The sequence below is a fragment of the Candoia aspera genome, chromosome 2 (genome assembly GCF_035149785.1).
Source record: "Candoia aspera isolate rCanAsp1 chromosome 2, rCanAsp1.hap2, whole genome shotgun sequence".
Classification (NCBI taxonomy): Eukaryota; Metazoa; Chordata; class Lepidosauria; order Squamata; family Boidae; genus Candoia; species Candoia aspera.
Genome location: NC_086154.1, coordinates 53,944,571 through 54,063,270, shown reverse-complemented (window position 1 = coordinate 54,063,270; position 118,700 = coordinate 53,944,571). Strand labels below are relative to the sequence as shown.

General features: G+C 39.5%; 1 protein-coding gene across 4 annotated transcripts; it reads right to left on the bottom strand.

The window, feature by feature from the left end:
* Positions 1-9,913: 9,913 nt before the first annotated feature.
* On the bottom strand, positions 9,914-106,379 carry VGLL4 (vestigial like family member 4). Of its 4 annotated transcripts, XM_063291845.1 has the most exons (6): positions 106,132-106,379; positions 101,285-101,361; positions 43,484-43,673; positions 18,423-18,645; positions 14,478-14,601; positions 9,914-12,836 (listed from the first exon to the last, which is right to left on the bottom strand). In XM_063291845.1, the coding sequence occupies exons 2-6, from the start codon at positions 101,346-101,348 to the stop codon at positions 12,562-12,564; spliced, it is 876 nt and encodes a 291-aa protein (XP_063147915.1). In that variant the 5' UTR covers positions 101,349-101,361; positions 106,132-106,379; the 3' UTR covers positions 9,914-12,561. The 4 variants fall into 4 exon arrangements, with proteins under 4 accessions (XP_063147915.1, XP_063147914.1, XP_063147916.1 ...); XM_063291844.1 differs by lacking the exons at positions 101,285-101,361; positions 106,132-106,379 and adding an exon at positions 72,314-72,785; XM_063291846.1 differs by lacking the exons at positions 43,484-43,673; positions 101,285-101,361; positions 106,132-106,379 and adding an exon at positions 29,863-30,116.
* Positions 106,380-118,700: the final 12,321 nt, after the last annotated feature.

Genomic DNA, 118,700 nt, shown 5'->3' with positions numbered 1-118,700 from the left:
CCCCAAATCCTTTTAATTTACTCATCAAAATTCCAATTTCCTTTAAAGAGTCTGCCAAAACCAGAACCAAGTCATCCACAAAAGTTCTTAACGTGTATGACTCTTTTTTAATCTTTACACCCACAATCCTCTCATCTTGTCTTATGTCTCTCTCTAATATTTCAAGAACTAAAATAAACAAAAGAGGAGCTAGTGGGCAATCTTATATTGTTCTTTTTTGGATCTCACATGGTTTGGTTAAATCTCCATTAACAATTATTTGTGCTGTCTGCAAAGTATAAATCGATTTCACCCATTTTATAAGATTCTTTCCAAAATTCATATCTTCCAAAACCTTAAACTAAAAAGTCCAGTTCAAATTGTCAAAAGCCTTCTCTGCATCTAAAAAGATCAATGTAGCTTGTTTTTAGTTATGTTGTTCCAAATATTCCAAAATATCCAATACAGTTCTAACATTATCTTTCAACTATCTTTTAGGTAAAAACCCACATTGATCCTCATGAATAAATTCTCACAAAATTATTTTCAGTCTTTCAGCCAAAAACTCAAACAACTTGTAGTCATTATTCAGCAGTGATATTGGTCTATAATTTCTTGCTAAAGTCAAATCTTGTCCTTCTTTAGGTGTTTCATGCCTTAGGCATGAAAGCCAGCTGGGTGACCTTGGGCCAGTCACTCTCTCTCAGCCCAACTCACTTCACAGGGCTGTTGTTGTAGGGAAAATAGGAGGAGGAAGGAGTAGTAGGTATGTTCACCTCCTTGGGTTATTCTATCCCTTAATAAAGGCAGGATAGAAAATTAAAAAAATAAATGACAATAAATTAATGTTATATTAGCCTCTCTCCAAGTCTCTGGCATTTTTCCTCCCTGTAAAATAGAATTCATCATATTTTGTAAAGGTTGTAAAAGTTCATCATTATAGCACTTAAAATACAAACTCGATAATCCATCTGTTCCAGGTACTTTTCCTGGTTTACCTTTTAATTGTTTCTGAAACTTCCCTTATCATTATAGGTCCATCCATAATTTGTCTTTGTTTATTTATTTATTTATTTTATTTATTTATTTATCTAATTTATCCCCGCCCATCTCCTCCCGTCGGAGGCCTCTGGGCGGTTTACAACAAATGATTAAAACCATCAGAATAATAAAATACAATAAAATACTATAAATAGAAATAAAGAATAAAGATAAAGAATAAAAATCCAAGCGATGAAACATCTAAAACAGTCCAAGTGTGGGAGGAGTGGTCTATAACAACCATCCCCATGTAACTCTATTCCCTTCTCCACCCCAAGCGAGGCGGCAGAACCAGGTCTTCAGTCTCCGCCGAAAGGCCAGGAGCAATGGGGCCAATCTCACCTCCAGGGGCAGCATGTTCCACAGGGCGGAAGCTACTGCAGAGAAGGCCCGCTTCCTGGACCCCACCAGATGAAATTCTTTTACAGACGGGGTCCATAGTATGCCCTCTCTGCACGATCGGGTGGGACAGGTTGATGTTATGGGGAAGAGGCGGTCCCTCAGGTAACCTGGCCCCATGCCATGTAGGGCTTTAAAGGTGATAACCAACACCTTGAATTAGACCCAGAAGCAAACTGGTACCCAGTGCAGCTCGCGCAGCAGTGGTGTTACATGTGCCCTTCTGGGGGCACCAAAAACAGCTCGCGCAGCTGCATTCTGGACCAGCTGAAGCTTCCGGATACTTTTCAAGGGTAGCCCCATGTAGAGCGCATTGCAATAGTCTATCTGAGAGATAACAAGGGCATGAGTGACTGTTCGAAGGGCCTCCTGGTCCAGGAAGGGGCGTAACTGGTGCACAGCATGTAGCTGCACAAAGGCTCTCCTGGCCACGGCTGCCACCTGCTCTTCAAGCAGGATCCGTGAGTCCAGGAGGACCCCCAAGTTACGCACCGGGTCTGTCTGGGGCAGTGCAACCCCATCCAGAACCAGAGATGTTAATGTCCTGGATACAGAAGAACCATTAACCCACAGCCACTCAGTCTTACTCATGACACTTACCAGGGTTCAGTTGAAGCCTGTTGTTCCCCATCCAGGCCCGCCCAGACACTCAGAGAGGGTGGTCACAGCGTCACTTATTTCACCCGGGATGGAGATATACAATTGAATATCATCAGCATACTGATGATACCTCATCCCATGGTGACGGATGATCTCACCCAGCGGTTTCATGTAGATGTTAAAAAGGAGAGGGGAGAGTACTGATCCCTGTGGCACCCCACAAAGGAGGGGCCGCAGGGCCGACCTCTCCTCCCCTATCAACACCAACTGGGATCGGCCCTGGAGGAGGGAGGTGAACCAGCATAAGACTACGCCGCCCACCCCCAACTCCCTGAGCCGCCCCAAAAGAATACCATGGTCGATGGTATCGAAAGCCACTGAGAGATAAGGAGAGCGAGGATGGATGCACTGCCTCCATCCCGCTCCCGCCAGAGATCATCCATAAGTGCGACCAATGCCGTTTCCATCCCATAACCATAATTGTTCTTCTGTAATCCTTGGTAAATTTTGTTTTCTCAGATATTCATCTATTTTCTCCAACAGAATATCATGTCCTTTATACAAATTAGAATAATATTGATAAAATGTTTTTGTATGGCTACATTGTCTGTTAATACAGTATCTCCCTCTTATAATTTCAATTTCAATCTCATTTTCTTTTTCTTTTTGAAATTTATAAGTCAGCTGTTTCCCTGGTTTATTCGCAGATTCAAAATTGCTTTGCTACCCATGAAGATAGATTTTATTCTATTTTCATGGGTAGCACCACAAAGAACACCTTGTAATAATAAAAAGAAGCTATTAAGGTATGGATCATTATTGTGAACCTATCTCTAGGCACATAGGAGCCAAAGTAGTGGAAGGTGTTTAATGCCACAGAGATCTCAGGATTCAGAAGCATCCTAATGAGTGCAACGCCATCCAGAACAGATTGGTCTGGACTTCTCTAGGCAAATGAACATCCGCTAACATGAACTCGTGTCTTTTCTGGACTGAACTTCAGTTTTCTGGCCCTCATCCAATCCATTATCATGACCACGTTCATTTAGGAACTCAAGGTGGCATATGTAGCACTTCTTCCTCCTATTTTTATCCAAACCAACAACTCTGTGATGTTGTTGGACTGAGAGTGGCCCAAAGTCATCCGATGAGCTTCTGTGTCTGAGGGTGTACTTGAACCTGGGCCTCTCTATTCCTAGTCCAATATTATACCACAGTGGATCTCTCGAGTTAAGTATTTCAAGTAAGCTTATTAAAAACATTAGTCTCGATGTATATTTTGTATACTGCCTAGAGTCCTTTAGGATTAAGGTGTCAATAAATAAATCCAAGCTGAATGGCAGCCTTTTGCAAATAGAAGGAGATAATATTGGAGGCATAATTAGAGTGGCAATCTATTTAATTTATTCTCCCTTCCTGGCAATCCTAACACTTGATTTTATTTAAATTGTGTAGCCTCTCCATCAACTTAGCTCAATTTTTAGTTCCTTTTGGGGGGGGGGCTATCAGAATGCAGTTTAATGGGAATGAGTATGTATGGTTTTTATGCATAATTAGCATATAGAGAAGGACTTCTGTGTTTAAAAGCTTTTACTGAAAGCTTCCATGTCCCACTTGGGATTAAATCACCTTTGCACATTTGAGTTCTCAGGCATTCTACACATCAACATCCAATATCCAATCTTGCTTTCCAGCTTTCCACAACCATCTCCCTTTCTGGATTTTGTTGACATATCTCCTTTTTCCATCCCAGTAAGCAGCAAGCCCCAACAGTTCCATCTCAGTTATCGTGCCATGTCATTGGTCTTTTCTGCATCACCGCTGCTCTGTGACTTTCTCTCAGCCACACAACTGATTCAGCCACAAAACCCCTTCTCTTCCTTGTTTTCCATGGACAGGAGATTTTAAGTGCCTTGAATAAGGCTATGCAATTTCCAGATTCTGCACTGTAGTTCGTATGCCCTTGGGCCAAAGAAATATAAACTAAACTGATTCTAAGAACCATTCTGAAAGGAAGCTAAGGAACTAAGCAGTCCTCCAAATATAGAACAGTAGTGTAACAGTTTTCCACATGGTCCGTGCCTCAAACAACTAAGGAAGAGGCAATGTGTGGCTTGACCTTTCAGTGGACTGCAACTTCCATGATCCTTCTTTGTGTCAGCCCAGCTGGCTAGGGCTAATGGAAATTAATTTGTAGATGCCACAATCTGGTCACACCAGTTTTAGCTTGATGCAGGGGTTCACCCACGCAGGCTTACATGAGTGTAAACCCGCACTCTGTTTGCATTCATTTGGCTCTTTCTGTAGACTAGATCACAGTTAACTGCCAAACTGTTGTACATTCAGAGGGCCCTACCCTGATTAGGTCACATTTCCAGTCACAGATGGCATTGGAAACACATGACCGCCCCCTTGCTTTACAAAGAATTGTCCATGAAGAAATGGGGACCAAGGTTTGTGTGCCCACCTCTGCTCCACACTTTAATTCTAATGGGAACAGGCTAATGAGCTTGAACTTGGAAGCATGGACCATGTGGAAAACTGTTACACTACTGTTCTACATTTGGAGAACTGCATGGTTCTTTTTTGTCATTCTCATACTAGCACAGAAGTGATTCTTGGTAATAGTTACTCAGTGTTGCATGTACATTAGATATGGTACCTTGCTGACACAAGGCAAACTTAATTACCACCATCATTTGTTCCTGTCCCTTGAATGGCAACATTCAGTGTGGAATGCTGCAATGGCTCCACTCTTTTGGGTCACAAGAGGGAAAGGTTCAGTAGTAGTAATAGGACAGGAAAGACTCTTGCATTTTTCTAAAAGAAGGTCTAAGGAACCAGAATAGGGAATGCAAATGAAAGCACACATAAACATAATGGGGGGGGGGTGCATTTCATTCCAAAAACATGAGGAAAAAAATAACCAGTGTCCTCCTTTATGAAAGATAAGTTTTATAACATTTCAGCGTGACCTCTGAAATGACAGGCCAACAATGAACAGTGCGGCCAGTCATCCATCATGAGAGGGGCTGAAATGGCCTTGTGTCGAATGAAATGTGCTGGAATTGGGTCATGGCTTTGTCATAAATTTCAAAAGTCTATTGTAGAAGTAGTGGTGGCAATGATGTTTTTGTTTTTTACCTCTGGACTGTCACAAATACCCAGAATGTCAATTTAGAATTCCTCCCACATATCTTGTTACAAACAGAGAAATTTGTCAGCTGTTATGAATATCAACCAAAGTATTGCCAGAATGGATGAATTATATTATTGTGCTCTATGAAGTGTAGGCTCCTAAATGTGTTGTTGAAAGACTTAATGGATCAGTTCCAATAGAAATAGCTGCTCATCATCTTTCAGCCATGTTGCCAAGTCCAGGGAATTGAACTCCTGAATCAAATTATTTTCTATCATTTCTATATCTTATGGGTCATTTGTCACTCCCATACATGAAGAATGGAACACAAGGCAAAATGTTCCCTAAATGTAGAGAACTAGAAAGTGAGAAGACCTGATATTTTTTTCTGCCATGCCAGTTTTCTGTTGTATGACGGCTGTTCTTCCCTGTCTGGTTCCACTTGCAGCGTAAGTGGTGGTGCTTGAGTTCACCCTCTCATCTGCTGTATCTGGAAGCTCAGTCTGAAAAATTGCACTAGGGAGAAGTGACCAAATTGGCTGGCACTCCTTGATCTGTGAGCTGACAACCTTTGGCCTTCTTCCTTTATGGGTGTATAAATAGGTAGTGAAGTTGAACTGCACAATCACACTTTCCTCCTCTCATATACAAGCTTTACAAGTATGTGTAAGCCCTCATGTATAAAGATTAGAATGTGGAAAGAAAAATATAATTAGAAGAGGGTGGAGGAAAATATATCCATCTTCTCTGGGAGCAATCAAAAGTGTGGCTGCTGAGCTTCAAGACAAAGGGACTCTGATTGCAAGACAGTATGTGGTTTGGGGAAAGTGTTCAGTGCCATCTAATAGCCTAAATTACTTCTCTGCACGCTAGATACTTACCATGCACCAGCATCTTTGGGTCATTTGTGTACATTCAGAGGGAATGTGCCCCATCTTGGTAATTGCTGTAATGTTGCAAACATGTTCGCAGTTTCACAATTACTAGCATGTGCACTCTTTTTACACGTTTATGGAACTTTGTCCTCCGAGCCAATCAGGACAGAGCTAGTTCCCTATCGGTTTCTTTGTAGATCAATCTAGATTCAAACCAGTCTGCTTTAAAAAAAAAAATTAAGTCTGCCAGCAGCCACGATCCACTGTTTTGGATGGCCAAGGAGTGAATGTCTGAACATCCTTAGGTTGCTTCATTATTGTTTTTTTTTCATTTTTCATATTTAATTATGAAAATACTTCTGCTGAATCTGTACCTTGATCTTTGTGTATGTATATATTACCTCTTGGGAGCTTAAGTTGTACATTCTACAGCTAACATACATTAACCTTGAAGGAAGCAGCACAACTTTTTAAAAATTACTATAAACACTAGATAATGTCTGTGTTACATAGAGAAATGTCCCCAAACCTCAGCTCCTTCAAGTTTGTTTCTGTATTTGTTTATTACATCTAAGTTAAGAATCACAGGTTTCTTGTGTGAAAGTGGAAGGTATGCAGGAGCAAAGTTTTTAAGGGCAGTGTACTGCTGAATGATCTCCTCCTCCCTACCATCTGCTTTGATTCTTGATAACTGACAGGACTGTAGTTTAGATCTTTTTTTCTATGTCATGTATTATTACTGGAGCAGAGCAATTCCTTTTGAGATGGTATTGAGTCATACACTGTGTGCACAATTATTAGGCAAATGAGTATTTTGACCATATCATCATTTTTATGCATATTTTTCACCTCCAAGCTGTATAAACCTGAATGCTTATTGGATATAAGCATATCGGGTGATGCGTATTTGTGTAATGAGGGAGGGTGTGGCCTAAGGAGATCAACACCCTATATCAAGGTGTGCATAATTATCAGGCAGCTTCTTTTCCTCAGGCAAAATGGGCCAAAAAAGAGATTTAACTGACTCTGAAAAGTCAAAAATTGTAAAAAGTCTTTCAGAGGGATGCAGCACTCTTGAAATTGCTAAGATATTGGGGCGTGACCACAGAACCATCAAACTTTTTGTTGCAAATAGTCAACAGGGTTGCAAGAAGCGTGTTGAGAAAAAAAGACGCAAATTAACTGCCAAAGATTTGAGAAGAATCAAACGTGAAGCTACCAGGAACCCATTATCCTCCAGTGCTGTCATATTCCAGAACTGCAACCTACCTGGAGTGTCCAGAAGTACAAGGTGTTCAGTGCTCAGAGACATGGCCAAGATAAGGAAGGCTGAAACTCGACCACCACTGAACAAGACACAACAGTTGAAACAGCAAGACTGGGCCAAGAAATATCTGAAGACAGATTTTTCAAAGGTTTTATGGACTGATGAGATGAGAGTGCTCTTGACGGACCAGATGGATGGGCCCGTGGCTGGATCAGTAACGGGCACAGAGCTCCACTTCAACTCAGGCGCCAGCAAGGTGGAGGTGGGGTACTGGTGTGGGCTGGTATTATTAAAGATGAGCTAGTTGGACCTTTTCGGGTTGAAGATGGACTCAAAATCAACTCCCAAACCTACTGCCAGGTTTCAGAAGACACTTTCTTCAAGCAGTGGTACAGGAAAAAGTCTGCATCTTTCAAAAAGACAATGATGTTTATGCAGGACAATGCTCCATCGCATGCATCGAAGTACTCCACTACGTGGCTAGCCAGTAAAGGCCTCAAAGATGAAAGAATAATGACATGGCCCCCTTCCTCACCTGACCTAAACCCTATTGAGGACTTGTGGGCCCTTCTCAAATGGGAGATTTACGGTGAAGGAAAACAGTACACCTCTCTGAACAGTGTCTGGGAGGCTGTGGTTGCTGCTGCACAAAAAGTTGATCGTCAACAGATCAAGAAACTGACGGACTCCATGAATGGAAGGCTTATGACTGTTATTGCAAAGAAGGGTGGCTATATTGGTCACTGATTTTTTGTTTGAAATGTCAGAAATATTTATTTGTAAATTTTGAGTTATTATTCTCACTTTAACAGATGAAAATAAACAAGTGAGATGGGGGAATTTTCATTTTTCATTTAGTTGCATAATAATTCTGCACACTAATAGTTGCCCAATAATTGTGCACACACAGATATGCTCCTAAGAAAGCCAAAACCTTGCTTTTACTTTCTTAAATATTCAGGTTTGAGGTTTATTAACATTTTGGATTGACCGAGAGCACTGTTGTTGTTCAATAATGAAATTCATCCTCAGAAATACAACTTGCCTAATAATTGTGCACGCAGTGTAGAAAATAAGAGGAAGGAGTAATAGGTATGTTCCCCACCTTGAGTTATTTATAAAAATAATAAAGGCGGGATAGAAAATAAATAAATACATAAATAAAATAAAATAAAAAAGTTTCCTGGTGATGTGCTTGATTCAGCTTTCCCAAATAATGCAGATTTAATGCAGAGCAGAGCAATGTAATCCAAAAGTACCAACTCTCCTTTGCAGTCTTGATGCCACTCCATTATTATTCTTACTGAAGTAGATCCTGCTGCATTTCTGTTCAGGTTTTCAGCTGAACAGGCCTTTTTCCTAGGATGATAATACAGGTTCCATAACCTAGGATTTTACATACATAGTGTTGTATGGTGGGGGGTTTTTTGTTGTTGTTCTTTGCATTCCTTTGCATTCATAATGCTAAGTTGCATGTAGCTACTATAGGACAAAATATGGCCCTGTTCACACAGCATGCTCTGCCATTGTGTGATTTGTTTGGTTTTGATGTAATATTTGTGAAGGCAGCCAAAGGCTCATCATGTTATGAATTCCAGATTCTGTAAACCCAGAATGACAACTGCTTTGGGATTGGGTTATACTATAATGACAATAAATTGTGGCAGATGCTCACTGACTGAATTTTTTGCTCAGTATGTCAGGTGAACATAGCCTGTTCAGATGAAATGGACCAGGCATCTAAAATCAATTGTCTCATTCTTTGGTTCTTGACCTTCACCCAAAAACTTCTAGGAAGGCAAGTGTATAGCAGCATAGCAGTAAAATACGTGAATTGAATCCCTACGACTGTATGAGGGACATGCCAAAGAACATAATCTTTGGGGGAGAAGGAAAAACTTATTAGTTCTTATTAACTAACTAGTTAACCTGTGTATTAACTAGTAAGTATTAACTAATAACTTGCAAGATTTCCAGAGAGCAATACACTGTGTTGAATATGAAAGCAGCCTGAAACAATAGAGTGGGCTGATTTGTAATCCAAGAAATAACAGTTGTCATTACTGATCAACATATCTGAGAATGAAATGTGTTTATCTATTGTGAGCATTATGTGCTTCTTTTACAAGAAATGCAGCTGTTACGTTGCAAACTGTGTTTTGATCACACTGAAAATGTGTAACGCAGCTTGTTTTCTGCTGACATGTAAATGGCAACTAAAATGCAAGTCCATCCATTGAAATGGCTTCATGCAAGTCAAATTGGACTTGCCTTCTCCAACCCAGTTTCCTTCCAATGCTTCCATATCACTCCCATGTTGGCTTGGATTTTTGTGTTAAGATTCCACACTGGGAAAAATAGGTTTTCACTATTAAGCCTGCAGTCAGAAGGAACACTGGATCCTTGTGCCTATTATCTTCTGAAATTAAGTCAAGTATAGAGCCTCAATTTAATAATGTGTTTTATTCTAACCATCACTACAGTAACAGATGTTTGCTGTGCACATTATTTGAAAGGGACCACTTAAAATATCTTACCAAGTGACTTGGCATTGTTAGCTCAGGCATGCCTGATTACAGTTTAAGAAAACCGAACACCACATGCTCACATCTGTAAGATTTAAGAGCACTTTATTGTTCATTAAGGCTACTTTTAAGTACAAAAAAAAAAGATGGCCTGCCAAACCTTTTTTAAAAATTGCCAGGTGAAACAAGGCCACAAAAGAATGATATGTTACAGATTTACAAACATGGAGAACATTGTTCAAGCTGGACTGTAGATCCTGTGGCTCTGTGAAAAAAACTTCATGTAAGAATGAGGTTAATATCCTCCCCCCTCCTCCTCCCCCCTCCCAACCCTTTTGGCTTTCAAAAAATAATTCTATTTCCCTTGGACTATTTTTCCCCAAATGGTTTTATATATATACACTACACATCACACTGAGACGATAATCCTCAGCGCACTTACTTCAAAGTATGTCCCACCACAATCAACACAAGTGTACATCCAAGTATTGTGTGTTAGGACTGCAGTGCTGATATTTTATGCCCCATTTACTCATCACAGATAAGTAAATTTCACTTTGTAGTATTGTGCTTCAAAGAAATGTCAAAAGAGTTCTGTATCTCACAAAGTCCATCTGCAGTCATTAGTACTTTCTTGTTAGACCGCTCAGTAGCCTGTAGCAACAACACACTAGTGGCTATTAATTGCTAATGCAGTGTTCTTATAGAATAACTGTGTTCCTGCACTTTTACTGTATTACAGACATCTACAACAACAAAAAAAGATCAACTTTTTTCTCCAGACAAAAACAAAAGAGAATGATTACAATAAAGGAAAGGGAAAAATTAAATAGCTACATATCATTAACAAATTAATTGTTCCTCAAAAAATACCTACACATTTCTCTGTACATTCTTTACGCACAGCGTAATGATGGTCTTAAAGTTACCTATATAAAAAAGTATTTTTTTCTGCACTTTTCTTAAGGGGGCAGGGTACTGAATGCCAAAGGAGACCGAGCATTTAACTACCCATTAACATGACAGTAAAAAGTGTTGAAGGAGTTTCTCTTGTCTTTTCCTGCTTTTAAAAGTAGGCAGCTACACTCTGTATGGAACAGGGACAAAACAGGTCCTTTGCTGATCTTTTCTCCCCTGCATGCTTTTCATTTTTACAAAAATATAAATTGTGGCCCCAATGCTATAACATAGTCCAAAATACATCACGTGCACTTCAGACTTTTGCCTTGTCCTACATGCTTTCTACAGCATCTATCTTTTCAGGTAACCCACCATTAAAAGGACTAGTTGTAACTGCTGGAATGTGTGGGGGTTGTGGGTAAGGCGTGGGTGAGTAGTTGTGACATTTAACAAACAGCTGAGCCTGTTACTACTAAAAGAAGTCTGTTCTTTATGCCTGCCTCTATTACCTAGTTAGTGACTATTAATACAGCAAATGAAATAAATGCAAGTAACACCTTTATAAAAAAAATAAGAGGAATGTATGGTGCCTTGGCCTAGGTTTATAAGCAGCCTCAAAAATTAGATTCTGAAATGCAATCTGTTTTTCAGGCAAAATATTTAACAAGATAGTTTTTGTAACTAGAACGTACACAGATAAATATATTTAATTTTAGTACGTAAGTTTGCACTGAACAGTTGATTCTCCACATGAAAATTGTTTCTTTTGTCATGAATGCTGCAGTAGCATCCTGTATCTCAGAACACTCCATGATATATAAACTGCTTCAGTTGAGGCCTGACCAGAGGCGACTGTCCAAGGTTGCTGGCTGCTACGAAAATGAGTATTTATCAAATACAAGTATCAGAGTACAACTGTACCAGCAGTAAGTTTATCTAGGACTGTTACTGGAAAAAAAAAACTAGTTCTCAACAAAGGCTAATAAGTATATTTCTTACTGTCTACACATTAATAGATACCAGCTATTTTTCCAATAAAACATGCATCTTTAAGCACTATTGAACCCTCTGACCTCAGCTCTATTCTAACAAACTGCAGTGTGGAAAAAAAATTAAATGCCCATGGTCTGTTGCTTATGCAGTCCAGTTGCAAGCATGAAGCACCTAAACCTACACCGAGAAGACCTATAACCTGTATGAGACTTCCCCTTCCCAAGCAGATGCTGCTTCTTGTTTTCAAGAGGCAGAGACACCAGACGCTTTTGCCAAGCAGTTTGCCCTCAGAATAGAAGCATCGTGCACGAAGTTGCTATGCAACCCTAGACCTCCTCCAATAGTGCAAATCATACATGACAGTTCTTTTCAAGTATATACATACAAAATTACTTCACAAAGGGAGAAGAAAGTAATGGAGACGAAGTCCAGACACAATTCTACCCTCAAGAAGCTAATCAAAGCATACAAGCATTTGGGTCAATGAACTGTACAGAATGGCTTTTTTTTTCTTTTCTTTTTTCCCCATTTACTCACATCTATATTTCATTTTTAGAAAGGGGGGGCAGCAGAGTTGCATCAGAGGTTTCTTTGGTAACTGAGGCAGGAAAAAAAGAGTGCTACATTATTAAAAAAATTTTAAAAATCAAATAGTTCCTGCTATCAATTTTAAGGGCATGTGTATTTTTTAACAAAAAGCCCAAGCAAACACAAACAAACATGTACTGAATCCTTATCTCCTTTTATATCATCCCTTCCAAACACTTTCTCTTTTGAGCACTGTTCAAGCTCAGCCAAAACAATACCAACTCATGTTTGGACGAAGAAACTGTGGTCCTGTGTTCATGAGACAACTGAAGGTGAATGATTATGATTGACCAGATGGGAGGAAGGTGGAGAAGAGGACTGGCCTCTCCTGGAAGCAGACTCAGGACTATTGGACACACCATCCTTTGCAGCTTTAATCTGAAGCCAGGTATCTCCAAGAGCTTTGGCAAAGTGGTCATCGACTGATCCTGTGATGGATACAGAGTTTGTCACTGGCTCTGGCTCCTTATAATTCTTGCCAAGGCTTCTGCGGAAGTGCTCTTCTACCACTGGATCACAGGCAGCAGTAGCTAAAGGGGGAAACGCAGAGGGTTATTAAGAAATGGACAAACTAGTGACTTTCCATATGACCAAAACACCTTCTAACTTCCCTTGCAGCTGTTCTGCTTTTTAGGCACCACTACAGTAAGCATTATTTACTTCTTAAGGTATGCATGTATTAATGTTATGTATGTATTGTTATATAATGCCGTGAATTGCTGTTTTTAATGGAAATGCTTTATTAGAAATGTCCAGAATATTTTTCTACTATTTGTATTTTCAGGCCTTGTAAATTAGCTAGAGAAAAGAAAAAGCCTGTATATTATTGTCATTTTAAATTGCTACCTGAAAAGTCAAAAACTAGATCTGTCCCCAGCCTGGGCAACCTCCACTTGTATAGATTTCAACTCCCAGAATTCCCTGGTCAGCAGGGCCATTGCTGAGAATCTTGGAGGCATGCAAATTGGAGAAGGCTGTCAGAACATGTGACTGAACTGCCTCCCTGTTGACTGCTGTATGCTCACAACACTGTTCCCATAGAAAACAGGAAAACTGGAAATCATGTAGGTTTTCAGAAGGTTCCAAAAAGGAACTAAGAGATGTTGAAGCTTTTAAAACCAATTCATTGTGCATAATTCTTTCCTTTGCATTTCTTGTTCATGTTATTCTAGACGAAATAATAAAGGCATTTCAATGTTCTCTCTTCAATATATTTTTCTGTAACCAATTCCACATTATGCTGTCATATATACACAAAGTCATAGGAGTTCCATTCAGATCTAAATTAGCTGGATCTAGGTCCTAATAAAACCAGTGTGAAAAGATTGATTGATTGATTGATTGATCTGATTTGATCTGATTTGATTTCTGTAGCCGCCCATCTCAGCAAGTGACTCTGGGCGGCTTACAACAATAAAACCATAAAACGATTAAGTTTACCATTACTAAGTAGGGCTAATTGTTCTACCTCCTGAATCACAAGCAGCTGCTGGGAAGCAGCAGTAAGGGAGGGCTATTAGTCTACTATCCATTCTGCTGAACTCCTGATATGCATTTGGCTGGCCAATGGCTATTACTAAATGCTAAACTAGATGGGTCCTTGGCATAATCCCAAAGCGGCTTTTCTTACATCCTTCCAATTTCATTTCCACTCCCCACAAACCCATTATTTTGATTATCTCTATTAACCTTTCAATTCAGCTCTTTATTATCCTACAAAACTAATTGTATATGTCTAGTATTATTGAATATAATAAAGGCAGAAGTCTTAGAAAAAACACACAATATCAAATCAATAGAAGTCCAGATCTAGTTTTCATGCACAAAAATTATAAATAATCTTCCACTGGGCAACCTAGATTTTCTTTTCTCAATAAATCGCAAAAATTCTGACACGCTTCAACATTCTTCCTAACACAAATAAGATCTTAATAGGAGTTCTCCTTTAGTACATAATACATTAACAGAAACATTTTTTAAAAAAATTAAGCAGGGTGAAAGTACACTGCAGTCAAATTAAATAACTGCAGTGTACTTTCACCCTGCTTAAAATTTTGTTTAAAAAATGTTTCTGTTAATTCATTACATTTATTAACAGTTATTTGATGACCACCTACAATGGTCCTTTTGGGTCCCTGGAAGGAAAATTGTGGAAATGAAGTGTTACTTACTGCTAGATGGTCTTCGGTAACTGGTTGGCACAGCAGCACCACATCCACTGTGCGCAATTGGGCAATGAGAAAGGTTACAGTTACGATTGCTTGCAGAGGCACATGTGATTACAGATGGACGGTTCTGAGGGTAAAAGAATAGTAGAAATCCCGAAAGAGTTATTTAACATAGTGCTTACGATTACAGAGCAGTTCCTAGGGAGTTCTAGGAACAAAATGTGTGAAACCAACTGATGAACACATTTCCATTCTCCAAAATTCATACTAGCAATAGTTTTAATGATTTAAAATAACAATCTGACAAGATTCCCAGATCAGGCAAGGCGTTACAAAAATTGGGAGCAGACAACGATTTTAGGAATCATTAAGTCAGAGTCCAAACTGCGATGCAGAATGGAACTGCCAATATGCAAAGTAGGCTGTCCTAGGTATTTCAGCAGTTTTCAGATTACTGCCAGGATGAAGAAACAGTCAGGAACTGTTAATTCCCTCCACCCACAACTTAGGAAAAAAAAAAACTTGTTTCCATTCTTAATTCTTTAGTACACAAAAAAACTCCTAAACAGACCTGCTCTGCATATGAGCATCTCACAACACAGATCCAGGGAAGAGGTAAAAGCTGTGTCTGGGCCAAAGGGTGTCCTGCATAACGCCAACCTGCCTGTGACGAAAAGAGGCAGTGGCTACCGCACTGTCTTGCCTCCCCATCTAATGGAGTTAGGAAAAGCAGCTTTTTACCTGAACACAGACTGCAGCTGAGGCTTAGTATACCAACATTCTGTGTCTTGTGGGTTGGGAATTCTAGCACCAGCAAGCTTTTGACTGGCTACTATGGCCAGAAACTTTTTGTTGGCCTCTGCTAATGTGAAATCTGAACTTGAGATCCAAATCCAGAACTATCAAATGTTATGGCCTTGCTCTTATTCATACAGATTTATTTACTTAACCTCTACTAGGTCTGTGCAGTGCCAAGGAAGTAATTAAGAAAAGGCACTTCAAAGAGTGCTATCCTGGGAGAAGAACTGGCTGCTTTAAAAGTTGCAGCTAAGAGCTCTGCTCATAACCCCATGCACTCGGTAGCATCCCTGGGGCACTGGACCCAAAGCACTGTACCGCCCTAATTCTGCTGCACCCCAGCAGAAGCACTCTTAAGAATAAGTTACTCACAGTCAGAGCCAAGGCCTTTGTGAACTGTAGCTAAAGGAACAATACAGAGAGAGCAGACACACAACACACAAGCATGCTGCATTTAACCCAAATTCAGACTGACAGAAAATCAGACACAACTAGTAAGGAAGAACTTGCAAGCAATACTGGGCTGCCTGAGATATTTCTTCACAAGACTAGTTGAAGTAACTGTAGGCCCCAATTCATATCTCGATATGTAACTGTGAAAGGCGTGTCAAATAAGCTAGTTACAGGAACTAAGGGACACTGTATGGTTTGGGAAGAAGCTCTTCCAGGTCATCCAAAATGCTAGCAGTGGAAGTACTTGTATCCATCTAGCAACCTGTTTGGTTCCCAATATTCAGAGATGACTGCTTTATTGGATCATATTAATAATTTACTTTAGCCATGTATTATTGCTTTTTTTAATGATAATCATTTCTTAACATACTCTCCAGGCATCGTATAAGCCATTAAACATTATTAAAACATTGAAAAACATAGTAATACACCACATTACATACCACAAAATAGGACATCAGTCAATACTGAGATAGTTAATAACCAAAAGCTCTTCAGAGTAATATCCAAGCTGACACAGAGTGAAACTATTTTTAGTAGTACTAAATGGTTTTTAAAAGCATCATAAACATGATAGTCATCATCCAGTAAAAACAGTTCTTGTGGTACTCTTAGATGGCAGATCTGATTGCCATGCCAAGAAACGATAGTAGGAATTATCAGACAGCCCTAATGTCATGAGTGGAAGCCTCTCCCTTCCTTGTCTGACATCAATAAAACTATGCTTAGGAGGTAGAGTATGCAGAACAGAGGCCATTGGATTTGCACAATGGATTATGCTACATAACACACCAAACGATAATGTAAAAGACAAAAAGTGTTCAGGTCACATCCCAGTGAACGAAGCCTGAAGGGAAAGTACAAAACACCAATCTGTGCCAAATAACAATTAGAAGGCAAATGAACACTGGTTCAGCTGAGTGAGAAGCTTGTCGAATTCAAGGAAAATGTATAATTTCTAATTTAATGCTAATTTCTAAAACAAATGTTTAAAAGTACGGAAAGATAGCTGTACGGTGTTTTGTTGTAAGTCGCAAAGGAGCACGTTGAGGCATGAGTTAGAAAGTCCTCACTGTCATCAGTTGCAACTTCTTAACTTAGCAGCAGCTTAAAAAATCTACCTGGAAAAATAGTGAAAAAATAATAGGGTGGATCTAATTTAGGTGATAAGATAAACCTGCAGAAATGTTCTTAAAGGAGGCAAAAATGACAGTAATTGTCCTGATTACCAGGAAACACACTGAGACAATGACTTGGTCTCTAATATTTATTACTAGTACTTAACAAGAATCCTAACAAACTGAGGAAGCGTGGGAAAACCCAGCCATATAAACCCCAAAGGTTAAGGCGGTCCCGATCTGTGTCTCTTTGAATGGCTGAACAGTTCCTTAGTGCTACGCATGCGCTTGACAGTCTGGGTGGGAGCCCCCTGCTCGCCATCCTTACTCATGACAGTAATGCAGGAAAAAAGTGGCAATGTCTACAAGCATATATGCTGATTTATTTCACATACAGCAAGTAACTCTGGAGCAGGAACTCATACTACTCTCCAAATAGATGCTAGGAAAGAGCTTATCAGTCAGCTACAAAAAGGGTAAGATGGACAGTAGCTCGCACAGCATTGGCTCAATAGCTTTTTGTGTTTAGGTGAAAAACGAGATCTGTGATAAATATTTTTCATGTGCCAACTTCTTTGTCAAAACAAGTACCTTTTATCATATTCTCTCATATTCTGTCTGGCAGTAAAAAATGGAGATGATTCCAGGGCTTGTGTTATGAGTCAACTTTAAAATATTGCAAAGTTACATTTAACAGCCTTACCAGGAACTGGTAAACTGCTGGTCAGCTCAAATTTTCATTCAAATATGGGGGTGGAAGTTCTGAACTTGACTGCAACTTGAGGAAGGGAGGGAGGGGACCATGTTCTTGAAGAGGATGACATTCCTACCTTTCCATGAATCAAGAAATCAACTGGTCTGCCATCAACTTGTATGAACTCAAGGTAGTTAATTTTTTTTTTAAAAAGCATCCTTTCTCATCTGTCTGCCCCAGCATCTATAACTATGGTCTGCTCTTCACCAACAACTGATGAACCAGGAAACCAATTTCTGAACTGTATCACTTCAGCCCTCATCAAATCAGGGGCACTATGAAACATTTCAATCACATACATAAAAAAGCAAGCATGTAAAAAAAAAACCCAAACCAATTTGGCTACAATCCTTCCTTCTCAACATCATATTTTCTACAAGTGTTTTATATAGAACCTCTTCCAGTCATGCAATTACCATGCTTGAAATTTTTGAGAGAGAGACAACTGTTAAGTTTTTTTTTTGTCTTGAAGCTGGTAGAGGAGAGCTTCCTTGCGAGTTTAAACAGCTGAGAAAAGGCCCTTCCCCAATGCCTAAAAAATATCTAGTATTCCTTCACTGTTGCTTGTTTTAATAGATCTCTCAAAGATTTATCTATATTTAAAATGTTTATTTATATATCTCTTTCAAACAACCAGATTTGCAAAATTCCCTTGTCTTCAGTATTTGCAAAATTATCAGGAGAAATTAGGAAAATTATGTACACACTGATGACTCATAGAAAAAGCTAACCAACCAACCACATATACATAAATACATTGTAGAAAAGCTAAACATAAAATCGCCATCCAGAAACATGCATCCTAGCCACCAAAAAGCCAAGTACCTGCTGCCGTTCCACTGATGTCATTGTAGGAGTCATGCTTACGGACCGAATAGCATCCATGCTGTTTTTGGTCAGTGCTAGAGGTTGCTCCATGGTTAAGCTTGGGATTGAGGCATATATGTGATTAGCGTGAAGGCCCATTGTTGGCGCAACAGCCCGTTCTATTGGACTACGACTCCTTTCTCTATGTTCTTTTCGGTAATCCCCATTTGCAGTCTTCATTCTAAGAGAAAAAACAGACAAAACATTACTCTAGTGTTGTGCATTTAATTCAAGAACACACTCCGAAGTATCTGAAACAAAACACATTCACTATCTGACCTAACAAATATCTGCAACCTTAAAATATTAACATTCTTGTTAGTAACAATTATATGTGGAGAAAATAGGGGGGGAAATGGTATACTGGACTTACTGTGAGGAACCATTTTCTACAGTGTACCTGACAGGGGACCTGAAGTGCCTATCTCCCTCCCACTTGCTCTGCAGGCAGGTCTTCAAATTCTTATGTTGACTTTCCGTGGGAGGAACTAGCCTCTTCCCCAGTTTCAGAATGACAAGCTGAAGAAAACCTGAGAAAGGTAGGAATCAGGGAGTACTATGAAGTAACTATACTCAGCTACAGATACTGCTAAAGACCCCAGAGACATTTTTCTGCCCTATTCTGAAACTACCTGAATGGGCTGGATGCCCCCTGTGTGCTGTAGAAAGTGGACCTTCATGGTAAATCTATCTGGAGACCATGGTAGGGGAGGCTTCACAGCTCTGCTTAGGTTATTAGAAGGATATTAAGACACTGTCTGAGGCTCTGAACTATTCTGCAGACTATCTATCCACCTGTCCTCTGGGTATCCTCCCCTTCTTTATTCACTGTGGTTCCTGAAACCATTGCTGCCATGGAAGCATTCACTAAGGGTATCCTGACAATCTGTCTAAGACTGATTGTGGGAATGTGTAAAGCTTTGGGGTCCGGAGAATATCACTCATCATAACTCCTAGAGCCTTCCATTCTGACTCAAGGACCTTGTTAAATGCCTTGGGAAACAGGAAGTATGAGCTGGGATTGTTAGCCATCAGAATACCACTGGGTCCATGAGACTGAACAGATATAAATTCCTTTAGTCTTAGAATCTGCAGACTTTCCTGAATGGTTCTGAGAAACTTGCTTTCTGGAAAAGCCTAGTGGACTCAGGGATGGGCTATTGGTCTGTTTCCTCATTTAGGGACAACTCCCCATACTCCCTATCTGACTAGCCTTGAGGAGAGGTATCTGAGTTTTATTGTCCCATAAGTGGGGGAGACTGGATGGCTCTCTCTTAATTGGTGCCATGGCTTTTTCCCCATGCTGGGGATTTGGAGAACTGGCATCTGAGAATGGAGGAAGAGGTGGGGATCAGTACCCAATCAGTACCACACCCCCAATCTCCTTCCTCTTCTTCCACAGGCATTACCCCTACTGAGGCCCAAGATGGTGTTTCCTATCATTTTCATCCTTCAGGGGATGAGTGATTGTTGGAGCAGGCTCAGTGCAACAAGACTGTGAACTCATTAATGATGCTGAGGGTCTTCTGGGGGTCTCTAGCATCCAAAAGAGTATGGAACCTTCAGGGTAGGGAGATATCTCTTGTTGGAGCCAGTTGGTTAATTCCAATGCTGCTATTCCGTCAGTGCAGATTCAATGGGGAATCATGTCCCTGGTGCTTCTGACTTCTATCCTGTCTGATGCCTGAGTCATCTGACTTCCCAGAAGAGTTGCAAGGAGCCTTCCAGAGGCAGTGAGCAGCTTGTGGTTGGAAATTCAGCAGTTGTGTCATTGACCATATTCACACATACATCCCAGGAAAGGGAACCATGGCAGCAAGACAAAGGAACATGTTGCTGCTCCTTTGGAGGCTGGCCGCAGCTGTCAGATATGTCCTCCAACATGTCCATGGACAGCAAGTTGCTGTCCATGAGTTGATCAGCAAAGCATCTACTGCTGAACTATGCAAAAGAACAAAAAATGAAAAACTGTGGTCTAGAAAGCCTGGCCACATGGAGTAGTGGAACTGCATGCTTGCGAGAGAAAGGGAGGTCAGAACTGGGGGAGGGGCTATTCTATCCCATAGGAAGCAGGCTCAGAGAATTCTGAAGTCCCGCCTCCAGAGCAAGTGGCATGGAGATAGCTACTTTTAGATGTCCTGGGACCACTGTTAGAAGACAATTTTTCCTATCTTCTTAATCCAACATCTCATCATAGCATATACTTTTATGCCTACCTACTATGAATAGATATCATTTCTTTATACCCATTGACTGATAATGATCAACATGCATTAAATATTAAATTTCATCTGACTTTGAGTTATATTTTGTTAAAAAATTAGGAACAGACACTTTCTCTGAAGATAATCCAAATCATCCTCTATCAAACTTGTGGCACTTTCTCAGATCATAGGAAGTTGCAGGCTGATCTAAGCAGGTATATGGTGACAGATGGGCGTGAGGAAGAACAACTATTTTACTGCAAGATAATGGTGTAGAAAAACATGAAGACAACTGCTGCATAAATAGAACTGCAATAATCTTTCTCACATTCTCAGGCATTATGCTTCTGGGAGTTTCTTTTGTCTTCTTCCCCATGTTCCTATGTCTATAACTGAACAGAAGACTTCAGTGTAAGCACATGGGGTGAAGGGATGAGGCATGCAGAAAGAATGCTTGAGCACAGGTTTATTCCACATGGCAACAAATCCATATTGATTGCAGAAAATACTAACTCATCAATATGTACATCAGTGTGAAAGCCAGTATGGTGTAGTGGTTAAAGAAGAACAACCAAGGAGTGTGTGTGCAGACCAGGGGAATGCTGTAAATGTAGTGTATCCAGATCTCAACAAAGCCTTTGACAGAGTGCCTCATGATATTCTCTGTCACAAAACAGGAACATATGGGCTAAATAATACTACTGTAAAATGGACTTGGGGTTGGCTGAGTGACTGTACCCAGAAAGTATTCACTAATGGTACTACTTCAGCTTGGATAGAAGTATCAAATGCAGTGCCCCAGGGCTCTGTCTTGGGCCCTGGGCTGTTTCAACGTTTTATCGATGGATGAGGGAGTTGAGATGTTTTCAAGTTTGCAGATGATACAAAACTGGGAAATGGGAAAAGATTCAAAAACACCTAGGCAGGCTTGAGAAGTGGGCTGAAATGAACAGCTGAATATGATGGAGGGAATTGCCTTGAGGGATAGGAGGAAGAGCTGCTTCCAAGGCAATGGTCAGATAAAAGAGGCCTGAGCCTGGGCCAAGAATGTGAGTACACACCTCAGCCAAGCACCTCCTTAGTTCACACAAAGATAAAGGGGGCGGGGGGGTGGTAGCACATTCAGATATGCAAGATTCTGTTACTAAAGCTTTACAATGAAAGTAGTATTGACTTACAATGGCATTGTTTTCCTAATCTGGTCTACACTGAAGGATTGACAAAAGCTGTAGTATATCCTGCGCTGAGGAGCTGTATCAGATGATCTCTAAGGTCCCTTCCAACTCTGAGATTCTAAGTGGTAGACTAGGAGTGAGGAACTCCATTTTCAAGTCTACCCTCAGCCACTGAAACTCACTGAATGATCTTGGACCAGTCACTCTCTCTCAGCCCACCAGCTCATGGCAGTATTGTGAGGATAAAATGAAGAACTTTGTGTAAGCCAATGTGAGTTCCAGGAGAAAGGTGAGATATAAATCAAATAAATTAAATTTTCAAACTGCTGTTGTTAGAACATGTTAAAAGGCTCTCAGACATACTCTTACAACAGGGAGTACCACATCTCATTATCCAGTAATAAAGCTGTTAGGGAATAGAGATGCTGCCAACTGAATAAAATCCAAGTACTTCAACAAGGGGATGTGCTATATTTATTTCATCAGTTATAGTCATTTAGCAGTTCTGCTTAGCCTCAGTGAAATAATACCTTTTTCACAGAGGTATTAATTACATGTTGCACTGAAATAAAAATAAAGCTTTGTTTATAAAATGTTAATGCATTTAACAATGTGATCTTGTAAACACTGGCAATGCCTTGAAAAAAACTTGAGTATTATAATGAGTATTATAAAAACAAACTTTCTAATTTGCTGACTTCAACAAACCAATACAGGACGTTTTAATGTACTGTGTGTATATGTCTGGGATTCCATCAATTATCATTCTGCCTCCTGCTTTGTGAAATGTATAAAGAAAGTAAAAAAACTGTGATCTTCCATGTACTGAGAAGTCCTCCCTCCCCATTCCAAAACTGAAGTTTTCAGAGATCCCTAAAGGCAAGAAAAACTTAAAGGATTTATGATGAGATCCAAGGCATAGCTGGTGGACTGCACTGGGCTTATAGAAATTATGTACTATATACGCCTGTAACATTTATACATTTGCTGTCTCTTCAGTTATATTTATCAGGCTGATGTGTAAGACTCAGAGATGTGTGTTACTGCAAGACTTGATCCATTTTATAAAACAAGCCAGTTTTATTTGGGCTGATTCACAGACCATCCAATTTGACTCTGGCAACGAATCCAAATCTCACTTTCAGATAGCCAAAGTACTTTTCACTATCGCTGAAAACCAAAGATGGCTGTAACATTTTCTTCTGAATGTTTTTTATATATACAGTTTGTGTGTGTGTGTGTGTGTGTGTGTGTATTTATATTTTAGGAGCATGAGGAGATGGAAGTTACAGTGGTTTTTGTGCCAGACATATCTGAACATAGATTTACAACACAGAAGTGGCCTTATGCAGATAAAAATAAATAATCCAGAAAAAACAGTGATGTATTTGTGAAAAGAGAATCCTCAGATTGGTGAATTTGCTTCCCTTCTTCAACTATGTGAGTTTTCTGTGGGGAGGAGAGGGGGTACTTCATATGAAGCTTATGTACCTCATAAAGCTGTCCCATGAAAACTGCAAAATATCAGAGCAAACACTGCAGAGGTAGGGTGAATGAACAAAAATTTAAAATTTTCTTGTTATCACAAACACCCACACCCACAAAAAGGACAAAGAGGCAGAAGCAAATATCCATTGCCATAACCCCTCAGGTGCAACCAAACTATTTTAATGATTCTGCTCTTGGGGAGAAACTAACAAAGGGAGCATGGGAACTATGCAACCATTTTATTACAGCCTTCTTCCCAAACACTGGGATTTGAAAGTCCTGCTGAACCTCTTACTTTGGCTGAAGCTACTGCTGTCAGTCACAAAACTAAACTCTTTTCTCCGCTTCCTCCCTCCCCCACAAATCTTTTCTTTATATGGAAAGCTTACGGGGAAATATATAAATTTTTGCAGTCTCATTGTATCTCTCCAAAACATTAGCAAAGATTTGGCAGCATTCACATTTGCTGTAAGTAAACTCCAGTCCAGAGATATTTTGATATTTTGCTTTGGATTCAAAGGCAAAGTACACTTTGCGGCATGTCGGTGTGTGAAACTGTGTGCTCCTCTCTATAACTTCCTTAAATGAAACATGTATTTACCTGGGATCATGAAATAGTTACATGATCCCAGGAAAAGATGCAACACTTGTAGACAAGTGTTATATTCACACCTCCATATGATCTGAAGCACCTCTTTGCCTTTGAATCTAAGGTGCACATAACCTTAAAATACACTGCTTTCTTACAGGATGCTTTTGCTTTTACTATGGAGGAAAGTATGTGTTTCTCAGTCAGCAACCATGGCTGAATGGAATCTGAAATTTCTCCAAATCTGATGAACACCACTAGGAAGAACAGTCTGCCTATATGGGTATGGCAAGGGGTATTAATCTAACAAGGAGACAGCTAGAAATAAGTTGTTTAGGGGGGGAAATCCTCTCTCTTCTCTTTTATATTCAGTTGAATATATCCTATTGGGAAATGTAAGCATATATACTTACAAGTGAAATGTGTGGGACTGCTCATACAAAAACATTTCACTGCCACACACTGCTAATTGGCAGGCAACAGCAGAATGCTGGAGTGGCAAATTAGAGATAGGTACAGATACTCCTCTAATTTTAAGAGATCTTTTTCCTTTCTTTTGAATTCTGTCTTAAGAGACTTGAGAGTTTGACTCGAAGACACTCTTAATTAACAATTATATTATTCCAAAGTGTCCTCATCCATTAGCTCTTTTGTTTGCATGCCTCTGGAAGGGCTGGCATAAACACAATATATTGTTGAATTAAAGTACAGATAAACTGCCTCTTTTATAATCTTAAAATAGTAAAGCTAAAAAAAGTTTTAAAAACTAAATGCACATGTATGCATATCAACATAATGTCTATCTAATGACTATTTTTATGTCTCTATCTTTGGATACATATGTTTGCCTTTTTATCTGACCTCAGAATAAAATACATCACTTCACTTGCTCTGTGAATTTAATATACATTTCCTGATTTTAGTCTTTCTAAACCAGCTATATGTCACTAACCTGATCTCTTGAATGACAGATAATGAAGCAGTAGGTAGCAAATCTTTGTGTATGAAATAACACAGCTTTCCTTCACTCTGACACAGCTTAAATCTTTTATTTACTCTATGTTTAAGACAGAAAATTGTTTTCCAATATTCTCCCCAGTGAATCATATCCAGGCTCCACAGCTTTCCCAAGCATCATGTGTTTAAATGGACATACCAAAACCACACACATCCTGACTGTTAGATCTATACTGCAGGAGATTTTCATATTTTTAATTGAAAGCAATATTTTGAGCCCATGCACTGAAAAGTTCAAGTGATAGTTACAACACATTATCCTCAAACGATTCTTGGTTTGCAGAGCTGTTAATTGCTGTCTCTCTTTTATTGGAAGAGAGCAATGGTAATTCACACCCATCCTGGAGAAATAACTTAAGTGTGCCAACAGTTGAAGGAAAAATGGAAAAAGAGAGCAAGAAAGAGGCCCTCCAAAGGGGACAGTTTCCTTATGCTCTTTTCTAGTGCACAAGTTCTTTAGAAGCAGCCAAAAGTGCTGCTAAAAAAACAAAAACAAAAACCTAACATCCTGCAATGTCTTTTTATAGAACCTATGTTCAAGTTGGTTTGATTTTAAAATACTCACCTCATGAAAAGTAACTGAGGCAATGGCAATAAGTGTACTTAAAAACCCAGGTGGTGGTTGTTGTTGTTTTGATGCATGGAGGCTATTTTCTTACCCTCCAGTTCCTACATCCCCATTCCCTAACCCATTCGGAATTTTTTCCTGCTCACCAGTTAATTGCTCAACAGCTAACTAATATTTTAAAAACTCTAAAAGGAAATAGTTTTTTATTCTGTTCTCCACACCCACAAAAAAATCACAGATAAAAAAATGAGAAATGTTCTTTCTTGCTTAACTGGTTGTATTTCATTTCATTAAAAATTCACCCGAATTTCAGATTCGACCAAACCAGGCTGAGTTTACTGCTCAATAAGCACCCAAGTTTTGCTTATGTTAGCCAAAAGCTCATGCAGTGGTCAATTACATGTTATTTCCAGGAGTCAAGTGTTGAAGTTTCCAGCTTTCTGGACAAAATTAGTTTTCCTATCTCAAAATTCAGTCCAGCATGTCACATAAGAGTCAAAATTGAAACCTAACAGAATCAATGCATGGAATACAGAAAAGAAAGATACAGAAGAATCCAATAATTTTGATTATTGACCTGATCCAAAATTCAGAGCTGTTTGTAAAGCTAGCCATTTAATACACTGTCCAGTAAGTATTTAAAACACTGGAGGAAGTAAATTATCATACCACAATTTAGCGGTTAGTGGTTAGTAGGGTAACTAACCAGTAGTAAATCTAGAAAATAACATTTCACAATTCTTTCAAATCTATTAAATAGATTCATTCCCTGCAACTGTTATCTTGAGAGATCTCTGTTGTTTAAAAACTGTTTGTCCCATGCTGCACCTTAAAGAGGCCATTTCAACACTATTAAAATGCTACCAAATTCTTCCGAAACCCCTCCTCCCCCGTTTTTCCCATGATGCTTTTTTCAGCACAAATTGAGAATTGTTCCCATGCCATACTGTCACTAAGTTTTTATTGAAGCGGGTTCATTATATTGTATCATACTGTATTAAGTACATGTATCAGAATTAAGAATTTACTACTGCTTTCCTTCTACTTTCCTCCCTGAATCAAAGACTAATCTGTCCTCCTTCAATCAGAACCAAACACATTGGAATTACATCTTCATCCAAATTATAATACCTATTTAGGCAATATTCTCAAAGATGCATGTCACTAATTCATGGCCTCCTAGAGGTCTAGATCCTTCAGAGCTCTTCTGTGTGATCTGCCATGAGCACCCAACACATCAATTTTCTTCTTTCTGGGGAAACCTGACTGGGAAAAAGAAGGTGGCCTATATTTATGATATTCTACAGACCACCTCTTTTACAAATCGGGCTACTTGCACCTATTTGTGAGGCTGGGGGAGCATATTTCAAGGGGGAAAATGTGCAATTAGAGTCACCTAACATATTTGAATCATGCATCTTTGTCACTGCATCAGGAAAGCATCTGCTGCAAAACTAGGAAATAAAGGTCCCCTCATCAATTTGCCCAGGCAGCCACCAGCACTAGCACATAGCACATCCAAGGGGAGCACTTAACAGGATGTAGCTGCTACAGAAGGCAAATCCTTTTCTACTGCATCATAAAGAAAAGATAGTTCTGGCACCTCTGCCACTATATGTATCATCATGCCCTGCTGACCATAACAAACAGAAGTACTGACAAAGTAAGATAAAAAAAGGAGCATACTGTGATGTCATGAAAGGTATATACAGGGATAGAAGGGCAAGGATCATAGATGCGAAAAAGAAAATTTTTAAACATAAGCCAAAGGGGTCTTGAGGGAACAAAATGCAGCCTCTGGCATACAATATAAACAGCATGTGTGTTTGGGAGGGATGATCTGGATTTGATGGTGCTTAGTCACACAGACACCGGCTGAGGCCCCTCTCCTCCAAGCTGCAAGCAGCTGCCCAGCATCTGAGTTGATGTTGCTGCGCCATCCGCATGCGCAGCAATGGCTTCTGCCAACTGGAACAAGCCAGAGAGGGAAACCCATCATTTATTTTAAGGTTAATTATAACTTTCCTTTCTGTGTTGTGCTTGGATATGAGAATCTCAAAGCAAAACGAATAGCTAGTTTGTGACCCTACTTGCAGAGTAGAGGCCCCAGGGATATTCATTCAAACGCAGGCTGCGGGCCCTCTATTACATCTTGCATTTGCGGACCTCTGGGAATGAAGCAGAGCCTAGTGTATGTCAGGAGGAGGAAGCAGGGCTCCCTAGTCCTAACTAAACAGAAAGAAATAGTGGGCAAGGAAAAGGGAACTATCCTCTATCATTATGTAACACTTAGGGAACTTTAGCAAATCTGCATGTATTTTTCAACTTTACTTATTTATTTGTCAAATTTAGAAGGCCACCCAACTCCATAGAGACTCTGGGTGGCATACAACATTAAAAACAGAAAGAAGCAATAAAAGAAAGAGAAGATTCACATCCTGAATAGAAAACATTCAAACAAACAAACAAACAAAAACCTTATAAGAGCCTCATTAACCACCTTAACCCAAGGGCCAGGGGAAATGCCAGGTTTTCAGAGGCTTTTTAAACAGGGTCATGTGGGGCCCATGCAGCTCTGGGGGATCCTATTCCTAAGGGCAAGCACTGTGACAGAGAAGGTTTGCTTCCGTCCAATCAGGTGACAGTATTTGATTGGTGGGACCCAGAGTATGCTCACTTTTGGTCTTTTACATATGCAATTCTCAAGGGTTTGTGAAAGACCTCACAAGCTACTTAAAAATCTGAGAAGCGATGTCATATGTTGCCTCCTCCTGGGGTTGTAGTCAGTCACATATAGCTCTCTGCACCTATAGGAGAAAAGTCAGCTGCTGGCTGAACTAATGAAAAAGATGGTATATGGAATTCAGTTCTGTATTTGGAATATAGCAATGGAGGCAAAGCAAGTATACAGCTGCAATATATGACCCTGTATACCATTAACAGTCATGTAATCTTTGCAAATATAAAATAATTACTTTTTTTCCTAAATGAATTAGTACATTAGTGTTTTATTTGAGGTCTGCCAACAAGGAAGAAACTCTGAAAAGAAATTTTTTCCTATGTGTTGTTGCTAATTTATTCCACTCTGAGGCAGCAATAAAAGAGTTCTTCAAAATTCCCACAAAAGGAAGTGGTCAAATACACAAAATAATAAATTTCACTCATAAGAAATATTAAAAAAAACCTCTGACATCACTTAGTTCCATGTTTCTTAACCATGGCAACTTTAAGACGTGTGGACTTCAACTCCCAGAATTCCCCAGTCAGCTGGCTAGGGAACTCTGGGAGTTGAAGTCCACACATCTTAAAGTTGCCAAGGTTGAGAAGCACTGACTTAGTTCATTGGCAGAAGAAAAGGACTATTCTCTGTGCCTCAAATTTGGAATGACCTCTTGATGACACTGCATCTGCTTCTCAATCATTAAGATGGGTCTCTACGAGTTCTTCTCAAGTCTGCTTTTGATTATTCTCAACTTAGCCCATATACTAAAGTGTCAAAATAAACTTCTTTTCCTGGTACTGCTCTCATGTTGCAGGCTTGTATTTTCTTATACTTTTAACACAGAACAGTTTGGAGGGGCCTTAATCAAGGGCTTTAAAGTCCCTTACCAAGAATTAATAAAGCTATTTTGCCCATAGCTGCCTACCCACACCATCCATGCTACTTCTTACACCCAGATAAGATCCCCACCTACACGGAACATCAGATGTACAGTCATGTTTGAAGTGTGGCTTGGGGAGGCGTGTGATGGCCCAGGAGAGCTGTGCGCATTGCGTGGCCAAGCCATGTATTCCAAACTGGGGAAAACATTTGCAGCCACGCTGAAACCATCAAAGGGATGAACTTCTGGGCAGGACAAGTAGTATGCGAATCTATTCAAAGGAAGACCACACAGCAACTCACCCTAGCCTGAAAAATGCAGAATTACATCCTCAAGCTGGTCACATGACAATAACAGCAGCGCCTTGCCAGCTGAGCCTATCTGTTCCCAATCAGAAAAACAATCACCTTTGTGTATTTCAAATCGGGCAGAAGGGAGCTCAACCGCGTTGCATGAAAGTTGCTGTCACTGTCCTGGTTCTTCCTTTCAGGGGCAGAGGAAGGTAACCAAAGGTGCTGGAAATACGAAGCTGGTATATATTTGAGAAGAAAAGCACAGCTGCCTCTCCCCACAATCCTCCCTCCCACCCCATTAGTAAGCTACTGATCCACTCTTACACTTCTTTGTACAGCACAAGAGTTTAAATGAATTGCAGCTGAAAATATGGCGCTGCCATATGGCTTTAAACAGCAAGATCTAGTCTGAAAAACAAAGATCATGGGGAAAAGGAGCCCCCCCCCTTTTTTTATACTAACCTCACTTTAATCATTGCCAAAGAGCATGAAGACAGCCCTGCGTCCTCCCACAAGAAAGCCTTGGGCCTCACAAACTTGGCAAGGTCTCTCCCGCACAAACAGCTCCACAGGCAGAAGGCCCTGTCAGAATAAGAGCCCTGCCTCTCCGGAAAGCTGCACACAAGCAAGCCAGCAAGCGAGGGAGGGAGGACGGACACCGTCCTTTTGTGGTGGCCGCTCTCCCTTCCCGGAGCAAGTTTTCACGTTGGGCTGAAGGGAGTCTCCCTCCAAGGCAGTCAGATGGGCGCGCTCTTTCCCAGAGAAGAAGAAAACTTGCACCCCCTCTCACCATGGAGACCGATTAGCTAGCGGCTAAGAGATGAATAGGGAAAGGCGAGAGACCAAGCCAGAGGGAGTCATGCTTCCAGTCCCAGAGAGAAGGCTGAGATAGGGCGATTTTACTGTAATTCACATGGCAGGGAGAGAAAAGCTGCAATTTGGCTCTCTGCCTAGAATGGCCACGTGACTTTTTCTCTCCTCTCCCTTCAATTGCCCTGCGCGGGTCGCTCGTTTTTTTAACGCTCACATTCACTGCAAGTCAGTTCGGTTTAACCGACAACAAAACGTACCACCCTTGGACAATGCAGCATTCCCTGCACAAGCCGGTCTGTCTCTCCCTTTGTGATACAGGAACTCTGCACTGCATTTTCAGAGGTATCGGAATACATTCAGCAAAAAGGCCTGCGACATCTTAACAAAGGTTTTGTGTTCCTTTCACTGAAAAGGCTAACATCAACCACCTAACACGTATGGAAATGTTTTGAATTCACATACAATTTCAAATTCAAATGCCAAGTTAAACACCATATCCATTTTCCAACTGAAAAGTGCAGTGACATCTCTTTTAAAAACGGGAAGGAAGGAGGGAGGAGCTAAACTACAGTATACTTTCCAAGTGAGAAAAGGAAAAAACTCCATGTTCTTAGGGTATATTTGCAACTCAAGACAATGCTTCTTCCTCTTGAAAAGGCTAACACAATCCAATCAACATAATATTGTTAAAATAAATTGAGAACATTGGGATGAGTATTCATCTTCGTCATTACATCCCCCCAGACACAACCCTCACTAGGCTATTAGATTGAGGTGCAAACCATTGGGTGATCCTTAGATGTCAGGAAAGAGGTACAGAAATCTCTGCTCATAATCTGGACTTTTGCAGTCCAACTATGGCAGCCCTAATCTTGCTGAGAACATAATGTCTTCAAGCACAGTTTAATGCAATACAGCACTGGTTAACAGAATGAGCTGGAGACACTGTTCAGCTACAACTCTAAGAAGAGTTACTTTACACAACTGCAATCTATATTAAGTAGGACCAATTTGCACACAAGTTACCACGATGGTTGCTACCAAACAGTCCTCCCCCTAATAAGTCTTCACTGCAAAATAAATTCACTGTATATAAGGGAACAGTCATCTGCACCTTTTTTTTAACCAGAACAGCATATAGTTTTGTGTATTTCTGTAAAAAGAAGAAAATGGTATAAACTTTGTGTTAGTAAATAAATAAAAACAACTAATCTAGAGCAGATGTTGCTAGGCTATAAACTTCATAGGTAATACTGTATTGTGAAAAGATGCACCTCTTGTGTCCATTATCCTGGATTGTTTCTATACAGCAGTTTTTTAATCCCATTGTAGTCAGGCTGCCCACAGAGAATGATCAGTGTGAATAGCACTTGTAAAAACAACTATTCTCATCTGATGCACATTTTTCAAAGCATTTATATGTTTTAAGTCAAATCTGATGTATTCTTGCAAAATCTTAGGGAAACCCTCTTACCCTGATAATCGTAACAGGATTAAAGGCTCCCATCAAGTCTTTTGTAGCAACAAAGATAGGTAGGAAGGTAGGTATGCATCACACATTGTACATTTCCCTGAAAAAGGTAGGGACTCCAGCAGGGTAGAAATAATAATAATAGTAATAATAATTTTATATATTGCCTGACTCCCAGTAACTCTGCTGCCATTAGATAAAACAGAAGCGAGAGATTAAATATCAAGGTCCCACAATAAAGGACAATTTGGGTGCATGATCTTTCAATTTAAAAAGAATTAAATATAACATAAAAGAGAAAAGCATCATGAGAGCAAAGTCACAGATAAAACAGGTAACCAAATCACAAAAGGAAAAGCAAATATGCAAATAAAATTATCTGCAAAAAATAAAGCACACTGAATCCCTTTCAAAATCTGCTCTTACTGTGAGATCAACTTGAATATAAAGATTTAAAATACACACCTCTGAGTTCAGCTGATCTCCCCTCTACCTCAATGTCTTAACAATCAGTCTTTTACTGTCTTTTCACCTTTTCCTATATTTTAGCATATATGCAGGTTTATAAAGAAAAGACTTCTTCAAGTCAAGCTCAGCAGCCAGTCATTTCAGAAACATATCCATGTAGTTTTCTTGGCCACAGTATGGAAGCAGTTTGCTTTTTTCCAGAATAGCTTTTTTCAGTTTCCAAATCTAGCTTATGGCTCTGGGATTTCCTCTTGACTTCCCATCCAAGTATTAACCATGTCCAAAACTGCTTAGCATTCAAGATCAACAAAGGTACAGATTTATTGCCTCTAAATATCTAATTTCAGATGGACTAATGAAGGATAACCATGATAAAAAAATCAGTATTATCAGTACTGAACCCAACTAACTTAATAAAGAGTCAAAACTACTTCAGCAAATTTATAGCACTATTAAAGCCCACTCCTGTCTTGAATATATCAATACCTGGCAGTTTTAAATAGAATCAATGGTAGCATTTTTGTGTGAGAAACATGTAGCAAATTATAATATTATAAGAGAAAATAAAATGATATTCTCAAATCTATCATTTGTAGCCTGGGAAGAAACCTTACTCAGCTAAAAGCAAATGTAAGAATTTATTCCAGATACTGATTTTATAGTCATTGTCTATAGCAACTGTGTCCATAACATTCTAACTCTCAAGAGTGCAACTCTCTGGTAAATGGTACATCTGTCAAACTGCAGGAAACATCTGGGAAATAGATGAACAAAAAGTAACAAATTTAAAACTTTTCTTCCACAGACACAAAATCTGGACTATGATTTTAAAGGAATTACTTGGCTAGAGCCTTGGACATATAGGATCATGGGCACAGGATCCACTGAAATAAAAGGAGCACAGGACAATCTATGAACTCAACTGATTTCAGTCTTGTTTCCTTAGTTCTATGCAATGCGAGACTGCTTAGATATAGCTTATAGGAGAAGAGCATTCATACAGAAACAAAAACTCTTGAGTATACATAATTTTAAATTTTAAGCTGACTTAAAACCAATTTTACTCTGCTACTGATTACATTAAGCATTGTTTTGTTTAGAAAAGGATACCATACTGAAAAAAAACAACTAAGTATCTTAAACTACCATGTTCAGCCTCCTGCTCCATCAACATAAATTATTTTAAAATTAAGAAGAATGGATATTACAGTCTGCCATAACAATGGAGCCCCACACCCTACAGATCCAGGTTCTTCTAAAAGGTCCTTGGGGTCCTACACCATCTGGGTATCTCTCTTTCTCTGGTGATCTTACAGCCCTCTGGCTCTGGAGTTTTGGAGTCTGTCCAAGCTGAGCTGCACCACTTGCCAAAAGAGGTACCCTTCTCCTTGTGGAGTTTCTCTTTCTGTGAGGGAACAGACTCCTTAGGAAGACAAGAGTAGAAAATACTCTTTCTCCTGATCAGATATCCTCATTAAAAGATCTATGCTAAAATATGGACAGGGAACCTGTGGTCCTGTTAGGATAGAGAGTGAAGAACCATGCTGAGACCAGAAGATTAAGCTCTAGTGTGTATTGTTCTACTCTACAAGACAAAATCCTGCCAAACTGAAAAGGCACTAGCAAACCCTACCAGAAAAGCCCAGAAAGCTAAGGCCGTTCTCTTCTGGTCTTCTTGACTGGAAATCGAAGAGATTCAGTACTCCACGTGTGCTTTCTCCCTGGAGAGGGCCCCCTTCCTCTTTACCAGCAATCTCCGTAACAGGTCCTCCAGATACTGCTGAATTACAAATCTCAACATCTGGAAGTCAACAGGATAGGCAATTTTCACTCATGTCACACATGTCAAAATAGTCCCAAGGCTGATGGCATTGGTCTTAGTAATCCTGCATATACTTTTATAATTACACCCAAAAGTTCAGAAAGGTCTTTGCTATGACTTCTGTCAGCAGCTGCCAATGGCAAGGCAAGTTAGACAGAAGCACTTAGGTGTAATCTCTTTCCTCCTCTTTTCCATAAACTCTGCAATTCCAGCAGTGACTGGGCTAAGTTCACCAAATTGAGTTTTATGGCTAAGCCAAGTTTTTTCTTCCAAATCCACCAATGTGTTCACTGCTGCTCTTAAAGACATTTTTTTTAAAATTTTGTATGCATCTTGAGGGAATGATATTAAAGGCAAAACTGAAATACTTTGGCCACATAATGAGAAGACAGGACACCCTGGAGAAGATGCTGATGCTGGGGAGAGTGGAAGGCAAAAGGAAGAGGGGCCGACCAAGGGCAAGGTGGATGGATGATATTCTAGAAGTGATGGACTGGGGGAGCTGGGGGTGTTGACGACCGACAGGAAGCTCTGGCGTGGGCTGGTCCATGAAGTCATGAAGAGTCGGAAGCGACTAAATGAATAAACAACATGCATCTATCATCTATCTCCATCTGTTTTCAAACATCTGCTTCTTCTTTAAACAGTATGGAGTTCACAGAAGAGCCACAATGAATAAGCAGCAAGTTCGGCCGTCATTTAAATTAAGTTCTCATATCACAATTCTAGTAGGCCATCTGTAATTGGTGGAATATTATTACTCCACTGAGCAGCTCAGTATTTGTGAAATATTTTTCCGTCTTACATGATTGCTCAAGGAGATTCAGATTTCCCTGGCAGAACATAATCCCTAGCCAAGACAGTTATGACATCCATGGTGTTCCACTTCCCTTCTGTTTCCTAAGGAGTAGACTTTGAGAGTTATTTGTGACTTGATTTCCGTTGACTCATTAAAAGTATATGTGAAAGGAAATTCAGGAAATCTGTCCTTCTAGCACAACAACATATATTTTCATTAACAATTAAGCTTATATAGAAATGATGAGAGAAGTCAGGACTACAAGATTAGTATTAAAGTTATTTCTACTGTCTAATCTCCCCATCCCTGAAAAAAAATCCCCTTTTTGTGCTCTTTCTCAGAAGGCCAAACTGCACAGGGAAGGAATTAACAGCTAATTGAAAGCTAACTGAAAAACTTGGTAGGCCTTTGAAACTTCACAGGCTGAAGTACTGACTGTCAGGCAGCCAAAGTGATGCAAAACAGATGCTGGTGCCCCAGGTAAAGTTGCACCAGTTGAATTTCTGCCTGTCATTTGAGGAGACCCCTTGACCCTCTGCCCCCAGAAGGAAATCAATAGTTCCTTAGCTGATGAAACAGAGGATTGGATGATGGTAAAAGGCATAGCAGCAGCACCCAGGGCCGCAACTAGGGTCTGTGTCACCCGGGCAAACATGGATTCCATGCCCATTTTGGACATGCCCCACGTGCCCCCCCCCAGTTGCGGCCCTGGCAGCACCAGATATAGCAGTTTTACAGTCAAAAGAGAAGAAACAAAATGAAGGAAGCCATACAGATAGAAAGCAGAGGCTTGGGTGGGAACTGGCCTGGTCTATCTTCAAGGGAACCATTTTCAATTACAAGGTTATAGAAAACTTTGCGCTCCCTGCTCACCCATCAGACCACAAGGAAAGATAGGCACGTATGCTGTCACAGCGGAGCCAACATAACTTTTCCACGTTTGAGGAAGAATGAACAAACTGATTTTTAGATGCATAAAAGCAGATTCAAAGAAAATCACCATCATAGCAATAGGTAAAATAAATGTTTTTCAGAAAGAATTGGCAAAAGTTAAAAAAAAAAAAATAGGTTAGAAGAAATCTATGTTTACAGTGAATACAAAACCATGCACCCTTGTAAGCTTTTCTGGCTTATCGTTATAATTCATCTGTATTCTCATATGGCTTTTCTTTATGCCATGCATTCTTACATTTGGTAAATATTTAACACCCTTTTACAGGTAGTCTTCGCCTAATGACCATCATTGGGATTGGAATTTTGGTTGCTAAGCAAAGCAGTCATTAAGCAAATCCAATCCGATTTTACAACCTTTTTTGCAGTGGTTAAGTAAATCACCACAGGCATTAAGCAGACCACATGGTTCGCCGTTGATTTTGCTTGCCAGAAGCTGGCCAGGAAGGTCAGACATGGTGATCACGTGACCAGAGGATTCTGCGACAGTCATAAATGCAAACTGGTTGCCAAGTACCCGAATTGTGATTATGTGTCCGCGGAGACACTGCAACAGTTTTAAGTGTGAGGACCATTTGTAAGTTGGTTTTTCCAGCACCATCATAAGTCCAAACTGTTGCTAAACAAATGGTTGTTAAGTGAGAACTACCTGTAATATGGTAAATTGTCTACAAATTTTCCACCTAGAAAGATCAATTTACTGATAATCTCTAGCTGGATTATGAAATCCCTAAAAACACCTCCAATATAAATCACTATTATACACTATTTCAGCTACCCTCCAGTGTTTTCCTTGACACAATTTTCTCTGTTCTTTTATCCTAATAGAGTTCAGCCCATGACTTTGCCTTCTCATCTTCCAATGTCTAAACATTTTGCTGTCCCTTAAACACTTTTTTCTTCCTTGCGAACTCTTTCTGCTTGAATACATATGTGATGCCCTGGACAGAGAAAATAATGATAAAGACTTTTTTAAAAGACTGGAACCCTTATATAGACTTTTTTGCTGAAAGAAGAAAAGAATGAATTGATGATTACAGGATTTGGGAATTAAAAATGAGACAAAGATATTGTGGAAAAGTTTAAGATGACAATTACTTGATAGAAAGAAGGGTAGAAAGCACAATTGTATGTTTTTTTTTCTTTTTATCCATTTCTTCCTTATTTCTCTATTTCTTACTTTATCTTTGTTCTTGTTTGTTTTGTATATTTTATTACACTGAAAGTTTCTAATAAAAATAAATAATAAAAAAAGAATATATATGTGATGCCCTAAGCTCTCACCAACCTATTTATAGATTATTACAGAGAACATGAACATAATTATGCATTCACTGATTTAAATACTTTGCATAGTATTTTAATTTTTTCTTGTATACATGTGTCTATTGTGCAACAGAGGAATAAATGGTGTAAGCATAAGAACCTTAGACACTGTTAGTTTAAATATTAGAACTGCACAATTTGCTTTTAATTTCACTGCCGTATTAAAATGAAAATCGGCAGATGTGTTCTACTGCATTCACAGTAAAAGCTGAGAAGAGAGTAAATTATTTAGGTACCATAGTCCAAGTGCCATCTTCCCAAAGGCCCTTTATTTTACCACTGCATGACATGGTTGGCAATCTGATGCCTTCCAGATGTTTTGGACTTCTACCCCCATGAATGCCAGTCAGATTGGCCAACAGAAAGGAATTGAGGGAGCTGTAGTCCAAAATGTCTATAGGAATCAAGTTTCTTCACTTGCAGTTAGCTATGAATAGGACTGGAGGATAAACAAGGTAGAAAGTATATGCTATTCAATCCACTTACTGGCAGCAAAGGAATTTGTATACATAATTCATTCATGAGATATAAACACTCTTCCCTCCATAATCTCTATAAGAACAATGGAAAAGGCAGTGCATGCCAATTTTTCAACATTTCTGAAGCCAAGAGGGTTGTTAAGATTTCTTTAAAAAACAGCAACAACAGACTTGAAAATTCTCATGGACATACATTCAGGATAAAACATAAAATGCCTAATTGAGTCATTAGTTAAGAACAATTTATTTAAAAGCAACAATTTGGAAATAAATTCAACATCAATCAATCACCTCTTCAGGTTCTTCTCACCAAGAAAATGCATTTCATCAAACCTCCAGCTTTCAAACTGAGATCAGAAGAAATATATTTGTTAAGCCATGTGCTCCTATTGATCTTGTTAAGATCATCATAAGCTAATGAACCTTTTATTCTCAAATGAAGGAAGTATTTTAAAATATGCTTAATATTTCCATGGATTTTGCTGATTTCCTAAAACAGTAATTTTTTTAAAAAAATTGTGTAATTTCCAGATTGATCCTCTACATTGTGTCTGATGCATCATACTCAAACCAAGCCTTGTGAAAATATAGCCTATGATCCCTTCTGCCTTCATAAATGCAAATTCTGAAGGTTTGAATTTCATTTTCTTAATAGCCTTGATAAAAAAAAAAGAGCATTCAGCCTTGCCATACAAGAGAGTACCAGTCTGGGCTGCAAAAATCTGTACTTCTTTACTTCCAGTTAGTGGTAATTTGGATTTTTGCAGTCCAGTGTGATAACCCTAATAACACAAGCAATTTCAAAACACCAGGCTTGTAATTCAATTCTACTGGAGTAAACAGAACTGTAACAAACACAAAACTCAACAAAACAGGACCTGATTTTGTCACCGTACGAAACTCTGACACATCCCAAAAGCCTTGTTCAGAGTACGGCCATTCCAAAGTTCAAAGTATCCTTTGCAGTATAGTATAATATTTGAAAAACTATGTCATGATCCATGTGTGTCAGAAAATCTGGGAGTTATCCAGTCAGATCATTGCTAAATCTGCACAAGAATCACCAAGGATTTAATTTTAAAATTTAAAATACACTAAAATCTTGGTACCAATAAAAAAGGATTCAGGTATGTCTTGCGGTAAAATTACAAAAGTATCTACATTCTGCTTTGACACGATCATTCTGATTAATATATTTCATTACTCATAATTAATAACTAACAGTTTTCTACTGCAAACCACCTGGAGTCTTGGAAGCTGGGAGGTATATAAATGCATATGAATACATAAAATACATTCACACAATATAATGGAGCAAAGCAAAGCAAACCAAAGCAAAGCAAAATATGGCGAAACATTTCACTGCAATGGCATTTAAAAGCTCTTACTTAAAAGTGCTACAAAAATGAGGTAATGTTGATACTATTAGATTCATGTTTTTGTTGTTGTTGTTATTTTGGTCTATTTCTTGACAGAAAATGACCTAAAGAAAAATTACAAAGCTCAGCATAGAAGACTCTTAAGGCAGAAATTATGCCTCCTGTGAAAAGGCTGAGGTCAGCTATTAAGAGCTCTCTCTAAGGATAAAGGGACCCTTGTTTTCAGCTGAACTGTGAAAATGAGAAAATACCTCCGATCTAACAAACAAAAAATGCATACAATATAAGTCAGGCCCGAGACCTCTGTTTAAACTTTAAGGGACAACGCATAATTAGCATTCCATTTGGACAGCAACATCCAGATACTTTCAACCTAAAATAAACTGGACCAGATGCATAAAACTGCAAAGACATCCTGCAATTAAAGAGGATAGTTGGTATGGGTTCTTCTCCACGCTTCACTAAAAGATAAACATTTGCACAGGGCATAACTACCAGCCAAAAGGAAGAATATCTCAAAACTTGAGAAAGTTTAATAGCAAAATTTTATTATGAATATTAGAGGGCAAGTTAAATTAAGCATAAAATCAGTACATATTATTACGTTTTGTGGCTATTTTAATATATGGTGTTAGCATAATAAATAATTCCTCTTCAGTCTGAAAGCTCTGATACTTTATAAAGGTCATTAAAATTTTCCAGCTTGTCTTTTGTGGGGGGATAGCAGGCTGCAGGAACGAATGAAAATGAACTGAAAAGTCTACAGTAATGTTCCCTGCCCTGGTGCCCTTCAGAGGTGTCCATGGTGGCTAAGGATTTTGGGCATTAACATCCAATACATCTATGGAGCATCACATTGGGGAAGACTTAAAGTTCAGAGGAATGGTGCTGTCACTATTTTGTAAATCCCTGCTTATTCTCTTTTTGATGGAGAAAGAAACAAGGAACCAAAATGAGGCCAGCATCTTAGGTAATGTATGTTTTCCTTCAGTGGTCATGAAGAAACTGTCAGTTACTCCTCTCACTTCAGGGTGATAACCCTTCGCTGACAGCTAATGTCATGAATTAAATAGTCAATATTATACTACACATTTGGGGGTTGCCAGAAAACCATATGATAGCCTCGTCCTGAATGTGCCCAATACTGTCTTTTTTAAAGCGTGTGAAGCATTTTTCATAGGTTATGTCAAACAGAGGTATGTCTTTATTCAATTGGCCTTATTCAATCATCACAAAGCTACTTTATGTTATCTGATGTTTTAATAATGAAAGGAGAAGTCCTATACTAAACTATATGGCTCTCAACAATGAAGATATTTTTTAGACAGACCAGATGATCTGATAGCTGAATAAACATTAAAAGTTGCATCTAATAATTTAAGAAGCATAACAAGATTTATCATAGTTCAGTATTCTGCTCTACGCTGGATGATGCCTCAAGAAAGCCAACAAGCTTAAGATGGGCACACTAACTATCTTCTGCTCATATTCCCAGGAACTGGAACTGGAAGCAGCACTGCCTCTAATAACAAAGGCAATATATACCCATCCTACGCCACTGGCAATCTTAGACTATATTAAAAAATTCAATTCCTTTTTAAGGTCATGCATCTTGTGGCCATCCCTACGTCTTAAGATAGCTGAAATATTGGATGAAGGCATGGACCATTTTATACATCCTTAATCTCTGACCCTTCCACTTCCTTGGATGGCCCCAGGTTCTAGTATTATTAGGAAGGGAAGAAAACTTAATTCAGGTAAAAACGTACCGCTGTAGTTATAGGTATGATTTAACACAACACAAACTTATTTTAATGCAGAATGAATCAAGGATATAAGTGAAAAGTTACATAGAAGCAATAAAAAATGCGTCTTCAAAAGACATCTGCTTTATGAACAAATTGTGGGTTTAAGGGAACATTTTCTAGCTCCATTTTTACTCTAAGCAGTTATTTTTTTCCCCTTCAAGAAAAAATCAGCAGACAATGAGAATTCCCACTTCCTGTATTAAATAAGGTAACATATGCAAAGAAGCAAACAACTTCCTACTCCAATGACTTTTGCAAACTAAACTGTGAGGCATTTTTTATAAATTAAATATAAAATATACGGTTAAAGAGATTAGGTAAATTACTTATCTTAAGTAAGTTACTTATCTTAAGTAAGATTTCTCATAATAGGGCCAAACATTTATTTATTCATTCATTCATTTATTTATTTATTTTTATCCCATCTTTATTATTTTTTATAAATAACTCAAGGCAGCGAACATCCCTAATACTCCTTCCTCCTCCTATTTTCCCCACAACAACAACCCTGTGAGGTGAGTTGGGCTGAGAGAGAGGGACTGGCCCAAGGTCACCCGGCTGGCTTTCATGCCTAAGGCGGGACTAGAACTCTCAGTCTCCTGATTTCTAGCCCAGCACCTAACCAGTAGACTAAAATATAATACTCTCCAATTCATTTGTAATTTGTAATTCTCTTATATCATGCCAGCAATAGCTTTTCCCCATTTCTTACAAATGCAATACAAAGAGCACAAAGAGATTAATCACAGCCAAAGTGTATTTGGGTGTTGCCAAGCATAATACTGTTGCATATAATTTTTTATACAAATGTTTCTCACATTTGACCTGATCCCTTAACTTTTTTACCTCTCTTCCTATGTTTAAAAGAACTCCACAAAAAGTCATAGAAAGAAAAAAAAAATCAAAATAATACTACAGTCACTTCTGCAACTGCTATAAATCTGAATTTTTGTAAATACGTATAGAACCACATGTCATTTTGAGCAGAATTCTATTTTATGGCTTCAAGACAAGTAAATCTCAAAACATCATGTGATTTTAGCCTTTAAAATTCCATGTATCTGCATGAAATGACACATTCTCCATAACTATTTTTATTTTATTTTTATAATTTTATTAATTTCAAAGTTCTCAAATTCTATAATAATGCAGATGTATCTAGTGGTTAAGGCAACAGGCTAGAAACCAGGAGACTGAGAGTTCTAGTCCTGCCTTAGGCATGAAAGCCGGCTGGGAGACCTTGGGCCAGTCCCTCTCTCTCAGCCCAACTCCCCTCACAGGATTCTTGTTGTGTGGAAAATAGGAGGAGGAAGGAGTATTAGGGATGTTCGCCGCCTTGAGTTATTTATAAAAAATAATAAAGATGGGATAAAAAAAAATCTAAATAAATAAATATTTCCTATATAAAATTACATGGCAGTTGAAAGAAACATTATTTTTATTTTTCTCCCAAGGATCACAATTCTAACTTTAAGTAACAATTTTAAGCAATTTACCGAAAGTATATAAAACAGAAAAAAGGAGCACTTTTCACTGTTCGTGAGTTTGTATTCTTTCAAATGCTGAAGCTTTTATTAGTCACACATTCCAAGCCTGCAGTCTGCAAGCCTCTGACTAACACTCCTGTGATTTATTTGAGGAGAAATACTCTGTCTACATCTTATGACTGAACACAACAATCCCAAGCTGAGTGGAATGTAAGGAATGTGGAGTGCTGGTTGGGCTGAGGCAGCCAGGAAAGCACAAAGTTATCAAGTTGGCTTGGCTGAAATACTCCAATCGCTTCCTCTAGTAAGGAATGAAAGGCATTCTCTCAGCTTCAGGCCAAATGCAGTTCTATGCCTAGGAAGGGAAAAAAAAATAGGTGGAAATAACGTTCTCCTCCAGCAAACAGTACAAAACTCTGCTGTCATGTGAAGAATGGAAGCGTATAGCAAACTATCTTTATGAGACCAGTTGTTGATGTATAGCTTGCTGAGCAGCTGTTACTAAGTTTCCTGGCCTGTGTCTGCATGCATGTGCATATGCACACAGACACATATTTCCTCTCAGAGTAGTAAGACAACACATATAGGATCACTGGAGCAAACAGAAGTGGTATTTTAAAACATACCTAAGCATTTTCTAGCAGCAGGAATAAGTAGAGCTAATACTGTGGATAAAAAGGAGATTAAGGATATATAAACAGTCCATGTCTTCATCCAATATTTCAGTTATCTTAAGATGTAGGGATGGAGTTTGTGCTTTGTTGAACGATGAAATTAGGAGGTCTCCTGCAAGATATTTTCAAGTTTTTGGTTTTCAGCCTAGCATATAAGTCTCAACTAAAAGTGATTATATGGCGGCATCATAAATACACAGCCTCTGTTCACTATAATACTTAAAGTGAAATGCAGTGAAAGAACTATAAACGAATGTCACAGAGCTGCTACGGTTAACTAAATCCTCATGTCAACCTTTTTGTGTCCTCATTGGTGGCAACACCTTATCATCCAATGTAGTAAAACTGAATGTATGTTACCTATCTGAGCACAGCATAATGTGCAACCCGATACAGAGTGTGAGAGAAATAACAAGACACAAAAATACAATTCTGGGAGGCAACTATATCCCATGTCTTTACAACTAATGCAGTGATGCATGCTGGATTATTGCTTTTCAAAAACTAATATTTGAGCAAAACTTGAACACATTGCTTTCTAAATAATAACAGCACTGACTGGTTTAGTTGAGGGCAAAGTAATGAAAAAGATAAATAAAAACTTACAGATGAGGATTGAATAATCGACTCATTTTAGATAAGTGTTCCTTTTCACAGTCTAGATCATCATCTCCTTGGTCCATGCTGAACCTCCTCTTGCAAGGACTGATTGGGGGTGGCCCTGTCCTGTGGTTGGTTACAGCAGCAGATACGGGGAGAGACTGCATCCTGGGTTCTCCTCTTAGTGCAGCTTCACCTACAGAAAAAGCAAAGGTAGAGTAGATGGAACAAAAATAGGAACATGAAAAAGGCACCCTATAAAGTCATCACCTCCCTTAAAGTTTTAAAGAAATGCTTCATATTTGTCAGCCTTTTAAAACAATGGCTAAATGCTAATTATTCATTTTTTAAAATAAAACTAGATGATTACAAATCTATAATTCGTTAAAATTCAGTTCTAAAATATAACTATTGTGGAAAAACAGCAGAGATTATAGTTATAAATACAGTTTATTCACTTAAAATAGAAACAAGCAATTACAAGTAGTCCTTGTTTAACAACCACAATTGGAACTGGCAACTCCATTGCTAAGTGACATGATCATTAATCGAGACATCACATTACCATGATTGTAATGATTGCCTATCCCAATAGACTCAGACTCACAAGCAGGTACTTAATGATATCTGATTTATTAGAAGAATAGTATACAAATACAGAGAAAGCTGAGAATGAATAAAAGTGCGCCAAATACAAACTAAAAACCCTCGGCTCAAAACGTAATCCTTCCCCTCGCCCGGCCGTAGCAAACTCCCCCCCCCCCCAGGTGCTGTTAACCGTTTTCTACTGATCCTGGGAAAGTAACCTTGAACACATGAGATAACCCAAACACATTCCAACCCAGCAGCCAAGAGATAACAACTCCACGAGATGGAATCCTCCTCCCTTCCCAGATGAAACACGTATCAGTGAAATGACATGCAAAACGTTACGATGTACCAGCAACATTGGAACGGCGAACATGACAACGATGGACTTACAACTTCACTTCTGCCACTGTAGTTAAGTGAATCACCACAGGTCATTAAACGAGACAACACATGACCATGACTTGGGATTTCACTGCCGGCTTCTCCATTGACTTTGCTTGTTGGAAGCTGGCTGTGAAGTGCACAAATGGCAATCACATGACTGCAGAACACTGCAATGGCGGTAAATGCCCAACGGTTACAAAGCACCCGAATATCAGTCACGTGACCGTGGGGATGCTGTGATGGTTGTAAGTGTAAGGACTGGTCATAAAGTTACTTTTTCAGTATGTCATAACTTTGGTTATGATTTGCTAAACAGTTGTTAAGCGAGGATTACCTGTAATACATCTTCCAAATATTTCTGGCAGACATTTGATTATCATAAAGAGCATAAACACAGTGTTTCATTGTCCTGATACCATAAATTAATGATCAACTATATTCAATTTACTTTCTAATTGCTTTGTTGGTATTCATGGAATCATAGAATGTAAGGATTGTTAAGGACCTTGAAGATCACTTAGTCCAATCTCCTGCCCAATGCAGGCCTGATTTATTATTTTATTATACCTTATTATACTTATTTATAATAATAAAGTATATTAATTGTAGTTTTCTGTTTTGTCATAAACTGCCTTGTGTACTACGCATGATGTATAATTGGACCCTTCACTACTCAACACTGTACCATTCTTACTCTGCATTTATACACTATGTTTTCAAGAAGCGTAACACAGGAAAGCAAATTGTACTTTGGTGCTGATGGTTCCAGTCGGTGGAGCAATGACTATTGGATTAAATAAGAGGCAAGGTTTATATTTTCTATTCATATTCCTTTGGGTGGGATATTTTTCTTTGGTTTCCCCTATTATTAAGCGGCTTAAGCCCATTCTAAGGCTTAAGTAACCACCTTATTCTATTTATAGCTTAAAACAGCAGAAAATCACTTTACTGATTTTCAGCAGCACATTTTGGCAATGTGGTAAGAGGGGTTCTAGAAGCCTTTGGGAGAACTTACAAGGTTTAGATTACTCACCCCTGATTCAGTGACTAAAGGATAGCTTTACAATATCCCCGCTTGGCAAGCTATGCCAAGAGACCATGGACTTGCTTAAGGACATTTTTTACACTTAGCCAAATGGAATTTTGAACCATGAATGTTCTCAACATACAGTTTCTCTTTACAAACTTTGAACACGTAGTGCTACCTTCTGCAATAGATGGGATGCTGTTACCACAATTATACAACTACCCATCTCTTGTTCAGTCTCTGAATACACTTTGTTAAAAATAGAGATAACACTGTGATAACTATATTTAGCTTCTGTCCCTTGAAAACAAATTGGATTTCCCACTGGAGACAAGAGAGATTCTTCAACGGAAGAGAAGGCCACTTTCCCCCCAATCTAGCCATAAAAAATGGCTCCTTTTCCTTTTCAGATTAAAAACATGCAACATGAAAGCATCCTAAATTCTGACAGTGTTAATTCACTGGGATGTATAGGGTAGAAAAATAATTAGATTTAAAACCTCATTATGTTTTTCAGATAACCACAATTATTGTTATCGATACTTTTTATTAATAAGATGCATGCATCTTGTGCTGGTTTCCTCACACAACACAGTTATTCCCAAGTTAGCAATGTTTTGTACTATACTTATATAAAGCATTTTAAGACGCATCAGTCTCACTCGTGGTTTACTGAATATGTCACAACCGGTTCAATTCATATAACCTACTAAGCTAAAACCAAACCAACCATATTCTGCCTTGACACAAAGGGCAGTGCCATACACTGCAGTCTCGCTTCAAACATGAAATATTGATGTCTTCGTCTTCTCGTTATGTCCAAAATATAATTATCACAAGCTGGAACAGCAGCACATCATACCTGAGCAAGAGACTGTCCTTGCAATTCCACAATTTTATATCCTATTCAATGCACAGCTGACATATAAATAGAGCCCTGTTTAATATGTTCAACAAACACAACTTTGTTGTGAAAGAAACCACTCAGGACTAATCTTCACTACGTTTACCAGTAAAAATAAACAGTTGCCAATTTAGCAAGCAAGATATAAACTAGCAAATATACTGTGGCCGACAAACATACGACAAGTAATGACTTCTATTCAAGATTCTGGCACCAAAAACTAAACAGTAACTTTCCACTTTCTACCTACATGTTAAAAGAAAAACGGTGTGCTCCATGGCAAACAAGGTTCCCATCTGAACATCCTGCTGTATTTATACACAGGTTATTATTAACTTCGATACTTCTCTCCCACTTTTCTGCTTTATGCCATCCCAATGCCAAATGTTAATAAATGCTTGTCAGGTAACTATCTATTATTACAAGGAGGGCAAAATAATTTAGTGAACAGTATAATATGCTTTCTCAGGTTCTACCATTTACATCAAGAGTTGACTACACTGCACTCACAGATGAGACGTTGTCTGCAACACTGTCAAGTGGCATCTACAAGTCCTAACAAAACTTATAAAAAACTAAAAATCTTGCAAAATCTCTTGAGATTTTGGCCATTTAAAAGTCTGTTTATTTTCTTTTGGCATCCATGCCATCATGCTAAGTCAAACAATGATGCCCAGCACTAGAAAATACTCCAAATTTCTATTTAAATAATATAGGAATATCTTGGAGAAATTTGGTTTATTTCTATTCAGCTAAGTACACAATCATCTGAGTACACAATCGATTCTTGCCTGGTAGAATATCTGGTAACTTTGCAGAGACTGCAGATGAGAGGGCGGGAATTTTAATTTTAATCTATATCTGCACATTATGCAAACTTCCCAGTGAATCTTTAGAACGGTATTCCTGCTGAATGCAGAAATAACATATATATGACTGCTGGAGTTGCAACTGGCTGCTGAATGTGGTAAGAGCAGTATATGATAGTAGTTAAGCATGCATATGAATAAATGGAAGCTTAGCAAATGGTTCAACACTTATCAGAAATGGATGGATACTTAGGGATAAACGTATAAGCGATGCCTGAGGTGACATTAGAGGTAGGTTGGTTTGGGATATGAATGTATGTGTACTTTTGTAAACAGATTTTAACATCATGTTGTTGGCTGAAAACCCAAATGATCTGCAGTAGACTGTTTGATGCTATGAAGAAGATGGATCTTAAAATTAAGGGGAATTCTAGGAGTCGAAGTCCACACATCTTAAAAGTTGCCAAGCTTGAGAAGCTCTGGCCTAAATAATATATACTTTTAAATATTCACAGAGCCGTACCCCAGTTTTCCAAATTTATCACTATGTCTGGTCTACAGCACGTAGAGTATTCATCTTCAGAATGCTCCTCTTAGTTTCAGCAAGCGGCTGGGCAGGGACACAGACTCTCAAATACCTGTGCTTATAGCTCTATTCAACAACTCCCCCTCCCCCCAAGACTCGGAATGTTAGGCAGTATGATGAAATACAAACAAGACACCAGAGATAACAATGTGACATAGTGTTTACCTGTCATAATACTACATCACTGCGGCCGTATAGCTACAAATGCACAGAACAAAAAGCTTTGTAGTCTAAGTTTAATCATTTCCAAGAAGCAAAGTTAAATTTCCTCCAACCACCTACCTGGCAATACTGATCTACTTATTTGCTCAAGATGGATGAATATACTTAACTGATAATATGTAAATGCTTGAGGGGGTCTTTTTCCCCTTCACACATGAAAGTGCATCTACATTTGTATTTTTTTCCTTAACCCAATCAATACTTCCCTTTCTCCTGCACATAATTTACAGTAACATACTCTAAAAAGACAGCTGAAAAGCCTTTGAATATTGTCATAATTGATCTCTGTGTTTAAAAAGTCCTTTCAGATGAGGTTTTTATTCTGCAAATTGCTATGCCTCACTCATGAAATTTTACTGGTAATCCAGAAGGCTGCCATCTTCCATTCGTAATCCTCTCAGGTTTTTTTTTCCCATCTCTTCTTACCAGAAAATCAAACTCCATTAAGGACAAAAAGTTAAATACTGTACTTGCATAAGGTTTTTCAGTTGTTAAGTGCTAGGAGCCATCAATCTGGAAGCAATAAAAGAGTAGCATTTTTAGGGCTGTACAAAACTTCTGAAAAAGGTGTTCCACAAAACATATTTGCAGGAATTTAGTGTATCTCTGTGAAGCATTAAAGCAGCTGCATCTTCCAGACTTCAGACTTTACAAGCTGTGTCAAAGGCTTTCCCAGTTCATCCAACAGTACATCCACATGCGAAGAACACTTCCAGGAACCACTGAGGCTGCTGTATTGAGTCTTCCAGAAAACGTAGCTATTTAATACTTCCAGGAATGTACTTTCACTCACACCAAAGCATTTTAAAAAGCATCTCTTTTTTATTTCTGTGCACAGTCCTAGTTTTTTTATTAGCCAAAGAGAGACAGGACTTTTGCAACTTATTATCGCTTATCTTATCCCAGATAAAAGGACAAAATTAAAAGTATTGTGGACATTGTTATTTATGAATTTATATATTGTCCTTTCATGCTTCAGACGAGAAAATGCCCATGCAGGTAAGGAGAACACAACCTTCAAAGATAACTTCCATGTATTTATTTGAAGCACTTCTTCCTTCCCTATTAGCTCTCATATCAGAAATTATCTAATTGGGTTTAAAAAGTCCTTCAGGGGATAGAGCTGAAAGTTATAAGGGAGGGATTTCTCAGTTTGCTACATGAGTAGTAAATGTATTATACTTCTCCAATCCCATGGAGAAGGGAAAAGTAAATATAACTCTCTCCAAAACTCTAATATTCCCTGCTTAAACAACATAATGAAGCTCCTTTTGAGACTATGTGACAGTGAGAATATCACAAAACTAACTCCGCTTAGTTCGATGGCTGTAAGACTAGTCAGTCAATAAACTATCTAATTCTGCTTAATCTCAAATGCCTATGGGAAGGTCATCCACCAAGCATACAGTACATGCAGTTGTATCCACCTGTGCTTGTACTGACAGGCATATTATCTCTGACACCGTATGTAATACAGGTAGACCTCTCTTACCAACTGCCTCATGCAGTGACCATTTGAAGTTATGACAGTGCTGAAAAAATAACTTTGCAACCAAGGTGCGCATTTACGACCTTCACAGTGCCTCTCTCCAGTCATGTGTTCGCCATTACAGTCAGTACACGTTGTCCTATGCCTGACCCCCCCCCATTGCAGATTGGAGAGGAAGGGGTTACAAGAGAATAAGCAGGCACACAATGGGGAATACACATTGAAAAGAAAGTGCTGGGAGCTGCGAGCATGCTAGGCAAACAGCTGGCACCACTGCATTCCTTTCGATGAATATTGTCATGAGTAAGGATGGCGAGCAGGGGGCTCCCTTCCAGACTGTTAAGCGCATGCGTAGCACTGAGGAATTGGTGAGCCATTCCAAGAGGCACAGATTGGGACCGCCTTAACCTGCTGGGTTTATATGGCTGGGTTTTCCCAAGTTTGTTCAGTTTGTTAGGATTACTGTTATGTATTATCAATAAAACATTAGAGACCAGATCCTTGTCTCAGAGTGTTTCCTGGGAGTTAGGACAAATATTCCCCATTGTGTGCCTGCTTACTCTCTTGTAATCTCTTCCTCTCTAATGAATGTAAATACAAACATTAATCCCCTTCTTGCTAATTATCCCAGTACTGGGATACCAGTTTTTATCTGCCCTTAATCTTCCATCGTTCAGCTTTATTGAAAGAACCTGGGCTGTAATATTTCAAAAGAGAATTAAGTAATTGACTATAGGTCATCCATTGATATACCTTCCTGCCTACTCTTCAAACTATGTACACTGTTATATACTTTTATCATGACATCCCCTTGACTATTCAGTACAGGGAAAAAGTTTCTGTTCCTTGGGGTGCAGTGGACAAAACTGTTCATAATACTCCAATAATCCCGTTTTTATGACCTGGCTGCTTACTGTGGGAGCAGAATAAACCCAAAAGGGAGACAAACACACTATGTTGCCAAATTTTGCTGCCAGTCCTATCTGTAAGTTACTATTTTACAGGAATACGCTCCCATGTTTAAGTGAAGTAGTGATTATTAAAGGGTTAGGAACAAGCTAGTCTAGTTTTAGATCAGTATAATTTAATAATAATGATAGTTTAATATGACAAAATCAGCAGCTGAAGCTAAACATTATCACCCGCTGATTGATGCAGCTCAAACTCCTGTGAAAACATCAGCTACCAACTTCAAAACTTGGTAATCCAAAGTACAGATTTCCAGTACTTATTGTAGGCATCCATTTTTGCCGCATGACATAAAATATTAGGACTGTGCAAAGCACTGGAAAGGGTGCTTCTCAGAGCAAGTTAGAGTGAGCAAAGCACCACTCATCCCAGCATTAGAGCAGGTATGTTCTTTGGTAGGTTCATAAGGCTGCCCCAGCTGTCTGGCTGTGTGTAATGATTGCCTTATCCCAACAAAGTCAGTCTCACCAGAGTTTAGTGAATAAAACTGATTTATTGAAAGGATAGTATGCAAATATGAAGAAAGCTGAGAATAAGCAAAAGCGCGCCAAATACAAACTAAAAACCCTCACCTCCAAGCCGATCCCGCCCCCCACCCCAACATCGCAACCACCCCCTCCCAGCATTGGCAAGCGTCACACATCTGCCTGGGAAAGTAACCTTGAATACATGTCATAACCCAAACACACATTCCTTCAGGGTAACACAAAGATAACAGCCTGGCAGGGCTGGAATTCCCCACCCCGCAGGTGATAGACACGGGTCAGAAACATGACATGCAAAACGTTACGATGTAGGCAAAGCATTGGAACGATGAACATGACATATCGCCCCCCTTAAAGAAAGGAAATGACCTCACGGAGCAGGCTTAGTGGGATAAGCCGCGTGGAAATGGGTAACTAGAATAGGGGAGTGAACATCATGGGCGGCCACCCACTCAGGATGAGGGAAATGTTTCCAGCGAACCAAGTATTGTAAGACAGAACGACATCGTCGGGAATCCAGGATTTCTCGGACTTCAAAGTGTTGTTGACCATCAATCATGATAGGTGCAGGGGGTGGAGGCTGTGGATGCCAGCGGGCTGATTCGTGGAAAGACTTAAGCAGGCTGCAATGAAAGACAGGGTGTAAGCGTTTAAGATTTGCAGGCAAATCTAATTTAAAAGTAACAGGATTAATTTGAGCAATAATAGGAAAAGGACCAATAAACTTAGGTGCCAACTTTTTTGAAGGTTGTGTAGACTTGATGAACTTGGTGGAAAGATACACCTTATCACCCACTCGGAAAGGTGGTGAGGTGGAACGTTTGGAATCTGCATGTCGTTTGTAAGTGGCTTGAGCATCAGCAAGCGCTTGTTGTATTGTTGGCCAGGCAGCTGCCAGACGTGTAGCCCAATCAGCAGGTGAAGACGGGGGGGAGGCTGGCTGAGGCAGTTCTGGGATCGGGACAAAGTCACGGCCAAAAACGGTATGGAATGGCACCTGGCCAGTGCTTTGATGAACGGCATTGTTGTAGGCAACTTCAGCAAATGGTAGGTCGACCCAATCATCTTGCTGATAATTGACAAAAGCACGCAGATATTGTTCAAGGGTAGAATTGACCGCCTCCGTATTTCCGTCAGTCTGCGGATGCGACGCAGTTGACAATGCTTGGTTAGTACCCAGTAATTTCATAAATTCCCGCCAAAATTTGGATGTGAATTGTGTGCCTCTGTCCGTCGCCAAGCGGGCGGGGCATCCGTGAATTTTGTACATGTGTACAATGAAGAGGCGGGCCAGCTGTTGTGCAGATGGGATGGTGGTACATGGGATGAAATGGGCTTGTTTAGAGAAAAAATCTTTCACCACCCAAATGAGAGTTTTCCTCTGGCTATGAGGTAAATCAACAATGAAGTCCATAGAGATCTCCTCCCAAGGGCGGGAAGGATTTGCCACTGGTTGTAACAAGCCCTGGGGCTTTCCCACTTTTCGTTTAGAAGCAGCGCATACTGGGCAGGAATTGACGTATTCTTTGATGTCGCGCCGGAGCGTTGGCCACCAGAACTGGCGTCTAACCAGATGAAGGGTCTTACCAAACCCAAAATGCCCAGCCATTCTGTCATCATGGGATCGTGACAGAATGGTTTTGCGCAACGTCTCAGGTACATAGAGACGATCATGCTTCCATGCAAAATCTTGTTTAAAAGTAACCTCGTTGAGGTTTGCTTGTAACCAAGTGTCAGTTTTCAGCTCGGAAAGAAACCTTTGTTGCAAGTCTGAGGGTACAGGCAAGCGAGGTGAAACTGAAGCATCTGTACGCTGTGCTCGGGTTTGGCTGCAAGTTACAGCTGCCAGACTCATTTGGGGCTCTGTCCAGAGAGTTCCCATTACATCTGGTACCGTACTGGTATCCTGAGGCTGGCGCGAAAGTGCGTCAGCCAGGAAGTTGGTTTTCCCAGGGATAAATTTCAGTTTAAAGTCAAAACGACTAAAGAATTGAGCCCTCCTAATTTGTTTTGGGCTCAGTTTGCGAGACGCAGTCAGTGCTTCCAGGTTTTTATGATCAGTCCAAACCTCGAAAGGGTGGGTAGCCCCCTCCAATAAGTGACGCCAGCTTTCCAAAGCAGCTTTAACCGCAAAAGCCTCTTTCTCCCAAACGTGCCATCTCCTTTCTGTCTCTGAAAATTTACGGGAGAGGTAGGCACATGGCTTTAACTGTCCCAGGTTGTCCTTTTGCATTAACAGAGCTCCAATTGAGAAATCAGAAGCGTCCACCTGTACCACAAATGGTTTGTCAGGATCAGGATGCTGCAGAATGGGTTCGGACGTAAACAGCTGTTTAAGGGTCTGAAAAGTCCTCTGGCATGCGGGTGTCCATTTTAGCAGTGCTCCTGGATTTTTCACCCTCCGTGTGTCCCCCAAACCTTTAGTTTTGAGCAACTCAGTGAGGGGTAGTGCAATTTCCGCGAACCCCTGGATGAAGGGCCGATAAAAATTCGCGAATCCAAGGAGACTTTGGAGCTGCTTACACGTGCGTGGCGGCTCCCATGCCAAAATGGCTTCAATTTTAGCGTGATCCATTTCAATTCCCTTATCAGAAATCCTATAGCCCAGATAATCAATTTGCGACTTATGAAATGCACATTTTGACAGTTTAGCATACAATTCTGCCTTTCTCAGTTTGCTCAGAACTTGTCTGACTAGATATACATGTTCTTCCATTGTTTCAGTATATATTAAAACATCATCTAAATACACCAATACCCCTTTAAATAGGTGGTCATGCAAGACCTCATTGATAAGTTGCATAAAAACCCCTGGCGCCCCCGCCAATCCAAATGGTAGCACTTTATATTGAAAAGCACCCAAAGGACAATTAAACACAGTTTTCCATTCATCCCCCTCCCGTATGTGAATACAGAAATATGCCTCCCTCAAGTCCAGCTTAGAGAATATTTTCCCCTTTGCCAGATGTGTTAGCATGTCCTTTATCAGGGGCAAAGGATATTTATTTAATATCGATACTGCATTGAGCCCACAGAAATCTGTACACAGTCTCAAAGTGCCATCCTTCTTTGGTCGAAACAGTACAGGTGCGCCTACTGGAGAGCTGGCCGGTTCAATGAAACCCCTAGCTAGATTTTTGTCAATGAACTCTTGTAGTGTTGCCAGCTCCTTCTGGGTCATAGAATAAATTTTTGGACTAGGCAGTTTCACATTAGGAACACATTCTATGGCACAGTCAGTTTTGCGATGAGGCGGCAGCCGATCCGCCTCCTTTTCACCAAACACATCTGTAAAGTCCTGGTATTGCTCCGGCAGCCCTTCCAGCGGCTCGAGGACTTGCAGAGAAGTGGTTGCTGCCCGTCCCACCTCGTTGTCGTCTAGTTGGTCTTTCGCAGGGGCTTTATAAAATCCATCTGCGAATATCACCATTCGATGCACCCAGTTTATGAAGGGATTTTGCCGTACAAACCAGGGCATCCCCAAGATGACCAAAGGTCCCCCTACCGGTGCCACAATAAACGGTAATTTTTCCCAATGGCTGCCCATTTGTAAGGCAACCATCCCGGTAGAGTGGGTAACTGGTTTCCCCCCTGCCATGGTCCCGTCCAACTGGGTAAAGATCATTGGCCTCTTTAAAGGGAACGTGGGTAAACCCAACTCAGTAACCACGTCGGGGTGCATCAAGGACCGTGAACACCCCGAATCAACCATGGCCCACAGTTCTATGGTTCGGGTGCTAGACCCCAACTTCACTCTAACGGTCAGGGTAGGGAAATCCCCACTCACCGAGACATGGTCGCGCCCATCTTCTTCTTCCACCTGCCCCACGGCGCCCTTCAAAGCAGGTGGCTGGCGTTTCCCGCCGGCTCCTCGGTCTCCTGTCCCCTCTCTTCTCCAAAGAAGGGGATGCCGTCAAGTTCCGCCTCGGCCAGGGCGGCTTTCATCTTCCTTGGTAGGGATGGCGATTTCCCAGCCGGTTTAGCTGGGCGATCTTCGGCTCGTCTTTTTGGGCATGCCGCCGCCCGGTGCCCTTCCTTCCCGCAGCGCAGACATTGCCCCTTAGCAAAGTGATGCTCCCTCTCCTCTTCCCACACCCGCTGGCTGGGTCGTCCTGAAGAGATCGGAGCGTGGGCGCTTTTGATGGTTTTGCCTTGCTTCACCGCCTTACGATGGGCGAAGGTTTCCAGGGCGTTTTCAGCGCTGCCAGCTAGTTGAATCCACCCATACAAAGTCTTTGGGTCATCACGCCCCAGACCCCACCGAAGGACCTCAGTTTCCAGCCCATCTTTAAACAGCTCTACTAGGGTGGACTGGGACCAATCCTCAACTTTTCCGGCCAGTGCTTTGAATTCTAACGCGTAGTCTGCCACTGAAAGCAACCCTTGGGCCAGATTCTTCAAAGCCCGTTTCGCCCTCTCTTGTGCCAGAGGGTCCTCAAAGTGTTGTTTTAGCGCCCACAGGAACTCCTCGAAGTCTTCTAGCTCTGGGGCCTCTGCCTGACACAGCTGGACGTACCAATCCGCCGCCCTCCCCTTCAGCCTATTTGCAATGGCATTGATTTTCCCCCTCTCGGAGCGGAAGCTCTGCTCCCAATCCTCCATGTAGCTATTAGCATTAGTAATGAAGAAAGACAGCTTTGTAGGATCGCCGTCAAACTTCACAGGAAAGGGGGGGGTCCCGCCGCCACCAGCCGTTCGGCTTTCCCAGTCACGTCTAGAGTCCTCCTCCCTGTCGTTGACTGTCGGAACCGAGTCCAACCTCTTCTCCGCGGGGATGGGGGTGGTGACTCAGGGTTAGCGCTCTGCTCCCTAGTGCCCTTTCGTCTTCCCTCAGCCGACCCTGACTTCCCACGGCTTTCCTTTAGCATCACCGCCAAAGACTCCAACTTCTCCTCTAAAGCCTTCATTCGCACGGGGGTGACCGATTCTTCGGCCGCACTGGTTACCACTACCACTGTAGGTGACAAAGGAGGTCCTAGTTTCCGGACCTCTTGGGCGTCCCCTACAGCGGAGTCCTCGTCCTCGTCCCCCGTTCTATATTCGGCCCCTGACGTGCCCGTCGTCTCCGACGTTACCAACTGCTCGCCGGGTTGTAGCCCCAGCTGTTCCCGGTGAGCCGCCCTCTCCGCGCGGGCGCTCCGGGCCACCCGCACCATCGTGGTGTCCAGCTCCTCCTCAATCCACTCGGCTTCTCGTAGTACAGACATCGCTAGCGCTCCCCGTCACAGGTAACCTGGCTAGGGGCTAGCGGGGTAAAGTTCTTTGATGATTCTCAGCTTTATGTAATGATTGCCTTATCCCAACAAAGTCAGTCTCACCAGAGTTTAGTGAATAAAACTGATTTATTGAAAGGATAGTATGCAAATACGAAGAAAGCTGAGAATAAGCAAAAGCGCGCCAAATACAAACTAAAAACCCTCGCCTCCAAGCCGATCCCGCCCCCCACCCCAACATCGCAACCACCCCCTCCCAGCATTGGCAAGCGTCACACATCTGCCTGGGAAAGTAACCTTGAATACATGTCATAACCCAAACACACATTCCTTCAGGGTAACACAAAGATAACAGCCTGGCAGGGCTGGAATTCCCCACCCCGCAGGTGATAGACGCGGATCAGAAACATGACATGCGAAACGTTACGATGTAGGCAAAGCATTGGAACGATGAACATGACACTGCGCATACGTAGAAAACTGTTCCACTGGGACTGCCAACTGAATGTCTGCGCCTAGATAACAAGTGCTTAGATAGTCTTTCAAATGCTATGCACAGCCCTAGATAAATATTTAAATCCAAGTCTCTGCACAATCTTGGCAAACTTGGTTATTCTTACTTAACTCAGTGTTCATTGAGATGGCCCTGGCCTTCTCCTTCACACATACAGTACTAAAGAGACAAAGCTGATTGTTTCAGCTGCGACCCTTTCTACATTCTGTTTCAAGTAATTTCAGATGCAAAGGTGATACTGTCGATGAATGTACAATAAACTACATTTATTTTGCTTTATGGCACCTCCTTTTAAACCACAGGAAAACTAATGTCTTTCATTTACTTTAAATTATTGTCTTTAGATCCCAAAAAATTAAATAGGTTGAGAGGAAGACTGTGAAAGTTGTGGTTGAATGCAATTAGTAAGATCCTTAAAAAGAGGTGAGAGATTTAAAGAACAAAAGGCAGCATTTTGCCAACTATTCCTGTTTTTGCCATATGTATGGACATGTCCAAAGCAAGAATAGTTTGCAACAATGGAAAAGTATGGAGAGGTACAGTGAGTCGTCTCGATGTAAACTAGATTTAGCTATATTTCCTTTTCTTTTCCTATCACATACCTTAAATTTCTTTGGCTATTTCTTGCTGCTTTTCTGCACTTTGTATAATGTTGCTTAACCTGAAAGGGACTAACATTCTGGGTGTGTACATATGAGAAATACAAAATTGTTTCCCGAATTACTGCTACTCCTTCCTTTTTCAGGCCTATGCTTCAAAAAGTTTCAGATTTTCATGTTTCCTGTCATGAGCTTCTGTAAGAATTAGAAAAACAATATAAATATCGTAACAGTAACAACTACTGTGCTATGAGTGCTTAGAGAGTAATGGCTTTTTGGTCCATGAAGGCAATTTTGAAATGTGTTTCTTATTACAGTGGAAATTTAGTGACTTCAGCCTCATTTGTTTATAAAGATAAAACAATGACCCATATTCTTTATAATGGTTGGAAACTTGAAAGTTTGCAACTATTCTGTAAAATTTGGCCTAATAAAGGTATTGCCTTTTGGATTTTGAAATGCTTTTCAAAGTAAATTTATGCTGAAAGTACAAGTGCATTTGGCCTAATAAAAATATGTTATCTATGGATTTGGATTTTTTTTTCAGAATAAATTTATGTCAAAATATATTTCTATTTACTGCAATATGCTTTGTAACAAAACCTCTGCATGTTGTGACTCAGTGGAAACTCCTGATGCACTTATAAATGTCAGGTTCTATATAGAAATATTGTATTTTTTTTACAGGGTGGAGACAATGAATACAAATCTCCACCAGTGAATAACTAGTAAAATGCATGTAACTACTGGCCTAGATTAAGATGGACATCAAAATCATTCTTCAGCTGTTCCATGGGGCATCCTTTGAGGTAGGTCCATGATGACTGCCTACATCTTTAAATTTTACATGCTGGCCATCATAAATTAAAGAGTATTGAAAACCTAAATCGTGGCTATTCCATGGAAATTTATTTTGTCTAGCTTGTTTGAATAAATAGTTAAATTATTTTAGTTTACATCTTAGATTGGTGCAGTTACAAATACAGATTATGAGATTTCTGTGTTTAGTCTTTGAATCTGATCTCAATATAAACACTCTAAGCCTATGGTTTTAGAAAGCAAAATATCACAGGTGACCACGTGTGTGTTCATTGAAGTATGCATTAGATTAGCAACGGAGTCCAAATTACCTCAGCTTTTCCAGAATCGTACCAGTCCGGAATCCTCAGGTTTTTCTCTGTTGTGCAAGAAAGTGTTTGAAACAGAAGACACAGAAAAGCTAAACTGATCAAAGATTTGTCTGTTGTTAAGTGAAAGTAATCAAAGCTTAATAATTGCCCTTTCTACTTCAAAGAAAATTTGTGCAACGGTAGGATTCAAAATTAACAGCAAGTTAGAACCTGTATTTTAGCAGCATCAAGGGCACTGCGTGGTGACTTAGTATACTGTATTTCTGCAAGGCCAACCACCTTGGATTCCAGTTTTTAACAACAAACAAGGAATGCAGTATTGGTGAAATTAACTTTGGCTTTACAGTTGTATAACTATAGATAAAGATGCTACAATATTCTTTCTAACTCAACATCAAATATTTCTACTAATATCCCTTCCAGGGCAAGGTGTTTAAGTGTGTTTAAGATCTATGGGCAGCACATCTATGAATTTATGGATGAAATTTTCGAACCTACTTCAGCTGGTACTTAGGACCTGGTTTTGAAACTAAAATAGCCATGGTTATCCCATGGAATGACCTTTGCTGGGAAAAAGACAGGAAGAATGTAATCTTGTTTTTATTCCTGGAACTCTCAGTGGCTTTTGATATTATCAAACACAATATTTTTTCTGAAGAGGCTGTCTGAGATGGCTCTGGGCACTACAGCTTTGCAGGGATTCCATTCATACTTGGGACGGTTATTCTGAAAATGTGCATAACTGGGGATCTATGTATCAACCCACGTCATGTATGCTTCCGGTCCACAGGGATTCGTTTTATCTCCCATATTTAGCATCTACGCAAAATCACAGAAAGAGATCATTCAGGGATTTAGGGTGCAGAAACATCACTATGTTAACGGCACTCTCTCTTTCTCTTTTTTAATCACATCTAGGTGAAGCAGTAGAAGTGCTTCATCAGAGTCTGGCCATGGTAATGGACAAAATGAGGGCCAATAAAGTGAAGATAATTACAAACAAGATGGAGGCACTTTTACTGAACAGTTTATTAATCTGGGTGCATGGAGTTTAACCTGTTCTGGGACAAATTACACTCCTATAAAGGGATTAAGTATGTAGCCTGGGAACACCAGTATCCTTTAAACAGTTTACAGCAACAACTCTATTTGGATAAAATAGCTAAGCTTCAGTGAACCATGCCCCAGTGATCCCCTGTTTGGATTATTACAGCATGGTGTATATTTGGCTAACACTGAAGGTAACTTATAAACTTTGGGTTAATACAAATATGGCAGATAGGATCACAGAATGGCAGCAAAGGATTCTCTTTCAGGCCCCAACTTGTTTTATGTCCTAATGGAAAGTATAGGTTCCAACCTAGGGAGCATTTCAGGATTTGGGCTCAAATATTCTAACCAGTTATCTCTTCACACATGTTCTGATTTGAGCCCAAAGATAGTCACCAAAGGCCTTGAATACTGAACTATGGCAGGTGACTATTTGAATAACTGACTTTTTAGTAGCAGCTCCCCCAGTTTTGGAAGCCCTACAAAGAAAGTCTGGCCTGGCAATACATCTGTTGTCTTTCTAGTGCTAGACAGAGAGCATTTTAGTCTCTCAGAGCTTCCCTCCCCACCACCATATTCATTTTGTGTTGTTGTGTTTTAAGTAGTTTTTAATTTCCAAAAACCCTTCATATTATCATACAACATCTTTTTAACCAAAGTATTTTATATGATAGAGATTTTAAGTTTTCTGTTTATTGTCACTACTTTTTAATGTGATTTATTGGATTTTAGTTGCTTTTTAGTTTACCTTGCCTTATGAATCATTCTTAAGAAAAATTCTGTAAGAATCTTTAGTTTGGAATCAAATTCAAATATATTCAGAAAAGACTTAATCATGCTAGCTGCCACATCTAGCATAGTATTTAAATGTTTTGTATCCTTGAAAACTAAATGTTTGTCTGTACTTTTAATAGATTATTAATAATGTAAGTTGCTATTTTTGAAAGAAACACAATATTGTGCAACAGGCTACTTTTTTCTATCTCCATCACTTTTATCAATATTTTGCAGAAGAGACAAACACTAGAAAATAAGACCATCCATCATTTTCTAGAAAGCTTCTTCTAAATCACAGCCATTTAAACACATCTCTTTGAAGGTCAACTTCAAAGCATTTCACATTATTTTACTGCAGCAGCAAAGAAAGAAAACAAAGGCAGTAGATGTGAGAATCGGTTCAATTACAAACTACTAAGAACAAATACGGATTTGCATCTCTCTCAGATCAGCTTTAATACACTGCTGTTGTAAAATGCTGTTAATGTGCTGTATGAAAAATCAATAAAATATCCAAACTAACACTGGGTAAAAGTACAGAACAGCTAAAAGCCAAAACCAACCAAGAACTCTTGCATTATGAATAGGGCCATTTCTTCTGGGCCATTCTGACAAAGTTTCCACAAGAAAGAAATTGGGAACCCAGGGATAACAAAGTTGTAAGAAATTAAGATGAAATTAAAATGATAGAATCTAGTATCAGTCACTGACTTCCATGTCAAGGCTTTTCCTTTATATTGGCTGTTTGGAAATAGGCCAGTTGAAAGGGAAGGAAGCAAAGAGTGAATTCTCACTTTTCTCCTGAGAAAAAGAGGCAATTCTCTCAACTATTCTTTAAAAGCAAAGCAAACTAACATATGAAAGGATATAAATTCTTTATTAAAAAAGCATGCTTTTGGATACTATTTTGCATGCATTAAATATGACCTGTCTGGTAGATTCAGTTGATAGCAATATGCAAATCTAAAGGGTAAAAATTAACTTGGATCTGCAAAGGCTGTAAGGATTTTTTCTGAAAAGTGAGAAAGCTATTATTGGCTACTCAAGCAACCAAAATTCCTATACTGAAACTCAGTTCTTATCAAGTGGTATTTTTTGTTTTCTGGACTGTTTACATTTTCTATGCTGTTTCTAAATCTGATAGGATGATGAAGAAAATAATGATAGCAAATAAATGATTTCATTTTCAGTTTGGAAGCTATTACACTGGCAAATCCAGACAAAACAGTCCATAGAAGAAAATCAGAGAGGTTGTAAAAAACAAGCAAAAGTCGATTTTCAGATCTAGGATATGTAAAAATTTGTAAAGGTTTCTTCCTAAAACACAAAGCTATCAACTGGGCTATGCATTAAAAAGTAAAATTTTATGAATAATATCAAAGGTAAAAGTAAGTACTACTAGACACACACACATGCAAACATACTGAGGCATAAGCAGAGTACTAGAGACAGTTTCACTGTGATTCATTTCATGTCCTGCTTTTACCAGAAGCTTTATGACAAATAAACACTTAAAAAGCTAGGAAATTACTCTTGGCTTTAGGGACTTTTCATGGATGTCAGTTGATGATATACTGTATAGCCAATTACTTAAGCTTTCTTGGCGGTACTACATAAGCAGTACCTGGGAAATATTACTTAAAGCACATTCTATTGTCATGTGTTAATTCTAATGCTTTGGTCACCAAAATATGCTATTAAACATTTGTTTGTCCGACCTCTGCCACCTAGGAGTAGGGAAGCAGGAAAGAGAAATCACATGTAATCAGAATTGGGTTAAACATGGGCTACAATGTATATTTATTACTGCTGCTCATATATGAATAATATTAGATCCCCAAACAGTAGAATTAAATGGGACTTGTGATCTCACTGTGTGGTCCCTAAGCAAGGTTGGGATATTGACACCTGTCCTCAAAATCTTTTATGTAAAAGATCATGTAAAAACCTTTTGGGGGGCCAAGAAGCGCCAACCTCCATTTACTCTTTGAAATGGTCCCAGCTCCTAAACATATAACAGAAATCCAGAGTTGTTACTTTAAACCTTTTTCTTAATCAATCTTATGAATAGGAGTTTAGACAGACTACTTCCCTGGATTGATCATTTTCAGTCCCAACAATTGCCAGAGAAAGCTGAGTTCATTGATGATAGTGGGAAGGGAACAGAAGAAGTTTGCTATAGCTCCAGGTCATCAGTTTTATAATCCAACTTCATGGAAGGCAGTCATGGCAATGCAAGGTGATGGAAGATGCCATAACTTTGGCCACCGAGTCAGCTGAAAGATGAGCCATATTTCATTTCTGTTAGACAAAACATACTGTCTGAAAAAATGATATTTGCCTCATCCTCTGGCACAAGAGATAAGAATTACAATATCCTCTCCAATAAATATGATACATGTAGAGGAAGAGAGTAACTTGTGTCTGAGACTGTCCCATTTTCTGCCTTCCTTATTTGTGGCTGAAAATGTTGTTGATTGTGGGGCACTCGCTCTTGTGCCTATGTTAGAACAGTGTCAAGAGATTGGTGTCGGAATAAGAAAGGACAAGCCTGATTTTTGACACGGCAAGAAACTGATAGCATAGAAACTGGTTTGCCCACAGTCTCATGCTGCTCCAGCCTGGAACTACTGGAATTAGAAGTGGAGAAACAGTAGCATTTTACTGGCACAGTGGATCCTCTCCAATTTTAGAAGACTGTTGAACTTCAAGGCCAAAAGAATATGCCATTCTACCAATCTGTTTCCAAAATAAATTATTTCAATGAGCCTGCTTAGCAACTGCCTCACAGGGCTTGTGTCTGTGATGTGAAGGGTCTTCACCATGGCAAAAAAAAGACTCAGTTTGTGTCAATTTCACAGGGGAAGTTTGTTCCCACAACACTGTGAAATGGGGCTCTTAGGACCAGAAAGGCTGGATGTCTGAGAAGGAAGGACAAAAGGTCTTGATGAACAATTCAGAAGGTTTAGAGAATAGTTGAGAAACAATTTTAAGGACTAAATAAAGAACTGATAAAGCCAAAGGACTATCAGCCTGAGGATAAATATTTGACGGTCAAAAACAAACTGGAGGGGTACAGTGGGTACTCCACCAACTAGCCCCATTTATGCATTTTTGTAAGTTCCAGAACATTTCTTATCAAACAGTGGTGGTATAAATATAATAATTTATAAATGGTTTTCCTGAGTATGGCCAATCAAAGAACACCTTTTAACCAGAAGATCAATAGGTAAGAAAGCTCTCTGCAATTTTCTCTAGCATCCAGGCCACTTCCTCTTACTTGGCAGGTAGGAACATTTCCAGTACTGAAACAGATGCTTGCAGACATTTTCAGGCAATATGGGAACCCCAACAGGACATGATCTGCTGACTGCCTATTGTTACTGGCCAAGGGAGGAGAAGCAGTTAGGAAGTGGAGATATATCAGATGCTGGCAATGAATGCTGTTTTCTTCAAAAATAAACTGAGCTCCTTATTAATTCAGAGTGCCATTCAGTAAAAAGTCAGTTATATATCATTAAGCTTTTAACTGTTTTATACTTTGGAAAAGTTCATTAAACCATATAATGAAGTCTGTTAATAAATCCAACTAATTGTTCTCCTTGTTCCAACCCATGGCCTATTTCCTGATCTTTTTATATATAAAATATGTTCAGTGATAAAAGAAAATTAGTAAGCCACAGGAAGGTAGCCAGAGTTAATGACAAAGCATTTATTTCTTTGAAATAATAAAGGTCATCACACATGTTTAAAACAGTTACTGGCAGAAAGTAAATCCTGATAGGAAACTGAAGGAAATTTGTAGCTTGCCAAGAAGCATCAAAATGTTGATACAGGATTTTACCTCACCTAACTGAGGAAATATTATCAGACAGATCACAATATGCAGGCAGAAATGCATTTAGCTGAATCTGAAGACAGGAGAGACAATGAGACCTCAGGTCACCACTAGCTTGGAATAGTAATGGACTGCAAGGTTTTAGTTCACTTTTACAGTTGTGCTAAAATATGGAGGTAATCCAGAACGCAACATGGTTATGCCCCTCCCACCTTCCAAGGAATAGTCACAAGCTCAAATTCTTTGAGATTAGCAAGAATAACTAGAACTGGTAGATCTCTGCACTCTGAAATAGTTGTCCAAGATGCTAAAGTTCCAAAAAGGCTCCCATATTACCTTATTCTAGGGATTTACATCTTCTCTTTGATTTTCCCATATTTTGCTTCGTATCATCAAGTAATACTGATTAGGGATTAATACAACTCAGCTCACTATCAAGTAAGTTCTATTGTGAATGTAAAATAATTAATCCAGAAATATCGAACATCATTTTAAGGACAAATGGTGCAAAACCATACAGGTAGTCCTCACTTAATGACCATTCATTTAGTGATGGATCAGACTTATGATGGTGCTGAAAAAACTGACTTACAACCAGTGCTTGCGCTTATGACTGTTGCAGCGTCCCCGCAGTCACGTAATCATGTTTTGGGCACTTGGCAACTGGTTTGCATTTATGATTGTCACAGCGTCCCGTGGTCACATAATTGCCATTTTCAACCTTCCCAGCCAGCTTCTGGCAAGCAAAATCAATGGGGAACCATGTGATTCGCTTAATGACATGTGGTTCACTTAACGGCTTCAGTGATTCGCTTAATAACCACCACAAAAAAGGTCATAAAATCGGGTCAGATTCACTTAATGAACACTTTGCTTAGCAACCAAAATTCCAGTCCCAATTGTGGTCATTAAGTGAGGACTACTTGTATTCTGCAGCAGAAAATCAGAAAACTCTTTATATGCACTTCTTAATACACTTAGAAATGTTTTAGGAATTATTTCTACAAGCATAGAACATTTCTATCATATTTCAGATATATAGCTAATGACAGCTGTTAATTCATTTGGAACATTTTTACACAGTTTTTCCTATCACCAGATTTTATAACATTAATTACACATACTAAGGCTCATGATGAAAATATAAAGCAGAAGTAATAAGTAATATTCTATACAATAAACAATGCCCAAACCTTCAACAAAGTAGTTCATTGATATCAAACAAGAAACAGGACGTGAGTATCAGTGACCAAAAGGCATGTAAAGATTAAAAAAACTACACACTCACCCAAGATGAGTGTTTGCTGTTTTAAAATTAGCCTAACTGCACTCTAATAATTTTAAAGAAGATTAATAAGGAATAATAATAATAATAATAATAATATCAAAGATATATGCTGAATATAGATATTTAAGCAGATACTGGATAGTCTGCCAGGGATCCTGCAGCTGCATTCTACATGGATGATCTTGCATTGAGAAGATGGTTGGTTACAGTGATCTCTACAGTTCCTTCCAGTTCTGTGATTATGCTTGGGGTAAAATGACTAAATTTCTACAACTTTCAGGGGTCTTATAAATGTTATATTTTTGTTAATTATATTTCATATTTTTCAAATTTTGATATCTATCTTTTTGCAACATATACATTTTTGTAGCCTGGAGTCTAGACAAAAACAGTTAGAATTTTTTTTTAACTCCGACCTGTGGTTTCACTGTGTTCAGTATGAAAATTGCCTATGTCAGCATTCTTTTAGCTGGCTCCATGTGATTTAATTTAAGCCAACCACAGAATGCCTGTGATAGCTTTCTAAGATGCCACAGCAGGCAAGCTGGGGATGAGATGGGGGAACTAAACAGAAGCAATGCACACCAGATGTTAGCATAGAACATCTAAAATTATTTAGCCAGATTAAGCATCCAAGAAAGAATTTCCTTCCATGCTATAATTATCTGCATCTAATCCAAGAAGCCAGGATGCTTACATTCACTTAGAAGCAGTCACACAACATCTTTTTCATCCCTACAATGTGGATGCACTACAGGAATTCCAACTTTTCAACAGGCATTTTTATGCACAACTGGAAATACATACATACATGACACACCTAACTTAAGAAATTTCAAAGATCCAAAAAATTTCAACTGCAACTTTTAATTTCTATGTAGATACATATTGTCCTTGGAATGGTATAATAAAATACAGTATATAAATTGAAAATCAAGTCTAGAGAACAATGTTAGTTGTTAATTCTTATGACAGGCACACAAGGGTGAGATTTCATAATGGGCTGACCTATTTTTAAACATCCAAAATTGCTTTGTATTTTGTATATGAAAAATAATAAGAGTTTAAATCATCCATCTATCTTAGGCACTAAAAATTTAGAATAAACTAATATTAGCATACCACTTTAGAAGTAAAATGTACTTCATCTTATGTTAATTCTAGAAATTATTTCCAATATGACAATTCCAAGACTTACTTGTGCTTCCATCCAGCTAAGAATTATACTAGCCCAGCATTGGGAGTTACAGGATGACCATGGCTGAAGTAGGTAGTGGGTGGAGATAAGGCCAAAAGTAGGTGGGGACACCCATTCTCTATCTGATACTCTAAATTTAAGAATGACTTGAGTATGTAGCAGAAAGGAACCGAAAAGAACAAACTTCATTACTTAACAGAGAATGACGGAAACAAAGATACATCAAGCAACCTGCCTTTCAGACCCATGAACATTGTGTAAGTGCAGCACAGATCAATTGATAGAATGTTTTAATTTGGTTACCATGGAAACTACCAGCTGACTTGTAATCACAACACAGAAGACTGATTCAGGGTTTATTTTCATGTGTTTCATCCAACAGAAGAGTAATAGTGAGTAGCCTCTTCTCTCTCCTAGTTGCAAAGTGCAATAGTCTGCAGTGGGGAGCAGAGCTCTGACCCTGACCTGGAACCTAATACTCTGAGTTCTTAATCAGTTGGAAAATCCCACTGCTGGAGACAGAAATGTTTATGTCCCTAAAGCAATTGAAGGAGGAGAGGCATTGTTCTTCCTGTGTAGTAAAGTTCATCAAGCATCCCCTAAAATTATTCAATTTGCATACAAAGAAGCTAAGTTCTATTAACAAATTTGACTTGCAAGAAAGCAATTCACAAGCCTTTAAAGAAACTGCTCATTAATGCAAAACTAAAGTTTGCACATGAGATCTCACGCTTTTCTTCTGATATCACATATCTATACACTGGGCTGCTCTGGAAGAAAGAGACAAAAACTGTTTAATTTGTACAGCACTGCCAAATGTTGTTTGCAGCCAACTAATGCTTCATTGTTTCAGGAGGTAAGTGAAGTAATTATGTAATATGCAACTAAGTAATGTGAGCTGTCATGCAAAAATGGAGGAAAGGAATAGCAGTCCTGATCTTCACATATGGATCTAATTTCTTTTGTTATAAAATCCAGTTTTCTACTCTGTCTATATAAAACGCAGTAGAAATAACACTATTTGGGGCCTCAAAACATGCCTAAAGGGGATTGTCTCAACTTATCACATTTCTTATTTCTTGCTCAAGTTATAGTTCCAAGAATATTACACTACCAAAATAAGTGGAGTAAGGAAGGACAGACCCCATCATGTCCACACAAGCACAGGAATAGTTCAGTCTAATGGCACACACATATGAAAAAGTTTGCTTCACTTATAGGCCTGTGGCTACATATAGAAAAAGATCTCTCTTAACCTTTGCACCTATGCTGCTTTACAATGGATTTTAAAACCCTATAGATGTGGAACCAGGACCATTCTATTCTAAGTTACTGCAATCACACAAGTGATGTAAGTTGTTCCAATGTGAGTTTTCAAGGTGAAGACAAAAGTAAAGCCAGACTAAAAGCCTTGAATCCTGACATAAGGATTCCATGGTGCTCTGGAGCAAGGAGGGCCACCAAGCCACAAGGCAGGGATTGGCAGGGATTCCTGTTAATGAATAACAATGGTTCAAAATGGAAGTGTTGCAATTTAAGCTGTGCCACAGCCAAACCAGAAGAAAATGAACGTGGTTCCCCAAGAAGAATTACAGGATGTGAATCCTGGTGTGAGGCAGCAATCCAGGAGCAGTGCCAAAGCCCCATGTGGAAGGGCCCAAGCACAGAGAGAGAAGCAGAACATGCCATGAGTTGAACGCACTTTGGGATCTAGTTCCCTCTTGGGTTCTCTCTCCCTCTCTGGGATAACAGATCCAAAGTTTGATAGAAGCATGGACCATCCCTCCAGTTTCACTCTGTTTGCAAAAAAGATCAAATCTTACTCTAAAGTGAGTGTAGCATGGATCCTTGAAGCTTCTCAAAATCTGGCACATTATTTTCTACTTTAAAGTGCTATTTAAGGTCCAGTGAACATAAAAATAGCATGTATGCTACACTGCCTTGCCCAGCTCCCACTTCTTTCAACAGGGGTTTTTCAATTGGACTGCATGCATAATTTGCACAGCGTTCTATGGTCTTTGTGTATAATCCAGATAAAAATCAGCAAGGATGAATTACATTAATCAAAATTACCACTGAAATTTTGAGATCCTCCCAAGAACCTCACCAGATCTGTATTCTCACAACAAAGTCCATGAATACAAATCTCATTTTACAGATGAAACTTATGATAATTGCACAGCACTTTGCCCACAGCTATACAACAAGTATTTCACTGGATTCTGACTTCAATCCACATCTCAAAAGAAATGAAGCCTGTAGTTTGCATTTCTGTAATTACAAAGTAGCATTGCATAACTTAATACACTTAAAACAACAAACTGGAACTGTGCAGTCTCAGCCTCAGCAGCTGGCATGACACTGCAAACATCAGCTGCATTACTGCCTATCTTGGCCTACTTTTAAATTTTTAAATTAAAAATAACACCTCTAGCATTCCAGAGCAAAGAACAGGGTAAAGTAGCAATATAAGCTGCCATCTTGATATCCCCAGAAAACTCTAGATCCTGAGAAATTCTGGGGAAATTAAGATGGGAGCAACAGCCTCACCCAGCACTTTTCTTGGAGTTACATCCTCTACCTAGCCAACTGCCACAGAAAGTTCATAGGCAGGGCATCAAAGAAGACTTGGTGAGGTTCAAATCTGGTGCTATTTCTATACATATTGTTAATGTGACATTGAGTGCTCAAAAGTTCACTGTGTCCCCACTATATTTTATTACACTTGTCCCTATATCATCATAGCCAGTCTATGAATGAGTCCTGAAACAACAACATGGGACAAAGGACAGCTTAGTTATCTTTAAAAAAATGGCTGGATACCAAGGAGTGGGCCTGCACTGCAACACTGGAAAAAACAAAGAAGAAAACTGCCATATAGCTTATTGAGTAAACTTGCCCTTGATACGTAAAGCAGGAAAGCCCTCAACCAGTATATTTAAAAGTGAATAATTAAGAACTGGCACAGGGAGAAGTAAGAGGTATGGCAGTGGTCCCCATTCACCTCCCATACTGCTGTACTATTTTTCCCTCCCATATGGCAATGATATTAACCATTATAATGTTCACTGAAGACTGGGAAGTGGGGGGGGGGATAAGGGATGAGAATACCATTCCAACAAGGAACAACCTATTACCTGTTTGAGTGCTGCATTATCCCTACAATAAAAGTGCTCTTTCAGACATCTGGATCCCTAATTCAGGTGAACAACTGCATATGCATCAGGTAAGAAAGAAGATGGATTGCTTGGAAGTCTCTGAAGAGTTTACTCGCAATTTAAAGGCTAGGTTCATAAAATAATATTATCCAGAAGAGTGTGTTTCACTTTTATGGTGCTCATGTGTTCTTTATGTGCATTAGTGTATTTTCTACATGGAAAATTCGGTATAGTAAAGTTATCTGAAGAGTTCCAGAATTCTCCACTGCTCTGCTTTCTAGCACAATGATGATTCTCTTATGGAAAGTCTCAGAATGTTCTAGGAAGCATTTGTGTTAAGAATAATGTAGCAGGCTGTGTTCCTTTTCAAAGACAATTTCTTGAAAACTGAGAACACATATTAAACAGCATCAGAGGCAGTTATATTCAAGTATCTGTTTAGTTTTCATCAAGGAAATATCTCTCCTTCAGGTATTTTTCTAATTCTAATTGCTGTGACAATTTTTTATCATAAAACTCTTGTAATAAATGTGTAAATTCAGAAATGATTCATAACTAAGTTAAAAACAAACAAGAAGAGTATTTATTTCTGAAGGATATTCTTTAAGTGTTTAAGACGGAACTTCCCCAGCCCATATCCTTCAAATGCACTGGCCTACCACTACCATCATCCATGGCATGGCAAATGGAGCTGGAGCCCACCACGTTGGGAGAGCATCTATTTAAGGAAGAAAAAATTATTCCTTCTCCTCCAGTGAGAGAGTCAATTATCTCTTACTAAGATCAATGAAATTTAAAAGATTATATTGTGTTTATGATCCTACTCATGTTGAACCTATAGCCCAAGACAGTAGCATGGAAGATCCCTCAATATTCTAGGTACACATGGTAGTATACACATCTTTAACGTAGAAGAAAATGTACACTTCCACAGACATTCTATAACCTTATTTTGTTCTTATTTACACTTTCTAAATTTTTAAATTTAGTTGCATTTTTCTTGATTTTTAGCAAAAGAGGAAAAGTATTAAATAGCAATAGCACTCCATCCAAACAAACAAAAGGCTCTTTAAAGGAGAAATACTATTAGCAAGACCTGCCAAGCCCTCAACTTTTATAAAGAAAGAAAGTTGGCAAACTTGTAAAGGAGGAACTAACTTTCTGCGACCTGGTATCCCAACTGATGTTGTGGGGCTACAGCTATCAGAATTCCCAGCACTTCTGGAAGTTACCAGGTTAAGAAAGGCTTTAACAAGTACTTTCTGAAAGCATCCAGGATAAAATAATCTCTTCTCCCACAATCACTTCTAATATTTGCTATATTAAAGCAGGAGATTGCAGAGTAAGGAGTACCCAATTTATTGAAAAGGCAGGCCTTGTGATTTTAGCTGACAAGGTTCCAATCCCAGCATTTTGGTGAGGCGTCATTTGTATTTTTTCCCCTACCCTTAGCAGATTTATACTTTGCTATCCTCAATCAATTCTTCACTGATCTCTCTAAAAAAAAAGGCAGTCTCTGAACAATAGTGGAAAAATTTCAAACTGAAAAACTGGAAGAGAGAAAGATTGAGAGATCTGTGCAATGTATGTGTGTCTGCCTGTCTGTTGGTACCTGCACATACACGAATAGAAAAATAGCCCTACTGCCAACCAGAACTAGTGGTGTCTGTCCTTTCTCCCTCCCTCCCTTCCTTCGCCAAGCCATTACAGCCTCTTCAAACTGCACAAACTAAAACTCAGTTTGTTAAAAAGCAGCAAAGTCCTGCCTCCCTTATAACCAGGATCGGGGTAGAGATGAGGGTGGGGAATGCCACTGCAACATTTGAGTATTGGTAAGGAAAAAATCCATGTCAGCAAAGCACACACATGGAGGCACAACGGGAGAGAGGTGAAACCACCCAGAAGATGGTCAGAAAGTTAGGTTTCTAGCAGCTGTGTAGATTTTTCAGCAAGGGACAGGCTGCTGGGGCAGATCTGGAGGGAGGAGATGTGGGACTGGGGAAGGGGAAGGGAGGGGAGTCAGTTCTCCGTGTCAGAGCTTTCTCAGAGCTGTACAGGAAATGAGAAGTCAAACAAAGGGCCACTCTGTATTCTGTAATACAGACACCCTTCAATCCCTGGAGCCGAGTAATTAAACAAACAAAAAAAACCGTTATTATGCCCTAAAACCAGCAACTGATTTGAGACAAAAACAACTTGCCACCGTAGCATTCAGCCATTGTCATTCATCAGTACTTAATGTAGAAGGGAAACATGCAGAAGTCAAGAGAAAACCATCCCGGCACAGGAAAGCTTTCAGTGGCTACAGAAACAGGAAATCAAAGTCTCCTGGCACAACTGAATAAAATGTATAAGCATTTCATCTATAATATTATTTGTTGTCTTAGCATGATACACCTTGTGCCCACTTTGAGAAGGAGTACAAAGAAAAAAGACCCAATATTTCCAACTGAAAAGAATCAATATTGTGATTTTTTTTTTCTAGACCCAACAGTGTGGGGTGGAATCACCCCACAGCCAAAGCCACCAAGTCAGAGGAAACTTAATCGAGACTTTCCAAAGGGAAGGGGGGAAAAAGCTACAGGCAACAGGCATCATAAGTTACCTTCATATTGGCGGAGAATGCCGATATTGTTGTTCATCTTGTCCAAGTACTGGTAGTTCAACAGGTCCATCTTCATAAATAGCATTTAGTGGGCTAGCAAAGAAGACCAGCTTGCTTGCTTCACCCCGCAACAGCAGCAAGAACACAGGCAAATGCTCCAGGCTCTTCCCCAAGTTCCACCAGCTCAAGGCCCAGCCTCCGACTAATCAAAACAAAAGTATATTAAAATGGAGGGGGGGGGGAAGGTGGGCGGGAGGAAAAAAATCCCCTTTCAGGAGCTTCAGATCTGGAGGCAGAAAATGGAGAGTAGGTTATGCCCACCAAGACCACTTGAATTGCGCTGGCTGGGGGAGGGTAAGGCCTGGAAGAGCCAAGGCTTCCTAGGACAAAGACATGCTAATTCTCCTCACAGCCCGCTGCAAGTTAACTGCGCTGACATGCAGGCTATGCTTGGTATGACTCCTATGTAAACTAGCTTCCTCTTTCTAGCAGTCGGCCAGGACTGAGCATGCTCACTGAATCCCTGGAGCTCTTCAAATGTCAGGGATATTTTCTGTACAAGATCAGGCTCTAAATGCACAGAAAGCAAGACAGAGGAGGAGGAGGAGGAGGGGTTGTTGAAGACGGCGCAGAAGGGGCCATGTCAGCCTCTGCCCTTACAGGAAGCACAGCTGCCACTACAGAACTCGAGAAGAAAAAGAAACACTGAGCTGCTTTTGACAGAATCTAAGCCAAACAGTTAATCAACTTACTGGGGGAATTCACATCTGAAAACAGAAGTTAACATCTTTGTTCATTTCCCCCCATGTTCACATTCCTAAAGTATTTCTAATTCCAAACAAATCCAGTCCAAAACATCACTACACACAGTTAAACAAAAATGATGGGGTTTTACTTGCAAATAAAACTTAGCTGGCTTTGATACAACAGCCATTATTTAATTCCATCTGCACTACAGTTAACAATGCATATGGGAAAAAAATTATTCTATGATGTTTTAATTAATCAATTCTGTTAACATATTTTGTTAAAAATATTAAGTTACCAAAGAGGTATTTAGGGCAACCTTCCCCACCCTAGCTACTCAAAATATGTTAGACAACTTCCATAACCTATGAAGTATGATGGCCTGGATCACTTAAGCTGGGTAGGCACCAGAACCAATCTTGTGATTTTATGATTAAGCCTTTTCTGTCTTGAATGAAACAAGAGAGATTTCTCTCTACCCCACCCCCCCACCACTTATTTCAGCATGTTGGGTTTTTTTTTTTCCTGGATTTCAAACTCTGATCCTAAATTTTCCTATTGGTTTATGCAAATGTATGTGAATCTTCTACTTATTTCCTTTCTATTTTGCTTTTTGTTAATGTGAGCTGGTCCCTGACCTTAAAGTAATAAATATCCTTAAAAGAAAGACAGAGGTCAAAATAGGTAAGATCAAAGTTACGTTACAATCACTAACAGCTTGTTCTTTCATATCGTTTCAAAGGTAATGGATAGTATTAGACTATGTGTTTCACTTTCCAAAATGCAGAAAAGCAATTGCAGCCACAAACAGATGTATTATTTATTCTGAAAAATTGTTTTGGAGTGCTTCTCCCTGGCCCACTCTGGGTCCAAGGATTGATTATTTTAGGCAACATTCTCCAATCTGAGTGTCCATCAGATGTATGGACTTCAGCTCCCAGAATTCCCCAGGCCATCAGGCTATTACCGAGAATTCTGACTGTTGAAGTCCATACGTCTGGCAGGGTACAAAAGGCCGTCCTAAAATTATAGTTTACCTTTTAATTAAAGCAATCTTTATCTCGATTTTGAAATGTGATGTCTGACTTGGCCTACTTGTTGTGGTTGACAGTAATCCACTACAAGAATTTGGCATCCTTGTGTCAGATACATTCAGGCATTGTTTAATTCTTGGTTTGCTACCCAGCAAACTTTTTCTTAGGATGGGTTGGAATAAGCAATGGCACTCTTTGAGAACTGGAGGTTTGGACAGTGACAGCAGGATTTAAAAGGTGCCAAACTGCAGAGGGAGAACAGCTCATCACAAGGGGCCCTTGAGAGGGAAAAAACCCAACAGTCACGTTCAAGTTGAAGCAAGGTAAATTTATTTTGGATATTGGAGAATAATTTTTTTCATTTTGAGAAACAATCTAGCAATAAACATTTCTAGTTTACTCAATTTTTTTTCTTGCAGCTCTTTAAAGAAACATTGCATGGGAATCTGCTGGAGACAATATTGTGTTAAGGGGTTGAAACAAAACTCCTTTGTAATGCTTTTATCCTTGATTTTTGTTTTTAAGCGTTAGACCAGATTCTATCATATTTATAATTTAGGGAGTTCAATCATACTTATATCCAGCAGTTACCCCAATAATTTTCTCGGGATGAGTGCTTATAAAGGGGTAATTGAGGTTTAAGATATCAAATCACAACCAATATATAGCAGTTTAAAACTATCCCTTTAAATGAAACAATCATTACTTTTAAACACATATAGATGTATGCCACAGTGGGTGTTATCATCAGGCCAGCCTTGGCTGATCTCCAAAAAGTTAAATGGTGATGGGGCCTGGTTAGAACTGGGATGGGATATCACCAGGATTTCCTAGAGCTATAGCCTAGACTGGGAAGTCAAAAAGCATCCCACAAGAAAGCAAGCCACTTCTATACCACTGCTGAGAAAATCCAGAATGTCCATATCCAATGCAGTCACTTGGAGCTCAGCTCAACTTGAGGACATAATTACCTTTATCCAATCTTATGACCCTTTATGAACGTCTGTTCTCTGTACTATCACTTTATTTATCATGTCACGTGGAATGGTATCTAAAAGCCTTTTAAAATCCTTTTACCATCCAATTCTTTTTAGAATCAAATCACACTTCTGTTAATGAGTTAAATTTTGATTTTTCTGTCTGATTCATGATTTGGCAACAATTTGATTGAAACTAAGTGATTGTTATGATGTTCAGGAAGAATTAAATGGTCTTACTTTCTGCTTATTATGTATTTCAACAAATAAAATATAATTCATGAATTAAATTTGCATGTTCAGTTTAAAGTTTCTTTCATTCTGAAATGTTAATGTTGAAACTGTACAGCTGTTCCAATTTCTATCTTACTATATTTTAACTCACCTTAATTTCATTTATCTTCAGTGATATAGATAAAATAGTCCAATATCCCATTATGCTGGTGGCTGCAATACTAGGATTATACCAGTCTGGTGCCAGCATATAAACTGCTTATTCTCTGCACCCCAGTAGCACCACGGAATGAACAGCTCTGCAACTTTATCACCGATCCATCAATCAAACTTGGAACCATGAATGTATGCAGCAAAGTGCAGCAACGACAAACACATTGCAATAATACTGTGGAACGAATCCTACACTCACTCACACATAAAAGTCACATTCACTGACAGAGAAGGCCTACCTGTTCTTCATTCCCAGTGAACTGGATGACACCAACTGACACCTACAGCTACATACTGAATTGTCTGGATAAACTAAACCAAGACAGGAACAGATTACAAACAAATACGTCATTCCCTTTGGATGAAACCGGAAATGATAAAAGTGCTAATCTGCCACAGTGAGCCATTTGCTACATAGCCTAGTATATTGGAGCCTCTGCCAAAAAAAACCCCAAACCCTTCATAGGCAAAAAACCTAGGTGCAATAGCCAGGATGCCATATGGGTGTATTATCAGGTCTCTTAGTGCCTGTATGTGAGAACATGCATTTTGCAAGGAAGAGGGAAGAGAATAAACTGAGAAGGAAATTTTATCATCAATAACAGCACAGCCCAACAGAGCCTCTTGGGAGGTTTCAGTGCAAGCAATGCACACAATTTAGCAAGTCTAGAAGCATCTCTCCCCTCCACAAAAACACAGCCAATGTGACAAAAACCCGGGTTTCTCATTTCATCGAGAATAGCTATGCTATCTAAATTAATGGTAGCAATGCTATCCAAACTAAAGCAGTATAATTCTAGGATATGGTGGTTTTTTGCCCAACCTAGACTCTTTTCTATAAAAAAGAAAACAGAGATGGAAACAGTCCAGTAGATCTAACTCTCTACATTTGTTCTCTTTTTAATATTTTATATTATTCTACTTCAGAAAATATTATTCAAGTGTCTATTTTCACTGCCATAGAGAGCTACTACATAACATTAAATATTTAAGTAACCTGATTTTGATTAGTACATTGCATTTCAGATAATGAAGGAAATACATCGATGAAAGGCATCCGTATGTGCCAAATTTCATACACATATATTAATAAATGTTCTTGCAAAAAACCCTGTGAATCACCTCCAAGAAGTAACTTTTACAGTACTAAAACATGTTAAATCCCCTTTTTTGAAAGAAGTAATTCCCTGTAGTCTTCTAAAAGAGTTTGATGAGATTACAACCAGTACACAAAACACTCAAATTGAAATGCAGTCAATGTTCAGCATTGTTCAACAATGCATTACATGTTCAAAAATCCATTACAAACTTTGCTCATTGCATGGCCATGTTTCATAACTTACATTTAGTAATAATCTTCATTAATTTTAGGTACAAACCATGGAATATTTCATTTCGGTAGTATTGGTTTTCTGCTTTGCACTCCATAACATAGAGCACAGTGTAACAGTATTTAAGACAAAACAACACACGCTAACAACATACTACTCTGTGTTGGTTTCTTTAGTTTTGAGTGATTTCTTCAGATCTTAAAATACAACTTAAAGTTGACTTAAAGTCAACAGCTAATCAGAGAGGATACATACGAGTAATGCATGCAGACAATTCAAGAACCTCATTTGCTATGACTGAAATTGTGTTCATGAAGATATCAGCAGGCACTAAGCCACATTAGGAGAAGTCCCATCTTCCCAGTGCTGCATCTCTAATGTTAGCCTTCAACAATACAGGGTTCCTGTTTGGTGAAACCCAATATGTACTCAACTATGTATGGGAAGGCTTTCTCACTATAGAGATCTAATATTCACTCTTGAAAAGTACTATTTAGAGCAATCTCTGTCCACCAACACGTTTCACTACATGCCAACTAGACTTGACAATATGGATTTCTTTCAAACTACCAATCTTACATAAACACAGAATAGCTAAAAAGCAATTGCATAAGGATCATTCTCTCCTTCCACATGTTACAGACTTGATAATGACTTTTAGTATCTCTTAGATTTCCTAGGTTTTTAGAATTTGTCTTGGCTGCATCCATGTGACTTAAGTTCAACTGCCAATTCAGAGTATCACTGCATCATATAATTAAATATACTCTAGCTTGAGAGAAAATTGTATCTTGATGCAGCACAGGAATTATTACAAGTTTTCTGAAACTGTACTTTTCCAAATATGTTTTTAGTACAATACTGTCCCCTACAGGTAATGCTGAAAACATGTGCATGCTATTACAATTTTCTATAAATGTTAATCACATATATTGTTAAAAGTTGGCTGCTTTACATTAATCTAGAAAATGTTAGTTATGTATCCAGCTGCATATCTTTATCTTTGAATTACTAATTTTATTTTCTTCACCATTCCATATTTCAGTTTCTGGCTTGGCTCGCAGTATAACGTCTCTCTGTTGGACAACTAAAATGGCAGAAATCTAACCACTGAAAAGCAGCACTGCCCCATTAATATACAGCAGCTCATTCAGCTATAGTATGAAAAAAGAAGGGGCCAGATGTGGCTCTGGATAATATGGCAGTTTAAAAAGAACAGGCAGTTATTATAAGGCTCCTTTTGAGGTTGCTCCTGAATGAAAATTAAACAGTGAAGCTCACTCTTCAAGAACCTGAAAAAAAAGAACAAACTATAATCTGTGCAATCCCCCTGGGCTCATGACTCCTAAGGAACTTTACACAAATCTATCTTACGTACCAGTTGTACCCATTCTTAGATTGGGAGGCACTGCTCACAGTCAGTCAAGCCTTACTCTCTTTCAGGTTGGATTATTTCAATGCTTTTCACATGGAGTTGTTCTTAAAAAGCATTTGGAAGCTTCAGCTGGTTCAGAATGTGGCAGCATGGATGGATGGATGGATGGATGGATGGATGGATGGGTGGATGGGTGGATATTAATTACGTTTCCTCACTGCCCATCTCGACAAACGACTCTGGGCAGTTCTGGGTACACCCATGTAACACCACTGCTGTGTGAGCTGCACTGACTCCCAATAAGTTTCTGGGTGCAATTCAGGCTCTGGCTGTCACCTTTAAAGCCCTACATGGCATGGGGTCAGACCCCCTGCTTTCAGTGGTTTTGGCCTGTCCCACCAAATCAGGCAGGGTGGACACGCTCCAGGTCCCTTCAATGAAGCAATGTCGCTTGGCAGGACCCAGGAAATGGGCCTTCTCTGACAGTGCCCTTGCCCCATGAGACAGCCTCCTCCATGAGATTTGGATGGCACCAATCTGATTGGATCTTCCCCAAGGCATACCAGGATTTAATGGAGTCCTATGTGTGTGTTTTGCCTTTGTCCACACAGAATGATTGTGCAATTCCACCAGTTGTGACCCTCCCTGGCACAGGAGGACCTAGCTATTGTAACTCGTGGTCTTATTACCACCTAGCTGGAATACAGCAACATGCTTTACAGGTGTCTATTTGGAAAATGCAGCTGGTCCAGAATGCAGTGGCCCATGTACATACTGGCTGCCAGTACTGGAGACATGTAACACTGATCCTGCGGGCCCTGCACTGGTTGTCAATTGGTTTCCAGATAGAATTGAAGCTGCTGGTATGGAATCATACAGCCCATTATGGCTCAGTACCTACTGCAGATATGTGCAGGACTGCTTGCTCCAAGCAAAATCAATCCAACCCATTAGATCTTCCAGGGAGAAACTAATTATAATCCCAAACTTCAGAGAGGTGAGCAGGGGATGAAGCCACAAGGTGCTGCTTTCCTAGGGTGGCACCAATGCCGTGGAATAGTCTCCCAGAGATCAAGCTCCCTCCCCAGTGGTCTTCAGGAAATGTTAAAAGCAGTGCTATTTTGGGGGTGAGTCTCTCAGGCTTAGTGCTGAGCCATCATTTACTTCTTTATTTTTGCCTTTCGTTTGCTGTTTGTGTTGTTCTTTAGTTGGGGGGTATAGTGTTATTTGCTATCTTTTAAAACATACTGTGCCCTGAATATTTTAATTTTTGCCATATTTTAAGCCACCAAGAGTTGTTATACTGCAGTGGGGGTAGAAATTTAATAAATAAATAAGAAAATAAAATAAGAACTTCTGGGAATATACATGAGCTTGAAGAACTAAATGTGAAAATGTTACCCTACCGAAAGCTATTAAGAATTTTTAAAATAAACTCCAAATTGTAAATGTTCAGAAGGTTTCATAACAGAACAACATTTATGATACCTATTAAGACAGTACACAGACAGCTAGAAGAAAAACCAACCAGAAAATGTTCTAGACTAGCAAGGTTCTTTCAAGCATTTGAATGACACTGAAAAGAATCATATTGGCCATTCTGGATTCCTTATTTTATCATTCTACCACTACCACCCCTCCAAACTCTGTTCTGCTATCCACCACATTACAAAGTAGCAGCTTACTAAACAAAGCAGTAGGTCTTTCCAAAAGATAAAGAGCTTGGTGTATTTCATCTCCAATGGAAAGATTAAGTAAGACATTTGGCCTTGTCTTTAGCCGCCGTGCAGTGGAAAACCAGAACACAGAAGATGCTCCATCCCTGTTAAGGAATTACCACTATTACACAAGGTCAGAGTTCGACTTAGAAAGAAAGGATTACAATTAATCTAGCGTGCTGATACCATCTGCACTACTATCTCTTCTGCAGAGGCAAAATTAGGAAATATTATGAAAAAGTACACTAATGAGAATTGCCCTAGGAAGCTATCTGCTTGCTCACCAGTTTCTGCTCGTACCACACCCTCGCTCTCCATTTAAAATACTTTAGCAATCCACGAGTCCTTTCATGTAGAACATGTCTGTCCTGTAGAGCTATAGTGTTCTGAAAAGCCAGAAGACACCAGACTAAGAACTGGCTTACAACGATACTCCTACATGCCTGTCTGAGCAATTCTAGATGGTACTTCAGGGTGGCAAATCCTCTTTTCCCACCAAGTCTTTCTCCTTCTCCCCTTCTTCTGCAAACATTATTTGGCTAATATCTGAACACATCCAAAACACATCCCTGCTTACATTACCCTTCCTTAGTTCTTCTCATGTCAATTTTTTCCCTCTAATGCCACCACTATTCATAGCAACTGGATATTAACAGCTGAGAAGCAAAAAAGCTCTATCAAAAATGAGAGAACATGTGGGATCCAATCTATAATTTTAAAAAAGGAGAAGTAATTATGATGCATATTTAAAATGTTGCTTGCTGAAGACAAGAGGAAAAAATGATGCTAATGAAATCTTCAAGCTGAATTCTTGATTTTGAAGCCTAAAGCACTTCAGGGAAGGCGGGGAGGGATTCTACTGTAGCAACGGCACCAGTAAGGAAGCTGAGTCAGAATTCCTCCTGGGGCTAACAAGAATGCAAAGCTGGAGAGAAAACTGCTCTGACAAGTTTGAAACACACATTGCATAAAAGTATTCTCTTCAGAAGTCAGCAAATACATTTTCTATGTTTTCACAGAATATCCTCCCCATTTTACCAGACTCTTATATGTAAAGGCTTTCCTGCAAATCAACTTTATCCGTGCATCCAGCTGGTGGAGCAGAGAGTCTGGGAGGCACAAAGAAAGGCAGGGCAATCAGAACTGGGCTGAAAAAATCTGAATAGCCACTAGACAGCAGCAAAGGGTTAGCGCTTAGGTCTGTTTCTGGTGAAAATCACTATAAACCCTGGCACTATAGAGGAGAAACATAAATGACATTATATCTTATAAGTTATCAACATCATGCATGTATACAAGCACTAACCCTTTGCTGCTGGCTCCAGAATGTGTCTATAATTCACAAACCCATGAAATCAGGGTGAGTACTTTTTGTGTTCCATTCATTCCCCCTCACAGAACCTTCACTAGCTTGCATGCAAGCCAATATTTTTTCTTCTGTAAAAGTAAGATTTATTTGGTAATAGAAACCCTAATTAAGCGAAGGCACAAATGAGAATCCCTGCTTGATTGAGGCTGATATCCTATACCAATTGACCAGGGAGTCGATGTAGGAGGAAATTCAATGGGATTAATCTCTGAATTGTATAGAACTGAATTCTATACAAACAACAGCATTTTCCAACCTGATGTCCTCTGGTTGGGATTACTCCTATAATCCTCCAGCCTACTGGCCAGGAATTATGGAAACTGAATCTGAACCTATGTGGTAGGAAACCGATGTATAGGACTGCCCTGTTAAAGAAAAACAGAGCCATCCATTAATGGCTTAAAAGTCAGAAACACATTCTTGTGTTTCTAAATATCACAAAAAATTACAGCCAGCCATAGAGCAACATGACTGATCACACTAGCCACAGTCCTTCTCCTGGAGTAGCAAGCTGATTATGGTACCTTTACTAAAGCTACAAATGCAACACCTTTCAGCGAATTGCTACCATAAGGAAACCTCACTGAGTTAAGAAATAAAAGTCAGATTGTTAACCCTGATTTTCTAACTGCCTTTCAGTTGTCAATATTGCAAACAAAGTAATTTTTAAAAAAGGGAAGCATAATTACCAATATCTTAAAACTTTCTTAAATTCTATCATGGTCCAGTATAAAATAATAGAAGTAACCATTACTGCTCTAATTTTTAAAATTTCTTTCATATAAATAAGCCCATGCTAGACACAGTATTATGTGGCTGGACTCATGAGTAAACTTTCATATTACAGGAGTTAGGAAAGTCATCTGTCACCTTTAAAAGTTTATATTAGAAAACTGAGTCATTCAGCATAAGTGCTAGTACAGACTCTATCCATGGTGAGATTGTGTTTTCACATTCCACTTGATATTTTTTATTAAAATGCGGCATATTTTTAAAAGAAGAGGCAGACAGCTTTATCCAGAAAGTGAAAAACCTGTACAAATTACCTGTTAAAAACACATAAGTTCAAATGTGCCAGTTCACAATATGTATATACCTACAGAATTCCAGAGTCCGGTTTATCTCTGCAATCAAAATGGTTGGGTGTTGCTGCTTTTGCTTTGCGAGACAGATGGAATTAGATACTGTGTTAAAGATATTAATATGCAAAATTACTCATATTTTCTGGTAAGAATTTACAACCTCATCAGAGACCTACGAAACATGAAAAAAAAGCCATCTAATTCCCTTTTGTTTTAATTCCCTTTTTATTACTACATGGGAGATTCTGAAGATAGGTATTTACAAGTGCAAACATGAAGCTTAAAGCATGTTTCAACTAGGGAATCACTGCTTATGAGGGACACAGTAATAAGTAGCTCAGCAACCTAAAAATGAGAGTCTCTAGGTTCCAGCAAGCATATCTTCCAGGACATATCCCTGCACCCTTTTTGTTTAAAAAAGTTGCTTGGGGAGACTGCAATTTGAAGCAGTGAACTACAAGGAAGGAGAAATCTAGCCCTTTCTCTGCCTATCCTACAGTATTTAAAAGTCCAAATCCCTCCCAACACAGTCTGAACAAATAGCTGCAATTTTATACCCCCTCAAAGAAGTTGAACTCTCCACTTGATATATCATTCAAAAGGCAATCATGTTCTAAGATATTTGTTTTTTTTTAGCTCTGTTTCTGGTGAAAATCACTATAAACACTGGCACTATAGAGGCAAAACATAAATGATGTTACATCTTTTAAGTTATGAACATCATGCATGGATACAAACTCTCAAAATAACAGAATTATCACAATTCAAATCTAAGGAAAACAAATCAGTGTTACAGTGATCCAAGTCTCTGCTTTGACCACAGATGTAGAGGAAGCTGAAGTTGAACAGTCCTTTGGTGACTTGCAACAGCTTGTTGACACAACACCAAAAAAAGGAGAGATGTCATACCAATTATAGGAGACTAAAGGGCTGAAGCTGGAAGTAAAACAGCATCTGAAATAATGGGAAAAGTGGGCCTTAGTATATGACATAAAGCAGGAGGCAGACTAATAAAATTCTGAAAGAAAAGCCAACAGTTTCTTCCAACAAGGTAAAAGACAACTCTAGATATTGACGTCAGTGGATGGACAACACCAACATCAGTTTGATTATAAACTCTGCAAGCAAAGATGTAGAAGCTCCATTCAGTCAGCCAAAACAGATCACAAGAGCTGCAAAATTACAACTTAAACTATAGAAAACAAATAAAATTATCAAACAATATTGTAGCAATATTCCATATGATTAGGAAGATTATAAATTTAAAGGATTAAACTTGATAAATAAATTGTCTGAATAATGCTGAGCTAAAATTTGTGACATCATTAAAGATGAAGAAAAAAAAATATCTCAAAGTGCAGAAAGCAAAAAAGACAAAACGGTTTTGTACTAACCCATTGCAAATGGACACCTGGCCCAACTAAACATTGAATTCTTTTCTTTTGGGACTAATGGACAGGCAACTAGAAAAAAGTCATGGAACTTCGTTTTTATATATGACAACTCCCAGTTCCTATTTTAAATTCTACATGTAAAGGTGATGGATCTACCTGAATATACTTTGTTCTGTACTTTGGTATATTTATATCTATTTTATCCTTTTGTTATTTGACACTGGGTTGTATCTTGATACAATGAATTGACTAATCAATAAATTAATTTAAACTGCATGAATTTTTTATTCAAAGAGCAAAATCAACATCATCTTCTGTTGTTGTTTATTCGTTTAGTCGCTTCCGACTCTTCGTGACTTCATGGACCAGCCCACGCCAGAGCTTCCTGTCGGTCGTCAACACCCCCAGCTCCCCCAGGGACGAGTCCATCACCTCTAGAATATCATCCATCCACCTTGCCCTTAGTCGGCCCCTCTTCCTTTTGCCCTCCACTCTCCCCAGCATCAGCATCTTCTCCAGGGTGTCCTGTCTTCTCATTATGTGGCCAAAGTATTTCAGTTTTGCCTTTAATATCATTCCCTCAAGTGAGCAGTCTGGCTTTATTTCCTGGAGGATGGACTGGTTTGATCTTCTTGCAGTCCAAGGCACTCTCAGAATTTTCCTCCAACACCACAGTTCAAAAGCATCGATCTTCCTTCTCTCAGCCTTCCTTATGGTCCAGCTCTCACAGCCATATGTTACTACGGGGAACACCATTGCTTTAACTATGCGGACGTTTGTTGTCAGTGTGATGTCTCTGCTCTTATCTATTTTATCGAGATTTGTCATTGCTCTTCTCCCAAGGATTAAGCGTCTTCTGATTTCCTGACTGCAGTCAGCATCTGCAGTAATCTTCGCACCTAGAAATACAAAGTCTTTCACTGCTTCTACATTTTCTCCCTCTATTTGCCAGTTATCAATCAAGCTGGTTGCCATCATCTTGGTTTTTTTGAGGTTTAGCTGCAAGCCAGCTTTTGCACTTTCTTCTTTCACCTTCATCATAAGGCTCCTCAGTTCCTCTTCGCTTTCAGCCATCAAAGTGGTATCATCTGCATATCTGAGATTGTTAATGTTTCTTCCAGCAATTTTAACTCCAGGCTTGGATTCCTCAAGCCCAGCATGTCGCATGATGTGTTCTGCGTACAAGTTGAATAGGTAGGGTGAGAGTATACAGCCCTGCCGTACTCCTTTCCCAATCTTAAACCAGTCCGTTGTTCCGTGGTCTGTTCTTACTGTTGCTACTTGGTCGTTATACAGATTCTTCAGGAGGCAGACAAGATGACTTGGTATCCCCATACCGCTAAGAACTTGCCACAATTTGTTATGGTCCACACAGTCAAAGGCTTTAGAATAGTCAATAAAACAGAAATAGATGTTTTTCTGAAACTCCCTGGCTTTTTCCATTATCCAGCGGATATTGGCAATTTGGTCCCTAGTTCCTCTGCCTTTTCTAAACCCAGCTTGTACATCTGGCAATTCTCGCTCCATGAATTGCTGAAGTCTACCTTGCAGGATCTTGAGCATTACCTTACTGGCATGTGAAATGAGTGCCACTGTTCAATAGTTCGAACATTCTTTAGTGTTTCCCTTTTTTGGTATGGGGATATAAGTTGATTTTTTCCAATCTGATGGCCATTCTTGTGTTTTCCAAATTTGCTGGCATATAGCATGCATTACCTTGACAGCATCATCTTGCAAGATTTTGAACAGTTCAGCTGGGATGCCGTCGTCTCCTGCTGCCTTGTTATTAGCAATGCTTCTTAAGGCCCATTCAACCTCACTCTTCAGGATGTCTGGCTCTAGCTCACTGACCACACCGTCAAAGCTATCCCCGATATTGTTATCCTTCCTATACAGGTCTTCTGTATATTCTTGCCACCTTTTCTTGATCTCTTCTTCTTCTGTTAGGTCCTTGCCATCTTTGTTTTTGATCATACTCATTTTTGCCTGGAATTTACCTCCAATGTTTCTAATTTTCTGGAAGAGGTCTCTTGTCCTTCCTATTCTATTGTCTTCTTCCACTTCCGCGCATTGCTTGTTTAAAAATAATTCCTTATCTCTTCTGGCTAACCTCTGGAATTTTGCATTTAATTGGGCATATCTCCCCCTATCACTGTTGCCTTTTGCTTTCCTTCTTTCTTGGGCTACTTCTAGTGTCTCAGCAGACAGCCACTTTGCCTTCTTGGTTTTCTCTTTCTTTGGGATGTATTTTGTTGCCGCCTCCTGAACAATGTTGCGAACTTCTGTCCATAGTTCTTCCGGGACCCTATCTACTAAGTCCAGTCCCTTAAATCTATTCTTCACCTCCACTGCATGTTCCTGAGGGATATTAGTGAGCTCATATCTAGCTGATCTGTGGGTCTTCCCTAAGTTCTTTAGTCTGATCCTAAATTGTGCAAGAAGAAGTTTGTGATCTGAACTACAGTCAGCTCCAGGTCTTTTTTTACTGACTGTATAGATGTCCGCCACCTTTGGCTGCAAAGGATGTAGTCAATCTGATTTCGGTGTTGTCCATCTGGTGAAGTCCACGTATAAAGCTGTCTCTTAGGTTGTTGGAAGAGAGTGTTTGTTATGCAGAGTGAGTTGTCTTGGCAAAATTCTATCAGCTTATCATCTTCTAGTGAGGACATAAAGTCATAAATTAGTTCTTCCATTTACTGCAAGGATGGTCTTCCTATGGCCTTCCACAGACGCTACTGAACCATACCTTCCAGCAACCCCAGCTACCACAATCAGTAAGTGAGGGATGCACAGAGTTCTAGCTCATCAGTATCTGAACAGCCATATATTCTCCATTTCTCAGTGATTGTGTTATATATCCTATGTGGTATCTTTAGAAGAGTTTGCAGAAAATATCCATTTAATAAAGATACAGGTACTCTTTGCTTAAAAACCACAATTGGGACCAGAATTTTGGTCGCAAAGCACTATGGTATTAAGCGAATCTGACCCAACTTTATGACAATTTTTCAGCGGTCGTTAAGCAAAATCATGGTTCCCCATTGATTTTGCTTGCCAGAAGCCAGCTTGGAAAATTGAAAATGGCAATTACATCACTGCAGGACACTGCAACGGTCATAAATGCGAAGACCAGTTGTAAGTCAGGTTTTAATACTGTCATAAGTCCAAACCATCGCTAAATGAATGGTCATTAAGCAAGAGCTACCTGTAATTGCTTTTAAAGTGTGGCTAACATTTTCCTGTTACTGCTGCTGCCCTATGGAACAGCACCGTCCCTGAGATCTGCATGGCCCCGACCTTACTGTCCTTCAGGAAGGTCATAAAACCTGGTTTTCAGCAAGCCCAAGGCCATGGGGTTTTGTGAACCCACAAGGGTAGCACTTCGGTTCTTTGCAAGGCAGGGAAAAGGGGGTCTTGGTAGCAGAGCCAGGGGACCTCTATCTATTCTTTATCACTTACAAGTTGTCTGGTTTTCCCATTACCCATATTTTCACCCCACACAGCAATTGGGAAATAAATTCCCACTGAAAATCTTTATTGTGGGGAAACAAGGTGACACTCTTTAAAAAGGTGCAACTGGATTTCATAGTTCTCACTACTGTAAGCTTAGCCTTTGCTTTGTGCAAGTTCCAAATCATTGTTCGAGAGAAGCGTATACCTAGATACACAAGTGTCTGAAGGATGTGGTCAAACAAGAGAAGACAGCAGCCACACTAGTGCAATCAAAGCTCTGCCTGTTTTTTTATGTGTCGCACATGCTTTTGACCATACTCTGCAGACAGCCCTGCCCAGATATTTAAAGCAGTTCACTGATTCTATTGTGCCATAATTCAACAAGCATGGGTTCAATTTTTTCAGATCTCTGACAAAGACTACAGTCTTTACCTTGGAGCAATAAAGGTAAACTCTTAAGTTTTCCCCCAGAGTTTTTCTTGCCTAGGTGTACTATTGTCCATTGAAGGGCAACTATCCATCAAAACCAGTCAGATTAAACAACCAAAACTGAGTAAAATGTAATTTGTTCTTGTCCCTGAAAACAGTCATGATCGTCTTACCGCTAGGAAGAGAAAAATGGTTGGGCAAGACAGATGGGGATGGGGGGAGGTTCCCCTTAGTACAGATCACAGTGCCCAGCTAAACTTAAAAATTGCTCAGAAGGGACAGACATAGCAAGGACAGAGGGGAGGCCACCATGAAATCCCAGAACTAGAGGCCAAATCAGGAAGTTGAAGAAACATCCCAGAAGGCAGTTGTGGCAACCAACTTCCAGACTGTGGCCAAGAAGATTATTTGGACCCATCCAGGTAGGTAGTCACAGGAGTCAGGCTCGACTCCTGGAACTCACAGGGGGTTTTGCTATCATATCAGACTTGGTCTCTCACTGATAGGACAGAACAGTGGGAACCACTCGCTACAAGAAACTGAAGCAGCTTTACTTTGAAGGCAGGAACGAAATGAAGGCTTATCAACAGTCTGTGGTTGGGGAGCAGGGTGCAATCTCCTCCAAAACAAATGGAAAGATCATACTAAAACTGTGGAGGAGTTTTGAAAAGGCTTCCACACTTCCAAGGAAGGGAAAAGGAACTGTCATTGTCTTTTTCTCTATTTCAGAAGGGAATGACAGCTGATGCTAAAGGAAGAAAGACCCATCTTAGTCTGTGCAATAAAAACTACAACAATGGCAAATTCACAAAAATTTGGGAGATAATAGTCTTTACAACGGCATGAGGATTTTGATGGATGAATATATTTGTTGAACTTTGTTCCACTGTTAAGCAAACATGAATGCATAAAGACTATTACTGGGTTATTAGCAAATACCCATTCCTTGTTTTGATATTTATTCTTAAATAAATATAGGCGTGGATCTATTTTCATTTATATGATTTACTGTAGTCAGGACCAATATGACAGAGTTATACTTACACAAATCAACAGTATTTCTAGTCTTACTGGTTAAACCTTATTCAGTAAACTGTATTCAGTTTTAAAAAATGCATACCATAATCAGACTAATTATTTAGTTCAAACTATTACGCCCTTCAGCTAAGTTTATAAAAATGTACTATATATTTTCCTAGCACAGAAATGGGGCAGAATAAATATGTGCATTCTACTTTTGTTCATAAGTAACAAAACTCTATATAAACCAAATGATTCACATGTTCAGATCATTAAAAGCATGCAAAAGAAAAATCAGTAAATCAGAATTCTCATCTAACCCACCATCAGAGACGGTAAGAAATATTTTAGCAAAAGCCTGACTTTGCATGTTTTATTAACTCCATCCAGAACCCCTTTTCCCTCTCCATTCCTGCTAACAGCAATTCCTTTGTGAATGCTTTTTGGATTGGGAATAGAGCAGACAGGACAGCTGTAAGCAGCCATGCATCACTTGGATTCACAAAATATAGTCCTTTGGGATTAGCTAAGCTTGTAGTGTAAACCATAAAACAGTTAATTTATTATGGTCAGTGACTATATTACTAGATAACTGCAATTTACTTTACATGGGGTTGCCCTTGAAGACCATCTAGAAACCTCAACTGGTACAAAATGCAGAAGCTCTTGTGCAAATGGGGAGTTTCATTACTGACATATAACCCCACCGCTGCTATGGGAGGTACATTGGCTGGTGGTGTATTTACAAGTACAATCCTAGGAGCTATAGGATTCAGGGCCTGGGTATCTTCAAGACTGCCTTTCCCTGATAGATTGTGCTGCCCCTCCCAGTTTGAGTGATTAGAGAATACCAGCTGAAGGTCCCCCATCTACCGGGTCACAAAAGTGGACATTGAAAAAGCAGGGTTGGCTCTTTTCCAAAGGCTTGTAAAAAAAACCGGCTGTTCCAGAAGCCTAGACTCACTATGTTGTCAACCACAACTCTGATGGTTAAGTTTAATGTTTATAATATATAAATTCACTTACAATATTTGTTACTGCACTAGTATATTGTTACTGTTGCTCAATTATACAGTGCTTAGAGTCTTTTCAGACTGAAGCAGTTGATACATGTTATAAATACATTACTAATATTGAATAAAACTCTAGAGAGATTTTGAAACGGGGGGAATGGCACAGTGACACTAAAGTTAGCAACTTTATACTTTATGTAGTACATCTGTAGTATACCTTTAGTAGTACCTTTAGTAGCACAACTGTTATGTAAACCAGTTTTTAGCTTACAGAGTTGTGGCAAATGTTTCAATTTTGGTTTCTTCAATAAATCATAGTTAAACCCTGGCTTAGAGGAATCACAATCTCTTTTGTTCTCATTTAGCTATTTCAGATCATCGCACTAGCCACAGTTTGAATTAAGGCTATAAATCATTTATACATCATTCAGCTATAATCAAAATCTAATTACAGTTAGTCCTCATTTAGTGACCACAATTGGGACCAGCAACTTGGTTGTTAAGCGAAGCAGTCGCTAAGTGACTGCGAAGATCATAAATGCCAGGACTGATCATAAAGTTACATTTTCATCACCATCATAACTGCAAACAGTTGCTAAACCAGGAAATCCCTAAATGAGGACTACCTGTACAGCTGATTAAAAAGTTATGAAAAATAAGGCACCATTTTTTATTCACAACATGTAGAACATTTCTAACCAGTGGCAGAAACATTAAAACCATTCCCAGCCTCACCAAAAAATGGCAAATATAGTGCTATTTGTTTCCATCACTTTGTCTTATAAGATTGCAAACTCACATACAAAGCCAAGGTATTCTCGGTCCTTCAGCAATCTCTTACCTGCAGCCAGTTGTTCAGCACAATCATCTTGGAAAGATACCTCAGTCTTCTAAAATAACCTATAGCTTGGCTCTTTGAAATGCAAAACCAGAGGCCAAGCTTATTAATCCATTTCTTGGGAAAGCAAGAAAGAGAGCTTCTAATTGTCAGAAGCTGCATCAAGGAATCTGCACAGATGCTTCTTCCTTTCTTCCTCAGTGCATTTCTTAAACCTACTAGGTAAAGGTAAAGGTTTCCCTTGACATTAAGTCCAGTCGTGTCCGACTCTTAAACCTACTAGTTTATAGTAAAACTACAAAGGGGGGGGAGTTCTTTTAATAAAGCATGCTACAAATACTAGGCTTGATTTCTTATTATGACAGCATTATTTTTCCTTGAGTACCTATTGAAAACCTAAGTATGCTGTATCTGAAAACCTGGATCAAGGATAGCACAGACATTAATACCTAGGAATTCAAGCAAAATGTTTATGCATAGGCAGTATTGTCAAAAGCACATGCACTAGTAGGATTTGCTGAACTGTGCACATATCTACATTTACTTGTTTATTTGTTTATCTATCAAATTTGTCACCGCCCATCTCCTCCCACCAGAGGGACTGTGGGCGGTATAAGTTTGCCTTCTTGCTTGGGTACTGTGTGTGCAATTAAATCAAAACTCCATTCCTGCTCTAAAGATCTTACCAGCTTAGCATGTGACAAGCAGCAACAGGTGACAAAAAACAAATGGACAAAAGACCCAGTCAAAGCAACTGCAGTAATTGACTGGAAGGAAGCTATATTTGGTTTCCATTCCTGGTACTGAGAAGAATTTAATATACAGGAATTACAACATGTATTTAAAATATATTTTGTTACCCAGTTCCTGTTGTGTATAACAATTAGAAAACAGAATCCAAATGTCATAAGGTCCGTATAGTTAAAGCAATGGTATTCTCCGTAGTAACATATGGCTGTGAGAGCTGGACCATAAGGAAGGCTGAGAGAAGGAAGATCGATGCTTTTGAACTGTGGTGTTGGAGGAAAATTCTGAGAGTGCCTTGGACTGCAAGAAGATCAAACCAGTCCATCCTCCAGGAAATAAAGCCAGACTGCTCACTTGAGGGAATGATATTCAAGGCAAAACTGAAATACTTTGGCCACATAATGAGAAGACAGGACACCCTGGAGAAGATGCTGATGCTAGGGAGAGTGGAAGGCAAAAGGAAGAGGGGCCGACCAAGGGCAAGGTGGATGGATGATATTCTAGAGGTGATGGACTTGTCCCTGGGGGAGCTGGGGGTGCGACAGGAAGCTCTGGCGTGGGCTGGTCCATGAAGTCACGAAGAGTCGGAAGCGACTAAACAAATAAACAACAATCCAAATTTCATACAGCTCTTTCTGTTCCAAAACAAATTCCCTTAAATTAAAATTCCCTTCTCCACGTAACATTTTAATAATGAACTGAAGCTATATTTGAATTAACTTAGAGGAAGCTCTAAGTTCACATGACGGTTTCACTAATATCTTAATATGAAAACCATCAATCTAAGATCCAGAGGGAAATGTGGAACATCACGATCTTGAGCACCTTTTACCCCAACCAAGCTATTTCCTTATACATACAGAAGAACAGCTAACAGAAAAGTTTGGGAGTAGTCTCAGCTGCTACATATAGAGTTAAAACCTGAAAAGTGTGAAAGAGGAAAATATATTCATTGTGCCTATATAAATAACTTTATTCCTGTCCTGTCAGATTACTAAACTTCACATTACTGTGAGATGCTTAGTCTGTCTTGGAAGTAACAATACCTTTGCAAGTTTACAGCGAAACAGGTTTTGTAAAAGTGTTCTTCCCACATTCTGCTTACCCCTTCTGACTCTCAAAAGTATTAGCTCAGACTTTTATGAACTCATTCAAAACTAAAGGAACATGACATGCAAAGTGCAGGGAAATTCCATTGTCCTTGCAAACTGAGCAGGATGCAGGCTTATCTGAAGACAAACAGAGACTTATGAAGGCTCATCCGACCTCAGCTTTATTGCTGCTGTCAGAAAACTGAGCATAAACAAAGCGTATGGGCTCACAGTGGTATTGTTCAGCTTCCGAGAGCAAGGCAGCTGCTCACCAATCAAGAGAGCTTGCAAAGTACAAGCACTTTAACATAAAAACAACAGGAGCTGACAGTGCAATAGTGTTTGCTCCAAGTTTTATACCCAGTGAAGTATAAAAGTATATACACCAAGCCACAACTTGTGCTTTTTAATGGGGCTGGAAGGAACCTTTCTTCCTAATTTATAAGGACCTGATTAAGAATCTGTTGTTAAACAGTTGTTAAATTGACACTAAATCTATTAAAACATCAATCTGCTTTAACAAATCATGGAATTTTTGCAATTACGTTCAAATTAAATGAGCAGTTATAGGCAGCCAGATGTATTTTTTTCCTGCATAAAGGAAAATGTATGTATTATATTCAAAGTAATCCTATACAGAGACTTCTGTTTGTTAAAAGCTCTCCAATTGTATTAATCTAGGCTTTGTTTCATAAGGGTCCCTACTGATACTTTGTATCTGAACTGAAAAGGTTACTTTCAAAGCAGAAGCCAAATATAACTTATGTATAATAGATTGCAAGCCACGATTTATTTGAATATCCTTAAATATTTATGGCCCAGTCTTTAGGGGAACCTTAGAGAGCTTCCAGTGATAGATCCTAATTCTTTATTCCTTCCATATGCAATTTGTTACTGACAAGCTTGTTTGTTCTGTTGCTGAATCTGGAATATATTTCAGTGATATTCATTTTAAAATATGCTGTTGGACAGCCTGGAAAGTAAGTTTTTAATAGGCTGATGGTGACACCCCAGAAAGGGAAGACTTGGTTTGCCTGCTATCAATTGCTTTACTTGTGTTTTCAGTTCACTTTTGGGGCTAAACCTTGCAGGTTAGCTTTTTATAAGATAGATCCCTGTAATATATATGGTTAGGATCAAGATGAAATCTGTTAGCCTCCACTTTTGATTTATATGAGCAACTGTGGATATTTGCTGAATTTAATCCCTTGTTTAAAAAAAACAGCTTAAGAAGTAAACATTCTACTACAATCATTCTTCCTCCTCTTTTCTATTGCTGACTTATGTCAGTTCATGAAGAGGTACATCTGCTCTTAATCTTGAATATTTCTCTTCATTCCACTTCCTCTATTTCAAATACACAGGGTCAGTGTGCAGCAAAATGGCTGCTTCCATCATGGTGTTCTGGTCTTCAGCATTGTTTCATTTGGAAAAATATATCTGTGATTAAAAGATCAAACCAGTCTCAAACATGGAGATTTACTGAGGATCTGGACATTGAAATCATTTTAAGAGCCTATCTTCTACATCATCAATTCTACCACCATTCCTCTTTTTCTTTTTTCTTTTTTTGTAAAAAATGACTTTAAGAAGACAAACATAGATCTCCAATGTCTTTTCATTAATATTTGTAGCACTAGCTAACACCCAGAGATTGCAATCAATTTGAACAGTTGGAAGACTAGGCTGAGAGGAACAAGAGGGCCTTCAACAGGAAGAAATTTATTTTATTTATTAATCAAATTTACATTCCAACCCAAACAGAGGACTCTTGGAAGAAATGAAATAAAAAACATAGAACAAATAAAAGCCAAACACAGTGTATGGCCCCAAAAGCCCTCCAGAACGGTTATCTTTGGTTTCTTGCAGAAAGCAGACAATGTTGGAGACAGACAAATCTCAAACAGGAGATCATTTCAGAGGGCTGGCCCATCACCAAAAGACAGTACTTCCGGGCTTCAGTCCCCCTGGCCCCCTGGAAATGGGAGGACAACCAGCTGCTTCTCCCAGCAGGACTGAAGTGGAAAGGCCAATGTGAAGAAATGAGGCCCTGCAGGTACCTAGGCACCAAGCAATAAAGGACTTTATAGGTTAAAGAATTACATTTAAGGTATTACATTTATGGAAAAAAATATAGGGCACATATACAAGATGAGGGATTCATGGCTTGGAAGAACCACCCTGAAGGAGGACTTGACTATGATCATTGAAAAAAAGCTGAACACGTGACAGCACTGTGAGACAGTTGCCAGAAAGGCTAACACAATTCTGGGGTATGACAGAAGTCTTCTATCAAAGAGACATTAAGGTTTTTTCCCCTCTACTTTGCAGTGATGAGACCTCATCTGGAGTACTATATACACTTCTGGGCACTGCATTTTCTGATGGATATTGATAAGTTAGGATCGGGTGGGGGTGGGGGGGAACAAGCATGATACAAGAACTTGAGGACAAGAATTACCAGGACAGGCTGAAGGAACTTAGGATGTTCAATCTGGAAAGTGTTCAGATACATAAAAAGGTGTCAAAGGGAAGATGATCAGTTTTCACGTATTTTCCACTACCACAGAAACTAGGACCATAAATAATGGGTATAATTTGCAATTGTTTAGATTTTGTTTAAATATTTATTTCAGTCATTGACCAGCATTTACCATAGGACAAAAATAAAAGATTATATAAGATAAATACAAGAGAATAGAATAAAAAAGATAAATGGAATATATGGGTGAAACTTTATTAATTCAGGTAAATCACTTTGAACACTAAGGCTGTTAGCACTAAGGCTTCAGTGAAGAGACCAACAGAAATAAAGCTAGAAACAGATAAACAGGAATTAAGAGTTGTCATTATTACTAGACTTGAAGCAGGTTTAATCAAGTTAAACTGTTCCTAGTGAGGTCCTGTAGAATCTTGCTGGCTATTAAACAAAATAGCATCATTCTAAGAGAGTGCATCATGCTGATCAGCAAAAAGATATGAGATAGAAAGAGTCAGTATAGCCTGGTTATTGAATTAATGAACGTGTGATAAATTTCTTTTGCAGATCTTGATAGGATTGACTGTAAAGAACCACACGGGCTGTTGTTTCAATGGCTTTTGACTTACAATGAGAAAAGCATTCAATATAGGGGATTTACTAGAATCTCCCTTCCAGAAGAACAATTTGCAAAGCATTACAGTGTGCAAGTGTCAGAACTCTTTGGAATTAAGGTATGGTGACCATATTTAGATATCTAGCAAGCTTATGACTAGTAACTTGGTTGCCTGAAAAGACATCAGTAGGAATGAGTGTATGCTCATTTTGATGCTCCATATCAAATGTGTATTGTTTGAAGTTCTTCCTGGCCAAGTCATACTCCGCTAATATTAGTGCATGGGGAAAGAAGCCCTAGTGGTACAGCTTCTCCTCCAAACTTTTTTGCCATTTTGAGATAAAGGGATCACCTAACACATATGAAGTTAAGCTGACAGAAAGAGTAACAAGCTAACCAAAATCTGAAGATATTAATCCATGCATTGGCTTCAACTTTGAGTTGTGTTTAGGGAAAATAAGTTTAGTTTAACTACAAAGTTGTTCTATGTTTTTCCTGTCATGTTATCTCAAGCAAATACATAAACTATTTCAAATTTATTGTTGACACTAAGATTTCCAATAAATATCCTGAAATTATTGGTTTCAATAACTAAGCAATTGCCCGCGAATAGATGTCAGTTTAATTTCCCCCATTTTAAAGCTTGCAATTAGATGTGCATTTTGGTTTCAGTTACCAGTTGGAAATAAAAGTTTCAGAACCCAGTTCTTCTGTGTGTTCAACTTGAAATGTACTATTTAACTCCACTGAAACGTCTAGAATTTTTTGTTTTTGAGTATCTATTTTATCATATGGATCAAAAATGCTGCAAAATACATAAGGATAATATTAAGTTGTAGATATTATTTTAACCTTTTCTCTCATGAGAAGCTTATATTGGGGAAAAAGCCAGGATAAAAACAGTTCATAAATATTTTGGGGAGACAAAATAGTCTTCTTATAATATTATCACATTGTATAATTTTACTTATCCAGAAGCAGATTTTAAAACTTTGGAAGAAAGTGCTTCTTCGCATTTTGTCCAACTTTAATATTTAGTATTTAAGCCTTTTCCGTCTTGATGCTATTGGAACTTCTGAAACTCCATTCATATTAAGTGCCTGGGATACCATATTGGGTGTTTCTGAGCCCATTACTTAATTTTCATTCATTCAACTGAAAGGAATAGATGAAATCTATATTAATACAGCATTTATTAGACACTTCAGGAAACATTTAGAGTTGGTTACAATCTCCTAATAAGAAATGCAATTCAGGAATTAGAACATTAATTCATATAGTTCTGGCTAATCCCTCTGGATTCTAATATTCATAAACCTTTTGCAGTGATTTTGCAGTGATCAGTGCTTGTCAACTCTGTTGTGCATGCTATCCTAGGACAGATCACTAGTACATGAATTTATTAAAACCCCAAGGGCTGGTAAATTCTTTATGCACGACGAATGTGAGTAACCAAGAGAATTATTACATTGCATTGGATAACAAAGCTCTGACTTGTTAACTTGTACTCTCTGACAATGTAGCAAGGAAGATTATTTTCAAGTAATGTGCTTTGAATCCAGGGCAAATATGCAGTAGGGTAATTTCCTTGGTCACATGATTCCTTCCCAACCCAACAGAGAATTAAAACAAAAAGATAACTTTGGAGCTAACTTATAAAGCTGTTGTAATAAACAAGACTGAATAAAGGTTATATCCAAATGCAGCCACTATCCTGAAACCTTAGTCCCATCAGATCTGGCAGAGAAGGCATTCTGCAGGTCCTGCCTATCAGGGAACTACATTAGGCAGGTCCCAGGAGGCAGGCCTTCTCTGCCATGGCACCCACCTTATGGAACCTACTCCCCCAGAAGTGAGGTTAGCCCCATCCCTCTTAACATTCCACAAGTCTCTCCTGGCTAGGCCATCAGGCCTGGGAGTCCCAGGGGACCGGGGAGACCTTGCTATGGCTCCCTTAGAGCGGCTAACATCATCCTCTCTTCCTCTTGTGCTTTTTATAGTTTTTAATAATTATATATATAATTTTAATATTTTAATCAATATTTATTCACAATATTAAAATTAAAATTTTAATACATATTTTAACAAATATATAAAAAACATTCATTAAGTGTTGTATGCTGCCCAGAGTCACTTTTTTGTGAGATGGGCGGTCATGCAAATTTAATTAAATAAATATATAAATAAATATATTATGATGGGATTAGCCCTTAATTTAGTTAAGAATATGAGAAACTCAGTCATATTTCTCACTGTCATGAAGCCTGTTGCTGTATATATGATCTGTAGTTCATGTTGGGTGAGGCTGGAAAGTGACAATCCAATACATAGATATACATACTTGCTCACTGGAGAAGGGTAACCCAGTTTAACCCATTTTTTAAAAGAATTCCAACATCATTATGTTTAAAAGTTTTTGCCATTTTCTTAAACAAATTTTACCCCTGAGATACATCTTGGTTAAGTCTTAAACCTTGTAGTGACAGTTTACATTGTTCTTTCTTTATGCTCCTGTTACAAGACCCTTCCATAATTACATCAGATGTGATGGCAAGTGCCTTAACTAATTCTAGTTTAAGTCACGATAAGGAAAACACTCCGTTATCAAACCATGCCTACCAACCAAATTTACTTAATGATCAAGTCATAACAATGAAGGAAAAGAGCAAACAAATGAATAGGATAGCCTTATTTGTTAATGTCAATACAGTACAGTGACTTTAACAAGTGCAGTTTGGGATATATTTTAAAGGAGGAAGAAATATCAAAAGACTAAAATAATATGCTGATGGTTAAATTGAACGACTGCCACATTACACACCAGCAGCTATGTCAGCAGATATGAAGACATCTTCTGTTGAAGTTCATGGTTTGTTTTCTTTCACTTGGCAATCAATTATAAACTAACATATTTATGATTCAATCGACACACAGTCTCTGTGAGCTGGCATAATTATTTTGATCTGCATAGATCTTTCTCTCTCAGGAATCATGAAACTAAATCTAATGAGAACAGTGTGAACATTGCAGTAGAGTTATTACTTTGACATTTCAAATGCCTTATATTAAATCAAGTAACTCTATGTACAGATGTGTATAGAGCAGCAGTCTTACTAGATGTCAAACACAACAAAGTTTATTCATAATTCCACCATAACTGGTTTTACAACTTTCATATTGTGCAATAAAAAACCCTGCCATCACAAGCTATACTAATAAAGTTGACTCAACATCATTCTCAACCATTTAAAATGAGCAGAACATAAAAATAGAGAAAACAGAAGAACCTTATTTATTCCAAAATCTTTTTAGGTATACCTTGTTACTTCTAAACTCCCAATTTTTCAGCTTCAAAGAAGTATCTGGTTTTGGTTCAAGTATTACTGCACTAACAGAATAGGAGCTAATAACTTTTTAGGGGGTAAATAGTTCTGTATATTGTGGGCTCTAAAAATATAAACAAATACACATTTTCAACATACAATGCCCAAAAGTCATGAGACCTCATGTGACATCTTAACAGGTTTGACTTGTCTCCCAGTAACATTCTTTTTTTAAAAAATGATCAGCAGTCACTATCTAGGGACAATCTCAGTTTGTCAGTGTAAAGAATCTGAAGATTGGGTGTGGGCAAGCATTGTACTGATGGAGAATTCACCAAATCCCTAGCAAAGCAGATTCAGTTCTAAGCTATTACTCCCAGGCCAATTCTGTAATCATTTAAGATTCAAATATTATGACTGTACTGAAGAAATAACCAAAACATGCCTCATGGGGAAAAGAAGTTCTGGTTAAAGATTTTATGAGAAACTGATGAAAGAGGCATCCCCACATCAGTACAGTGATTGCCCACACCCAATTTGCAAATTCTTTACATTGACACTCTGATAAACTGAGATTCACAACTTTGACATCACAATTCTCTGCTGTCAGTGAAATGATAGGGCCCTTACTTCTATTTGGTGATATTACTGTGACCAATTTTTTATCCCTATTTGTTTTATTATGAAAATATTTCATTACATAGCAATGTTACTTTCTCTACCATTAATTTCATTTTTTTTAAGCCAGAAAGTTAAATGTTCCCAGAAGGTTCACCAAAATACTTACTTACCTGAATTCTTACTCAACTATAGTCTTTTTCCAAAAACTAGCAGCAGTTTTTATTTGGCTATGAGAAACGTTACAGACACAGTCACATTTTCATGCTGTTAAATAGACTGGAAAATGGACCAACTGTCTGTTTTAAAGCCTTGGTTTTTTTATTATTGCTGCTGCTCTTAAGCTTGATGCCCATTAGCATAATCACTGGGTATGATTCCTCATAAAGGAATCAGCATGGCGTTCCATGTTTCATTTCTGTCTTGTTTTGAAAGACCTTGGCAAGTGGTTCGACTGACAATAAGGACACTGTCCCCACCCACCCCCCAAAGCCCAAGGGTTTCTGTTCTGACTATACTAAATGAACAAGTTGGCATTTCCACACAATGTTTCGTGGAGAAGAATGCCTGCCTTTCAGTCATTTTTATACTATGCTACTGGAATTTTTAACAGTACAATATACTTACTGCTAGTGGTGTAAAAATGCTACACGATTCAATTTCTCATAGATATGCCACATGAAATAGAAAATAATTTAACCCTTTTTGCCTAAAAAACTTCAGTCATATTGTTTGCATCCCAAATTCGAAGAGCCTTCCTAGAAGTTGATGTGCTTTTGTGCAATACAGATTTACATTAGCTTTTAACTGTTTAATAACATTGTAATAAAACACAGAGAACTGGCTTCAGAAGTGATGCTCTACAGAAATGAGTTTTAAAACATTGGTCTATATTTTGAAAAAGGCTAAACACGGTCCAAAATATGTAATTTTACTTGTCACTGTCCCTATTGTTCAGATACATCTTTCCTCCTTTACTACCATTCTTTCTTAACAACAGCAACTCAACTACTGCTCTTTTTTAATACATCTGTATGACTTCTTAGGAAAACAAGGCAGCTACTCTACAGGGCAATTTATATGCTCTCTGTCCAGCAGGCCTCTAATCAGTTATTCATAATCTATGAGCCAGATGTTACTGTCCTATACACCAATACCTTTTTATTGAAGAGAGGGTGCTTCTTTTTGCAATAGTTCTGCATGACTTTCATATGTATCAAAAACCAGAGGGTGGTTTTTCACTAAAACAGGCAAAGAAAAGCTTGCACTCGTCTTTTAGTTTCTTACTCTAGAGGCAATGGCTACAGCTGGAATCTGAAGAACAAAGGCTGGGAATTAGAGGACAGCTAGGAACCTGGTCAGGTTGAACCTGGTCAGGTTGTACATGATTCAGCCCTCCCCTATTTCCAAAATGGATGTATCTTTATGTATAGAGAACTTTAGAACTCATATTGAACATACCAGTTATCAGATTAGAAGCTTTCTACTAACTGAAAGAAATGACGATATGGAACTGCATCCACTCCATGCAGAAAATACCTTACACTACCTTACTAGAAAAAAAAAAATCAAACTAAACAGCCAAACACCAACCAAAATGTTAATTTCTATTCCAGCTGGGAAATTTTGTTTCATTTAATTCAACTTTTAAAACCACATTGATTGACTGACTGATTTATAATATTTAGATACAACCTGTCAGCAATGCAATACAATACAATACAATATTTAGATACAATCTGTCAGCAAGGTACAAACATTTAAAAATATACTAAAAGGGGAAAAATTCTAAATACATGCATAATACAGCTCAGCACAGTTGGTACAGGGTTTAGTCTACCTGGGCGCAGAATGAAAGTTTCTAACTTACGTTTTTCATCATCGGCATGCACAAGTGATGCTGCTCTTGACAACACATCCAATGGAGTCTCCATTCCTGACTGGATCCTGAATAAGAAATAAATGTTGTATTATTTTCTCAGACAATAAAAGGAGGCAAATCCCTTTTTCATTAAGTTATCAGCTATCCATAGGAGCAGGTACTTTTTCATTTAGGCCTGTAGCACACAGGAGGTATTGACATCCACTAGTTATCAATCCTCTCTGTGCGTATTGCCTTGTTTACAAGCCACCCAGAGTTACCGTGCACCAGATGGGTGGCTACGTAAGGCTGTATAAGACACATTTATCTATAGGGTCGCTAGGAGTTGAAAACAACTTGATGGTACAGAGTCAATCAATCATATAAGACTTCTAAATAAATATTATCTCCCAAGAAAAACGAGGGGTGGGGGTGGGGCAATCAGGAGGTGAATCCCCAATACATCAATTTCCACATCCTATTATCTCATATTTCATTATTAATAACAGAGAAAGTAATTAAATATGGAGTGGCTTCTATCTCATGATTACTTGTGAATCTAAAAGGGCAAGTACCACACAGGTTTCTTTAATGAATAACCCTTTGCACCTAATAAAGGGGGAGATCTCTACCTTCTACAAGTCAATGAGAGGTGGCATTCATTAAAATCCAAGGAAAAACATGCTACTTTAGATCGGTAAAAAAGTACTTTAGAGCAGTTCTTAATTATGAGACTTTGTAAATAACATCAGTCCAAACTATAAAGGCAAAAAAGTAGCCCCCAAAATAAAGCTTGTAAAATAAGCCCCCCTGTAAAGCTTGTTAAATGAAACCCTCTGCTTTCAGGAATCCAAGTTAAATCACTGGTTCGCTATATCTTGCTTGTTTCTCCAAGTGATTCCTTAGAAAAACCATTCTTGATTACTGAATTATAGCAGTAATTGCATCCAAACTGCAGCACTATTGTCTTTATGCTTCTCCCTAAAATTGCTAGAAAGGAGAAGATGGTTCATTTATTAAATAAAGGATTGTCATCCCTTATTTAATAAATGATTTTATTACACTAAACAACCAAACCAAAGCAATCATAGTTTGTTGCTTTGGGAAACAACTGAATTCCAGAAATACTAGATGCCTGATGAACCAAATCTTCATTACTATATACAATATTCAAGTAAGACCGTTTAGTTAACGATCTAGGATAGTGTTCTCAAAAATAGTCTCGGATCTCTAAAAAATTGATGCTGATTACTAAGAATTTTAAGTATCTTCCCAGGACTACCAAAATGACAAAAATCCTCCTCTCTAAATATTTTCCCAACATACAAAGGCCAAGATTATAACCAAGACTAAATAAATTTAACATATTCTAGCAATGTTGTACTTACTTAGGCAAATCTATTTATACATATGACTTAATGAGAGCTTATTTCACATGAATAGTTTTATTAGTTCTACTGTTTACCATCTCATCTTAACTCTTACAGTATGGTCCACAGAAGATGGACTGATTTACTCATAGGTCATATCTTTAATTTGGACCATGATCACTTGGACTTTAAGGACAGGTTCCAAAAATATCATTAGTCTAGGTCTAAATTCCTAACTTCATCACCATCCTAGACCTGTAGATGTGTTGATCCAGAGTCAAGGTGGAGGTCAAGGATGTTCATGGAATTGATACCATATCCACATGCTGATTATATGTAGTTTAGAATGTAAGAAGAGAATATTGCAAGTTAAAGCAGTCTTCCCCAGCAGCCATCCTTAACCACGCTGGTCAGGAATTATGAGTACTAGACTAAGGCTGGAAGACAGACTTCAGAAAAGCCCCTTTGCATCTTCCTGACACAGCAGCTTAAAAATTTCAAACAAGGACCTACCAGAATGTTGTTTTCAAAGGCAAGCCCCAATACCATTCATTCACGTTTCAAAACTGAATTTCATGCCTGCAAGGACACTGTATCATGTCGAGACATATTGTATACTGACTACAGTATCTTACTATAGCTGACAACGTTCAAATTCTCACCCTAACCCTATTCAGTAACCATCTCTCATCCTCTAAGAGATCTACTACAAGGATGGTGTTGAAATCTTGAGGTATTTGGAAACTGGGGTTCTGATCCTTCCACCTTGAGATCTTTAGAGAAGAACCAGAATAGAAACAAAAAGAATAAATCACTACTCAAGGCATTAAAACAAATTACTTACATACACATGTCATATTTCAAACCTTCAAACAATTGCAACAAAGTGGCAAGAAGAGAAAATTAAAGCTGTTCAACAAATCTAAGTACAGAAAACATCACTATGTTGTATATCTTAAAAGACAAACTACACAAAATATCAATCACTTCATTTGCCCTGAATTTCATGGGGTTTTTTTAAAGAAGTAATCACCTTTTGGGATGCAATATGGTGTGGGACTCCAGCATGGGAGGCAGGAGTTCTAGTCTTGTGTCCCCACTGCAGTCCTAAGTGGAGTTTGCCCCACACATAGAGCACAAGACATGTACAGATGGAATTTGCACAGGCAAGAAATATATTGTTAATTTCAACTCTGAATTGGAATCCAGGAGAGAAGGAACAAACCACCAACCCTACCAGGGTCCTTATACAGGTAAAGGGTTTGCACTCAGTGTAGAGAAACAAAAGGGCAGACTTCTTTCTTAACTCACCTGCACTCTGATTATTCCAGATTATAAACCAGATATAGGCTAATGTACAGTGTTGCTGAGGGTGAGTTGTGAAAGATTCTGCTTCAGAACAGTGAAATGGACCATCAACTTTTCAGTTCTAGGACAACCAAAACATTATGATTTCAGAAAAAAATGATTGCTTTAGCAACTAAATCTGGAGGCCTACCTAGATATAGATATATTCAATGCAGGAAACACTTCTTGGTTTTCTTTGTTTTCCTTCTCCTTTTAAAACTGGCTAATCCAGCTTTCCCCAATGTTAATGTATTACAGATGCATGAACTTCAGCTCCCAGAATCCCACAATCAGCAGGGTCATTGCTGGAAATTCTGGGAGTTGAGGTTCATAGCTCTGGAGGGAGCAAGGCCTAATTTGTCAGAAATATTTGAGCAGGATGTGCCCTAAGACTGACAGCTAGGTTATGTGATTTTTTTATTTAAAAAATCCTATAAAACTACTAACAACAAATTGCCTGTAAACGAACTGCTAATTGTAGAGGATAAATCCTGAAAGAATTCCATTTTGAAACAAGGCTGATTAGTTCAGCTTTCTTTCCTTAAGGGACAGCATTTCATCATTTATCCAATCACCAGATGGAGGAGTCCACCAAAATCACTGTGCATAGGAAAAGGGAAATAAACAAGTAGCAACAAAAGCAACAAAGTCTTCTTCTCAGAACTTAACTGTGCAATAAAAAACACTACTATGTCTTCACTACAGACCTCATGGCCTCTGAGCTCTCTTTTCAAACACTGATGCCACACCACAACCTGAACATATGCAGAATTTAAATCATTACATCCCAGTTGTTGAAGAAAGGGGGACCCTCTACCTGCAGCCAGACCGGGCCAACAGACCCAATCTTGTAGGATCTGAATCAATCCATGGAGGTTTCAAAAGCCAGGAGATGCCACTTTGCATGGAGGTAGCAAAGCCCTGGGGTTGGGAGAGGGGAAATACACAAAGCCCTTTGGATGACTCTCTTCAGGGTAAAGCACCCTGCAGAAGGCAGCTGTCTAAAAAATCAAAAGGGCTCAAGAAAGAGCAGAAGCCAAGCCGACACTGACAAGTCCAAACAAGGCTACAAGAGACGTGTCATCCTGTAAGCACTGACAGGACACGGCAGAGATAATGGCAAGAGCCTGCAACTGCCAGCGTCTAGATGGACAAGACAAACAACTCCTGCAAAACTTCGCAAATCCGACCAAACTTGTCCATCACAGAAGTCTGCATACCAGCATGAATTCCCAGCCTTGCTAGTTCTTGCTAGCCAGCCACAAGTTCAGCCGCAAGCAGTGGATATCCAGGGCAGAAACCGCACATAACTCACGGTGGCTTTGTTTCTCTCCAGCTCGCTTCCAGCCTAACACTCGCTTGCACTTCTGAGTGTGTTCAGCATGTAAAGGGTGCTGAAAGCGGGGGGGGGGGGGGGGGAGGGGGGAGCGCAGTCGTAGGCGACTAGGCATCTCGCAAGAGAAAGCACAGAGAAAGAATGGGCAGCGCCCGAGAAAACCCTTCTCCCAAGAAAAAGCGCAAGAAGGGTTCCCTGGTTCAGGCCAGCGAGAACGAGCACTTTAAAGCTAAGACTCAAGGTGAACGGTTTTTTGCGCGGAGCAAATACAACACGGTAGTGAGCTACTAATCAGCGTATTCTGGAGTCGAGGATAAATTCACATCAGCAAAACAAACAGGAGAAAGGGGGAGGGGGGGACAATACGAAGCACGACATGTCCACTGCAAGTTCTCTCCCATCCCCCCTGCCTCCGTTCTCCCAGATTTCACTTTTCCAGAGTGCAGACACACGAAGTCTAACACGCGATTTTTCCCACTTGCAGCCGGGAATTAATGTTCATTTTTTTATTCACCTCCAGTGCTTTACTCACCTAGAGAAGTCAACGCTTGGACGGCTTGGAGCAGGCGGCAGGTCCAGAAGCAACCCACCCCCCGCCCCCCTCCAAGCACAGGGCCCGTTTAAAGGCGGTCAGGGCAGGCTCCGACCCCCAGCGCCGAGCTTCCTACAGGGTCCACCAAGCGCCTACGAGCATCCTGCCAGTGCCGCACGATTATCAACAGCCCTCCAGCAAAGCTGCCGCACCGCGGGTACGGCGAGGGGCTTCGCCAGCTCAGGCTCCCGCTGTTGTCCTCCTCACTCACCAGTTTGCACGAACTCCGCGCTACTCGGTCGCGCCCCCCCTGCAAAGCCGGGCCGAGCCGGGCCAGGAGGGGGGCGAAAGTCGGCGCGCTCCCTGCCGCGGTCGCTCCGAGCGTTCCTCGTTTCTCCAGCCGCCAAGCTCGGTTGCGCGGGCTCCAGCCGGGAAGCGCCCTGCCTGCTGATTGGGCAGAGGGTCGGGCGGCTGGTTCCCAAACAATGAGAGCCTTGCAGATTCAGCAGCCGCGCTCGGAACCGCTCGGCGCGCGCCGCGGTGCACTAGCCCAGGGAAGAATTCCAAGAATGATGGAATTCTCTTCCTAGCAGGTGGGGAGAGCCCTGCTGCCCCATTGGCTGCGGAGCTCGTGAGATCAGCCTACATTAGGATAATAAGTCCATGACATCACATCCTCAGCAGGTAATATCGAAGCCGGAGGTGGGAGGAGGGACGGCTGAGAGAGAAAATGAATAAAATGTGTCCCAGTGGAAGCCCGAATTTAGAGACGGGGGCGGGAAGCGTTCCTCATTGTCTGCCCTCCGCCGCCTCCTTCAGGGCGGAGAGTGCACGGCGCCCTGGGTCGCAGCTGGCATTCTCCCCCACCCACCCGCTACTCGGCTACACAAAGCAGCAGCCAGGCTGTTAGTCTGTCGCAGCCGCGACTCTGACCGGGAGTAAAGCGACGAGATTGGAGCCGCTTGCCCGGAAGAAGCCCGCTAAAGTGGCAGGCGGGCTCCTAATGAGGGCATAATAGGCGGCCACGAGCGACAGCCTCTGTGTGTGCTCCGAGCGATTCCCGCCGAGTGACGGTCAAATCCCGAGAGGAGGAGTAATTGGTTTCGGTACTGTAATTCCTAAATCACCTGGAATTATCTTCGTTTCCCTCCCTGGACGATTAGCTTTTTTTAAACCGACTGCCTTGTATTGCTCATCTAGACAGCAAAACTGGAACGACCAAGGGCTTCCTAAGATCTGCACCAAAATCATTTCCCTTAAGGGTCAGTGCTTTTCAACAATCCCTCTTTTTTACCAAAACTTTTGAAAAAGAATCTGTGTCTTCAGTTAATATTGTATGTTATACTTTATGAATAATCTTGGAAATCAGATACTGTACAGAAACAAAGCCTTTGAGAAATATGTCAGGCAGAATACACCAAGTTTACCAAATTTCAATCTGGCATTGCTGCATGTTTACTACTAATGAAGCTGTCATCAAAACATTGCTGTGGAAACAATGTGTGAAGTCAGTTTACTCTGGAAGAGAGACACAAACATCTTCCTCAGAATTGTTGAAGTATCCAGGAGTTATTTGTTCTCTCATCAAATAAGTGAAGCCATTAGTGGACAGTGGCAGACTTGGACCACTGAATGGAGCACCTCTGCACAGGTCTCAGCCACTGAGACATACTCCGCTTCAGTAGCTGAGTGTGCCAATATAGTCTGTTTGCGACTAGTCCAGCTCACAGCCCCTCCCCCAAACAAACACATTCCCACCAGTGGATTTGCGATCAGTTGCATCCTCTGCCCAATCTGCATCGGTGTACCCCACTAGTTCAGGAGAATCAGTTGCTGGCAGCTTGAGCTTCAGGTCTGCAGTCTCCTTCAGGTATCTTGCTACCCGCTTAATGCCTGTTCAGTCCCTTTGGGTGGGTACGCTGGTCTTTCTGCAGAGGATCCCACCGCAGTTGAAATATCTGGCCTTGTGGTTGACAGATATAACAGCTTCCCAATGGCCTCTCGGTGGCCATTGTTCTGAGGCAACAGTTCACTAGTGTCCTTGACTTTATGAAAGTCTGGTTCCATTGAAGTTGGCACTATGTCTGCATCTTCCAGCCCCAGGCTCTCCAATAACTCTACAATCTTTTGCCTCTGACTAAGGAGAAAACTTCCATCTTCTTCTCTGTCAATTGGTATCCCCAAGTAGTAGCTCGCCTTCCCAAGGCATTTCACCTCTACTTCTTTGTTCAAATTGGATACAGTTTCATCAATGTCCCTTTGATCCTCATAACAGAGAATCAAATCATCCACGAATGTCAGAATGAACGTGTCTCTGCCGTTTTTGTGTCATGTGTAAAGGTAGGGATCAGCTTGCCTTGAGTGAAACCTTGCTTTATTAGCATCTGGTTTAATTTCACATTCCAGGCCCTGGCTGCTTGTTTCAGCCCATAGATCCCCTACTGAAGCTTACACACTAAATGCTTTTTCTTTGGATCAGTAAACCCTTCAGGTTGTTGCGTGTACAACTTCTCCTGAATTTTGCCATGCAAGAATGCTGTTTTGATGCCTATTTGCTCCACTTGCATGTTCCTACTGGCTGCTAGACTTAAAAGAAGTCGAGTTGTTGTGTGGGTCACAACAGGTACAAAAGTTTGGTCGTAATCTTCCCCATACTTTTGTGAATAGCCATTGGCTACCAGTCTAGATTTGTACCTTTGGACTTCTCCCTTCTCATTCTGTTTGGCCTTAAAGACCCATTTGCAACCAATTGCCTTTTTGCCAACAGGTAACTTTGTGAGTGTCCAAGTGTTGTTGTGTTGCAGAGCCTCAAACTCTTCTTGAGCTACTTTCCTCCACTTACTTGCTTAAGCTGGTGGCAGCTGTTGCACTTCCTTCCATGATGTAGGCTATTTGGCAACATCACCCCTGCGAGGTAGGACAGTCGCTTGGCTGGAACTCCCTTGTTGGCTCATGATGAGCATCTCAGATAGAGAACAGAACTCAGGTCTGGATCGTACTGCATCTCTGCCCTTTCTGTTCCTCCTGGTTCCTCGTCATCTCAATCAGGCAGAGTCTCTGTCTCAATCCCCTCTCTCTGGGCTTGCCTAGTTGCTGCATCTGGAAACACTGGGCAAGGTACTTTGAACAAGTCATTTTGTAGATAAGTAACTGTCATTGTTACTTCCCCCCATCTGTTACCCCCAACAGATGCTTAAATTGGCCCACACAGCTCAGTGTGAGTTTGCTCCAGGGGCTGCTTGGAGTGCCTGGTGCTTTGTTTTGGAATTGAAGGCCTAGTAGCCTTTCCCTGTATGCAGGTTTTGCACCTTGCATCAGTCTTACCACAGTCCTTGATTTCCAGATTGCTTGCCAATCCACTTTTCTTCATTTGAAGAATTGCATTTGAATCTCTGTGTTTAAATCGTCTGTGCCAGAAGGTAGTGCTGTCGTCCTCCTTTCCTCGGTGACTAGCCATGCACGCCATGTCTGGCCACTCACAATTGAGAAAAATCAAACCTTGATCTAGGAATCCAGTTAAAAAGACACCTTTTTGATCCATTATTTCACATTGGTTACCTTTAAATCGAAGAGCATGCCCCTTTTTCATGAGGTTCATTCTCAAATCTGGAATATATAAAACTAGTTGCAATCTTATTTCTCTGGGTGGTGCCATTGCCACACCTTAGGAGGGCATGCCCCTCCCCTTTCACTGGGATTCTTCTTCCATCAGCCAAACCAATCCCTTCCTATGAACTTGGGTTCAATTCAATAAAGAAAGAAGGATAATTTACCATATGTATACTGCAGCCACTGTGTATTATGAAAGAACAGCAACTTTTATTACTTGCTGAAAATGCAACAAGAGTTGTTTCTGGAACCTTTTCTCTGTTGGTTTTCTGATCTGCCTTCCTGGCCCAACAATTTTTCTTTAAGTGCCCACTCTTTCCACAAAAATGGCACTTGATGGGTTTCTTTGTCTTTGAATCACTTTTCTGCTTCTGACCACCATCTTTGCCCTGAGGCTATGTGAAATAGCTTGCCTTATGATGGGTCTGCTTTGAATTTGTATAGGAGGCCTGCGTGCTATGCTCAGACTTTAATTGTTGAATTAAGTCTGAGAGGGGTTGTCTTGATCCCCTATAACTTGCAGTAAAACTTGAATAACTCTGAGGGAGAGATCCTAATAAAAATCCAGCTTGAATTCTATTATCCAAAATCACATCATTACAAGCAAGCCTGTGCAATAATGACTGAACTTTGGAAATATGTTCATCAATGTCTGTGTCTGGATGCAGTTTTACATTTGATAAGTCACCAAATTAACTACTTGGGAATCTCCTCCTTCCCCAAGGAGTTTAAACAATTCCTCCTTCATTCCTTTTGCAGTTTCTCTGTGCTGGATCTGTGCCAACATTGATCCATCCAAGGAGTTCATAATTAGTCCTTGGAGTTTCAGGACACTGGCTACCCAATTTGTATAGCCTTCTGAATCTGGATTAGGAGGATAATATTATACAGATTCAGAATCTTTGCCTGCCTCTCCACCCAAATTTTCCAGGGATAAAACTCTCCAGGTTTGAGTTTAAAAATTACCAGGTTGTAAGGCAGGACTGGCCATCTTGTCTAAGCAAAAGATTTACAAATCACTTCAAAAAGAAAAAAAAACTTTTATGCTTAAGGCTATTTCCTTGTGCAAGATAACCTTCTCAGCAATTTACACTGAATATTCTCTCAAAAACAACAATGCTTATGCAAAACAAAACAAGCCAAAAAAAGAAAAAAATCTCTTTCTGTAAAAACCTGGGCCCATAACCTGATGAAGCCATTAGTGGATAGCTAGGACCACTGAATGGAGCAGAGCTTAACACAGTGGAGAAGCTGTACACAGAAAAAGAATATTATATTAAATAGCTTTAATGAGCACATTAGAGAAATACAGTTATTGATCTTACACACTCAGCCCTCCCAAGCCTAAAGAATCACATGCTTAGACAAAGTAGGTTTAAAAGTAAAAAAAGTCTTGCTGATTTTATTCTTGGTTCAGTTACATTCATCTTCAGTGGAAAAAAGAGGATTCTTTGTTTTTTCTGTTCCCTAAACCTAATGAACTCTTAGCCCTCATAGCTGCTAAGAGCTGTGTGCAGAAAATGGGAAAAATCCTTCTTCAAGGCCCAAGCATGTGGCCATAATGGAGGGAGAGAGAGCAGTATGCATGCTGCCTCTTTGGTTGGTGGAAGAAGGAGGAAGAGAGGAAGAGGAAGTGGGAGTGGCAACAGCTTCCTCGCACATAGAGAATTGCATCATGAGATCAACTCATCTATATGCTAATGAGGCATGCTGATTTGTTAACATCTCCAACAGTAAGTTTCATTACAAAATCCAAATAAAATGGGTATCAGTGAAGTTAACCATTCACATACTGTACCTGAAATAGTTGCATGTTTATCATAGTAATATAGACACTGCATCTTAACTATATTCACAAATTTGGGGCGGGGGCTTCTCCCTGCAGTTTTCTTGGCAAGATTTCAGAAGTGGTTTGCCCTTGCCTCCTTCCTAGGGCTGAGAGAGAATAACTGGCCCAAGGTCACCCAGCTGAGTCCATGCCTAAGGCAGGACTAGAACTCACAGTCGCTGGTTTCTAGCCTGGTGCCTTAACTGCTACACCAAAGTGGGTCTTCACAACTTGCCTTAATAAAATTGGTCACAGTTTACAACTGATAACAACTTTATAAGAAGTATTTCAAGGAATCTTTAATCTAAAACAACTAAACTACATATGTAAACAATTTGAGAAAATATTAAAGTATAGTTCAGCTCTCTTGATGTACAGCCTGACATCTAGACATACAATTCAAGGTGTTGCTCATCACCTTCATGGGATGGGGCCTGGCTATCTGAAGGATTGCTTAACTCCAAATGTTTTCACCCATCCAATGAGATCAAGCAGAGTAGGTGCACTCCAGGTCCTGTCGATTAAACAGCGTCATTTTATGGGACCCAGGAAGTGTACCTTCTCTGTGATGGCACCTGCCCTCTGGAATGAGCCCTCCCCCCTTGAGATTTGTGCAGCTCTCTCCTTAATGATGTTCAGAAAATCATTCTCCCAGACTTAGGGACAGTGTGGTTTTTTACTGATTTTTGAAGCAGTCTTCCAGTCAGCAATGATCTTTTTATATGTATTGTTTTCTTCTTTTTACTTAGAAGCCTCCCAGAGTTGTTACAGAGTTGACATTGAATTAAATAAATACTCCAGCTGTGTCAAAAACACTCTGGATTGTCCATATGAGATTTAAAGATACCCTTCAAAAGTTGTTTGTAAAAAAAATAAAATAGGGACTTTATTAATGCCAACTTCAAGTAGTGTCAAACCAAACTAATTCCAGAGAGAGTATTCAAAATGTTGTTAATATAAGAAAATATATTACTACTGCAACAAATAATTGCTAGAATAAATATATGCCAATAGAAGAGAGTATATATAGCTCAGGGTTGAACTGTGGAGTTCTTGGTTCCTTCATTCTACCAAGGGGGTGGGTGGGGCGGACAAGCTCAGAGAACACCAAGGACTCCATAAATGTATTTAAATAACTTTTCCATTTCCTCCTAACAGTATTACAACAATTCCTAATTCTAAGAAATGAGTATAAAACAAACAAGACATCATTTTCAGGCAAGTGGCTTCACTGTTTTCTTTTAAGCACTATAGTTGCAGCTTCAGAATTTTCCTGTCAGTTCTTTTAGGTGAATAATTTGCTTCTTAGCTGTAAACAGACCTCAGATTCAGTATGTTAAGATAATAGAGATGCAGGCATGAATCAAGAACTGTTCGGGTGCTCTGCACTTCGGTACTAAAAGTACTTCAGGTACTTTGCTCTGCAAACTTTTGAAGGAAGTTGACACAAATAGTTTTTAATATGTCAGACTCAAGTTTTTTTTTTAAAATTGAGTTCTAGTCATTATAAAAAAATATCTAAAATGTTTTTTTTAAAGATACTGCCTTTCAGATAAATTATTTTTCTCTTCCAAGGCACTCATCTGGTAAATGTTGACTAAAAAGATTCCATATAACATTCACATTTTAATGTCAGGAGAAGAAAGGTAAATGCAGTGGGATGGTGCTGACATGACATGCTGTAACCATTATAACTCAAGAACCCATAATAATATAGCAGGGCATGGAGACTAATCCAGCTACAAAGGCTGTATTTAATTTTTTTTTGGTTTATTTATGTATTTATTTTATTCAATTTGGATGCCACCAGACTCCAATCAAGTCTGGGTAGTCCACAGCAATAAATAATACATAAAAAGTGGAATCCAAAAAAATAACTAAAACTGTACAAAAATAACTACAAAATAATAACAAGATGCCAATCAAACAGCAAAGTAAACATAAAACAGGGGAGTCCCATCCACCCTACCCTAAAAATTTACTGGGTGTTTTTTTTTTCTATTCAATCATGTCTGATTCTGGACAAGTCCCTGCAGTTTTCTTGGCAAGGTTTTTCAGAAGTGGTTTGCCCTGGCCTCCTTCCTAGGGCTGAGAGAGAGGGACTGGCCCAAGGTCACCCAGCTGGCTTTGTGCCTAAGGCGGGACTAGAACTCCCAGTCTCCTGGTTTCTAGCCCAGTGCCTTAACCACTACACCCTACTGGTTCTCCTGGGTAAATAGCCAGGTCTTTAAGGCTTTTCGGAATCTCATCAGAATGGGACCCATACAGATCACAGAGGTGTCCTCATTCCAGAGGGCAGGTGCCACTACAGAAAAGGTGTGCTTCCTGGATCCTGAAAGATTGCACTGTTTAACTGAGGGGACACAGGGCATGTCTACTCTCCCAGATCATACTAGTTGGGCAGAAACCATGGAAGAGAAACAGTGCAGCAAATTGCTGAGCCCTATGCTATGTGAATCGCACCCAGAAGCAGACTAGCAACCAGTACAACTTGTGGAGCAGAGATGTCACACATGCATCCCGAGGCAAGCTCATCACTGCTTGCACCACCGCATTCTGGACCAGTTGATGCTTCCAAGTAATATTCAAGGGCAGTCTCATGTAGCGTACACTGCAATAGTCAAGCCATGAGGTGACAGGGGTGTGAGGTGACAAGGGTGTGAGTGACTGTGTGAAGGGCTAACTGATCCAGGAAAGGGAACAACTGGCACACCAGGTGGAACTGTGCAAAGCCCTGTTGGCCATAGCTGCCACCTGCTCCTCAAGCAGGAACTGTGAGTCCAACAGTACTCCCAAGTTGCATACTGCTCCTGACTAGGGTAATGCAACCCCATCCAGGAGTAAAGATGGAGGATCCGCAGATCTGGTTGGTCCCAACAGCTACAGCCACTCAGTCTTGGTAGGACTGAGCCAGAGCCTCAGTTCTCCCCACTGAGGTCCACACAGCCTCCAGTACTGGGACAGAATTTCAACAGCCTCAGCTGGGCAGCCTGGGGTTGAAAGATACAATTGGGTATCATCAGCACACTGATGACCTCACTCAGTGGTTTCATGTACGGGTAGACCTCACTCACCAACATTACAACGGTGTTTAAAAAATAACTTTGTGACCAAGTTGTACTTTTACAACCTTCACAGCATCCCTCAGTCATGTGATCAGCATCAGAGTCAGTACATGTTGTCCTATGCCTGACCTATTTTTTTTCTTTTTTTCCTTCCTTGCAGAGATTGGAGAAGAAAGGATTACAAGAGAGCAAGCAGGCACACAATGGGGAATACATTGGCTGTTTCCCTAGCATGTTTGTGGCACTGGTGCATTCCTTTTGATGTGTATTCCCCATTGTATGTCTGATTACTCTCTTGTAATACCTTCCTCTCCAGTGAATGTAAATACAAACATTAATTCCCTTCTTGCTAATTATCCCAGCACCAGGTTAAGCATTCCAAAGGGCAGAGAAGTAGAGAAAAAGGAAAGCTGAAGTAAAATCATAAGCACAGTTGCTGTCACATGATTTCCCACTTAGTGACCACATCACTTAATGACTGAGTTGCCAGTCCCAGTTGTGGTCGCTAAACAAGGACTATCTGTAGATGTTTAACAGGAGGGGAGAGAGCATAGAACCTTCCACATCTGACAAAGAGGGCAGAGAAATATTGATGGTTTGCTGCCCTTATTGCCACAAGGTAGTCCCTAACATGGGCTCTTACTCGTGTTTGGCCAGATTTGCTCCAGATCTTCTTCCAACAGCACTCCAGGAGCCTCTTCTGGTGCTTTATCTCCCAGAGCAACTTGGTAAACCAGGGTGCACACAATTCTGATGCATCCCTTACTTTCTGTTACTACATGTGTTTCTCCAAACAAGTATAACAAATTAGCTTTCCTAATTATATTGGAAGAAAGGTGCATTGAAAGGTGCATTTATATTTTCCAACCCTGGAAAGAGGAATTCTTTTGACTCTAACAGAGCAATATTTTAGATGCGTATTCTGAAATAAAGGGTATTCCCATAAGTATGCACAGGCTTACAATCTTTGGCATACTGAGACATTTCTTCAGCCAAACAATGTATTACAGCAAATCATCCTCAAGCCAGTTCTCTTTTATGGTTTCTCCATACATCGATGTAAAGGCTTCTTTTACTGAAATAGCTCTTCTAAGGGCATATTTAGCTACTACACAAATCATGCATCATCCTGTAGGTGGGATGTGACTGCACAGAAAAGAAGAATCTTTGAATGGAACTAGTCAGCAAGGAAGCAGCCTACATGGTAGATTTCTTCAGAGGTCTTTAAATTTAGGTCTATTTTGATCTTACATCTTCTAATGGCCAAGTTGAAATAGCAAGTTACACATCTGAGGAAAGTGTGAAATTTTTTTATGTTAATTAACCTTTTCTTTTCTTTGCATAGCCTGAAGTAAATTTTTGTTTACACATAAAAATTAGGACAAATGAGCTATGTGTTTTAGCTACTTAAGATGAAGAACTAAAAACCATCATATACAACTGAAGATGTTTTATTGATTAAAATTATGTAGCGTTAGCTCCATATTAGGCACAATATACAATATACTGTATATCACAACACATGAATTGAAAATGATAGCTCTTAGAAGGAATGTAATCATTATAAAGAAGCAAAGGAACGATTCATTGAAAAGAAGTGATCTTCTACATACCTTGCTTCTTTCTCATTTGGAACCTTTGAAAATTTCCACTTTACTTTGAAAAGTAAGCAAAGCAAAATAAGAACATAAAACTGCATCAAAACACTGGCAGTGGTATTCAACATACCACTGTTAAAAGGTATCAATAGAGTTAAGACAAGCTTGATTAGTGTCTATTCCTAAAGTATCAGAACTGTGAAGATGTGGAATAGAATGAAGATAATATATTTCTTGAGGGTTGAAGTGGTGTGTGTGTGTGTGTGTGTGAGCATTCCAGAGAGTGAAATCTGCCCAGAGCAATTATTAGTCAATTTGTGTTGTTTCCAGTACCTCGGGCTCTTTGCTCCTGCTGTGCTTCCATGGGTCTCTCCTTGTCCAGCACAAAGATAATTCCTTACGATTCCAGGAACGTTTTCATTTTGAATCAACAGAGGGAGAATTGTGGACCTTCCAGTTTCTCTATAAGCTGAAAACTTTGCAGACTCCATTCCCAAAAGTTTTCTTCTTTCTTTAACTGTTCAGGAAACTCACCCTTTCTCTTTCATTTATGGAACCTCTTTGCAACTATATTTCAGTTGCTGGAGCCCATAATTGTCCTAGAGGTTGAAGCATTCTAGGTGTTGTGCATATGAATATTGCTGAGGGTGGGAATCTGACAGTGATCAGTCCAACAGGTTTATAACAGTAAAGACATTGTATTTACAGGAAGTACCTTATAGGAATAGACAAAGCCTAGCATCTAGATAACCACATTCTACCAGGGGAAGAGTTGGGCATCTGCTCCATGCCCATGTGCCTGGGAAGAAAGGCAGAAGGAAGTAAGCTCAGAATTAACAATCAGTGCCACTGGATTTGCACCTCCATCAATATGGTCATGTTGGTATTCCTTCTTCAAAAAAACCTTAAAATGTCATTTTACCCACTTTTTTTTTAATAATTACAGCATCTTGTGACTTCCATTCTACTCAAGAACAGTGAATTTTATGTGTGATTTATTTTAATTGCACTTCCTTGTTTTGTTTGACTGTTCTTCCATTTTTAGAAACTTTAGAGGTTTTAATTAACATTGTAATCTACCCAAACCACTTCAGTTACTGAGCAGACTAGAAGTTAAATTCAACAATTGCTTACTGAGCTTCATAACTGTACCGCATTGCCTCTCACTTAGATTTATTTACTAAATATTGGTATTGCTTTTGTGACAGCCAGGTTGGTGCCGTGGGTAAGGCATCAGGCTAGAAACCGGGAGACTGTGAGTTCTAGTCCCGCCTTAGGCACAAAGCCAGCTGGGTGACCTTGGGCCAGTCATTCTCTCTCAGCCCTAGGAAGCAGGAAAGGGCAAACCACTTCCAAAATCTTGCCAAGAAAACTGCAGGGACTTGTCCAAACAGTCACCAGGAGTCAGCATTGACTCAAAGACACACATACACATTGTTCTTGTATGATATGTCCTAGCATGAATTTGTGCTGTTATAGCATTATGAGGAGTATATAACAAATGTCTAGACTCTAGGCAGACATATGTAAGGGTCTCTCTAAGATGTTGCTTATCTTCCACCCACCTCCATTCCAGATATGAGATATTTCAAAAGACAGTGAAATCAGACATCTAAAGGCTCATGCCTCTATATTGTGCACCCAAAGGAAACTACACAGTGAAGATGGGAATAAATACCCAGTAGGCTGAAACTAATAACCTTTTATACTGTAATGGATTATCAGTTGCATGCTAGTGTGCTAAGACAGTGAAAGGGTTAGATAGTATTAGCAATTATTAAGGAAGAGCTAAAGTGAAACAACAAGTGTTGTGGGAAATGAATTTAAGAACCAAGTAGATGCATTGAATCAATGGTTTGAGCAATCCATTGATCAGGTAGAGCAATCTACCTGAGTTTGTGGCCCAACAGAAGCCTCCAAGAAGTTCCAGCATGTTGGTAGAAGTCATCTTCAGTTGGTTATCCTCACCATATGATGTACACTGTACCTGAATAAGCAGTCTCACTTAATACCTAAAGGGAAATCTATTTTGCAGGCTACTCTAAGCCTTTATTCAAATCCCATTGAAATGAATGACATCTTTTAATAATGAAGACATCTTGCTGTAACTTAGAAGGTAACCCTTTGCACAGATTTCCTTTCTTCAGCTTGCCAAGCTTTTTAGCTGTATAACTTGAATTCTCTAACTGAATTTTCTCCAGAGGTTTCTTACCTGGATTAAAGGCCATAACTTCTTGAACATGTTAGAAAAACTCACATGCCTGTGATTGCATTTGTTAATTTTTTTGTGCCTCTCCTTTTGTGGTGAAAGGTGAAAGGTCCCCTGTGCAAGCACCGAGTCATGCCTGACCCTCTGGGGGGACGCCGCTTTCACGACCTTTTCTTGGCAGACTATAGCGGGGTGGTTTGCCATGGCCTTCCCCAGTCGTCACCTTCCCCAGCAAGCCGGGTACTCATTTTACCGACCTCAGAAGGATGGAAGGCTGAGCTGACCTGAGCCGGCTGCCCAAGAATTCAGCTTCCGCTGGGATCGAACTCGGGTCGTGGGGAGAGTTTTGGTTGCAATACTGCTGCCTACCGCTCTGCGCCACACAAGGCATGCCTCTCCTTTTACCAGACTTTTTTTGTTTGTTTGTTTGTTTGTTTGAGATTAGACAGCCCAACCTGTATGAAATACTATTTGGCGGTAATCAAACAAAAGACTGGATTGACTTTTGGAATAACAGTTTTAATGTGATGT

Excerpts from the sequence above, each read along its gene's own strand:
- VGLL4 (XM_063291844.1), bottom strand. The coding sequence starts at position 72,398 with ATGCTATTTATGAAGATGGACCTGTTGAACTACCAGTACTTGGACAAG. Across the intron at positions 43,674-72,313 it reads CATTCTCCGCCAATATGAAG|GTGAAGCTGCACTAAGAGGA; the intron begins GTAACTTATGAT and ends CTTTTTCTGTAG. Across the intron at positions 14,602-18,422 it reads CATCAGTGGAACGGCAGCAG|AACCGTCCATCTGTAATCAC; the intron begins GTACTTGGCTTT and ends TTTTACCCTCAG.